Genomic DNA, 121,896 nt, shown 5'->3' on the forward strand with positions numbered 1-121,896 from the left:
ACACACGAGCAAATACACATGCAGAGTTTTGCGCAGGCACTCTGATCTCGATCGCTGTATTTCTCAATTTGAAAAAAAAAACACAGAGCGAATACAAACATTAAAGCTCTGCATGCAACCCAGCATTAAATGAAAACACTCCTTATATATTGAAAATGATTCAAACCAAATAAAGCATTGATTGAATGCATAGAGCAAATTTAATGTGTAAACCCTTGTTAAATGAAATTATGTATTTATGACTAGTGTTAAATATAATTATTAGTGCCTGTGTATTTAAGTTCTTGTAACTTTGATATTGTAGACAGCGTTTGTCTTTTACGCCTAAACGTCTTAACTCTTGCCCGTCTGCTGAGTGAGGCAATGAGTTTGACGTGTCAACTCGCGCTGAGTGAAGATCTGTGAATAGACTGCCACTCAGCGGTAAACAAGAGTCAACACACATTAAAGAAGTACCGCCGCGGAGACGGCGACGGCGGAAGGCTGTACCTACTGTATAAGCATCTATGATCTATGGGGTCAATATAACTCCAAACATTAAATCATTGCAAAAATGTACACTTAACAAGAGGTTTAATCAGAAATATTCAATTCAATACAATTTTACTATACCGCTTTTCACAATTTTCATTGTTGCAACGCAGCTTTCCATACATTATAATATAATAATAATAGTAATTAGATTAATAAATACAGTTAAAATATTTTTTATTAAAATAAAAAAACAGTATATGGTATTAAAATACGTGGAATTATTGCAGGTTTTTCTCTATGCAATGTACATTGATGTGTGGCTGAAATAAGTACTATATTGGATTGTTAAAAACTGTAAAAATGCTAAGTTATTGCTTATTTGTATACTGACAACACCCTCAGTCTGGTTGCAATAATGTTTGTTTGAACATCTTATCTTCTGTACAGAGATAACGCCAATGTCATAAATGTGCGTATTTGTTTGGAGAATCTTGAAAATGTGTTTTATTTCAAATCATAATTTCTTAGGTTTAAATTTGATATAAAGAGCTCAGACTGGTCTGGTCTCAGACTTTTGGATCTCACCGTATCAGCCCGGCTGAGAGATTCTTTATGAGAGATTCTGGCATGGATTCTAACAGCTTTATCCCCATAATCACAAACAACACACAGCTGCACCTCTAAGGGGAAATTTCTTATTTCTTCAGTACAGCTACAGATCTGTTTGAGTCTTGGGCTGAATGATATTCATCTTTAGTGACACTAACATTTCTACTCCGTCTCCTCAGGATGACTTCCTACTGATTCACTATGATAAAGGACCCTGCCGGAATAAACTGGGTCACTCCAGAGCCTCCGTCATCTGGCATCGGACACAGGTGTGTGCTTGTCTCTCTAGACTGCAGGTCTCAGATGAATCACGTCTGGCTTGTTTAGCACTTCTTAAGGTCTGGGTATTTGAGAAACAGATTTGTGTAATTCATCATTCTATAATACTGCCATATTGTGCTGATAATACTTAAAGGAGCAGTTCACTTCAAAATTTGGCCCCATTGGCTTTCCATAGTAGGAATAAAAATGACCATGGAAAGTGAATGGGGGCAAATTTTGAATTGAAGTACTCCTTTAAGAGTTGCTTGGTTTATTTCTCAAACTTGCTTATGATTTTCTGTATAAGGGAGATTGCAGCTGTTTTTAGTCAGTCTTATTGTATTGGGAATTTTTAGCACATTGCAGACATGTAAACAATAAAACAGCCACTAAACCATTACTGCCCCCTAGTGGATTGATCTTCATTTACCACATTTAACCGGTAGCAGCCTCACAAAGAGCTATATTTTTTACCTCTGCAATCATCAGGAATACAATTTCATTTGAAATACAACTTCCTATCTTTCCTTCTTTTCCACTCTTCCTCTCTTCACTCATCCCCTGTGCACAGGTTGTAGGGATCTTTGCTGGTTTCGGTCTCCTCTTGCTGGTGGCCTCCCCCTTCCTTCTTCTGGCGACTCCCTTTGTGCTTTGCTGCAAATGCAAGTGCAAACGTGGTGACGACGACCCTCTTCCTACCTAGAGGTCCTTTCCACCTTCAGGAGGTCACTTTCGGCTCAGTCCACGTCTCTGAGCTGTCTTTGTAGCCTCAGCTGGGGCACTGATGTGAGACTCAGGCCTTCCGTCTTATCTGAGCTGAAATTGAGAAGCAGATCAAGACACAAAGCAGGTCTGTCGTGTTTGGAGACCTTGTTTGATGCAGGACAAACTGGTTGTTTTATAGGGTTTGCACATTGTTATGGCTTTCTTCAATCTTTTACACGGGTTGTCTTGTATCTTTTCTACACCTCATTATTTACCTTTTTTTTACTTTGTGTGACATTAAAGGGACAGTTCACTTAGAAGCATTCTGTCATTTACACACCTTCATGTCAAACTTTTTTAATATTTTCCACATGATGAAAGTAGATAAGGACTGTGGATAGATTTATTGGACTGTAGAGGTATATTTTAGCCTCTGTTAACTAACTTTTGTGTAAAATACAAAGGGAGTTAAATCACACGGAGGGTGAGCAAACAAACAGAATTTTTGTCTTTTTACATTAACTGTCCCTTTAAGACCTATAATCTAAATGTATTTTTGATGTTGTTTATCCTGGGATACCACACACATCTTTTTGGTAGCATAGTAGCATGTATTTCTGCAAAGTTTTCTAGTCAAATTGCAAATGCATGCCGGAGGCTGAGAGTATTTTACTTATTAGACAGGCCAAAGCAAAACCAAGACTCCCAGACAGAAGAGCCTCTATAGATCCTACCACTTTCTTCTACTGTATAGACTTCTACTGTATAGACTTCCTTATGCTTGTTCTTCCATTTGAATCACTTTGCACCACAGACGTAGCAAACATGCCACCTGATGCCTTGTCAGAGCTTGTAGGGGTTGGGTGCTACAGAAAGATTTAATATCCTGGTATCAGTCAGTCGGACACATATCAATCACCGTTTCAAAAACAAGCAAATATTTTGTAACACTTTTCACATTTGAACAGTCCTGAGTGATGTCATGTACAGAAAATTATTAATATTAAACGTGTTGGTTTTTGTTTATCCAAACTGTTGATTGTGACTCCAACCTGCATTACCATGTGCCTGCCAATTTAGGTCAGAGTAATCAGGTCAGTGAAGATTAACTTTTGTACATTTCAGGTCGCGCTGAGAGTTGTTTTGCTATTATATATATATATATTACATATATTTAGTATATTATTTATTTTTCGGGAGTAATGTTTCGGATTGCCAAATGTGACATGTAAGCCTGTGTGCTACGCATGCATTAATATTTGTGTGTTTAGCACATTAATATTTGGTTGATGATGGGAACACCTAGTTTTTGGTTGTTGTATTTCGATAATTGCGCCTTTCATTTTTTTCATGTTTTGCACACTTTTGTAAGTGTATGAAACACTTTGTAAGCAACTGTAAAGTATATAAGTTACATGTTTTTCTTGTTAAATATATTATTATGCTTCAGTACACTTGGTTTTGCTTTCTTGTGCATTAAAACACATCTTTTATTAATACCTCCAACTTAACAGTTGCATCTCACATTTATAAAATACAATTTCTTTCATAAACAAAATACTTCAATTATATAATGTACATGAATGAACAGATGTACACTACTGGTCAAAAGTTTTTGGGCACTTACTCATTTGTGTGTTCATATTTTTCCACACTTTAAAATAATAATATACTCATCGAAATGAAATAAAACAAAAGGAACTATGGAAATTATGTTGCAATTAATTTTTTTTTAAATAAATTAAAACATGTTTTATTTTATTGTCTTCAGTGTAGTCACCTTTCGACTGGAATTTACAGAAATGTTTTCATGTAATTTTATCAAGCAGCTTCTTGAGGTCTCACCCTGAGATGCTTTTTAAACAATATTAAAGGAGTTATGATCTATTCTGTGCTCTTATTGGCTGTTCTTTCTTTATTATTCATTCAAAAGTTATCCATTTAAAAAAAACATTTTTATTGAATAAAATGTTAGTTTTGTCATGAAAAAAAACATGTATGTTAGGAAATTTATATTGTTGTTTACTAAACTAATTTCTCAGATCAAAGGTTTTTTTTAATGATGAGAAACATTTCACTCAAGTGTCCAAAAACGTTTGACCGGTAACTTGGTGTACTCAAGTTCATGGCTTAAAAATGTCCTTCTAGAACCCTGAACCTTTTTTATTTTTTTGCCATTAATCATTATTAGGCGATTAGTCACCCTTTCGGTTTGTCACTTTTGCAAATAAAATCAATAAAGAGTATTTAAAAAGTGCTTGTCAACTTTGACAACACGGTATTTTATCATTTAAAAAGTACAGTGTTTTTCCATTTCCTGAAAAACAGCGAATTTGGACATCTGAGGTTTCGGAAGGTCATCGACGAAATGCTTAACTCTCTTTTGGGGTTTTAGGGCATTTAACTGTGTTGCCTGTTGCCCAAATCTGAATAAGTTAAGTTTTAAACGTGCTTTTTGAAATGTTCCCGATCAACCGAAATACTTTATTTCGTGACCGGTTTAGCTGCCGCAGCATCTGGTTGAAAGCCGAGGGCCGTGGCTGACCGGGCAGAGGGGCTCTCGCGAGGCCAGTGGGCATCTGCTTCGACCTGCTACACTTCACCCTCCAGTATCATATATTCATGCGCTGCTCCCCCCGCACCATCTGTGTCCACACTCGCCAGCGGTTCACACACGAACTCCGGTGACACGCAGGATGGGCAGAGCAGAGAAGGGCCGCGGAAGAGCAGACTGCAGAGCGATATTCGGTGCCAACACGAATGAGTGACAGAGAGACAGAAGCACAGCTGTCTGGCTGTCACTGAAGTGGCTGAAATGTTGAAGTTTTCAGTATGTGTAAGAGGCAGAGATAACCGCTAGTTTAGAAATGTAACTTTTTCAGTTGCAATACATTTATATAGCCACAAGGGGGCAGCAACGCGTCGTTTTTTTTTACAAAGCACTTTGCGTAAAGTCAGCAATCCAAATCCTGCTATTATTCAAGCTTAGCTTCACGATTATGGCAAACAGTGTGATCTCTTTGTTTTTAAAACTACATGTGATTCGTTTGAAGTCACACTGCAAAATTAGTCTCTGACCAGAACTCGTGCCCCATCCTCGGGCCGCACGGTGCGTCTGAGGCCCAGCGGCTCACTGGCAGGTGTTGGTCCTCCTGTCGGCCTCAGCTTAGGGAACTTCACTGGGCCTTTGTGCCTGCTTCAGCCTGGCTCTTCTGTCCCGCTGGCAGATGGCATCAAGCTGCGGGCGCCTCTCCCAACTATAATTACCAGCTTCAGCTACAGATGGAGACAAGCAGGCGCGATGGTCCCTGTATCCTCTGTGGCCTTCACCAACCTCCGCAGTATGCCCTGAAAAGCCTAAACAGGCCTGCTGCTAGGACAAACCACCACACATCTCACCAACTGCTAAAGTGTCTGTGAGATTCATGCAAATTAAATACTGTTGAGATATTTCATGGCGCAGTGTAATATCAGAAAGACGGTCGACTTTACATTTAGGTTTTTGATCATTTATGTGAAGAAATATCCGTTAAACCATTAACATTCATAAAACTAGATGACTTTTGAAACTGAGGTCGATTTGTAGGTTAAACTATAATAATCACCCTCCTCCATCATTGCTCCGCTGCTTCTCACGTCCCCCTTTTGTCTTCAACTGATAGAGATGTTCCCCAGCCTCTCGGACATCCTAAAATGGATGGCAACTTATCACCTTAACCCCAAATTTGACAGGTCTGAGATTCTTTATCACCATGTTTTAGGTCCGCTTTTTATCTCTCCGATCTCTGTTGAAGGGCACACGGTGTTGCCTCCTAGTGCAGAAAAAGTCTGAAAGCTGTCCTTGATGACCACCTGACCTTCACTCATCTCACTGGGACAGCTGCCCAGTCCTGTTGCTTTCTGCTAAACGGAGTTTGTCCAGTCTTACCCCATCAAACGCATTGTTTAGACTTGTTATATCTTGACTAGCAGGTTGTGGGTTGTTCGCTTTGTATTGGTCTATCTTCTTACTATAGGTACTTCACACAGCAATTCTTTCCTTCCTGTAAAACGCTATTACTAACCATGCAAGTTTGCCAACATTCTATACAGTAGGTCCTCTATATTTGATTTCAAGCGGTGACTAAGCTCTTTTTTTGTATCTTGTGCTGCAAATTTACCACACAAAAACAAACGAATGAATATTATATTTCCTAAATGACTCTGTGAAGATTCTTTTAGTATCGCAATTGCATGTTCATCCTTATAAATATCACAGCTACTTTTGTGTAGAACAACAGTGGTTGTACCTGGTCCGCTTCATCAACTGGTAGTCGTGCCGGTAAAACCTCTCTGAGATGAATCTGTTCTGGAAGAGGGTTTAAAAGTGTGCCTAGACTAGTGGGAGCTGGGTTAGTTCTCATGCCCAGCTGGCTCTTCTCTGAATCAGACATGGTGCAGTAACAGATGGGGACTCTGGGGAGACTCGGAGAAAAACACGCCTCACATATCAGGCGCTCTCCGCTCTAGATCCATGCTATTCTAAAGACGCACCCTCTCAGATGCCCCTCGGTCCTTGTGGAGAACCGCTGTTCAACATTTCTCCATTAAATCATTTAATATAGTAAACATGACAGGACTAACTGGATAGATGTGTGTGTGCTATGGGGAAATCGCAGAGGGGAGTGAAATTTTTTTCTACTTTACAAATATAGCAGATGTATAAATCATGTTATTTTAGTTGTGAATCCACTAGGGGTGCACAAAACTACGTTTTCAATGAGGAATCCGTGAGAATGACTTGTCAACTAGCTTAAGGAAGCTCCATTTATTACGTTTGGTTTTCGGTGTGATCTTATCCAAATGCAATGCGCTTCGTGGTTGTTTTTTTGGGACTTAAACACAGTTTAAGCTCTTGTGTTCAAAACAGTTTTTTTGTGTGTGAAAAAGATCAACATAAGTTACTTAAGGGAAAGTTCACCCAAAAATCTCACCCTCCAGTTGTTCCCAACCTGTATAAATTACTTAGAGATATTTGGAAGAATGTTAACAATTTTTAGTTCAGGACATCGACTACCTAGTAGAAGAAATGTAAATGGTATTCAAAGGTTCCCCAGAACGGTTTGCTTTCCTAAATTCTTAAAAATATCTCATTTTGTGTTCAACAGAGCTAAAAATATTTCTTTACAATATATAAAAAATTCTACTATGGTAGTGAATGTTTCAGAACATTCTTCCGAACATATTTCTTTCTGTTCAACAGAACAAAGAAATGTATACAGGTTTGGAACAACTTTAGGGTGAGTAAATGGTGACAGACTTTTCATTTTTGGGTGAACTATCCCTTTAGTTTCAGTTTTAGTCTGGATTGAACAGATGTTTGTCTCTTTTTTGTTGTTGTTTGTCTGATTTCCAAACTGGTTTCACAGTGAAACTATTAAACTTTATTTACTTTTCAAAATATAAAATAAAACAAAATTACAGTCTAGATGATGACCTAAAAAAATCTAAATAGCAGACCTTACAAATACAACTTGAGAATCCTCAACTGCCACCCCACCTGAAACTTTTTCCTATCTGTTCTGTCTGTCATATTTGCTTTTCTCTTGGGTAACAGTAAAGCGCCATGGCTAATGGGGGCTGTAGCGGGTCAGGTCAGTTTAGAGAAGAGAACACGGGGAATGAGAGGTAGAGGTGACCTTCTTACTGTACGGTTTTAGCCCGGCCAGGCCGGTGCGGTAGAAGGGATGCATCCGTGGGGAAGTCAGACAGATGCTGTTTCTCTCGCTCTCTCTCTTTTCTGCCCTGTGGGTGAGACAGAGAGCAGTCTGGCCTGTGCAGCTGCCACCCACACCATCAGGAGTCTCTTCTCTCTGCTTCTCCTCTATGACCTACACTGTAAACTTCACTTAGAAGAACACGCTTGCAAGGACCACACCAGTTCGCTCGAACGCATCTCCACGTAGCACTTCCACAGCACCAGTCTTCAGTAAATGTGAATGTTCCCCATAGAACCTGCCTCATGTACATAAATGTAAACGTTTTTCAGTAGAACTTGTCTCAAGTAAATGTAAAAGTCATATATTATTAAATAAATAATGTGTTTTTATTCAATTTAAAATTAGACTAAACATCTTTTCCGATGGGTATTTTTAGTCAATACGAATTTCAATTATCCTCATATAAATACAATTGAAGTTTATTTTTCTCTGTGTCCTAAACGTGAGTGTTGAGGTTGAGTGAATGTTTGGGCAAAGAGAGGTTGGGAGAGAGAGCAACAAAGGAGGGGAGGCTTCATACCAGCTGCTAAACATGACATTTCCTGGCCGGGCTTGCGGTCCCCAGCAGGGGCGACATCTGTGTGCTTGCCTTTCATCCCTTTTTGCTCCTCAGGCAAGATGGCTGAACTACCTGCAACAGGGCACGGGCCCCAGAGAAAGCCAGCACTCTTTACTCCAGCCAACCAAAGTCTGTCCCAGCTGGGCTCCTGTTGCCTGGGGCCTGAAGCCCAGGCACCCAGCTGCAGTTTCTACCCTCTTCCCCTGGCCCTGTTTGATCCGATGCCCGCAGCGCCTCTATACACACACCAGTCACCTTCAGCCCTGCGAGGACAGATCAGGCTTGCTTCACTACTGGAGTTAGAGATCTGGTCTGGGGGGAGCTATATTTGAACACAGCAAGTAAATTTTACTGTATGCTTTGATACTGCATTTCTATCAACCAACAGTTTTTTGGTTTATACTGTACTTATTTATATTTTATAAATATTTTATTTTATTTACATTTTGTTCTATACAAATTTTTTACACACTGATTTAAACGTGTTCTTTTACATATTATAATAAATATAGACCACTTCGCAAAATGTAAACACTGGGCTAAGCACTTCCGGTTTCATATTTGTTTTTGTATTTTGAACTTACATAAATGTTCTGTCGATTGTATTCTGTCCAACCTTTTGTGCGGTGTTAAAAAACTGAAGTTCTTCGAAGCGTTGTTTACATCTTCTGAAGTGGTCTGCAGTACACTTCAGCAGTGTCTTATAATGTTTTTGTAACTAAGACAGGGTGCACATTATTAAACAAACTATAATAAACTAAGCAAAGTGGGTTACATGAGAGCTTTTCATTACATCTGATATCTGAAAGTTGATAGAAATACAATTTATTTAATATACAGGTTAATTAAATATACAGTTCGCATAATAGAATTTTTAGCTTTAAAAAACATTTACATATCACAAATATAGGACAACCATTGTGTTTTGTTTAAAACGTATTTTTGGTTAATTTCTGTACAAATAAACAATTTGGATGAACTTCATTTTATACTATAACTTACCCTATAATTTGATTAGAAAGGTTAACTGTTTTACAAAGTGAAAATGTGTATGAATTTGTACAATGTGAATCGTAGAAAACGTGGGGTTATTCGTACAAAGCCACGCCCCCCAAGCCTACGTAAAAGCAGATTGCGCTAAAATGTATGAAAGAGATCTTAAAATTTCATACAAAAAGGAAAGAGGCCCAAGAAAAATAACTCAATAGTCAGAAATCGTTACTTACAGGAACAGTTTCTGTAACGTCCTGCTTTTAGGAGGATGGAGCAGCCCAGAAACAAATCTGAAAAGATTTTCACCTCAGTTCTTTGACGCTCGATCATGGAAACTGCTGTGCAGCTCCATCGGCGCAAATGTTTCTCCTCGCCTCCCGTTTAGATCGCAAAACTCCAGGAGCCACAAACTTATCAAAGCCACATGTTGATTCTCTGGTTTGCCACTGTAAACGCTTGGACAGTGCGGTTTTGGACAATTTCAGTTTCCATAAATGTCATGTAAGTCGATGCAAGTTTCTACTTGAAAAAAATGAAGTAAAAGCAAACGTGTTCCGGGCATGATGATGGTATCAAGATTTTGCTTATGTTATTATATGATATACAGTATATATACAAAGAAATTGAATTGCATAACATTATCGCCTTTATAGTGATTGCGCCTAGCTGATGATTTAGAATGTCACAGTTATGGATATGACACTGAGTTTAGCTTATGCGCTATAAAGTGTGCATGAACAATATAACACATTATCACTATTATATTCCCAAAACTATTTCAGAATAAACTATGCAGCCAGGATAACAGATAGTCATTTGCATTTCTAGTCATTAGCCAATCCCACTCTGTCCCATTCTCAAAGAAATATTCAAGCACATCTGCTTTGAGTTCTTCAGCAAATCGCTCATTTTTCCACTTTGTAGATTGAGTGAGTTACCAGCACATTTTCTAATGGCGGTGTTACGGTGTCTTTGCTTTGGGTTAATTATTTCCTTCTCTGCAACGCAATGTATTAATTTTCTTAAGAGAATAAGGTCCCGCCCTTTGCTACGAGACAATTACTTCTGTGAAACCGATGGGGCAGTTTGGCAAGGGATTTGACTTCCTCGTGTCATTCCTCAAGTAAAAAGTGTGCTTGGCTCAGGATAACAAAATATAACGGTGTCATAACGTAAGACAAACCCACAGGCTGTGAAGAGCAGGCACCAAGCCAAGCCCTTTTATGAGAGAGGAGGACATCTTTATGCAGTACTTACACTAATGGAAGCACATTTAAGAGCTGAAGGCAGGGACTTTAAGAGTTTTTTTTACTCCGTAAAGTTTCCTCAAGTGAGAAGTGGAGTGTTATTTATGAAACAAAATTTAAATGACCTCATTAATTATTTTTTCCTGTAAAAAATATAAGAACTAAGATGTAATTAAAAACAATTTAAATAGATTAATTTTAACTAAATGAGGTGGTCCAAAATAGTTTCATCGAACGCACGCGACTGGCCCAAAGTTAACTTCCGATCTGTTTGTTGATCGGTCTGGCTAGTGGCTAATAATGTAACTATTTATATTAATATTAATTTTCATTCATATTTTATTGTATAATAATTGTTGTCAACAAATAAAAATTTGTTGAATTAGGTTCTTCTACTGGTAACCCAAAATATGGCTACACTTTTAATTTGCTAGCTAATGTAATTTACTTGTCTACTATTAATTTTATTAGTTTTTTAATAGTTATCTACTATTAATTTTATTACTATTAGTTTTCAGAAATACAGGGACTCTTTTCTTGGCGAATGTGTACCGGAAGTTAAGTTAAGGCCACAAAAGCGTGCATGCGCAACATTTGTCTAGAGAGTAGCACCAAGTTTACAATAAAATTCTGTAAAACTAATAGCCAATCATCTTCAATTCACTTACGGCATTATTTAAGCGTGCAATATCTGTTGTACAACCTCTTTTCATAGTTAAAGTGGATCATTTGATAGAATGCATGTTTATTTTTACTTTTTGTGCTCTTACGTTTTTGCGTTCTTTGTTAACTGTAATCGACACAGTTCTTAAAATAGAGCAGTTGTTTCCTTTACTAACAAATGCGTTCACCAAAAAGTTCACCAAATACTTGCTGTTTCCTCTTTCATGAGACACCACCTGAGTATGAGAATTCTACCGCAACATGCAGCTCTAGGCAAAGAAGCTCACACATTTACCTAGTAAGCGTGTTGCTCAACAATAGAACCTGGCTAATAATCCTGGGTGGTTTGCATGTTATCCTCTATCTGCCCTTTAAGCTACCCCGCCAGTCTCACTGTACATGCAAAACACTGTTTGGGGTCATTGCACAGCTGTACGGCTTTGGGCGTCCTCTTACGCACAGAAACACACATGCTGTGGAATATTCAAATGCTTGGATAGTGCATTACTGTTACGTGCTACAAACGGATTATTCTTATTGTACAGACGGGCATAGCCTTGCTCAGTAACAGGTTACTGTATCATTGTTTGCCTTGCAAATGACATGACTTACTGTATGACATTATACAAAATGGCCTTTAGTTCTCAACAGTTTCAAAATCCGTTCACACGGATAGACAAAAATGGCAATGTATTTTTCATGGATGTTAGACCTCACTTTCACACTGGCGGTAGAAAGATTGATTCCTGTGGTCCACCACAGCAAGCTGTAAACCAGCAGGGATGGAAGATAACCAGGAATGAGAAGGCTCTTTCTATGAGGGGATTCCAAAGCACCCCTAACAAAAAAAAGAAGCTCTTTCAATTGGGCATTTCGTTTTTAAACAAAAAACAAGAAAGTATACTTTCAGTCTACTTTTTAGAAATAAACCTAAAATGAAGTGTTTGACTTATACTGATAGAAAGTCTAAGTATATTAGCTCTATACCTGTACTCAATCTTTTGATCGAGGTATACTAATGAAGTATTCTTGGCTTGAAACTTTTTTCACTAGGTTTACATAGCATCATATAAACGTTCAAACTTATAATAACAATATAGTATATAAATAGTCAACTATATAACATACAGATAAGCTTGCAGTATAAAAACTACTAAACCAGTAGTGTTCTTAGAGTATACTTTAAAGTGTACTGTTATAAACTAAAAATGTTAAAAGTATTGAACTAGTAAGCTATCAGTATACCTACAGTATAAGTTTACTTGTAGTACAGTTGCAGTACAAACAAAAAGTATTAGGCTAACTAGTGGTACACTTAGTACACTGTCGAAGTATAATTTAAAAAGTATACTTTTATTAATTAAAAGTGGGTCAATTTTGTCCCAAGAAGTATTGAAATAGTACACTTACAAGTATTATACTAGTACATTTATAGTATACTTACTAATTACTACACTGTAAAAAACAGTAATATTCCGGCAGCTGGGGTGCCAGAAAAAAAAACATAAAATAACATTTTTGTAAAGTAAGATGATATGTTTTTCATATTATTTTACAGCAGACATTACCGCATTTCAAAAATATGTATTTCAAAAAATGCTGTAAAATAAAACTACAAATTACAAAATCACAGTTTTTGTACAGTGTACATAAAGTATACAATCAATTTATTTGAACTTTACTTAATTATACTTAAAATAAGCTATAAAAAATATACTTATTTTTTGTAAGGGACTTTATATTGCCATACCAGCAGAGAGTAACTCCAAACTCTATTATTGTGTTGTTAAAATTGCTAGTTCTGGTCCTCTATTATTGGCAAAGCAGAGTATAAGCACTGATATGTTTGTTTGTGTTACGTGTGCATTGTGATTTTGCTTGTAGGAAGGATTGGGTGTCTGTTTTACAGCTATGCTATTTGGTACAATCTCACTCGTTTGCGTGATATTGGTTTGGCACATTTTCTGCAGGCTTGTATTTAAGATAAAATAGACAAGTGAGTGCACACTCGCTGTGTTGACATTTTAGGGAATGAGACTACAGTCCAGAGGTGAATTTATTCTGCTTATGACCTTGTATTGCAACTCTTTGCAGAAATAAACAGAAAAGCAGGAAGACATGAAGTCTTACCATGGAACACCATATATCTAAACACATACTGACAGAAATATGTAGAGATTCAGTTGCGAGATTTGATGAATGAATAATGTTAAATAAAATGTATAAATTAACCAGTTTTTCTGGCAGTAGAAAAGTGCTTTTGATTTAATGCAATGGATCTGATAAATCATAAATGTGAACAGTTCATCCCTTGCTGTACTAAAACATAACAGATGAAACATTTCTTGTACATAAACAGGAGTTGCAGCTGCCTACAGAAAAGGCTGAAGAAGGATTTTATATCTTAGGAAATGTACAGGGTGAAGTTTCTCTGAGCCTGCTCTTAGTCTAATGGATCAGGGGCCCATTAGGTAACCTGACCGCACTGGTGTTGGAGGAAGTCCATTACTCTGAGCTGAATACTGAGTTGAAGCACCTCTTCAGCTTTGGATGAATCTGCTGATGGCAGCACTGGATGTGCCAGGTATACGATTAGAAAACTGAACCCACAAAATGCTTACCAGCAAAGTGCAATGCATTGAAAGCCCTATACTGTACAGTATATGACATTGCAGTATTCTGGTATGCTTTGGTCTTGCATTATTCTTTAAAGTGACACAAAAGACAAATCATGGGTTCTATTCGATTAAAACCCATACAGTATTTAAAATAAAATTAACCGAGCATAAAAAGGTGTAAGGAGTAATGTGTAAATCTCCGATGAGTATTGAGATGGATGTTAATATCAGGTGTAAACAGGGTCACGGGTGCCCTAAACGCAGTACCAAAATCATACCCTGAATGATTCGAGAGACAAATATGAACCCCCTCCCCTGTAAATAACAGGAAGACACATCTGATGGGTCATTTCCTCACTTTGTTAATTTCCCTCCAGCGGCAGAGTGGCGAGATGCTGCTGAAACGTGCAGTTCTTCGACTCTCAGGAATGTGAGAGGCAGTCTGTGAATGATAAGCAGACAGTGGATGGGAGATTAGCAGGTCTGAGGGAGGAAAGGAGAGGATTTACTTTGCATTTGAGTCTGTTTTGATGACCCTTGAGCAAACAGTCAGACGCTGTGATTGTTTCATGTTTCGCCTCAGTAATAAATGATAATGTCTGTCTGCAACAGTGTGTTTCCCAACCTTTTTTGTGTCTTTAAGATCCCACCTTAAGGTTAAGCAACCTGAAATAAGCCAAATGTTTTGCAACATGCATGCGTCTTTGCATTCTCTCAGTTTTTCACATTGATGTTGGGTGACTAAAACAGGGATTATTTTAAACCAGGACTAGGTCTTAGTTAAATTCTGATATTTAAGTTGTTTTTAAAAACATACTGTGTGCTTCTTCAGGCAATATATTTTAAGATATCAGATCAGTGTAAATTGTTTTCAGTCAAGACACTTCTAACATTTAAATTAGTCTGGGACTAGGTTTAAGCCCTGTCCAGGAAACTGCCCCATGTTTGGTTTAATTTGCAAAAGTTGCTAAACCTAATACAGTACAAATCCAGGACAAATGTGGAAAAATTCTTAAATTAAGATACATTTACTTGAGAAGCAAAATGACTCAAGATTGAAAATATTAAAATTAAATCAGTTTAAGACAAGCAAAAAATATCTGCCCATGGGGTAGGAAAAATAAACTTAATTCAATAAATGTAACTCACGTTTTGTAACATTTCCTCATACTCCCAGCAGATATTTTGCTTGCTTTAAGTATACTTTTTTTGATCTTTTTTTGTTTCTGAAAATCAAGGCTTAATAGCTATAGAACTTTAACAAACACTCTGTGATTCCACACTGTCTGTGATGGGGAGCTTCCGTCTTGCTCTCAGTGGCTGATTAGATTATTTGTCTCAATGCCTGCTGGACACACATTTGCGGATGTCCTTGCCCAGGGAAATGAACGCACCATTCCAGGGTGGAGTCCAAATCATCCTGGAAATAAAAACAGATTTCAGATAAGGCACCCTGTCCATCTTTAGAGCTGGCTGAAGCCTGTTTGAATCTATTATGTAGTTGTAGTCACACTTTAAAATCACCTCATCTCCCCAATGGCAGTTCATTAGTAGTGTTTTTATCAGGGCCCAAAAGGTCTTTGTACAGAGGCAGGAAGCTTCAAAATTGCCTCCCTTGAGTACTGAGAGAGATCATGGTGTCCTAACCTAAAAGTGTGGGTTACAGAGAAATTTGAGTTGTTGTTTGACGTAGTCATGTATCTAGTAAAAGCCCACAATTTGAAATGCAAAGATAAGAAAAATCTTATCTCTGACATATCACATTAGACTTTTCATTTAATATTCTTTTGAAGTGATTTATTATTTTCTTTGGTTCTGTCCAAGAGACAGTGTCCCAAGAGATGTTTCCCGTACTGATAGATGTAGCAGAACTTTTACAATAGTGCTGAAATTTTTTCTACACTTCTGGGATGACCTTGAAACTGAGATGCCTGATGCAGAACCTAAAGCCTTGAGCTTATGATTACTCACGCCATGTACTTTTAGTTCAGATAGCCCTGTTGACAAAACCAGCATTGATGGTCACCAGCATATGTTGTGTTTTAGATGCTGTATGGGATGCTGGTTTTCCTACTTTTTAACTGTCTTAAACAGTAAACATTACTTGGTCAGCCAGCTTCATTCAATCTTAAAATTTCTTCTGTCATCATTTACTCGCCCTCTTGTCGTTTCAAACCTGTATAACTTTCTTCTGCAGAAAAAAAAGATATTTTGAAGAATGTTGGTAACCGAACAGCAGTACCCATTCACTTGCATTGCTTTTGTGTCCGAACAATAGAAGTGAAGGAGTTCCGCTATTTTTTGTTTTTTTTTTGACAAGAGGGTGAATAAATGATGACAGAATTTTCATTTTTGGGTAACTATCACTTTAAGTAAAGATAAAGTACATTTTTAGTGTACTTTATGTAGTAAGTGTATTAATATTAATATGCTAGTACTTACAACTGTGATGAAATTATTAACTATTTCAAAACTACTTAGAACTAAATTGGTAAGAACAAAAACAATAAAATGCATGAAAACCTTGGTATCTATTCTCTAACGAGGCAGGTCTGACTGTTAACCATAAAATTCTCTGATCACTTTAACAACTTTTGTATTAATGTTTATTAACATGAATTGGCTTATGCCCCCTTCAGCCATGAGCAATAAAATGTTTTTGCGGCTTATATCTGACACTTTTATTCTGTGTAAGCACAGCCTTTGATATCATCTGGCTCTGTTAATGCAGTAGAAGTGGATTTCAAACAGTTCTATCATTTTTGGAGAGCTATGACAGACGCTCTATGGCATAAGGACAGAGGAACCTCACAGATGGCTTCTAATGGCACTTACTCAGGAAGCGAGAAGCTTCTGCTTTCACCGTCATGGCGAGACCATTAACTAATTATGACAATGGTGAATCACAGGTGCAGTATATGACCTCTTGTCAGTGTAAATCTCTGAAATGGCACTACACTAACCGAAATGGTGGAAAATATTCAGGAATATAATGGCAATATGAAGCTTTGTGCTAATGGGAAAAACAAACATTACAGATTATATTATGGGATGGGATTTTTGTTGTTTTTATGACAGATTAAAGTCTCTTCGTGTGCTTAAAGAAGTAGTTCACCGAATAAAGACAATTATGTCATCAATTACTTTCATTTGCCCAGATGTTGTTGTAAACCCATAGGACTCTCTTTCTTCCGTGGAACACAAAATTACTTTTAATGATACACCGGTCACTCTTTTCCATGTAATTACAACGAACAAATTTTCCAGCTTCACAAAGAACTAAAGCACCATAATAGTAATAAAAGTATTCCATATGATTCATAGAAATTAAAGCCATCGTTCTACTGAAAATCTTTTCTGCAGTGAACTCTAAACTTGAGAATTATAAAAAAATTTGATGACATGCGCAAGAATGAACGATGACATATATAAAAAATATTTTCACATCAATTACATTTGTTTCAAAGGATTCTGAAAACCGCAGAAAAATCATAGGTTTATTTTCTTTCTCATCAGATAAACAGTGAGTTACAAACTGGCAACTTTTCAAAAGCTTATTGCTTTCGCATAGACACGTTCAGAGAGCCAAGTTGGTGGCTGGACTGTGTGCAATATTAGTTTTTATTATTTCCAGCTGTCTGAATGATGACTGAATGTCAGAGAGATGCTGCATATCTGGGAGAGTTTGACATTAATTGCATGACTCAGAAATCATCTCCGCTTATAAACGTCAACAGCAGACTGCTGCCTGCATTGCCACTCCTGCGACTTTAATTAAATTTCATTCACACCCAGTTGAAGTTGAAGAACCCTGATACTGTAGACACACCCTTCTGCCTCATCCTTACACCATTGTGGATTTTAGCCCTCATTGTGAATTAACATTATCTTTAAAAGTGACTTCCTCATAATTTATGAGTAGTAGTGTGTGTGAATGGAGTCTTTCCTGCCCAGCTGGGTCCACCTGGAACAGTGTAACAGTGCCCTGTGAGGCGACGTGTTAGAGAACGCTCAGGAGGCGTGCACACTGCAGAGCACAGATTTCAAAACCGCAAGAGCAACAATTCAAGGTTGGTGCCCATCTGTCAGATGACCTCTATTGTAAACGCTGGAGGAAAACAAAGGTGTGTGATGGCAAAAGGAGAGGATTGTGTAAAGACCAATATAAAAACATGACCTAATTTTAGGGTTTAATGACCCTGCTATCTGGTTGTGTCAACTTCCAAGGGTGACCCTTATCTGCCATGTCAATCAAACCAGCATCATCTGCAGTTCAACGAAAATAAAAATTTGCCATTTAATATAATATAATAATATAAGCATATTTTAATACAATCAGATTTTTACTTTAATTAAAAGCCTCACCTCACAGCTACAAAGGGCTGAAGGACACAGGCCTACTTAAAACATGCAGAACTTAAGATTGATGAAAGATGTAGACCCACGGTGGACATACTGGTGAGTTGAAGACAGGGCAGATAAATTAGGTCAAGCCTTTGTGGTGAGCAGCCAGCACGAGTGACAGCTCCATTACCCAGAGGTGGGCAGATGCCCGCAGCATGCAGCTGGGGCAGGTGGGGGGAGGGCGAGAAAGAGTAGGGCAGGGTAAGCAGGTGTTCTCCCTGTGGGCAACGCCCTCCCCATCCTCAACCATCACCAGCCCCCCAGCTAGGCACACTCCACACCCATGACACCCACATATGGGCTCCCCACCTGGACACTCAACCTACCACCAGGGGAGGAAAACTTCACAGTGCACACTTAACAAAAAACATGTAGAGGATTCAAAGTGTACAGCGGTGGAGACTATTAAAAAGCATGAGGATTATAAAGCAAAAGTTTTGTTGAAATAATGTGTGTTCATAAGATGCTCCAGTTTGTTTGAGGGGAAGCCCAAAGAGCCTGAGGGGCAACCGGTGCCACATAAAAAAACACCTGCAGCGAACCTGTGTGCCTGCGTGTGCATTGGAGGTCAGAGCTGGTACAGAAAGACATTGTAGCCGCAGCACAGATCCATCACCTGCGGTGAATACCACAACTATACATTATATTCTTTACTAACAGTCAGGTGTGACCTCCTCCCGTAAGTGTGAAAGTGTATTTCCACATGAGGCTCATATGACATGCATTTTAAGCTACCTGAGACAGGTCTGAGGTCAGTTCAGATGTAGTTTCTAAACCTTTTCTTCAACCATCCCTCCGACTCCCACCTTTGATGTTTTGGTAGTGTTCTGGGGCAGATGTGCAAACAGCACCTGTCCTGTGAAGTCACGCCTGAGGCATCTCTCAGACTCAGACTAGTAGGAGTATGTAAGCGAGTGCACCCTTAGGGCATCACCATTGACTGGATTTGATGTGCTAGATGTATAAACATGTAACTGCTGCTTCTAGAGAAGTCTGTTGAAATACTTTATTGTGTAGCTAATGCATTCTAAGACAGCAATGTGAATAGTGGTAAGCATAGATCCCAGAAGGAATTATTTTTTTCATTTTATTATAACTGAGCTCAATATTTTGCTGCTCTAGTAAAAATTGTCCTATACATCACCAGTGATCGTTTATTGACACCGATACTTAATCGTCCAAACACACAAACACACTGCAGAGGCAAAATGTGAGGCCTTGAGTTGATATTGGAAATGGACGTTTCTCTTAATACACCGGCTAAAAACTGGCAAAACTGCAGAAGAACTCTGAATTGAGAAAACATGTTATTCTGCTCACATTTCCCCGAAACAACTGAGAAAAGAACATTATCCTGAAACTCTATTCCTCTTGGCTTGTATAAGATCTCAGTGTGACGCATCGAGGGATGCCATGCCGTAACGTGATGTTTTCAGGGAACGTTCCCGTAACTTTGGCTAACGTTCTCTAAAGGTTCTCTCAAAGTTGTCAAAAACATTATTGCAATAACATTAGTAGAACGTTTCCTTAACGTTATCTGCAATTGATAAACGTTCTAAAAACGTTAGCATTACAAACGTTATTATTGCATTGTAAGCGGAACGTTCTAAAAACATTAGCATTTAAAACATTACCATTGCGTGGTTAATGTAACGTTATTAAAACGTTAGCATCACAAACGTAATAATTGCATTGATGGCTGAACATTATAAAAACATTATCATTGAAAACGTTACCATTGCGTTGTAACGTTCTTAAAACGTTAGCATCACAAACGTTATAATTGCATTGTTAGCGGAACGTTCTAAAAACTCTTTTAATAACGTTCTTATAACCAAACAATTAGTTTAAAACAACGTCTAAAAAACTGGAACATTAAGAACATTAAAAACAAAGGCTATTGTTTTTATAACTTACTGTGAAAGTTAGGAAAACGTTCTTAAAACAATAATATAATGCCAAATGGAACTTTTAATAAGGTTTTAAAAAACGTTCTTAGAACATTAATATAACAACAGACTGAACCGTTCTAAAAACGTTTTGAATAACGTTCTTATAACCAAACAATGACGTTAATACAACGTCTAAAAACCTGGACGTTTTGAACGTTCTAAGAATGTTGAAACATAAACGTTAAAAAAACGAATTGAAACGTTACGGGAACGTTTTTATAACGTAAAATTGTTAACTGGGTAGACACATTCATTTGTTTGCACCAGTATTGGTCTCTGTAGGAAAAGGTCAAAAAATATTCCCTGCTGTGTATTTTTAAGATACTGGTACATTGTGATGGCTCACAGACTTTTCCCTTGCGTAATAAATCTGGTAAACATTTCCCACTCGACCCATACTCGAATATTTGACATTTCATTTTTTACGGTAGGCTTAAAGTTGTTTTAAAGACTGCACTGCTAAAACAATGGTTGCATGTTTAGTGTCAGGTAGGGGTGACCCAGGGACTAGACAAAGTCTGCTGATCCTGCTTTATCGGGATTGTAATTCCTAAGCAATGCACTTGACCCAGTGGCTTGAGCAGGGCTGGACCTGCGAAGTGTCAATTACTTTGGATGAACAGCATCTGCTTAAGCCAAGTAAACTGACTGATTTGTATGAGGTGACAATTAACAAAGACAGAACAGAGACTAGAAGGAAAAACAGGCTGCAGGTGCGCACAGGCAGGAACATCGATGGAAAAGTAACTATTTTAGTTTTTAACTGGAGCAGCGCACTTGAGTATTTACATGCACATATCGTTCAAAGTCGACGAAGGTAAGCGGCCGCGCAGCGCCTGAAGTACAAGCTCCGAGTTGCTATGATTCGATGACGTCACGACCTGGCGCCAGAGAGTCGCGATCTTCACTCAGGAGCGCGTGGTCACTTCATAATATCAAGTTCTATGTTTTTACTCTTGCTTGTGGTCACTTTCTGTTTTTACTCTTGGCTTGTTGTAAGCACACTGCATACTAACACGCAATTGGTATTGAAAAGCACCCAATATATTGACTTTATAAGGTCAGTTGTCATTTGAATCGACACAAACGCAACAAAATATACATCTGTAGTATGATTTTATGTTACTTGCTAAAGCAGAACGCTTAAACAAAAGAATATGATAACGAAAACGATGTTCTCTGTTATTTGTCTTTGCACGCAGTTGCTCAGATTTTCCCGTGAACGAGGAAAAACGCAGAGGATGTGGGAGGTTCCTCACGTGCTGAAAGTTTGGCCAATGCTGATGCCCTTCTTCACAGAGTGACGTCGCTTCGTTGACCAATCCGCTTAATTCTTTATCCCTTATAACAAACCCAGCTCGGTTGCTATATAACCGCGTTGACAACAAGCTTCTAGCACAGAGCTGTGGAGAAACTGCATGCAGCACAATTATATGTAACATTAGTATCCACTATGAAGGCAGTCAATCCGGTGCGGTCCTTAAGGAAACCTGCTTTTCATTTATCGGAACATAATGTTGGCATCTCACGGAGCAAGACCTCACTGGACGATCCACTCAGTCTACTGTACAACATGAATGACTGCTACAGCAGGTTGAAAGAGCTCGTGCCGAGTTTACCGCAGAACAGGAGCGTGAGTAAAATGGAGATCCTGCAGCATGTCATAGATTATATTTTGGATCTTCAGATCACACTGGACCAGAACCCGCAACAACAGCTCCGGATCGGACAGAGCACTCCAAAAAAGACGGTGAAGTCACTTGGCGCCGATATCAGCATCATCTCTTTACAGGTAACGCAAAGTTTGTGTAACATGTAACGTTAGCGTAGCTATACGCTGTAATGCGATGGTTACGTTCTTAAATTTTTATTAATATGGAATAATGAAAAACAGCATTTCAAATATAAGCAACGTGTAAAGAAATGATATAAGTAAACCGATGTATATCATATGTCACATAAATGAACAATAATTGTTTGCCTCTGTTAATTTACAGCCCAGTAACCCTCAAAGAGAGATCAACTCAGATGATATAGTCCTATCTCGTTGAAATGGTAAGTCCGATGCCGTATATTGAATGAACTCGATGGTTAAACGTAAAGTAAACAAAGTTAAACTTTTGCACGTGGGACATCTGGTTTGTTTGCCAGTCGCGCGCACCTGTACATAATGAATGCTGATGCTGTATACCATCAAAATAAAAATGGTTCAAACTGTGCATAATTTTGTTGTAGAATTCCTAATAGAATTATCAAATAGTTAGTTTTACTTTTAATAGAAAATCCTTCTTATTAACCATATAGAACATTTTATAATGTACAATGTTTGTTAACATATTAACAAACGTCACATTGCTATAATCAGATGCCCAGCGTACAGCAGTCCATCTGGAGATGTATGGGGTTGCCTGGTATTTCACAAGTGATGGAGTGTTTGGTTAAAAGTCCGAAAAAAGTGCTGCGGCTTCCTCCCTGGCGCCAGTCTGTCCGGATCTGTGTCCTTTTGCCTCCTTTAAACACCTCTCTCTCTCTCTCTCTCTCTCTCTCTCTCTCTCTCTCTCTCTCTCTCTCTCTTCCTCTCTCTCTCTCTCTCTCTCTCTCTCTCTCTCTCTCTCTCTCTCTCTCTCTCTCTCTCTCTCTCTCTCTCTCTCTCTCTCTCTCTCTCTCTCTCTCTCTCTCTCTCTCTCTCTCTCTCTCTCTCTCTCTCTCTCTCTCTCAGGTGTTTCGGTCATGGAGCAAAAACAGGACCTTTTTGTGTTTTGTTTCCCGTGTCATTCGCCTGGACTTCGTCTTGAGTGACAAGGATCTCCCACAAATGGACATGAAAAGATTCTGAGTCAACTACGGACTTTCCTATTCTTTCTTCCAAAGGAAGATTAAAAAGACTGGATAATGTAAATGAGAAGTGAGCAAGAAATCTCAAAAAGCAGGATTTTTTGCTTGTGTTGTCGTCAAAATGCGCAAAACGAATTCGCATTTTACTAATACGGTTCGGCAAAGACTGAGGACACTGTTTAAATGTATTATTGTTATTGTGATGTTTATAATATTACAGACGTTTTATAATTATGACGTAAATGGCACTTTTATAATTAAATGCAACAGCGATGTATAGTTGAAAATGCTTTTTTGCAAATATATAAAGCTTATTAACTCCCTACAATGGCTGTAGAGCTGCTTGTTATAAAGTTTGTATTTTAAGAGGTTCAGGGTGTTGGATCGCATATAATTGTAATGCACGAGCTACTGGTGCCACCCATCTGTAATTCACGGTACTAAAATAAGTTTGTTCAGTCTCTCGGGAACACTGCTTTCCGTCTGTACAAAACAGTAAAATGTTTATTTCAATCACGTTTTTTCTTTCAAACAAAGACTCAAGAAGTACTGTCAATATAGGTTTATTTCATGCTGCAAGCAAACATCACAAACACGTTTTACCTTTACAGTCAGTGGTCAACAATACAGTAAACTGCTAAAGACTGATGTCATCACATGGCATGCAGTAGCCTACCTACTAATTCAATACTCACTGCAGTTTGACCCATGCTTATCACTGCTTATATACTACTGTTACTACTGCACATTGAAAGTGTTCAAGCGTGCAATAAACAATTCAATACAGCACATTTCCAAGACACATTTATGATGGCTGAATGAAAAATGCTCATATTAATACTTTATAATGGGCTTACACAAAGTTTGGTACTGTTTGCTTTAATTATGCTGTTTTTTGTGACAAAGGTACTGTGATCTTATCCTTTGGGAGACCCTATTGAAACTTTTCTCACAGCTGCGATTGCAAAACACTTAATAGCAATTGTTAAGTTTGTTCAGACATCTATATTTAGAAAGGCTGGCATGCATATTTAATTGAACATTCTGTATGGAAACAGCTCTATAAGAAACTAGTGTATAAGCTGATGGATTGTAGAAGAAATGTGAATGAAAAATACATTAACTACACTTAACATTTATAAGTGTCACAATTAATCACCATTACACCAAACATGCGTGAACACCACAATAGATCATATTAACCGTCTAAGACCAAACACGAACAGATCAAGACGTTGCCTACAGGATGCTCTCTCGCTCCTCTCCAAAAGTGACAGTGTCAGAGGACACTTTGACGATCTCAGGTGGATCTCCAGGGTTGAGCCCCCTCTTCAGGTGCACCACACGGACATTCTCATTCTGGGTGGTGGTGCTGGAGCCAGGAGCTATGATGACATCACTGCCGGTGGTCGTGGAGGTGGTATTGGAGCTATCTGTGGGCTGCCGAAGGTTGTTTCCTTGTTGGGCATTTGTGTTGTTATTGAGGGTGGTGTTGCTGGGTGTCCGGTTGAGGTTGTAGCTCTTGGAGGAAGGCCAGCTCTCCTCAGGGCTGCTGGCCAGAAGACTGCACTGGTCCTCGGAGCAGATGGACATGCGGGCGATAGCTGGGTCTTGGAGGCCGCTCAGACTATTGGGCAGTCCTCTCTTTGGGGCCGAATTCTCCTCATCCAGCTCGATCAGGTTAGCCCTCTCAGACTGCGACAGGTCAGCCTCTTCGTCTTGCAGAGAATGGTTGGGTGAGCTTTCGTTGGAACGTACACCCGAGTCAGAGGAATCCTTCTTATCTGAAAGGTAATCCTTACCCTTGCCCAACGATCGATCTCCAGCATCAGATGCTTTAGATTCAGGTTTCTTTCCATCCTTGAGAAGTGGAGCATTGTCAGACTCCTCGGACTCTTCGTCATCACTGGTCAGTTTCTGGTAGCGTAAACCACCAGCAGCCTTCAGCTTCAGGTCAGCACCTTGGAAGAGACCCACCTTCTCACAAGACGTCTTGCGTCCCAGTAGGGACTTTGATATTCCATGATCAACCTTTTCATCCTCTTCTGTTATGGGATCTAAAGTGACCGTGTCTCCTGCAGTGTAGTCGGTGTTATCCGTTGCAGACTTGCCGCTTACTCGTTTCGAAGCGGTTTTGCGCGCATCCTGGTCGCCTCCATCCTTCCGCTTGTCTTCAGAATGAGCATTCTTGTCCATTCCACTGCCTAACTCAAGTTGCGCCATTGAGGCGATGTATTCCTGGTAGGCGTTGTGATACTCAGCCTGCTGCTTGTCAGTCAGCTTGCAAATGTCATTAGAGGACTCTTGAGAGTTGAGGCTGGACATGCTAGGTGTACGGTGGGTAGTGGCCTACAGAGGGCGGGAGATATCGGAATACATGTTGTTATAAACAAATAAGTGCTTAAAATAAAAAAGGACGCTTGAAAAAAGATCCTTACCATCCAGGGGGGGTTGGGGTACCTAGGAGGCTCATCCAAGCCCACGTTACTGAGATCCTCAAAGCTGATGTTAAAGTTGTACATGGGTGAGGTGTCCGTGTTAACGACTCCTCCGTTAGCTGGCGCTCCAGCGTGCCTGCTAGTCTCCACGTGCCCAACCATACTGCTGCCCTGCTCACTGGGAGCCTCCTCATGCTGGACTTGGCCCTCAATATGACGGAGCTCCATCACCTGCACATCATCATCTCCATTACACCAGTATCTGGCAGTTTGTGTTTAGCACTAGAATTATTGGGACGCTAATATAAGAAATAATTTGGCAGTGGCTATTTGCACACACTTCCAAAATATTATGACATCTGTTAGAACATTCAAGTTTCAGTGGAATTCAATTTTGAAAGCGAAAAACACAAACAGCATTTCTGAACTAAATCCAAAAGCTGTGGTCATGTAATTTCATTTTTTTTCAACTTACTAAGTTTCGTGAACAACTAAATAGCTTAGAAAAGTATGTGCTGACAAAACTCTGGAATAAATACTTACTGTTGTTCTGAAAAGCTGCCAATCTCCAAAATTCATGTTCATTTCTTTCTTCAGCTCATCAAGGACGCATTGAGACAGAACTCGGCCGTTTATGTTAGCCTGAGAAATCACAAAATATGAATATAGTGCAAACAATAGACTTGAATAAGTTCTTTATTAACAAACACATATGCAGGTACACATCTTACCTTCTTAATAGTGGCACTATACTGAGGCAGCATGCTTTGGTCAATGCCATCGATAAGTCTGACACGTTCACACACAACGTCTGTGCTCAGTGAGCTGAGAAGAATGGATGGGGTGCCTGACACCACCGAGGCAGAGCCCTGATACACACAACACAAAAACCTATTAAAGCCACTAAACTATCATAATATAACTTTAAGTATAAAATCAGCCTTCAGTGTGCTATCACAAGGGATTTCAAATACCATGCGGATTGTTAGAAGAGCAAAACTAACCAAGATGTTGGAAAAGGCTTTGAATTAAAATTTAAGGAGGAACTCAAAGAAAGCCAGGACTGCAGAAGAAAGTATGCAAAGTATTGCTATGATTTTGAAGAGGCCTATATTAGTGCAGTATCATGACATATGGCTACACACTGCTAAGAAAAAGGAATAAAGGAATAAAATAGTTTGTTAGTGCTGGGGTGTTGCATCCACAATCGTAACACGTAACATTAAGTGTTACGTTGCTTTCAGATAGCTATGTCTAATTATAACAAAACCAAAAATGATGACCTACACTACATGGACTATATATACAGTCCTCCATTAAGCAAAAGTGGCACCTGGGTTCTATACTTTTAAAAGTTTTCGATCAGGTCTGATAGAATCTTCACAAAGTTTAGCATCCAGGCCACACTGTGTGAGAGGCTCATTATTTCAATGGCTTTTGCTTAAACAGGCAACATTGAAACAACGTCATCACTACAACTTAAAGGGTATAGAAACAAAGAGAAGAATCTATAGTAGTTCATGAGAAGAGAGACTGAAAGATTCTTTTTGTGAGAGGGGACAGAGAGAATTCTGGGAAAGGAGCAGAAGTCAAGTTTGATATGTGAAATATGTATATTATTTAAAGATGATAATTAATATAATAATTATTATTATAATATACAACTAGGTACATTATTAATAATGATTAATAAATTATGCTTCATGTATGCAGTTATACTTGTCTGTACACAAATAAAAGATGAAGCACACATAAAAATGACTTTTTGATCCAAAATGATCTAAAGTGAACCCCATTCAGCTCTAAGTACAAATCCATACAGTTAACCACATAACATTTACTGTTGACTTCAAAACTCCTTCTCCACTGTGGGTGTGCGAAAATATTTTGTCCCACTGTGCATGCTTGAGTGTGAGTGTTGGGGCTTCAGATTATGTTATTGTGTTTGTGAAGGCGTGGAAGGGGCAGCATCAGCAGAGTTTAAGCCGAGTCTGAAGGATTTAGTACCTGCTTCTTTTTCAAAGACGGTACTTTACCCTGCTTGAGGAGAGAGAGGATAGGAGAGACAAAGGAGGTGGAAATCGTGAGGGAACCACAATTCAAGTCATGTTGATGAAAGATGGAGAAAGAGTTTACACAAGGAGCAGATGAGTCTTTCTCTGTGGCATTCGGGAACAGGTGGAAAAGCTTGTAAGGAAGCTGATGACTGACGTCACTAGAGCAGTGCAAGTTTGTTAAGTTGTCACTGTTCTCACACAAAAGGAGTTTACAGTAAATGTACCAAAAGCTGTCACATATTACACTCAGAGAAGCATTCTATCATTAGACTGTTGATCTCCTCCAAATCCTAGTGAGCTGCCTACAGAGGAAGCATTTGAAGGCATTGCAGGAGCACTCGTAAATGTTAAGACTGTTGTATCTATAGTTCTAAAGCAGCATTGGATAACTCAAGAGAAAGCAATCCCAGAATGCAATGAACCAATTTCAACGAAAAATCATGATGGTTGTATATGAAAAGAAATGAAAGAGAGAAATTCCATAGTGAAGAAAATTGATAAATAAAGGGATAGTCCACCCAAAAATGAAAAATCTGTCATCATTTCCTTACCCTTGTTCCAAAATGGTATAAATGTCTTTGTTTTGCTAAGCACAAAGGAAGACATTTGTAAGAATGGCTTTTGTTTTGCTAAACACAAAGGAAGATATTTGGAAGAATGTCAGTAATCAAACAGATCTCATCCCTCATTTACTGCCATACCAGGGGAAATAAACATTATGGCAGTCAATGGGGGATGAGATCTGTTAGGCTACTAACATACTTCCAAATATCTTCCTTTGTGTTTAGCAGAACCAAGGTTTGGAACAATCTGAGGGTGAAATGATGACAGAATTTTCGTTTATGGGTGAACTATTCCTTTAATAATAACTACTTTTTTTTGTAATATGTCAGTCTAATATGTAATATGTATTTGCTATGCATGTTGCTGCTATCTGTGTGGCAGATTTGTGATCTATGCAGAAGGTTCCTAGTCAGTCATTTGTCATAGTTAAGATGCTGACTTAGAAGACAGCCGCTTATATAGGCAGAGAGACAGCTCACTAGGTTGTATGTGGACCAACATTAAATAAGTAAAAACATTGGAAACATTTCCAGGGCAAAAACACGGATACATTAAGCGTGAAACAAAATTGGTTCATCAGCTGAAACCTTAACAAGAATATCTAACACTAATTCTAAGATTCTAAACCACAGTCTAAAAACTACTGTTCGTGGCTAGTACTTACGAGTCCACTGCTAGGATCCCTGGGATAGCCGGGTTTAATGAAGGGACGTGGAAGAACATGAGCAGGGATGGAGCTGCCAGGGTAGTGCCGTGGCAGCTGGTAAAGATGTTGGGGGAAATATGGCTGGCAGACCAAGTGTGAAGGAAACAAAAATGTAAGAAATGAAAAATATAACAGAAAAGCACAAACACTTAAATGCAAATCTGTGAAATAATGAGGTGTCATTCATTCACTTCTTCTCCTCTCTCTCTCTCTCTCTCTCTCTCTCACACACACACACACACACACACAGATGCATTCTCTCTTTAACATGCACAAAACCTCAGAATAAATGTTCATTAGGTGGGATACAGCATGCATTGTGTAGTATTCCCACACTAACACCTCCTTTTGTTACATCAGGGGGTTTAAAACGAGAAACCAAGGCTGAACACAAATCATTAAAAATGACAATAAAATGAAGAAAAACAATAACTGGAACACAAGCACAGGGAGATGAATAAAAAATAGCATGTGGAAAATGTTCGGCACCGGGGCTGGAATACTTGGGGGGGGGGGGGTGGGTGGTGGTGGTGTGTGATCAGGGGACTTGCCTCATAGATTAAACAAGTCGACTTGCCTGGTAAAGCTCCCTGAGGAAAGTTCAGTCTAAACCACAGCCGAGCCATCAATCTACACTTGACACTATTTATCAGTTTAAAATGGACCCAAGTGTACCATGAGCTGCTAAATAAAGCTCTGAATAATAATAGAATAATAGAACACTGGATTAAAACAAATACATCATTTCTGATTCTCCTTCAACCTGACAAAGAGAATGTAATCGAAACTTACAATCGCTATCTAGCTATCTTTTGTGCATTATCACTCACTCTGTTATAGAACGGGTGTTGCGGCCCAGCCATGCCGCTGAAATAGGCACTGTGGGGCTGAGGAGAGACGCCCGGCAGGTTATACGGGCCGTTGTAGGAGGCAGTGGGGGAGCAGGCTGAGGACTGCTGGCTGTAGACTGATACTGGCCGGCCCTCTTGCAAGGGCAGTGTGGGATAGGTGACACCACCCATGTTCACCTGCTCCCTCGCAGCACGCACATCTGAGAAAGAAAACAAAGAACAAAAATCGTGAAATAAATCTGTTTTATTTCAAATTACATGGCATTTTCGACACAAATCATTTAAAAATATATAAAAATACAGACCTGCAATAATCTCTCGGAGTTTGGGATCTATATTAACAGTGCAGGGGAGGAACATGCGGATGTCTCGAGCTGTTAGCACTGGTGTACGAGACGAGAGGAAGACCTCAAAGCTCCGAGCATCTCCATCTATCTCCAGCAATGGCTCCACATCTTTAGTAGTTGGAATATTCTTGGAGATTCTGTCAGGCAATACATGAAAGGTACAATATGAGCAACAAGAGACAATAAATACTACATCATATTTTAAGGTTGGTGAAGGTTACAAATCTTGCAAATGTGAAGCAGACATTTTTACTCAAACAATGCATGTTTTGTGAAAAAGGCTTATTTTTGACATAGCCTGGCATAAAATAAATGAATCTTTGCCAGATGAAACAAAGACATGATGGTTTTATTCAAACGGAAAATGATGCTGATATAACTCAGCATGAGCAGTACAATATCTTCATTTCGGTTCGTGTTACTGGGCTACGGACAGCGTTGAGAGTGGAAGGAACATGTGGACGGCCAGTGTCAACAAAATCCAGCAATATTACTGATGTTTTGGAGAACAAACCTCTTCATAAAACCACAAACTTCATGTGTTTCCACTTAATCAGACCTAAGGGTTTTCAAAAACGCTCTATAAACCCCTCAAAATGTAAGAATACGCCCATGCTGTGAACACATTTCATCTTAATGTTTGGGTACGACAAGGACCTCACAATGAAATTGTACACGAGATGGTTCTTTCTTTACATGTGTAAAGAAGTAAACAACATTGAAACAGTAGAATTTGAGCTCTGATGAAATGACTATATTTGTGCAATGAGAATGTCTTGCATGAATAGCATAATCGGACTAATCACCATTGGGAAGCCTATCTAATGATCTGAGCCTGCTTTCTTTGGCTTCATTTGAAATTCTGTGGCCTCCCATTATTTGTTTCCAGGAAGTTTCCCAAAGGACGCATTTTTCTGTCCGACCCTAATGGGCTATCTAAAAAACTACACACAAAGAAATGTAACAATCAAACGGTCCAAAAAAGTGTTTGCATAACCGTTTATATTGACAAAACATAAAAAAAAGAATCAGAAGTTTTATTTGAGATACACAATATTCTAGCTACTTAACCAAAACAACTGTGTAATGTCTTGCCATGGTCAAAACTATTTATTAAAATGTTTAATTGAATTATACTGCATCTCTACATTTCTAATCCACAGCATCGTGTGATGACAGATATCTTACCTTTCATAAATTGTTTTAAGAGTGGTCTGATCTGGAATGCCATCGGTCTCCTCTAAATACAGTATGAGCCAGGATGTACGATACGGCCACTGCTCAGTCAGGTTGATCCAGGATGCGAGACGGTCCCAGTTAAAACTTATCTGATTGGCCCTTAACAAGCGACCTAAACAAGAGGGTGTCATTGAATGGCGTTATTTCTGAAACACCATATTTCATTATAGTGATGACCTCATTTTGAGCACCCTTAAAGATTTAATGCTGACCTGTGACGGACACAATGTTAAGCAGTCGCCTCATTGTCTGGGGGCTGATGTCACTGAACCAGTCCTCAGTGACGAGAAGTTTAGTGAGGTCGAATGACATCTGACGCGTGACTGATCTCTGCATCTGTCTGCGCCGGTAAGTATCCTGAGAGGAGATGAGCTAGGTTACATTTAAATCCAGTTTATTACTGACTAAATCAATGCCATTACCTTAATAAAAGGAAGGAAAATGTCACTGGAGAAATGTTGTGATATTACCACATCATATGGTAGAACATGATATTACATTATTGTAATATTGGATTACAGTCAGACAAAATGAAAACCAAGATGTTTAAACTAAAGACTGAATCAAATGAGTGAATAGGACGGCCTGATAGCGGCTACATTAGAAAAAGTTGAATCTGCAGAGTCAGACAAAATCTTTTATTATGTTATTATTAACATGACACATGCAGCACACTGTGTGCAATCCAATGCTTCGATTTACTGCCCTTCAGCAGACATTTGGATTTAACAGGTTCATTCAAACAAAGCAGTATTTTTATAAGCTTACCCTGCGGTTTAGAGTAGTCTTACTGCCAAACTTAGTCTGTTCACCCAAGCTGTTCTGGGACAATTTTCTGTCCAACTCTTCATGCCAGCCTAGAGCAAAAAACGATAAGAAAAGACATTACTACTCTCAAGAAATGTACTTTACGTTTATCGGAAATTTTAAACATGGCACATGAAATTTGGTTGATGTTTTACTATTTACAATGTTATCCAAAAATGTGATTCCAAATGATACTCCGACCACATTTAACTGAGGTATCTGTAAAGCCCTAAATAAGAGTTATTCTCAGTGTAAGTGTCTACCAGATGGAACCTGAGCCAATCACAAAAAGCACACTTATCATCAACATTGTAATATTTCCTTTATGAGACTGCCAGACTGTGCGGTGTACTGTAGATTTCACAAACCCTCAGAGTTGCCCGTTTCTCCGTTAGCTGGACCTGGGGCACACATTTTCTTTGCGCTGCTGAGGCCACGGCTGTTGAGGAACACGGGCAGGTGGACGATGTTGCGCATGTAATCGTGGCCGTTGATGTTGGAGTCACGCAGCACACTGTTGAGGTTCTGGTTTATAGCTTTGATGATGATGTGAGGGTCACTTGCAAAGACAGAGATGAAGGGACCCTTGGAAAACAGCACTCTCACCTGATTGAAAGGGCAATTACAACAGAATTTAAATTCTAAACATCAATGTCTTAAAGGAGACAGACACTGTTTCATTTGTGATGTTGTAATATAAAATGTAACTGGACGAAAAGCAACTGATATTGATAGACATGGGCGTCGGTACAAAAAATATGGGTGGGTCCTCCCCCATAAAAACCTTGCATAAAAACAGCACTGGGTTGCCAGCAGCTTCAGTGGTGTAGTGAGAAAACGCATGAGTAGTAGTTTTGATGGTATTATTGACGCAGGTTCGAATCCACCTTTTGCCAAACTCACTCTTCTTTATATTTTCACATCATATCAGACCATAAAGGCATTTATTTTCATAAAAATGAAGAAAATGTTTGAAAATTGGCTAACAGGTGTTTAATAATAAAGTGTATGGTAAGGTTAGGGGTAGTATGGAGGTCTTTATTGTCACAATTAGTTGGCATCCATTTAATAATTTTAATTAATTTGATCATTTGCACTCTATTATTATGAAAGTGAAGTGAAAGTTATTGTATGTATAATGAGGACGCGGAAGCGTAGAAGTCAATGCTGTAGCTAAAACGTAAAAATAGAGTTTAATTTATTAAGCATTCCTCAAGTGGGATGGATTTGACTGAAGGTGCTCTGTCAGCGCTAGATGAGAGACGCTAAAAAAGTGAGTGGGTCCAATATCATTGGTCTTAAAAAGTGGGTGGGTCCTGTACAATGGTTCCGACGCCCATGATGATAGATACAGGAATGTGTGTCCACTAGTGCTCACCGTGTCTAACATCTGTAACACTTTGTCCTGTTCACAAGAGTCCAGACCATCGATGATGACGACTAGACGTGTCTGATTCTGGGTGAAGCCATCTATAGCCTTTGCCATCTTAGCCATGAGCTCCACTTCATTCTTCAAAACCTGAGCAAAATTATATGAATACTTGTATTTAAGACTACACTGTATGTAGCAGAGTAAGTGGACTCCGAAAGTCTAAAACCACTAGTGAAAATGTTTCTGGACCAGACTACCAAAGAACATCTTTCAACAAAGCAAAGAAACCTGACCTTTCGTACAAAAGTTAAAATGATCAATATCTCAAATTGTATTTGTGTATTTGATAAGTATCTAAGAAATTACATTACATTAATTTGATGCATTTGGCAGACCCTTTCAAAGTTACATTCAAAGAACATGTTGTGTTTTTCCACGCAATGCTTTCCCAATTACAGCAACAAAAATTAGATTTTAATTTTGAATCTCAGATTTTCAATCCAGACTTTTGGAACCCACTGGGGTCGCCAAAAAACAAACAAAAGTGTGAAACTAACCTTCATAAAGCCTTCGCTCTTCAATTTGTTCATCTTGTTGGCAGCACTGTGCAGCCTCTTCCTCTGAGAATTAAGCACCGAGTCTGTCACCTGCCACCAGGTGCGGCAGTTCAGCAACAGCGCCAACCCAACCACACTCGCCATGGAAATCAACACGGCGTTCACTGTCTGATTTTGCCCATCCACCTTGAAAACTGCCAGCAGGCCCATGCCCATGATCAAGCAGGTCAGGATGAAGAGGAAGATGACAAAGGATGGGATGCAACAAGTCTTCTTCCACTTCTTTTTACCTGGGGGAAGAGTGGACCACAACATTAATGTAAATACAGGCTTATTAGCAGCCTGACTCTTAAAAAAACACACGATCCACCTAGCAACTACACTTTCTAGCTTAAATGTCCAAGAATCGCCCACTTAGTCAAAAAGAGATGCATGATGGATGAAGGAAGAGTATTTTACCTTGAGTGTCCTCAGTTTTGAAGACTCTGAAAAGTCTGGTGGCCAAGAAGCCGAACTCTCTCTCACAAGCATCTGAGAGAGTAGCAATCATTTCTGCCATGGATGTCTCGCCACCCACGCTGGACAACCTGTTGTAGTCTGTGAACAGAAACCTGACGACAGAACATTTAAGATGAGAGTCAGAATGGGTTACATTCAAATCAGGTCTAATATTTTTGCTTTGTTTCAATAATAAAAAAAACTAGAATGTAAAAACAAAAAATAAACGGTGCATAAATACCTGACAGGCAGAGCTCTGGTGGTTTGTTCAGGCAGTTCTGGTGGGTTGACGAACATAAGTTTAAGTAGAAGCTCAAGGTATCCGATATGTCGTGCCAGACGGGTGCTAATGACCCACGCCCAGTTCCAGTTCTCACCCTCACGCCTGCTCCCGAAGTACACAACCACTGTGTGGAGATGTTTTTATTATACCTTGACATTTGTAATGTTGTATTATATAAAGATTTACCTTTACTATAACTATAGATGCTTATGCAACATTTATTTAACGTACATGATAGAGAACTGAATAACAGGTCAGTTTCTTACCAAAGAACACATAAAGCAGTGCTAGGATGCTAAGAGAAGTGGCGATAGCCAGCTTGGGATCCACAGTGAAGCCGAGCACCAGAGCTACAGAGCTGCACAGCATGAGTGATAACAACACTACCAACCAGGAAAACTGGAACAGAGGCTCCACCTGCTGCCCTGCAAATGTCTTCATCTCATCTGAGAAAGAAATATGAAGATTTGTCCACCAATGAATATACGCCAGATGCGGTGAATTGACCCGTATTAAACATCTCATGCTTCAAAATAGCTAGCTTGCTGTACATGAGGAAACTTGAACTGAAATAAAGCTTTAAAATATCCTTTTGAGGTCACTTTCCTAGTTTAAGCTGCGCGACTCGAAATGACGCTCACCCTCCAGTTTCTTGAGCAGGAAGGACTTGCCGCTGCCCCACTGGGCGTACAGACCCACGCAGATGGGCGGCTGCATGGTGGGCTCGCTTAGAATGTCTGCGAGAGCGCTGCTGTACAGGTCATAGCCAAGCATGTCCCCATCTGACTCTGTGGGGGACAGATGTCCTAAAGGGGACAACACAGAGATGAGTAAAATTACAAGGGTCATAAATTATATATGAACCTAGTTAGAAGGTGTGATGTGAGTGTGGTAAAAAAAAGTCCTTGTTGAGTCCAACAATTCTAAAACATATGCTTACTTATTTAGGTTCTGAATTGCAGAGATCAAACTTCTGATAACTTTAGAGCAATGATGCAGAATTAGTCAAAAAAACTTACGGGCGCCAAAAATCTGGGTAAGGATGCTCTTCTGGTGGCTACAGTCAATGTTGTAGGGGGTCTCACCAGCCTTATTGGGCCGGTAGAGAAGACGGCCGTCTTTAGGGTTACGTAGAAGAAGCTCAGCCAGTCTGCGGCTCCGCCCACGTATGGCGATATGAAGAGGTGTGTCCCCTTTCTGGAGTCAGACAGAGCTTTCAGGTTTAATATGCAGCAGATATGCTATTCATGTGATTCCTTACATCCATGACACTACCAACTGACTAAAGACTTACCTTGTCCACTGCAGACACTTTGGCACCTTTGTCCAATAGAAGCTCAACTATTTCTATATTCCTCATCTTGGTGGCTTTGATTAGTGGAGTCTCAGAATCCTACACACAAAAATATGCACAAAGTGCAATAAAAGGATTGTATGTCTCATAAAGAAGGCATTACAGTCCAATTTCAGTAGAAGACAAAAGATATGAATTACATTTTCATTATATCTAATAAAATTCAATAGTGACTGCGGCTATCATCACTGCCTAATATATCCTGCTGTGTTCCACAGAATAAAGGCGTTCAGGTATGCAGCAACATTAAAAGCAAGTTTTATGTGAACTATCCCTTTAAGTTTTGCTTTCTTTTACCTTAGTAGTGGTCTCTGTGTCGGGGTTACACTGCAGTATGTCTCGAACCATAGTTGCATTGCCTTTCTCTACAGCCCAGTATAGAGCAGTCTTATTTTCCTGTAACAAACAAACAGAACAGTGAAACTTTTACACACCTCCAACTACAGATGATCAAGCATCAGTTGCTTGTCTAAAACGTGTCATGTATTGATGTATCACGTATGTATTTTTGCAAGCATGTTACCTGTCCTCTGATGTCGATGTCTGCATACTTATGCAGCAAGGCTCTCACGATCTCAACATGCCCCCCTCTCACGGCTCCAATCAGCACTGTATCACCACTCTACAGGTTGAAAACACACACACAAACACAGTGAAAATACAACATTTACAGGCGATTCTGAAGGGCCACATTTCACAAATGACACATACAGCAACCCAAAGCAATTACCAATAGGAATGAAGACTGAGTGAGTGATGTTCATATACATGATTTCATAAAAATTGTGCCACAAATGTACAGTAAATGTGTGGACACCCATGTCAGAAATGTATCATTATTATGCATTAAGCATTATACACATCCTATGATTTATCAACAAATGACCAACAGTACAGTGACTGTTAAATTGACAGCATGTGTGACAGGGCTTTATACATTGGTTTTCAGACTCAATCATTTATCGTTTGTAATTCAACCCACCCTATCTGGGATGTTGACGTATGTGCCGGCATCCAGCAGGTCTTGTACGATCTCCGTGTAGCCCTCTTTAGCTGCGATCATCAGGGCTGTGTTGCCATCCTTATCGGTCATGTTCACATTGGGGTTTCGCTTCAGAAGCTCTTTAACCACCTCTGTATAACCTCCTCTCACAGCCACGATTAGTGCCGTCATGGAGTTCTGAGTGAGACAGATCAATAAGACAACCATTCCTGGAGCATCTGATTCATGCTGCTAAATGATGAGTACATACCGCCCCCTCCTGGTCAACATCAGCTCCATTCTCCAACAGGTGCATCACAGAGTCATAATGACCCTTTCTGGCGGCCCAGATCAGTGGGGTGGTGCCATACTAAAGGTACAGAATGACAAATTAGACATTTAAATCTTTATTTCTGCTATGATTTGTTATTAAACGGAAATGCTTCAGTTTGTAAAAACTGAATATAAAAACATGCTCACACAAATGCACTTGCTTCAGAAATCTATCTGTCAATACATCCTATATTTAACACACATTCAAGTAGGCACAGGGCTCACCTTATCAGAGCAGTTGACTTTGGCTCCATGTTCCAGTAAGAGTTTGACAATCTCTGCATGGCCTCTACCAGCTGCCCAAATAATGGGGTAGACGCTGTACTGCTATAACACAACAAAATTAAATTCCAATAGTTGAATATGTATTAAATTTGTATCATTTTAATTAAGTGAATTTAGTTTTACTAATAATTTTATTATGCACTTTTTATATTTGGAAAGGACAATTCTTTTTCCGCTCTTTACCTGTCCAGTGGTGTTTGGGTTTGCCCCATTCTCCAGCAGGATACTGGCCACTTCAACTCTGCCTTTATATGAAGCCCATGTGAGGGCAGTCCAACCCCCCTGCATAACACAAAGGATATAACTGTGTATATATAATGTATATAATATATATATATAACTATATACTGTACATATACAGCCACGAAAAGAATTAAAGAGACCATTTTGATTTTTTTTTTATTCAGCATTACTATGTGTATTGTGGCCATTCCAGTCCAGTGTCTGTTGAATTTCAACAAAATCAAACCTCAGGAATGACATAAAGTCATCCAACAGCAATGTGAAAGACTAACAGCATGACAAGTCACATGAAAACTGTGATAAAAACCAAGGTTATCACATAAAACTTTTTTTTTTACTTTTCCTAAATACATTTTGATATTTGAGGTCTGAAAAAATACAGAGCATCTTTTATGTTATTTTGATCTGTTTCTCCTATTTTAATTTTCAGCAAATTAATGCAAATAGAAAAAAATAATAATTTGGGAGAAATATTGGTAGTAGTTCACGTAATACAACAAAAAGAATAATTTTTACCAAAAACACATACCTAGCAATAGTAAATTCAGAAAACCTGAAAATGGTGCTTAAAATGGTCTCTTAATTTTTTCTGTGGCTGTATATACTGTATGGATAAGGTACAAAATAATAAACAAATGGGTTTTGACATAAAAAAAATGTGCTTTATTATTAATCATTGTAGACTGACTGGTGCAATGTTCGTCTCACCATGTCTCTGTGCTCAATATAAGCACTGTTTTCCAGCAGCTCTTTCACCACTTCCACATGCCCCTCCTTGGCTGCAGAGATCAGAGCAGACCAGCAGTCCTATCAGGGAAAAGCACAGAGAGACAGGTCGCTATGGAAACATGTTCGCTATGGTGAACCACTAGCTTATGTCGCCATGGGAACAGTGATGGGGTGTGCAGTAGCTGTACTGGATGAAAAACCTTAAGGACACTACAGGATATTAATATTTAACAAAAATATCTGATAGAAATACAGTGGAATTTAATTGTCGGATTCCACACTGACTCAAAGTGCTATTTATTCACATTTAAAAACAATATAGCGTGGAAACATACTTCTATCTGCACTTTTTCTGGGTCATTAATTGAATGAGATTACCCACAGCAAGCACCTCTGGAACATCTGCAGTGCTTGAATGGAAACCAGAGCTACTGTCTGACATTTTCTTCGTGAAGCTAAAAAAAAGGTTTTCTCACCACATCATCCAAGTTGACATCAGCTCCCCTACGGATGAGCTCTTGAACAATCTCAAGACTGCCCTGCTCAGAAGCCAACATCAGAGGAGTCTGTCCATTCTGTCAATAAAGCATAATAGAGATTTATTTGATAGGAGAAGAACATTTCGGCTGACCCTTTTAAATTTGGACATTTTATGGATGTACATTAAATAAAACTTACATCACTTCGACCATCCACCTCTTTGAACTTGTCGAGATGGGCTTTAACAGCAGCCAGGTTCTCTTCTTCCACATAGCCGAAGAGATTCTGGATGGCCAGAGTGGTCATCTTGATGGAGGTTGTAGTATCCATGATTGACACTCAACACTCGGACACCCTGAGTAGAGAGGCAACCGAGTTATTAAAACCCTGTTGAATGAAAGTTTGAATTGTTTCTTTGTTGTCTGATATAAACGTTGAGAAGCACTGCAGAAATAAATGATCATATTGTTGAGTGACAGGTGATATAAGAACATTTCTTCCCAGCACAAGGCGAGAAGGCACACAGCCAAGGGACTTTGAATGTCAGAGATAGCTTTTGATCCTCCATAACATATCCATTCTTTTCAAGCCTCTTCACAGACACACCTAACAGTCAACTCGTACCGTGTGTCCCATTCCTCCACATTCAATATAGCGAACACAGACAGGACACATTTTTAAATTCCAGAACAGTTTTATTTTATGTATGAAAACAATACACCTGCACCGCCCTGCATGGCCAAAGACCAAGCATAAATCAATGCAAATTCATTTTGAATAGGAATACATTAAAACGTTTGACCTTGCACCGGTACGTGCCATTTTATTTACCATTTAATGAAGGCTGTATAAACAAGGCTTGCAGAGAAACGCTGCAACAGACAAACAGACAACGACAAAGAAAATATGGCAGCTCAGTCAGTCGAAGCAGCTCTTTATTGCCCTGCCTATGAAACACAACACCAAATGTATTTTTCTAAAGCATCTGCTGTGTATTATGCTTTTCTCTGAATGCTTATAAATGCAGACTGTGATATGCTGCCTTCTCGAGACTGACATGGATTTGAAAATAAAACTGATAAATTGGTCTAATAAAAACCACACAAAATTTGAACATTAATATAAGGCAACCCAGGTATACAGGTGTGTGTATGTTGTTTTAACTGTGCATGTGATGCATGTATACGTTACATTATTCCTAACAACAGCAACCAGCAATAATTAATATTAATAGTCTGTGAAAATTGATAATTATAACGCCCACTGTTATATAAATATAAATAACATTTGCGATGTAAATATTATTTTAATTTGATACTGAAGAATGTATCTCTGTAAATAAACAGAAGACAGCTTGTGTCTCATTGCAAGGTCGACATGTCTGCGTGTCGATGCACGGACTTACTCCCATTGGAGACCAGCCAATTCATCGCTATTAAAACAACAACGGGCAGCGTATTATCAGCATTACCAGTCAAACATAATTCGCGGTAAATGTTCACATCAACTGTAACTTACAGCTTGATGCTCGTTACTGCAGTTTAAACGGGAGTGATAAATATCATATGAACTGTCAATCAGACGCGGCATCAGCCGACAAACGCAATTTAAACCCATAATACAAACCGTACCTCACGAAAGAGAAACGTCGAAATGTTCTGTGACCTGGGGGTCCGTTTAAAGAGTAGTATTTATTTTCAGACCTCGATTTATGGCGCTTCTTTCTTCCTATTCACCATCTTTAACAACAGCCATTTTGAAGTGAGCTCGAGCTGTTTGCTTCTTCCCGGTGTGTCCCTGACAACACACTGCGTGACGTCACGCACATTTCTCGGATCTCTATTTACTTTTATTTATTGGTACATTTTATGTTCCGAAATGTTAATTTACAAAAAGTAGACCCCACTTAAACATCTTTAAACGAGAATCGAATGCATATTTAAATGCAATTTCAATGTCTAAGAAATCAGTAAAAACAGTAAATTATCATTTTTTTCCAATTTAATTTATGTGCTGGTTTGAATAAACGATCATATATTCTTTAAATCAACAGATAGTTGGGTACCTGTCACAAGATACTTGCAGAAACAAAGAAGATACAATCACAGTGACAGACGTCTCAAGTTTAAATCTGGGTGTATCTATTCAAAGAAATCAAATAGCTTACAGTAGATAAAAAGTGTAAAAGTAACAAAAAAAGACAAATCACACATATATCTTTTGACGTCATATAGACTACATTTATGGCGTCTGGCCTCGGGACGCCATGTTTTTCATTTCATTCATTCTGCTGTATATAGCACATACCTTGTACTACAATAGTCTATTCTTATTTTTTACTTGTACATATTTACATACATAGCTTTACTCTCTATATCTTTATCTTATGTTTATTGTATTGTATTTCTTAATTTTTTATATCCATAGGCCCTTATTTAAATCATCTGTGTACTGTATTCTATTGTGTTATGGTCTCTGTGTACTGTTGTTGCTGTTTCTGTGTACTGGATGCTCCTGTCACCAAAACAAATTCCTTGTATGTGCAAATATACTTTGCAATAAAGCTCTTTCTGATTCTGATTTTTTTTTTTGTGGTACAATTGTAACCATGGTTTTTTGGTGTATTGATTTTTTTATCGTTTTACTCTGGTTCTTAAAAATCCATGGTTTTCATTACCATGGTTATTTTGTGGTAACTATGGTTTTACTAGTTTTCTGTAGTAAAACCATGTTTTTTCGGTCTTAACTGTAGTAAAACCATGGTTAATTTTCGTTAAGGTTGGGCTACGAATGGTAGGAAGCAGGTAGGAAATGAAGCAACAGGGCAAATGCAGATATTTTGTATGGACAATATAAGCACATGAGCACAGAATCCTTTGTAAATCATCAATATCTTTAAAATATTTCAAAACCTAATTTTCTTTAGTGATAATACAGTGCGCATGACCGGTATGAAATAGGCCACCACTAAACAAATACACAACAAAGTAGTAAAAGACCTCTTTTATTCACATAATTTGCAAAAAACCCCAACCTTTCAGGTCCACACAGACAGAGGACCTCCAACACAATTTCAACTGACTTTAAAACAGACATCAGCTTCACTTCTAACCCCATGAGGCCAAAGTGTGCAATACTTTACATAAAGAATCACTGTCTGATTGATTTTCAATGGTAACACAATTAACAGTACTATCAAGTATTTTTCCCAAAATGTTAACTCGACGTTCCAGTACAGGTCAAACATTATTTTCAACACTCCCAATGGAGACGACGTAATACTTTCATTTATGGGAAAATAATCTCTGGTCTTAAAGTGGAATGTATTACATACAACTTTCTCTATTTGAAGACTACATGGACAAGACGTTAATACAGACCATAACAAACATAACATGACAAAAACTCCAAGGGCCCTATTTTACTGGCACCACCAAGAGAACAAAACTCGGCTATATGTCTTTTTGTGGACAACTTTAAATGTATTTTGTTTACTCCTTTCGTATGAAAACTGTACTGTTTTCATTTTTGTTTTCAATTGGTACAGGTTTTGTCTCCTGCAAATCCTATTTACAGCCCAATACTAGACCACTAGGTCAGGACACTAATACGTGCTGTGGCAAGTTGGATCACAAAGGCAAGGTCAAGTAATTTTATATAACCGCATTCACTTGGCAACTCCTCCTTATGCCAGTCTGATTCGATTCCATTATCTCAAATCACGCAAAAATCTCGGTGCCACTATACTGAGCCAAGGGGCGACTCTTTTCATGTGTGGCTGGAGAATAGGTACATTTGCCCAGTCTGTGTGTATGTAGAAATATGGTAAGATGTTGCACGACTCATGTAGTTTTTTGTTTCTGGTTGCTGTCTGTGGTCTCCTTGCTTGGTTGGAGGGCAGACTGTTGCTCTTTTAGCCGCAGGTGACGTGGTTTTACAGGCAGAGCGATGGCCAACAATATACAGCCTATGTGGAGGCAGAAGTACCATGACCTACAGGGTGATATAAAGAAGTAAATGAATGAATTCTGAATCACTTCATCAGAATTGTCCTCATGAGAACACAGTGGCTAAAAAGCTAGAGCAAAACAGCAACAGTATATCAGCAAATGCATAATGCTAAAGGTATTATTACAGGTATTTTTAGTATTTCTTCCTGTGTGTTCCACCCACCTGTAGAATTTGAGCGACGGACCCACAGAAAGCAGCACAAACGGTACCACAGTGTAACAAATGGCAATCTGTGTAGCCGCCCACGTGATGATGTCATAAATGAACTTGTGCGTTGGCGAGCCCAAGAAGTGTGGTCTTACATTGTGCCTTACCTGAGGAAACAAGAGATTAGATTAAATAAACACCCGGCAGCATTTCTTATGAAACCAATTTTTACTTAACCTGTAAGAACACAGATACACATATTAAACACACCAAATCCACATTCCTACTACAGCATTGGCATTAGAACTTTAAGTCACACAAGGCGTATCATGTATTTCATGTTAGGTACAGTGTGATGTTACTCACAGCTCTGGCTGCAAGTGTGATGACGATGCCTGTGAGGAAAGTGAGGTAGTAGCCTGGATAAGCCCCGTGCCACATGGCTGACAGCAGGAAGGTGGCAGCAGTGGGGTTATAAGGACAGCGTTCATAACACACCCTACAAGAGACAATACACAGTTAGTGTCACACCTAATTCAACACGCTTGTGTCATTTGCACTACGTAGCACATTTACAAAACATATCAATGTAATAGGATGGGGGAAATGAATGTGTAAATGAATCTGATATTTGAAAAAAAGTCATTATACTTATCATGACATTTGCTGTTAGCATTCATTTTTGATAGATATGAATGGCCTCTAGGACCATTAGATGGTGCCATCTCACACAGAGCTATGCTATGAATTCGTAAAATCTAGGTCATGCATTATTTTATTAAAGCACAGCATTTGTGTATTTGTGAAGGTGGGCAGATGACAGGTATTTACAAGTTGTAACGCAATGATGACACAATCCACATGCTCTTGCTGTTCATACCTTTTAAGCCAATGTGCTGTTTGGATATTCCAGTTATCCAGGAAAACCTTAAAGCTGGTCGCGCACTGCAAAAGACATGGGTTGATTAAAAAATCTGATTCGTTCTGACAAAGCTCTAAAAAATGAACAGTAGCTTGACTGACCTCAATATTCATGATCCTGAGGTTGGAAATGAGATCCCATCGCGGCAGACCATCACTGTCATAACCATTAAAGCCAAATCCTGCTGCGTTGTTAATGGCATCAGCTATTCAGAACGACAGCATGATCAGATATATTAAAAGAGATCAATGTTATGGATTCTAAATTAAAACAATCAAGTTCAGCTGAGCTTCAATTAGAAGAAATACATTTACTATTACTATTTTTATGATTATTATTATTTTATGACTATTGGAACCCTGCTTCAAGCGTTACTTTGAAGCAGGTACACTTATGCCAAGTTAAACAGGGCCGGTGAGTTTCATTTTAAAAAAGGCATTGCTGAACATGCTTGATGTAGTTTTTTTACATTTCAAATATGTGTGTTTTAAGTATTACAGATTTAGACAGCATATTTTTCTTCTACGTCATAATTCGTCACATGAATCAATTTCTTGCAGTTCCATCTTTGGCCTGATGGGAGCACTGCAACACAAGTCATTAGGACCAAATCTGTGTTGCGTAACATGTTGATCCCAATTCAGATGGGTCACAACACAACCAGTCCTCAGAACATGATGATGGATGCGTCCTAATGTGTAATTATTCATACCCCTGATAAAGTATAGATGATAATGACAGAACGTGAGAGAAAAACTATTGCTTGCGCTTTAATAAATCATTCGTATCAGTATGGTTCGTCAGACACACACAACACATTACGGGAATTAAAAAGGACATTCTGGTAATAGATAAATGATCATAGGACATGTGGGGAAAATGTTATTCAATGCAAGAACAGAGATGAAGAAGCGAGAGGAGTCCATACAAAATATATATTTTTATAAAGATAAAAATAAAGGACAGAGAAGGTGAGATGGAAGGAGAAGGAGAGGCAGGAAGTCCACGCACCCAGAGTCCAAACAAAGTAGTATTTAGGCCGGGTGGTCAGCATGGACAAATACAGGTAGACCACCTGAGCATAGAAGGGCGTGGTGGCGATAAAATCATCATCAACATTACGCTCCACAGGAAAGACTTTGCAGACAGAAAGGAAGACCAACAAAGAGATGAAGCAGGTGGCCAGCTTTTGAATGACCGCTGTCTGTGAAAAAAAACAGATAGAAAGTCACAAACTGATGTGAAGAAATCACCGACAGCAAAATCAGTTTACAGTCCTATAGAACATGATCTTCGAATCTGATTGGTTCCTTGCATCACTGCTTGAGAAAATGCTGCGGGGCAGAACAATGATCAGATACTGGCTGTTTTATTCATTAAGATTGGACAAAGTATTTTTACAAATTTCTGATTCATCGTTTGTTGTTATTTTTAATAGAGTCTGTTGTTGATTTACACCATTACAAAATTGGTTCAACCAAATGTAATGACATGTTTAGCACTATATGTGCTAGCAAAGCACTGATAATTTACTGCAAGTTTTACAGACTGGGTTGTATGTTCTATTTTTTCCATTTGTAAAATACTGTAGTGCTTGCAATGTCTAAGTATTGTATTCAATTTTAAATTTAGGTTTTGCAATGTAAAACAGACAACTATACTTTAATGAATACTTCACTATAAATAATGCAACCTATAGTTTGAAGACCATATGGAAAAGAGAATTATATTCAGACTAGAGTATAAGAGAATATGACTTAGAATAAAATACAAATTATGTGTGACAGCCTTTGTTCAGCCCTTTTAGTGATTTGTGACATGACACCGTTACTGATGTACTGTATAGATTAAAAATCCAAAAGCGGTAAAAAATACACACGTTTGGTGAAGGGTCGTTCAGCCTGCTCTTTCCGTTCACTTTTCCTTTGGTCTCTTGGTCTCTATGGCGACAGGGGGAGCCCTCAATGAAGGCAATGTAATCATTATAGGAGCAGGTGGGTCCAGCCAAAATACCCATGAAATTACAATTATAACTGAAGTACTCCAATAAACTGGGCATCCGCCTGGGTAAAACACAAGCAGAAAGGAAAAGATGAAACGATTTTACAGTTACATTAGAAAAATAGTACATACAGTCCTCATATAAAAAACTATAACTGACTTAAAGGTCCAGTGTATGGCATTTAGCGGGATCTAGCAGTGAGGTTTCAAATTGCAAATAACGGCTCACTCCACCCTCCCTTTCTAAGCATTACGGTGGCTCACACAGAACTAAGATGTTGTCATGTTTTCACTTTTTGCCGAAGGAGATAACATATTTAGGAAACTCGCTCTGTAGAGCAGTTTATCCATTTAGGGCTACTGTAGAAACATTTACATTTATGCATTTGGCGGACGCTTTTATCCAAAGTGACTTACATTGCATTGTATTATACACTTTTTTTCTGACTATTAGTTTCTGACTACTATATTTCTGACATTTCTGACTATGTGCAATTCCCTGGGATCGTACCCATGACCTTGGCATTGCTAGTGCCATGGTCTAACCACTGAGGAAAGCTACAGGAACAACAGGGTGAATTCCATGCAAGGGGATCTGCGGTGTATGTAGATAGAAATAGCTCATTCTAAGGTAATAAAAACATAACGCTGCATTATGTAAGGTCTTTATGCACCTATGAAGACATAGTTATGTATATAATATTGCATCAATAGATCCTCAAAAAAATTACACATTGGACCTTTAAGATTTGTATTTGATTTTTTTTGTGACCATTTTATAATTGCCTTACAACCATAGCGTGTATAAAGAGATTATATGAAGAGTTTTAATATCCAGTAATCAATGGCACTATCTTCAATACCTTGGTATTGTTTACTATGTTAACGTAAAACAAGTTAGCATATAACAAGTTAACATATAACCTTATCGCCAGCAGTTTTTGACCTCGATTAAGCTGATCTTCCTTCCTTGCCATTCCTGCCAACAATGAAGAAAAAACTAATCAATCCCACTTTTCCAACATTCAATCCAAAACATTGATCTCTCAGTCATACAGTATCTTTCCACCCCAGGTGTAACGGTGGTAGATGATTTCTGGATGGTAAATCTATCATTTGTTTTCTCAAAAAGATATAGAAGGTCATCAAACATTTTCATCTATAGCAGTCATATAGACCACTTTTTCATCCTTTTTGTACCTCAAAGCACAAAAAAGTAACAAGCTAAGATTTTTTTGCAACCAAGTCTTACAGTTTTGAAATGAGAATGAGTAAATGACGACAGAATTGTAATTTTCTGGTGAACTTTTACTTTAATTTAAAGGTCCAGTGTAAGAAAATAAGCGGCAAAATTTTAGTCCCTCCCTCGAAGCGCTACAGTGGCTAACACAGAACTAAGATGTCATCACCTTTTCACTTTTTTGCCGAAGGAGATAACGAATTTATGAAACGCACTCTGTAGAGCGGTTTGTCCATTTAGGGCTGCTGTAGAAACAAAATGGCGAATTCCATGCAAGGGGACCCGCGATGTATGTGTATAGAAATAGCTCATTTTAAGATGAGTTATTTCTTAACGCTAAAAACTTAACGCTTCATTCAAGACATTGTTATGTATATTATATTGCATTTCTGTCAATAGATCTTCCAAAAAATTACACATTGGACCTTTAATGTGTGCACGTGGAAAGACTGTACACACTAGACTGTGCGGCCTGTGAGAAGTGCTTTGTCTAACTCTCTCAGTCCTCCGTCTGATTTACAGAGGTAATTATAGTGAGATAGAAGGTGCTGTAAATTGACTTGGTGTGGTCGACTTATGAGTCTCGTCCGCTTCTGCTGTTTGTCTTCCTGCACGATAAAGCGACCCAGGGTAAGTGGCTTGAATAATTTCTTGTTGTTTCATTGCCACCCTTATGTACACAACAATACAAGGCACTTAATGTGTTTTCATTAAAGTTTATGACTGACCCAGTCAGAAGTGAAGAGAATGAGCTAGTCACATACAGAAACACAAACAAGTCCCAGACCTAGTGATGGAGGTCAGCAAGGACTTCTTGTACTTTAGTGTCCACAGGACCACAGGGAATATCAATGGGAATTTATTCAGGGCAATGAGTGAAACCACATCTTGATTTTGATCCCCTATGAGGTGACGTGGTGCATGTAAAATTCCTCATATCACATGTAAACAGCCTTTCCACTGAGAGCTGCACGAATAAATCCAAAGATGGCAAATATGACAAAAGCATACTGAAATCTACCCTGTTCAAAAGCATCTACAATGGGGTTTGCAGAACAGCAGCTGAACTCAGCAGACGAGAAAGAAATGAAATGGAGATAATGGTAATATTATGAATGCAGTATAGGGTCACACACATCACCAGGGTCATTTGTCACCCGGTGGAACAATAGCGAGGAAGAGAGGAGGCGGGGCTTGTTTTCATTTGCTTTCATTGCATCTCTCTGCCTCCATTTCTTTAATTAGTTTCTCAAGGCCTTTGGCAGCACAATTGACAATTGTTTGAACGCCATCCCCCTGCATCATTTCTGCGTATTCTAACCCAACAAACGCACACGCTTGCATCTCACCGTCATGGATCTCAAAAGCAACACTGGTTATCTTTTGTGTGATGACCATCATGGGCCTGTTGGGGAGAAATAAAGAGAGATGTGGGTAAAGAGCAACGATAATGCAGCTCAGATATAATGTTGAGGAAAACTATATTTGTATATTCTTACCCTGTAAAATCGGCAGAGTACATTCCGTAGTCGAAGACGTAAACCCGGGTGATTTGGCAGAAGCTAAGATATCCCAGTGCTACCACTAAACAGTATCTGCAATATGGACCAAAGAACACATTTACATTTGTAATCACTTTAAAGACATAGTTCACCCCAAAATAATAATAGTCATAATATATTCACCCTCATGTAAGTCAAAATTTCTTTCTTCTGTGTAACAACAATGGAAGTCAATAGACAGAAGATAATATCTATGTTCATCTCTAATATTTGAACAAAACAGAAGTCCTTCCCATTCACTTTTTGCACACGCGCACACGCACACGCACACGCACACGCACACGCACACGCACACACACACACACACACACACACACACACACACACACACACACACACAACACTACCACCACACACAACACACACCACCACAGGCTTTCTGTGATTGAATACCCGTGGGGACAGTCCATAGGCGTAATGTTTTTATACTGTACAAACTGTATATTCTATCCCCTATCCCTAACCCTATCCCTAAACCTAAAGATCATAGAACACTTTTTGCATTTTTAGATTTGTAAAAAATATTGTTCTGTACAATTTATTAGCTTTTTTGTCCCTGGGGACCTCAATTTTGGTCCCCACGGTGACACGAGTCCCCATGTGTTGGTGTGTATTCAGGTTTAGGTCCCCACCGGGATATACAAACATGAACACACACACACACACACACACAGTAGTGATGACACATTCAGCCCAGGTCCCCAATGACTGCAGGTGTGAGAACAAAGATAGATCAGGTGTGTGTGTGTGTGCACTGCGAGTGTTTTCCATTCAGCGCAACTGCGCAACTGTCTTTTGCCGAGCTGCACAACTGTTTGTCCCATCTCCTTAAATTATCCTAAAATAGCCCCAAAATATTCTCAAGCACCGCATGTTCTCAAAAACGACACAACCATTCACGTCAGTCCTGTCTACAGAACCCACCAATAGAAAACAGCTGAAAGGCAGGAAGAACTCCAGCCTTAACAACTGCCCCTGAATCTTCTGAAGACAGTAATATCACCTTATTTGAAACAAAATGTCTCAAAGGGCCGTTTGGCAAGAGTCTGACATGGAGGCAGTTTTATATTTACAACCTAGTAAAAAGTTTTTGGCAGCTGGCAGGAGATAGCAGCAGGAAAATAATGGCAGATTTTATTACACCCGTGAGGAGAAGAGTGCCTGGTGGTCAGCGGGTGAAGGGAATGATCTCTTTCTCATTATAATTATCTCTGGGTCAGTTTTCCGCTCTTTCAACAAAAGAGTCTGCCTCTGTGAGAAGGGACCACTTCTGACAAAATACTTAGAGGGGATAAAATGAGCAATTCAAGTGAAAACAGTACAATTGTAATCATGAAAAGGCTAAAGTAACCCGGCCTTAGGGTTGATAAAACGGATTAAAAGGATAGTTCACCCAACAAATTTACTAACCCTCGGTTGTTCCAAACCCGTATGAATTTCTTTGTTCTAATGAACAAGAAAGAATACAGTATATGTCAGTAACGAAACAAATCTCATCTCCCCTTTACTGCCATAGTAGGGAAAATAAATACTATGGGAGTTAGTGGGGGATGAGATCTGTTTGGTTACCGACATTCTTCCAAATATCTTCCTTTGTGTTTAGCAGAGCAAAGAAATTTAAACAGGTTTGGAGCAATCCGTAAATGATAGATGTAAAAGCAAATGATGACAGAATTTTCATTTTTGGATGAACTATCCCATTCCGTTTTAAAAGACAGATGTCCACTTACTTCCATAATGTAATGTATTTCCTTTATAAAATGCTATTTTAACTGAAAATTATTAATGACTCATCTTGTACTCAGGGGTAAGTAGTAAATGGTGTTTTATGTCTGTGATGTAAACAAAAGCTACTTGTTCAAACCCTCTGTGGCTTTCTTTGATCTTTGAAACCAAAGCACTGATTTTTTCAGAAGTACATTACGATTTTATTGTTCTACACCAAACCAATTTGTATGCCTTATATATACGGCATATATGAAGTTTTCGTGTCCTGTTGAAGCTTGAAACAAGAATCCCCATTCGCCCCCATTGTATTCTCAAAACCCATAACACCACCTTTTCAAAAATCTGCGCTTTGGAAGTCATGGAAACCCATCAAGGGTTTGAACAACACAGGGTTGAGTAAATAATGACAAATGTTTCATTTTTTGTTGAATGTAGGTATGTAGGGTATGTTTTTGACTCGAGGTTGACTATAATGCTACACAATACAACACAACTAAAAGCTCTTCAATAAAGCTCACAATACTTTAGAAAAATACTCGACTTACTTGTGCATGTGCTCGACTCCAGTCACAATCATGATGCCATATGTAATGCCACTCTGGAGCAGAAAATGAAGAGCATACCTACAGAAGAGAGTAAAAAATATGCATACACTTTATATACGAAAACTATATCACACACATGTGTATCCTGTACATTCTCTTGCACTATACAGATAGTCATTTCACGTGCTACAAATGTTGTTTCATAATAAACATTTCTGTTTCAGGATGACTACACAAGAACAACAGGATAGTGCCGTCACAGTATTTTACAGCTCTGCAATTACAGTTCCTCTATAAAAATATCCATCACTAGACTAAATTAGTGACATCAGTGCTAATGACATAAAGCTAAACCTGACGTATACACAGACACTTCGAATTTTTAGATGTTTATTAAGATATTATTAAGTATGTTTATGTTGTCCCCATCTGGACCGTTGTCTGTTTCAGTATCTGTTTTAGTGTACATTTGTCCCCACAATGTAAACAAAACCAGCTCCCCGACACAAACAGTAACAGAGTCACTTTAACAAGGCTTTGAAAATAGCCTCTAATTCACCACGACAGCAACGCAGCCAAAAATCTATCCATCCTTTATCATCATGAGTGTGGCCTATTGATCTGTTTGTCTTATTAAATGAGATGTTAATGACTTTGAGATTTTAGCCACCGCTTAGACGTCGATACAAGTGTAGAGCTAAAAACACACACACTAATGTATCTGAAACTATGTTAATATCGGAAGAGCTTTCTCTAATGCGTTTCTATTAATAACGTCCGAATAGAAATAACATTAGAATAATGGTTCTTTCTTTCTGGCAGGTTTTTACCAAGTATACTGGAATTGAGGATCTGTTTCCCAATGACGCAAAAGCAAAATTGATTTAAGGAAAGTGGAATAATAAATGGACGTTTTGCAACATAATTGTGACCGAAACTGCGGGATCAGTTTCAATCTTTCCTGCATGGTTTTAGAGGCGTCTTTTATCCTCCTAACACTTTACTGGGAAAAGTACAGCGTTTACTACTCTGTCCCTTGATGTTTTGGAGGGAGTCCTACAGGTATTTGTGTATTTACAAATGAAAAATACCACATAACTTGATACCTGACAGTGTACAGCAGAAATCAGCTTCACCTCCCTATATTGGTCCACTAGATGTTTGTTTATTCTGTATCAAATGTCAATCCTCACAGATGGCTACATTTTCTACCGATCGCTGTCTTTCTTCTTTCTAGAATGTCCCGCCAGCACATATCCTGCAGTCCAGAACTGGTTTTGAGAATAGAGCGAGTTACACGTCAGTGTGAAGACATAGACTCACCAGCCAAAGCAGAAAAGAGCAAAGTAGATGCCCAGCAGTGTGGCCACCACATGCCGCACAAAAGGACTGGTCTTGCTGGGGTGCAGATAGAGTCTGAACCAAACTGCCGTGAGCAGAGCACAGAGCTGACATGCCACAAAGTTCACCTAAAAGAGAAAGATGGACACAAAGAAAGAATCAAACGATTATCTAGTGCACTTTGTGGCCAATAGGCAGATATGGTATTATAATTAAACCTATAGTGACAACATTTTGTGATCATGATCATGCTGTCAATACAATGTTTTTTTTTGTAATGCTGCTAGTATAATTTTGCAATATATTCTATATCTAATATATATAATATGTTGCATATTAAACTTAAATACAATCGTTCCAAAGGCAGATAGAAAAGTTGATATTTTGCCTCAGGGTATGATTCAGTGTAAAGCAAATTGTGCATTCAAAAAAATAAACAGCAGGATAAATACAAAACAGAGCCGTTTTCCAGCAATAAATGAACACAAGTTTGAATATCGTCGCCTTGGAATTATAAGGTTCTATCTGCGGTCTGAGTAGTTTTGAGATATTGAGCTTTAAAGTTTGATATGATATGAGGAACAAATCTCTTTTATACATGAAAAAGACAAGAGACCCTTAATGTATTCCAAATGTACAATATCAACATTTTCTGAAATTTGTAAATGTTTTTTTTTGGAACAGGTCAATCGCAGATAGAACCTTCTGATTCTGAAAAATCACTCTCGGTTTAGAATTATTAGGTTCTGTCTGCAAAACATTCATTTAAAGCAATACATTTTCAAGCAACACAAACCATTTACTTATAACTTTTGTTAAAACATGAAATTAGTGTATAATAATGTGTAAAAAAAGGAACATTTACATGGTTTTTATGACACTTATTTCTTATTTTAGGATGTGTTTTATCCACAGAAGGTTGGACAGATCAAATTACTTCTTAGAGATGAGTATGGCTGAAAAAACATAATAATGTTTATTTTTGTAATCAAGACTCGTGACGTTGTTGACTATTTGGCATTAACTGCATTATGAGAGTCTATGTAAACACAGGTATTAGGAAGCTAGCGCTGCTGGCTAGTGTTGTGGCTATAAATATAAAAAAATTAATCTCCTCAACAAAACCTAAAACAAAACAAAAAATACTGTGGTTTGAGCTGCTCTTGATGACAAGAGTATCGATAAAACAGTCAACCTTGAGGTTTCTTTAAAACATTGTTTCCTAAAATATTCCTGTCACTGAGGAGTCCGGTCACATGACAAAGATCCTGATTGGTCCTCTTGTGTGCATTTCAAAGTGCTGATTGGCTCTTGCAGACAGAACCTTATAGCACCAAATTATAATTCGATTTTGTAAATAGAACCTTTTTATTTTCTTTAAAAAAGTCCCAAAACGCACACATTTAAAAAAACAAACATGGCATAATGTAAATAAATTGTCACAGAATAATGTCAATAACTCAATTTTGACCAAAATGTCAGATAGAACCTTATAATTCTAAGGCGACGATGTGGTTCCTGCGGTATCTCAGAACTCTGCATGCCTTGTGACCTACTTAGAAGACAATGCCTTGAGCTCTATTCTGACATGCTTCTCATGAACACCAAAGACAGCAACAGCATGACTCCTGAAGTTGTTTCCAGACTGGACACAGCTGCGGAATTTCAGATTATTTATCTTCAACTTCATTTAAAGGCCCAACGCCTGTAAATAGCTTTTTAAGCTTTATACAAACAGCATCCATAAGCAACCTTTTTGTATTAAAATACAAAGGTAGAACAAAGCAGGCCACCCCAGCAGTAATAAAAGCATTCATATCCACATCATGAGCATATGCAGTAAACAATTCTAACAGGGTCATAGTCCGCATAGACATTGAGAAAGATCTGCCAACTCCCTCTGGTCAGATGCAATCCAGAAAATGTGGTTACAGTCTTACCGGCTTGCAAGTAATTGATGCGAGACAGAATTCACACACTGTGTAAGGATTCTACAGTCACCGCTTGTATTGTCCACATCTGCTTTCAATGCCTGCAGAGCAGCACTTACTAATACCACCACAACAAGGCAGCTACTTGTTTTTGTGTCACCCAATACATTCGTCATGTAACCCAGTACGGTCTGCAGACTAAACCAGGGGGATTATGGAAGATAACTGGCAGCAAGCTACTGTATATTACCCATAAATTCACAGCCCCTTCATCCCAGGCTGGAAAAAACAGAAAACAAAACAAACATGCCAAATAAAATAGGACAAAAGTTGGTTTTGAATAAGAGAAAATTCTGATTCATCATGTTTACAAACAATGACAGTGCATTATTCTTACATGACATTTGGGGTGGGTACATCTGAAATCACTGATAAAAAAAGTGTGCAGAAAAGATGTCCAATCATTTAGTGGTGCAGATGTCTTTTTAACTGAGTAGAAAATAAAAAAATTCAACCAGACATGCCATTTGAGGCCAAGACGCTGAGAAGCATAGAATTTTGAAGGCTAAGATCATTTTTCTCTAACTTACATCACTTTTGACACATGACGGGTATTCTGTTTGCGAGCCTCTAATAACTTCTCTGCAGACTTCCTGTTGCTAGTCTACTAAGCATCTGCATTTAGCATCAGTCCTGCACACTGGCAGCAAGCAGGAAATGCCACAAAATGTTACAAAAAAAATTGTAACTGTATCGTGCACATCAACATGTCATATATCCGTTGTGGTCTATGAATGTGCTGAAAATATCTTGATGTTACATTGATGAACTGTGAAATTAGAAAACATCAATAATTTATCCTCTGAAGAAGAAACACAAAAGCAATAAATCAATAGTTCATAATCAAATGTTCGTAACTGGCTCTCATTCACTTGCATTTGTTTTGTGTCCATACAATAGAAGGGAATGGGTACTGTTGCTGTTCGGTTACCAACTTTCTTCAAAATATCTGCGGAAGAAGGGCATACACTCATAATCAACTGACCCTATGTAATAAATAGCTAACGTTGTTTTCACCAAACAACAGTAATAGGCTGCAGAAGATTACAGCATATAGACCGTTTCATCGGACGCGCGCCTGACCCCCAGTTAACTTCAGGTTTGTGTTTTGGCTAGTGACTGTCTATTAATATAACTATTTATATTTTATTTAATTTAGGTTAATATTGATTTGCATTATTAAATTACATAAACGATTTGTTGAATTTTGTTGTATGTTCCTTTTATTAAATAAACAATTTGTTGAATGGGTCCTGTACTTCGGTCTCATTTAAACAAACCGTATGGTACATTGACATCTAGCGGTTGACCTTGATATCGCAGTCTAAATTCAAAATATTGGAGAGACAAGCATAGCCAAGTAACGGTTCTTCCCGGTTTCTTTTGATTGTTATCAGAAATAATCTACAGGCACTCTGTTGTTTGTGAATGTGTACCGAAAGTTTAGTTGGGGTCACAAAAGTGCGCTTGCGCAGTAACGTTTGTTTATGTTGTTAAGATGAAACAGTCTATATCCAATATCCGAGTGCCATGAGGAACTCAAATAACAGCCTTGAACCTTGGATGTGCTGCTGCTTCTATGATGCAAGCTGGCCAAAAAAGTTGGACCTCTTTTGCCTTCTCCCTCCTTCTTTAATTAATGATCCTTGATGTGTCTCATTACATTCACAGTCTCCTTGATGTCCAGGTTACCCGGTGTCTCATCTCCTGTGTCACTTGAGTAGAAGTCTTACAGTAGCCACAACAGTGCTCAGGTTGTGCAGGTAGCACCCAGCTGGAGATAAAACATGTGAGAATTTGCCAAGCCTACAGATTCTGAGAAGCAGCAGATAAATCTGATGTTTTCTAAATGGGTGACTGGAGGCAGAGCACCGTTTCTGGGGATAGGGAGTGATTAGGCCTGGCTGGAATTTCCCTGAAGATACATCAAGGTCGGCTGAGTCAGGGAAAGTAAAAGGCTGCTTCACTACATCAGGTGGTGAATGTCACCATTGAATTGTTTAATGGGGCAATTGTCAAGACAGCTAAAATACAGGAAGGGTAACACAACTTTTCACTGGGGTTCAATTCACCTTGCACTAAAGTTAAATCATTAGGTACCATGGACACAAATTTTACAGCATTTGTTAACCTGGGGTAAGAGCAAATTCACTTGTAAAACTGTATCGTCAATTTTAACTTGCAATGTTAAAAAATATTAATATTTGTAGAAATGGACATGAACCATGATTAATAAATGCTGCAAAAGTTTTGATCAGTAATAAACTCAGAATAATGTTTACCAATAAACCACACATAATAAAACCAGAAGTCTTGAAGAAAAGCAAAAGGGTCCATTTCGAGTCCATTTTGACTTGCTAAAATGCATTTTTATAAAGATTATTTAATAGGGGTGTAACGGTACACAAAATTCACGGTTCGGTACGTACATCAGTTTTTAAATCACGGTTAAGTTAAATTTCGGTACAGTTAGTGGGAAGAAGGGATAAAATTGCTTGTTGTTTATAATTAACAACATTTATTATTATTATTAACGTTTGTAAACATTAACAGTTTACATTTTTTAACAAGTTTAAATAAAATGCCTGCTTGGTTTAAATAAAATAGAAAAATAAAATAGAATAAAACATAAAGGTTCTCCAAATAAAAGAAATGTAACAAAATATAAAATGTAGTAAAAAAATTAAATGTATAAATAACTACAAATATAAGTGCAGAATTAACATTTTTAGCTTACAGGCCTGCACAGATTTCTTTCATTCATTCATCAGTTCTGAGTGCGAAGGCAGATGCATTGGACAAGTCATGGATAACAGCAGCTTTTACCTTTTCATAAAGGGCTTGTATGACTTTCTGACTGAAATACAGACGAGAAGGAACTTCATACCGGGGCTCAATCACCATCATATGTTTAAAGCCTCTGCTTTCAACAATTGAATATGGTCGTAGATCCGCTGCTATAAAAACTGCAATGGCATTTGTTATTGCTTTGGCCCGATCTGAACTACGAGTGAGGGGCTGTTTAAATCAGGAAGGGAGCAGCATTTGCAATACACTCGTTTTTTTCCTTGTAGCAGTGATATTCACATTTGCATGATGCCGTTTCAAATTAGTTACCAGGTTTGACGTGTTGTCAGAAACATAACCGATCATTGCTGGACAGTGTCTGCATGGTGCTTTTATTTTATACACATGGCTCTGTCTGTTGTCATAATTCACAGGGAACCCGAAGTGTTCCCAAACAGGAGACCTTAACGATAAAGGCGGGTCTTCAAGCTCTAGCCTTTCATTCGCATTGGCTATGATGACGTTCACTAACCAGAGGCTAAGCGCGCTGTGTGTGCACTCAAACTGCGAGGCGGAAACTAAACAGTCCGCCACTTATAACTGCGATTTGAAATAAGTTCCACATGTGAAACCTAAAATGCATTCGGTCCTGTACCGAAACGGTTCGAATATGTGTACTGTAACACCCCCATTATTTAATATAATCAGGATTCGTAAAAAGACGTTGTGCACTGCGCTGTGCAGAACAATCTGGATATGATGTCAAACTAACGCAAGAGTGTGCCTTTGCAGTACGCCGATATTTATGAATTATCAAAAAGATTAAAGGGATAGTTCAGCCAAAAATGAAAATTCTGTCATGAATTACTCACCCTCAAGTTGTTCCAAACCTGTATACATTTCTTTGCTTGGGTTGAACACAAAGATAGATACTTAGATGAATGATAGCAACTGAGATTTCTGGGGCACCATTGACTACCATAGTAGAAATAATTATTGTATACATTTTCTGTCCTGTTGAACACAAAAGAAAATATTTTGAAGAATTTAGGAAAACAAACAGTTATGGGGCACCTTTGATAACCATTTAACCATTTAGAACAACTTGAGGTTGAGAAATTCATGACAGAATTGTCATTTTTGGGTGACCTATCCCTTAATTATCCCGTATTATTTTTCGTATTGCCTTATATTGCGCTTTTTCCAAGTACCTCTTAGTAAATTTGGCTTCGTCAAAGGGTTTGTTAGGACCTAGAAAGTTGATTTTTCAAGGGCCCTGAAAAATAGCCATTTTCTAGAGTTTTCCAGGACCTGGAAAGTTGCTTTCAAGGGTTTTCCAGAACTGGAAAACAGTCGTTTTCAAGAGTTTTCCAGACCTGGAAATTTGCTTTTCAAGAGTTTTCCAGACATGGACATTTGCTTTTCATGGTCCTGTAAAACGCTGAAAATTAGCTTTTCAAGGGTTTTCCAGGACCTTGAAATTAGCTTTTCAAGGCCCTGGAAAACGCTGGAAAGTAGCTTTTCAAGGATTTTCCAGGACCTGGAAATTTGCTTTTCAAGGCCCTGGAAAACGCTGAAATTTAGATTTTCAAGGGTTTTCCAGGACCTTGAAATTAGCTTTTCAAGGTCCTGGAAAACGCTGGAAATTAGCTTTTCAAGGACCTGGAAATTTGCTTTTCAAGGCCCTGGAAAACGCTGGAAATGTGCTTTTCAATGGTTTTCCAGACCTGGAAAACGATCATTTTGAAATGACCTGGAAATCCTGGAAAGTTTTTTTATTTGTCAGCAACAAGAAGCAAAAGTGTGGAAAATATTGTGTAAACAAGTTATGCAAGGCAAAGTTTTCCACCTAAGCACACCCAAAAAAGTTGTACTTTATTCGACAATGTTAAGTTGGTGAAAATAAAAAACTCCTTAATGAGGTGTTAAAGGCCCATTTGTGGGCACCCATAGGAAATAAATGGGAAATGACTAAATTTCACAGCAATTTCTTTTATTTGTCCAATAAACACAACAAATCCAACATGATGCATATCATTCATACACATATATAAAGGAGTGAGCCTATAAAACAACCTCAGTGTGGCCGGCATGCACACACATACACAAACACAAACACACACAAACAGAGTTTAACAGAGTGTTTTTTTCCGAATGATGTCAAATGAATGATTGCCTAACTGTGAGCAGAGAGTGTTAGTCAATGCATTGAAGAAAACGGCGGCCATGGATGTCAGTGTTTCCCACAGGATTTTGAGAGACTTGTGGCACTGATGATGTCACAAACTAATTTGCATATTTATGACGTCATCACGCTGTGTTTGCGATTGGATTTGACATCTGTTTCTCTTTTACTCTCTAATCTGTCACATACTACATTTTAATACAACTGAATGCCATTGTCACATATTTTCTGTTCCATTCTCAGACATGAAATGATTAAATAAATAGTGACTGAACGCAACCCAATAATGTCTAATACAGCCAGCATTCACTTTAACTGCTGCTAAAATCTTGATTTATAAACTCGACATCGTTTGACAAAATCACCATACATCTCCATTAAAGAGCGGATATTTGCAGTTATTTTGGCTATGTCAATTATTTGTCTCATGGAGCGCACGGCCTTTACTGCAGTTGATCTTTCTCCTCATTGTGCTGCTTCATTATGAGCGCTTCTTAGATTTTAAATGCAAGTGATAGTTTTATTATGCATTGTGTATAGTGCAGACAATTCGTCACAAATCCAGAAATCTGTGAGAATACACTGTTAGCACGGAGCTAACTACGCGCACGCGCACACGCACACCGCACCAGGCTGCAGCCAGGTGTACTTGAACTCATTGGTTGAGGGCGAGAGCTCACGCAGACACACCAAGCTCATCCAGAAAGAGAGAGCACGCAAACATGGGAGAGAGGACGCGCACTCGTCCCTCACATCAAACAAGTCAGGAAAGAGCAGGGTTGGGAATCGTTTCAATTTTATCGATTCCGATTCTAATTCTGATTCTGCTTATCGATTTCGATTCTTATCGATTCCCAGTTTCGATTCCACAGTTGAAGTAAAACATTTAAATATCAACCTGTATGGTCATTTAGCCTGCTTATTGACTTGTTTGCAATATATATATATATTTTTATGAGCACCGTTTTGTGTATATTTAAACATAGAAACACACCTTTTCTGATTTATTACAATTTGTATTATCATAGTTGAACTACATCATGGTTAAACTGCAGTTACTATAATGCAACTATGGTTAATTTGTGATTCCTGTGCTTTAATGCAAATTCTATAGCTAAACTATGCTTACTATAGTAAAAAATATTGATAATTTTCATAAGGGCTTTTATTGAGATTGCAGCAGATCATGCAACGCATGTACTTTTCTGAAAATATGCACACAGGAATTGATAAGAGGAATTCAAATTTTAATCTCAAGTATTCGATTCCTATTCCTTTCGATTCCGATCCGATTCCTAGCCTTTCGATTCCGATTCCAAATTGGAATTGATTTTCGATTCCCAACCCTAGGAAAGAGCAGTTTAGAAGCGCTGTTTATCAGCTAAATTGATCGTAGATACAGTCATTATTACGGATGGATAAAAAAATGACTTGATGATACTTGGGAGGCCATTAATATACCTGCCCAAGTAAAGTCAATGTGTGGGGAATACTGCTAATCTTCCGTTAACTCCTGATAAACTCGGTCAGCCATCTTATATTGACAGTAACTCTGTGACTGTTGATGTTTATGTGGAAATGCAAGTTCACGGAGTAACGCATACTGAAAACACTGCCACCTTTTAATTCTAGGGCTGCCCCCAAATATTCGACTAAACATTAGTCGATGTGAAGGAAGCTTGGTCGAATACGTTTTCATTGGTCGCGAAAATGAAGTAAAAAAACGAAATAAAAAAACTCACGTGACGTCACGCAGTCCCAAAAGGAAGGGGTGGACTTAACCAATAAGCCATGTCAGCAGCCACGTAGAGCCCCAAGTAATCATCAAAATTGTCGGCATATCCCTGTTAACGTTTTACGTTATTACATCTGTACGAAGGCACTCCCCCCATTATAGATTAGAGTGGACCATTCCATTAGCACCGTATATGCGCGAGACGAGTTCAACACCAGCTAGAGAAAGTTAACGCAGTGGCGGAATTAGTAGAACTGCCCACAGCGAGAGTGTCACTGTGTGGTACATTAGCTGCAAAACGAAGTAAAAGTCGCAGGGAAATAAAACAACAAAGAAACGCAGCTACACCAGCGGAGAGGGAAAAAGACGATTTACAAAAGATTGTTGCCAAAGTCTCTGCTTTTTCCCCACACAAACTCCACCGCTGCTCCTACAGCAGCAGCGCCTCTCTCTCCCGCCAGACACAGCACTCTCCCGGCCACGAGCAATGATAATGTGCCGGTGAGGATTTCTCCATGAACACCGACAACACAGTTATAATGACTGACGACCAAAACATTGTCAAACAAAGAGCGCTGTGCGCTTGGTATGGATGTAACGATTCACCGTGAGCTGGTTGAAAATCGGTTATAATGAGTGACGATTCAAATCGGTTGAGGTGTGAACTGAATCGCAATACATTTTTTGAACAGCAGGGGCCGCTATTTTCACTGCAAATCTAAACGTGGACATGCTGATATTTCTTAAATGCAAAAAAATCCAAGAAAAGCTCAGACAGTATTAGTTTGTTTATATTAAAGAGACTTTTTCTATTATTAATTTGTTATAAAATTGCAGTTTAGTTTTGTTATTTGAAATAAAACATTATTTTATTATACAAAGAAATGTGAAGCATTTAAGAAATAATGCAAGGAAAGTTGTTCATTTCTAATTTGTTTCAACTCATTTTGTAAAAATAAATCGTGAGTAAATCGTGAATAAATCGCATCGTGAGATCAGAATCGTGACTCGCATCGCATCGTGAGCTGAGTGAATCGTTACATCCCTAGCGCTTGGTAGGAGAGGGCCAGTTCAAGGGTAGAAAGGTTGTTTGACTCCGCTGCGCAGACCGATGGGCACATAAAGAAATAATATAATAACGTCAGTACAGTGCTAACGATTCGCACTGTACGCACTAGTACAGAAATTTGGTCACATTTAAATGCATGAAAGGTCGTAAACCACAAAAAACACGGACAGAGGGCACACCTTGTATATAATAATCCCAGATAATTGGAGGCGGCCGCCTCAAACAAATTTCGTGCCGCCTCAGACTCAAATCAAAAATATGTCGAGTGTCTTCACAAAAAACACTGTGTGCATTATTAACCAGATTGTCATTTGTAACTGCAGTTACGCCACAATGGAGGTGCTGTTTCGTTACCAGCAGTGAGACGCTGAAGAGTTCAGTAAAAGAGCTATATTAGGAGCTGTATTAGCTGTGTTTCATGGCTGTTCAGGTATTTTACGTTCAATTTTCTTGAATTTCTTGAAAAGGTTTCCTAAACTAACTTGCTGTACATCATTATAATGTTTTTAGCTGTGAAGTTGGCTTGTTGAATCAGCGTTATTCTGTACACAGCGAGTTCGCCAGTATGAACGCACATTGCGATCAGAACGACTCGCAAACAAATGACTCCTTTGAACCAATTCGTTTACACAGAATGTAAGAGATCAGTGAATCGTTCAAAGCTCAGTGAACTACAAGAGAAAATAGGGTGGTGAATGAGCATTGCTCATTTAGTTAGACTGGTTACTTATGGGCTAAAAAGTCTTATAAAAAAGGCTTATATTAAAATTTTCTACTTTTCTGTTTGATTGAATAACTTTAATGCTTTATATAACTTATTAGTTTTCATTAGGGATGTAACGATTCACCGTGAGCCGGTTGAAAATCGGTTATAATGTGTGACGATTCAATTCGGTTGAGGCTTGAACTGAATCACAATACATTTTTTGAACAGCAGGGGCCGCTATTTTCACTGCAAACCTAAACGTGGATGCTGATATTTCTTAAATGCAAAAAAATCCAAGATAAGCACAGACAGTATTAGTTTGTTTATATTAAAGAGACTTTTTCTATTATTAATTTGTTATAAAATCGCAGTTTACTTTTGTTATTTGAAATAAAACATTATTTTATTATGCAAAGAAACGTGAAGCATTTAAGAAATAATGCAAGGGAAGTTGTTCATTTCTAATTTGTTTCAACTCATTTTTTTAAAATAAATCGTGAGTAAATCGTGAATAAATCGCATCGTGAGATCAGAATCGTGAATCGCATCGCATCGTGAGCTGAGTGAATCGTTACATCCCTAGTTTTCATTTCATCAAATTTGTTTAGAACTTTAATATAACTGTTTTGTTAAGACACTTAAAGGGATGGTAGGCCTACACGAGCTTCGCACCACCTCCGCCTCATTTTGAGCCAGGAAAAACCCTGCAGATGTATTTTTTTCCCCATGTTTTTCATTTGGGAAATCATTATTATTATTTTTTTAATTAGTGAGTATCTGCGTTTATTAAGCTTAGTTTTCCCCTGTCACTTTGACTGGGGGTGAAAAGTTGTGTGCATTGATGAGGAAGAAAAATAAGGGTTGCAGTTAAGTAAAATGGCGCATAGTTGGGACCCCCATACATGGATTTGCCTAGGGCCCCCAAATCACTAAATCCGCCCCTACCAATGTTAATTTATCCGCTAACGTGAGCTGCTGCATAACGTGATATGCAACAAAGTAAGCCAAAAGAAACCAGAGCTGTTGAAGCGATGAAGTGAGTCGTATTGTATATTAAAAGATCGAATGACATGCTAAAAAACAAGTATGTGATTTGCATGATTGCGAGCGTTTCATTGGTTGAATGTACTGAATGAACATGCCTTTCAGTGAACGAACGAGTCAATTGAGTCAAAATGAGACTGAATGAACTGCTACATGTCGTTCATGGTCTAATATTCTCTGTGTTACAACAATGCATATCCAGTAGTTACTCAACTTTTCTGAAAAGTAAAGGTAATGACCTGGTTTAATTTAATTCCAAGGTAAAGTAAATTATGTCGAAACAGTTAAATCTTTGTATGGAACATTTAATTATACCAATTAAATGAGTTAATCCAGGTAGATTTTAGTAGACTAATATAATGTAGATTTCGTCAACTAAAAATAGACTAAAACTATGATAAATTGGAATGATTAAAACTAAATAGCATTTTAGTCAAAAGACTATGACTAAAACTAAATCAAAATTTGCTGTCAAAATTGACACTGATCTTAATTCTAATTTCAGTTAAGCCTTAAAATGTTAAAATTCTTTATTAAGTTATCTGTGCAACAAAATAAGTTATTTGAATTTCAGATTCACTTTTGAATGTTGTTCAAAATATCGAGATGTGTATCGTATCGTGAGCTGAGTGTATCGTTACACCCCTAATGGCTACTATGTTTCTAATCGATAAGACGACAGTTCATCTGCTTTTTGTGGCAATCCTTGACAAGCCTGTTGCTAGGACACAGAGCTCCTAAAAATAAAGGAGGACATGGAGGTGCAGAATGAAAGCTGCCTGCTGAAGCCATCAGTCTATTCAGCTGTCACAGGCCACATGCTCGGCCTGATTGATTTTCCTTCTAGTGTGAGCACTTCTAAGCAAAACAACCTTTATCATATACCAAGCAGTGACTGACGCTGAAACATAATTACCTTTTAAAACTCTATAAGCTATAATGTTACCTAAAGCAGTGGTTCGCAAACTGGGGGCCGAGATGGATCCAGGGGGCCACCTATTTTGTGTTATTTTATAAAATATAGAAATTTATCATAAATTTTATGCAATCTAACATTAGAAAAATAAGGCCACAAACCAAAAGAATTAATGTTCCAGCACTGTATACCTGAATATGTTTTTGGTTTAAGTCTTTATTTGGGGGGCCGCAAAGTGATGCACCCTACACAAAGAGGGCCTTACAACGAAAATGTTTGAGAACCACTGACCAAGAGAAGCATATTTTACCTTTTAAGATAGATGCTCACATTTTTGTTCATTAGTACACAAAACTTTCCTCAAGGAATAGTTCGCCTTATCATTTATTCACATTCATGTCCTTCAAAAACTGCACATGCCTCCTTCTTCTGTGGAACACAAAAGAAGATATTTTGAGAAATGTCGCAGTGGTTTTGTGTGCATACAATGGTCGATGGGGGCCAGTGCTTGGTTACCAACGTTCTTCAAAATATTTTGTTTTGTGTTCTGCAGAAGTAAGAAAGTCATACAGGTTTGCAATGACATGCGGGTAAGTTACTATTAAAATAATTTTCACTTCTGAGCTATCCCTTTAAAACGAATGTTGAAATCTACTAATTGGTTTATTATTGGTGTTTGATTCCCAGAGAATGCGTAAACTGATAAAATGTATACTGTTAATGCGAATATTTTGGATAAAAGTATCTGCTAAAAGTTTCTTGCTCTCAGCTGCCAATAACTCACCGCACTGAACACATTATGGTCACCACAAACCATATTATTCCTCATTGAAAGTGAACATACATTTAATGCACTCTGGAGTCATATTTATTGGATCCTTTACCTTCAGTAGATTTGTTTATAGTTAATGAGGAGCATGTAATGCAACCATGTGCTAAATTTAATCTATCATAACAAATTAAACATGAGTTAGTCCAAAATCACCTCAGAATTCAAATGGATTTTGACATAAACAAGAAATGGCATCGCCGGTTTCATTTGCAAGTTGGTGTCATGTGACCCTATAAGAACGAGCCTAAGTTTTTTTTGGTCACAACACACCACTGACATGCATGAGATTTTAAACAGAAGGTAAGCTGATGCATTAGTGAATCTGAGCCAAAGTTCTACCAACATAGCTAAAGTAAAAATAAATAAATAAATAAATAAAATAACTCGTGTTTGTCTATGATAGTTCAGCAGGAGTCATCTGTGGCAGGGTCAGCTCTACTGTTAACCCATTAATCTCCCTAACCAAACGGCTGACCTTGAATATAGCATTAGAATAATAACATGACGAGCAGTTAGCAGATGATTAAATCGCTCTTGAGCACTAAGTGCTCCCTGCAAAAAGTGCATTAGATACTTAATTATTTATCTGTGGCGCTAATGCATCTGTCAACTGAACAGGTAAAGATAACCATTACATAAGACTAAAGCACTTGACGCTACAGCCAAATATGAAGTAGATGGACCACACAAATAAGAGAATAAAAACTGGAGTATGAGGGTGGAACTGGATGAGCAGAAACTGGTTAGTTCTCTGACTGGCAAGCAGTTCTCTCTGCTTGTACGTTAGGATCATGTAGATTGTATTATATTCTTATTAAATTTAGACAGATTATGCAGGGCTCGATGCCGACATCAGCCATAAAATCTTTCATCAGAAAGAAATTCCAATTAATTCAATTTAGACAAATTCCCATAATCGATTTTCATTTACATTAACGATCAATTAATTGATTACTCGTTAACATTAATACTGAAATATGCCTCTGCAGTGGCATATAGGCATGACAGCGCGCAAAAGCCACGCAAAACGCAATCTTCCTCACCTGAATAAAAAGGTTTCTAAGTTTTAAAAAAATGCCTAGTAGCATTGCTAAAATGATTGTGTGTAAAATTATCTGTGTGATTGATAATATAATAAAATTATGTATTTAATAATTAACATATGGACCAATATACAACGTGTCGCCGCCTCAGATGTGCACTCTGGTAATTGCATATAAGCAGACTCATATTGCACGCATCTGCGTGAGAGAATAGGTTGATTTGTTATTATAAGCGTGTTATTTTCTTTCTAAATGTGCAAAGGACACAACGCATGGACACTATCGACAGTATTACAAGGAATCTGTAGACTTGTGTCTCACACTGAGACATAATTTGCAGGTGGGACGAGTGGGACATGTCGCCACCACTTTTTGCCAGGTCAATTGTGTCCCTAGCACTTATTTGAATAAAACTAAGCTTGTGGAACAAACTTGCGCATCCATTGTCCAAGCACAAAAAATTTGTAAACCAATAAAGTGTAAGAAGTGTAATTTTTAATTATTTTAGATATTATATAAATATTTTCGTTATTAAAGTATTGTTTTCCATTTATTTGACCGATCCCAGCGGGTGGGGGCGGACTTTATCCCCACCACTTTTGAAAACAAAGTCATGCCACTGGTCTCACATAAATGACATCATTCTTTGTATTACATGAGCAGAAGCTAAAATAATAGTTAAATGATGTGCTAAACCATTTCGAATAAAATAACTGATACGCTGTCCACATGTGATCAATGCAAACCTAAAAACCCTGATGGTACTGTACACTTTAGGAATGCCGGTGAGGATTTAATAAACTTGTGACAACATACGATACCACATATTATAAAAGAAAATATATTTGCATTTTACATCTATAGTTTTTGATCTGCAGCTTTAGATCTTTTTTCTTTGACTAAAACAAATGCTTAAAATGTTTCTTCATTATTATTCTTAACGAAAAACTCAACAATCATAAAATAGCCTAGTATCATTACAAACGAACCTATGGTAAACTTTTACTAACAAAGGCGGATGGTATCCAAAGGAAAAACAACATTTTCTTTTGATACCAATAGTTATTCATTCATTATTTTTATACTTTATACTTTTACTTAAACAACAAAAAAATTGTACACTGACAAACTTGCTTATATGAAACGGAATGTTTATTAACAAAACGAATAAGACTGATAACATTGTACCTGTTTTGTAACGTAAATAAATTCAAAGATCTTCGGAATTTCCCCTTACTTCAACACAGTTTGTGGTTTATTATTATTTTAAATGAAAATGCAACAATAAAACAAGGACAACACTACTTACATTAAACAAAGAAATAAAACTTTTATTAATAAAAGCTCTCCTCCGCCTTGACCTGTCAATCATCGCGCCTCACGACTGCAACTCCCGCTGACAGACATGCGCCTCGCAAACTCTTTGCGAGGCGTCCATTGTTCAAATTAACTTTTTATTTCTATAAAAGAAAAATACAAAACTAAGGTGTGTGACGGTAGCCAAGTAATGTAATAAGTGGCCACTGCGTTTTTTCCATGAGTCTGCTGTATGTGTTATGCGCATAAGCCGCACACACGTGCATGACTTTGAACTCGATCATCATTAAGTTATTTCGAGTAAACCGTTATCGACAATTAATCGATCATCGATTAATCATTAGATTGAGATTGAAAATGACCAAGATGAAACAGAGCCTTTGGAATAAACTCTATAGCGCAAAATCCAACACAATCTCACAGCAATTCGTAACTATTTTAAATTGTGATGTGACTAAATCGATTTCATTAGTACATTTTAGTACGGTTTGCATTCGCGCCTGTAACTTTAGGCTTAGGGGTGGAGTAAGGGGAGAGGCTTTAGTATCACATTTTTCTAATAATCATACTTTTTTGTATGATTCGCATCGTACAAAATAATACAAATCCAATCAGCCACCTCGGAAAATACTTACGAATTCCTGTGAGATCATGCTGGACAGTGGGTTTAGTGGCCCTTACTAAATATATGTTCACATGACCAACATTATGTAGTTTGCTAGATTAAAGAATTAGTTTACTTAAATATAAAAATGCTTTCATAATTTACTCACCCTCATCCCATCTGGGCTGTACAGTGCGACATATATGACGCACATGCTACGAAAAAATCGGTCTGTGCTAAGAATAAATTTAATAGTGTAGCACGCGTGCGATACAGTTTGGCAGGTGCATTAGACACAGCCGCTTGTTTGTGTGAAGTGTGTTTGTCGTTGTGCTTTTTCGTATGTGAGGTTAACTAATGGCGCACCACTATTTATTTTTGTTTTTATTTAGTTTTTGCAATTAAAACTAGTTTTCCGGCTGCATCGAGTCCATTGGTCTAGAGCCCTATGATCGGCGCAATGTGGGAAAACATGGAAGGATTCACGAAAGTGGAATTCTACTATTTAAATGTGTCCTCTGCTTGTCCTGCGTGTCTTTGAGTGCATGAGTTGCACACTTTACCATGTTACAAGCGTGACACTGGATTTGTCTGTATCTTACTATTTGAGGACATGAACACCTGAACTTCATCCACAAAGTTGTTCTAAGTTTATGTTACGAGCATTTCACTGTTTGAGTGAAGCTACCGTCAAACACACTGAAACTCAAGCGTCTTCAAGACGACCCACCAAAATAAATGTCCGCTTAATTTGAACCAGATGATAAAATAATGAACTTGTATTAAACTTATAAACTGTAGTAAACACTATAGTATACTTTAATATTTGCTATAGTAAGGTTCAACTATACTATGGTACACAAGAATTTTACTGCAGTATACTACAGTAGTATACTACAGTATCTTTATGGACAAAATGTATTTACTACTGTATAGTAGAGCATTAAAATTATATAACTCCGAAAAATTAAGAAGGAAAAAACAAATTTGGGGAAACTACAAATTACAGTATATGGCCCTAAAGTTAATGTCCTTTTTCAGTTACCTGTCTATTTATGTGATGACCTGCACTTGTGGTTTTTTTTAATGATGACAACAGACGTATACTTGTGTAACAACTGTTTGGCCTGTACTACAGAACTTTAAACCTCTCTAGCACCGGTGCTATGTGCAAAAAAAGTTAATGTACAGCCCTGTCCCATCCCACAATATGACTTCCTTTTTTCAGGTGAAAACAAAACAACAGAATAATTTTCAATTAAAATGCCATCATATTCTGTTCTATTAATGTCTTCTAAATTGAAATGATCGTTTTGTGGGAGAAATCCATTATTGTTTTGAGCTTATTGAGCAAAAAAACTGACATCATGTAAAGATCAGAGCTACGTTCATTCATGTTTCAACGACATCAGATCTCTTGACTGGTTGTCACATGAGGGCAGTGTTGGGTGTAACTAGTTACTAAGTAATTAGTTACTGTAATTTAATTACTTTTCCCTTGAAAAAGTAAAGTAAGGGATTACTCTTATTTTTTCTGTAATTTAATTACAGTTACTTCTGATGTAATTAAACTAAATACTTTGTGTAATATGTGTGTGTGCAGAAGAGGAATTTACATCAAAATTCAAAGTCTAACTTTAAAATCCGTGCTTTAATGTATAATTCTCACATTTGTAATTAATAATAATACTTTATGTAGTTTTATATTATTTATTTGAATGAATTAAAAGAGCCGTTTCATGTCTATCCTTGAATCACTTAGCTAATCAAGGTTGATGTAGGATATAGAAAGTAATTAGTAATAAGTAATTAAATACTTTTTGAAGAGAGTAACTTGTACAGTAATCTAATTACATTATCGAATGTGTAATTAGTAACTAGTAATTAATTACTTTTTCAGAGTAACTTACCCAACACTGCATGAGGGTAAGTAAAGTATGAAAGAAATTTTCATTTTCCAGGGAACTATTCCATTGACTCAAGACAACTAACTCAACTTTCCCATGTTAGCATTTTTTTTTTTTTTTTTAATGAAGTAATAAGACTACAGGCCATCATTAGGTTGCACATATAATTCTTAGATGGCCCTCATTTGTTATGTAATCTACAAAATGGGACTCAACGTGCACATTTGTTTTCCTTTAGCACATGAGAAAAACTGCTGAGTAGTCGGGTAAACCACAGCCTCTAAATACAGAACGTCACAAGGATTCCTATTGCCTGTTCCCTGTAGACGTGTATTAAATTAATCTGCATCTTCTTGTGAGAGACTTGGCCCACAGAGAGCCCACTGTTCCACATTACTCGATAACGAAAAATGATCGCGCAGTTTCCAAATCTAGGGAGTCATTTTAACATTAAGAGAAACATCTGACTCACTGAACATCCCTCATGCAGAATATCTGTGAATTAGTGTTTTAACTTGCAAAACCAATCGAATCTGACTCTAAATTATTCCATTCATTGGTTTAAATCAATTTGAGACCCAGGGGAGTAATATTTTTTCTTGGGAAATTAGCATAGAGCCCTGAGACTGCCTTCTCCTGTGAGAATCCAAAAGGTGGCCTCTCCTCCCATAAAAGCTGTATTGTTCATAAAGAACCCTGTAAGGGCTTTGAGATTGGTCCCCATAAAGCCATCTGTTTGAAGTAGTGCCACGGAGCATGCGAAATGAGACACAATCTAAATTGACTACCTGTTTTACTTTAGCTTTTCAGTAAACAGACCTACATGTAGCCAGCAATGGTCTGTGATCAGCACTTCATATGATTTATGAGTTTCACAAAGAGGCTAAATACCACACATGAAGTAGTACAAAATAGCTTACTAATGCATTTGTAGATCCACACAACAATACATATCGGTGAAATGCGCAGTAAGAAGGGTCTTGTTTAGGGGTCTTGTATTGTACCATATTGTGAAGTAGCAATACATCCCTCCACTTCTCTCTTACATTCAGCAAAAAAAAACACCACCACTCACAGCCAAATGGTTAAACAGTGCATCAAATATTAAAGGGTAGGGGTGTGACGAGACACTTATCCAACGAGACGAGACTGGGTTCACGAGAATGAGACGAGATTTTTTGACTTTTTAAAGAAATCCTCAATGATGAAATATATAGTGGTCTTTTATTCACCTTAACACAAAATGCAAAAAATGTAGGCATTATAAAATCAACTTGTACTTTATGAAACACATTAAACTTCTATGTAAATGAATTATATTATGCAGTTAAAAACAATATTGTAAACACTGCAAAGTGTTTTGTCACAAACTCAAATTACAGGCAGTAATTGCACAAAATTGATGCTTTGTTTTCATAACAGGCGTAGCTTTTAGTAAAGAGCTGTGGTTGTTTTCTCTATATGCTTTTGCATAGTGCTCATGTTAGCGGAGTTGACGATCTTTTCATACTGTCAATCCTCCTTCCTCCACTGACTGAATCCTCATAGCCTTAAACAGTTAATTAACTCATCGTGTTTTATGCTTACATTGCACATATTTAAGAGACAGATGATCTGTTTTTAAAGAGGTTTGCCTGTGAATGTATTTAAAATAACGTAATGTGAACTTGCAATTGCTATTCACCTTTTTCACAATGCACGAAATTACCCATTATACCTTGCGTATGCACGTAGGGCTGATGCTTAAGACTTCCAGTTCGCTGCTTGATCCCATTAGTTAGGCATTACCAAGTTAGCTTGAAAGCTTTTAAACGGACGTTATAATACTTTTATGTCACTTAAAACAGCATAATGTCAAAGAGCAGTCTCTAAATTATTTCACAGGGGTCGCACGGGCATGAGTTTTTAACCTAGAACGTAAAAAACAACTTTGTCTCTCACCATAAGAAGTTGGACAGCGGCATCTACTGGGATGATGACATTAAACTCCAGCCACTACTACTGACTGGTATGTCATGTAGCGATACAGCTGCTGTGTTGTTAAATGTGCCTTTAGCTTATTTATAGAGCTACAATAATGACTTGGCCAGACATACACTACATGGTTACATTTCATGCAGTGTGTAATGTTGCTGTGTGTGAATGTAAGCAGTCTGCCAAGTTGTAAAGCCGAAAGTGAACGAATAACAAAGTTATTGGCTTGAGAAAAACGGAATCGACTCTGAATCACGCAAACATTCTAATCGTTAGTCTGTCGTTCTAATTTCAGTCCCGGTCGGATTTGCGTCACTCAGTGTAATGCCCGCCTACGTTCCATTTGTGACGCTGCACGTGGTAGACCAATCACAGCAGACTAGACCATCTGACCAATCAGATCAGAAAAGGCTCACAGAAAGGAGGGGATTAGACAGATGAATCGCCGAACGAATCATTTGAGAGTCAGTCAAGAAGTAAGGTAATAATAACGGCTTATTATTAGAAAATGACAGTGTTTTTACACCTTGTATGTATGTAAACTTGTTGTTGGATACGCCATAAACAAAAGTAGGACCTTAAAAATCACAAAATATTTACTCTTTAAATTTGTCTTTTCTGTGCTATTAGCATCACCGAGCTGAGTTCAAAAATAACAACGGGTGTCGCAAAGACTTCCTTTATCTGCCATTGGTTAAACAAATAAATGGTCCCACCCCCAAACTCAAATCATTGGTTGCCAATGTTGCTGCGTCGGGCTAGTCATGAAGCCACACAAAAAAAGCAAGGTTTCAATAGTGCCACAGTGTTTACATTTCGTAAAGAAAATCATTTTCGTTATCTTACATTTATCGCTGCATAATGTGTATATTAAATTAAGATATGAGACATTATATTGAGCAATAATCTCATGATTATTTCCCAAGAAAAGCAACTTCATAGTGTGCACATATAATGCAATAAATAGCATTTAAAAAGTAAATTCTTCTGAAAAAAATCCTGTTTGACTCATTGTCATGACTATAAACAGCTGTGGAATGTTCGTAAAATATTAAAAACACGGCACCAAATGAACTAATGTGACCCCACACACAAATTAAATATAGCCTACTGTCGTCTTAAGAGTGTGACTGCACTGTGTGTACAAAATAGGACAGAATGAGCAGAATCTTTTTCGCAGAAGAAGGAAGCTGCCTTATCCACACCAACCACGAAAAGTACAACAGACAATAAGCATAAGAGACTTTCTCTCTTAGGTACAAGTGTAACAGGAGTCCAGAGTCTGCCATAGGGAGAGCAAGATAGTCGAGTACTGCTCACATTACAGTCTGTTCTCACCTTAGACTTATTCTCCATCAACACAGGACACTTTAGAGGAGTTGAAATGTTCTACTAACCTACATAAGAAGTGTTTTAGGGTGATCGTGTTGATAACCAATTCACCTGTTGACAGTTTCTTTGGTTAGTAATACTGACTGAATAATACGAATAATTAAAAGCAACTGTTTTGTCCTCTGTCCGAACAATTTTATGCTACATCATGCCCAGTTAACGCCTTCCAAAAATATGCAAATTTGAGGCTATAGTAATATTACAGGCTAAGCAATAAATTATATGATAATAGGTCAAAATACAAAAACCTTAAATATAACACATTAGATATTATTAAGATATAAATAATCAAAGTCATTGTAGTGTGTGTGTGTGTGTGTGTGTGTTAGTCAACAATACATTTTATTATTAATTAGTCGATATATATATATACTGTATATATACATAAATTCATCACTCACTATTCTTGTTCATTTTGAGCTGGCTTTTATGGATTCATGTCATTAATACCCGTTTATTTAACAATATAATGTTAAAATTTGAACAGAAAGCTCTGTGGAATGATGTTACCCTCAAATTGCCCAGTACTATATTATATTATATAATATTATATAATATTCTGGATATCTGACAGCCTTCTAGTAGAGACGGCCTAGTTCAGGCCTGGTGATAGATGCTTCTGTTATTCTACAATAACAGAAATATTTATTTACTGCCATATTAATAATTCATTAATTAATCTGAAATTTGACTCAGTACTTGTTAATACATAAAAACACGACAATCAGAATCACTCAAGATAGCATCCTCTGTTGCAGCACCATTCAAGCCAGATGAACAGTCAATCCAGACAGCATTTTAAAATGCCAAAAATACTGTCTAGGTGTGGAGCTCGCTAGATTTGGAGGGGCGACATTCTACATACATACACTCCGTCCGAGATTGTGTTAACTTTACATTGAACAGTAACAACCACAACGTCTTTTAAAGGCAAACAACACACCACACAGTCAACACTACCAGTCGTCTCCTCAAGTGCATGGTGCTATTTTTTTCTTCCTCCTTAAACATTGCTGTAAATTCATGTCAATCTAGGCCGTGTATGAATTTAAAATTACGTGCATAACCCTCGAACAATCCCTCACCGATTTCATTATACGAATAATACAATCTGAGCAAACCATTAAATCGAAAATATGGCAATGCACATCACGACAGCATCAATTTCGAGGCAAAATGGGAATTCAGCGTCTTTTGTAATCTTACCAAATATTTTAGGCATAGCCTGCAAAGGATTTGCAGAAGGACCTGGATGCCAATGAGAGACGTGGCGAGGGTTTTGTGCCTCCTCCAGTACTCATTTTACAAAATGAAAATAACAAAAAATACAGTACGTTCACATGCATGTACCTGATCTAACGGGAGGTTGGTTATCTCGCTTATGGGTTGTAGTAAACTGGATCCGGTGCACGCTGATAGCGCCTCAGTAGCCATGTTTCGCTATTGTATTAGTTCTGTGCTTTTCCCTGTGGCAGCCCAATTCGCCTTGATTCAATCCCACACACATACATCCACATCCACCTCTGGAGAGACTGTTGCTGCTTGCTGCTGTCCACTGCTGGTAAAAAACGGAACAACACACCCACACCGTGCGGTCCATCAATAGGATTTACAAATCCTACTATGGGTTAACTTGGCTCATGAATATTAATCACGTAACGTGACGTTAGGCCAATATGTTGAGCCGATTGTCTGAAATGTATAGGGCTAGATAACGTTCCTTTGGACATTTTTAACATTATATACTTGCATACACATGTACAAATCACATATACATGCATCATATTGCTCAAATATGAATATAAAATGCTATTACACGGCAATGTAAGACATTGCAGCAAAACACAAGTACACGGATTAGACATTCATACATGTATATGAGTATGAAATGTTATTACACAAAAATGTAGCGAAACCCATATAAATGAAATTAATATTCACCGGATTATATCATACAATCTTGTGTCGTGCAACAAAATTACGATCACGTTATTTCTCCGATCCACCAGGTGGCAATAAAGAGGGCCTGAGCAGAAAAAACAACATTTGATTTAGTATGTTTGGTCACATGACACGGCTCCTTGCTTCCTGTCGTGATGTGCGTAAACAATGCACATGGTATAATTGAATGTAGCGATATAATCTGACAGCGTGTTGTAACGATGGTGAAGTGTATGGTCCAGAGCTGTAGAAACTACAGTGATGTGATACCAGGAGAGCTGCCGAACCGTCCGCTCAAGAGGTTTTTCAGCTTCCCCAATGATGAGGCCCGAGTAAAAGTGTGGCTGGCCGCTTTACGCGAGTCTCAGCGCGAAATCCCAGAGCACTTTAGGATATGTGAGGATCATTTCTTGACCCATCACGTTACACCCAACGGCATCAGCCCGGACGCGATTCCCATCACGCCCCCTTTAGATGGACTGTTGCTCGACTGGAGCTCTTCTGATGTGCACGACAAGCAGTCGGCGACAACTGACAAGGTTGAAAAGATTTACAATGTTTTTGATCAAAAGTAATGTGGAATCATTGGTGTATACAAAATCATGGTTAGTTTAACTTAATTTGGTCTTTCAAGAGTGGAGCTGTCCCAGATGATGACGTTGATGAGGAAGACGATGACGAAGAGGAAGACGATGATGAGGAAGAACACACCTTTGCATATGGTGGTGCAAATATTATAAGTAATGATGTCCAGAGAGCACATCATTCGATGTAAGTTAGTCACTACACAACTTTTTTTATCGAAAGCTTTAATATTGATTCGTTTTTGTCCCAAAAATTGCTTTCATTGTATGTAATGCTTCCTTTTAGCCTACCTCACAACTACGATATAAACGACTTCAAGCAACCAACGGGTACATTCAGCAAGCAAGGTACATGATGACTGACTTTTATTTGTAAATTTTGCATGGTTAATAAACAGACAACATAAATGATTCATTAAAAACCTTTCAATTGTTGCTTTTTTCGTTCCAGTCAAGAATCGTTCTAACGTCGCTCTTGGACCTCTGACCAAACGCTTCATGCAGTTACTTCTTACAGCGCCTGGTGGGATTCTGGATCTCAATGAGGCTACCAGAAAACTGGGTGCAAGAAAGAGGCGGGTGTATGACATCACCAGTGTACTTAATGGCATCCATCTGATCAAAAAGATGTCCAAAAACAAGGTCCAGCTGGTGTAAGGACATTAAGATTTGATACAATTTTAACTTGGTGTGTAACTTGTTTTAACATCTAAATAATATTAATAAAATAGTATTGTTTTAAAGGCATAAAAGTGGCATTGCTGATTTTAGATGTTATTGTAATTAGGTCATATTTTAATCATTCTTTTATTTATGTTTACTTGACCTTAGTGGTTTCGATGTCTGAATACATCAATTGACGTATCTTTCATTTTCAAGATGTTCAGCACCAGTCAGCTCCTGCGGTAGCAACCGGTCGTCCGATCCGAATAGTGACCTGCTTAAACTGAAGTCAACTGAGGAATCCCTCGACTGGCTCATCAAAGACTGCGCCCAACAACTCTTTTCCCTGACCGACCTCAAGGATAATGCTGAATATCCTTTTTCTAACCTTTTCTTTTAACAGGTGGAATTGAATGGAAGGACATAAAATTTAGTTTGACGCATAGAACAGCTGATGAAATGATTTATAAAATCAGAAATTAAACATAAGTATAATCAAATTTTGAGAATGTCACAATACTTCATTTAAATAATGGAATCAAATGGTATGCTGGTATTAAACAGTTTATGTCAGTTGTGTTTCGTTTTGGCCTTAACTGACATTGTACCTCAGCTTATGTGACATATGAGGACATCTGTCAGATTGGTGTATTCCAAGATCAGACTATTATATCCATCAGAGCCCCTGATGAGACCAAGCTAGAGGTGCCCACTCCCACTGAGGTAAAACACAAAGTGGGAAGCTATAAAATTTTGGATTACTGTGATAGAATCTGATTTCTTTATCCTGGCAATATGTGAGCTAATGTTTGTGTACCTATGTTATGGTCTAGAACGCTATCCAGATTCACTTGAAGGGTTGCCGGGGCCCCATTCATATACGAACCTGTGAGACTGAGGGACCAAGTGATGCAGTGGATCCAGCAAACAAAGAATCAAAACCTGTGAAACCAGGATGCTTTATAACACTAGAGGAGAGCCGGATACACACAAAACCACTTATATCAGGTAAGCCGTATGACTTTGCTTTGCTCACTTAAATGGTAATTATCAGTAATTAAACATGATGGTTTTAATGTTATTATTTAAACCCAATTTTGAAGAAAGTGATGTAGATTCTTTTTTCAGATGTTTCAAGCAGTGTAGCAGCTGTACAGAGTGCATAAGGATCACAAACACTACAAAAATGGAGACTTTGCTTTACCTCGACTTTGTTGCTCGTATTGCTGGGCACACATATTGATTCCAGATTCTATTGTTTTGTAAATACATGAGTATTTTTTTATATTTTGAAAGTTTCCTGCAAGCATTATGCTGACTCAGTGAAGGTCGTTTTCCAAATTGGTAAATTCATTGGCCATCTGATAATGCTGTAATGGAATAAAATCATGGCTGTGATGGTCAGAAAAATATAGAAATTCTCGCACTTTTTGGACCTTATGTCCAAATATGTCTTTGTTTATAGAAGAATGGTTTATTCATGTAACTGTTCGATGTGTAACGTTACTGTGAACTGTTTCAGAACCACAGCTTTGACATGTTTGTCTTAATTATTTTTGTAAAAACATATCTTTAGTGCGAAAAATAAAACCACAACATTTAAAATGTATAGACTAAATGGTTTATTGGCTTGTTAAGTAACAGCGCTTAAAGAAAATACTTGGATGCATGCTTTTATGGTGAAGCATGTCACCTAACTTTGCGCTGCAAACTGAGTGTGTGATCATAAAAAAAAACTGGAGTAAGGATCCAACAATATCCATATTTATAAAATAACAATCCCCATATAATGCATAGCAGACATCACAGCTCACACACAATTTCTGTATTAAGAGGTAATTGCTCTTAAAAATCAGACCGTTTGGTTTAAAAAAGTGTCTGTTTACAAATCAGAATGTTGATCTTGGTAATAGCGTACAGTACAATAGCAGTCCTGAGATTGTTTATCTTGTACCATCCATGACCACCTGTAGAATCCATATGGCCAGATGTAGAATATAGTTCAGTAGTCCGTGGCAATATCGGAAGGCTCTGTCACACAGGACATCAGAGCCTGTGGCTGTAGCAGGACAGCGGTGTATGACATCAATCAGTGATGAAGTGTACAAATGAGACGGGGAAAACCCCCTTCCTGTTTGGATCCCCATCAATGTGGCCCACCTGGAAGAGTCATTAAGGGATTACTTCTAGATCACACGTGATTTAATCGGCGTGTGTTTGAGAATGACTGAACTCACCCACCAGTCCTTGTCCTCCTCTCCATGCACTATTATTACCTCTCCCTCAGTGAAGGACAGTTCATCCGGATTATCTGCCAGACAGTTGTAAAGGGCCTTTACCCTCTTTGGTTTCTGCTTCTAAATTGATACAATACAATGACACCAGAAGTATAAGGACACTTAAGTCAAATGTATATGAAGTAGAGATCCACTGATACCGATAGCTGATTATTCACAGTGATATCTGCCGATACGATTCTGAAGATTAAATTAATATTTCTTCACTTTCTGAATGTTATTAATTCATATAATGACTGTTAATATTGACCATCAAACTGGTGATGTTTCTTAACATTTTCTAAATACAGAGCACAACTTCATTGCATTTCCTGTCCTTTTTTGATTGACTGGATATATCAGACCTCATCATCAGCTGTTTTCAATCGGACGATAGTGTCAAAAATTGCTTTTATCGACTGATACCAATTGTTGGCCGATATATCGGTGCATCTCTAATTTTAAGTGTATTAATGTCAATGGATCAGAGAATGTTGACTTTAGTTTTAGAAACATAGGCTTAGGACTTACAGGAAGGGCTGTTCTGGGTTTGGGAGCTGGAGCCGGGACCGGAGCGGAAGCAGCAGATGGGCCTGAATCTGGAGAAAACATTATTAATAGAAACCTTTAGACTAATATCTTATTAATATTTTGAAGTTAGTGGATATATTATCTATAATATATTGCTGCTGTCTTTCTGGAATCTCAGATGTCCAAATTCAGTGTTTTTCAGGAAACTGAAAAAACACTGCACGTTTTTAATGATTAAATTTACGTTTTATTGGTTAGATATTTGCAAACCCTGCAGTGACAAACAAAAAAAGATTACTAATAATAATGATGAAAGGAAAAAATCAATATCAGAAAATATGGCGATACAAGGTTTCTGAAGGACAGCAGCGATATTTGCAAGATTGACCTGGTTTATCAATGGGCAGTGCTCTGGTGGGTGCTGCCTTGTTTGCATTTGTATCTTTACTAAATGGACCAACAGGATCTCTGTGAACACACAAGGTACACATGAACACAAAAGTCTCTATAAACTAATTTACATGTTAATGAATGAAGCTGAATGTTACCTAGATGGGCATTTCGTTGGCTTGGATGCAGGGGTTTTTGGCTGAGGGGGCAAAGGCGGAGGTGGGGGTTTATATGCAAATGAAGGGGGCAACACTGGAGCAGGTGGCACTACGGGCACCTGTCTACCTGGGGCGGGTGGAATAAACGAGGGTGGAGCTGGGACCGGAGGCAACTGGGGAAGGGTGGCTTTAGGATCGGGGGGCGGTGGTCTCTTGGGTGCAGGAGGAGGTGGAGGAACAGGAGGGAGCACTAGAGGAGATACGAGATGTGTTATGCCAGTGACAAACAACTTGTGCAGTAAAATTCCGTTTGAGGTGACGCTCACCGTACACAGAGCTGTTCCTCTCTGGACTCTGAGGGTTTGAAGGGTCCGAAGATGATCTCTGCCTCCCAACCACTTCCATTGGAGGACTCCACCCTGAGATAGCAAACGCACACAAGAGTATATGTTTAGTGAATGCCTTTTGTGTAAATGAATGCTTTCAGGATCCACACCCAGACGATTTTTAATTCTTCTGTACAAGCATCCTCCTCATACAGTTATCAGTACGCTACTCACCCCTTCCCAGAGTACGAGGGAGCAAAGAGAACCCAGGTGCTCCGGGTAACCCAAGCGGCGGAGGACTAACGTCAAGCATGGTGCCGTAAGTCTCATTGCAAATCATGCTGGGCACAAAAGCCCTCTGCTTGTCTTTGACAGCGTTCACCACATCACGTGCCAGCGCGCTCATGTTGGGCATCATAGGGCTGCTGCCTGGAACAAAACAGCTAACTGGACGCTCCTCTCGTCTGAAGGGAATGGGCTGGAATGCAAAATCAAAGATATGAGCCAGGCTATGTATGATATTAACAAGCTTTAAAGGGCATACAGTTCTAGACTGTTCATGAATAAATGAATATAGTGTTATATAGTGAATATAGTGTAGTGCATAAGTGCTCCCATGCTTTTGAGTTGAGCAACACAGCGAGACATTACACTGACAGCTATTTTCAGTCGATATAGACGGCTTCATCAGACGGTTTCTGTGTTTGGTTATAATATAACAATTTATTCTATATTCAATTTATATAAATATTAATTCAAGTAACAAGTTAATATGTTATTGTCATACGGTCATATGAGAAAATCTCTTGCCATTGTTACCATAGCAACCTATATAAATACACTAAATTTGACTATGCTGCCTGAACAAATGGGTCACATTTCATTTTTTATAAATTGACAGTGGACAGTCAGTCTCAAAGACCGGATTTGCCAAACAAATTGAATGTGCGTGCAATGCAAACAAAGCCTGGGAACCGCAATGCCTGTCTATATGAGGGTTGGTGGCTGGCTGGCTGCACAGAGGGAGTGAGTTGGTTATGTATAGTCACTTGGCTGTTGCAGTGAATGACACAAAAACAGTTATAGTCCAATGAATGACTAGCAATGACAATGGTTTTGATATCTTGGTACTGGTATTACAATTAAACTTATAATTCATTTATACAATGAAAAGATCAATAAAAACTATTGTCCACTAAAAAAGACAAACGTGTATACGTGGGTCTTGAAATATATTTACATTTAGTCATTTAGCAGACGCTTTTATCTAAAGCGACTAACAAATGAGGTGAACAATAGAAGCAATATTATACCTGTCTGGTGGGTCTTGGACTGAAAAAGTTTGAAACCCCCTGCTTTATTATTCCACCAATGCAGAAATACTGTAACTGATTTAAAACAGTACATAATGGGTTATCTTGTGTATATGAGTAAAAAAGCAGGACTACCTTGTCCTCCATCTCATCCTCACTCTCATCCAGATCTTCGTTGTGTAGACGCCAGTCGGACTCCACATGCACATGGACATTAAACTTTCCTGTCTGTGCTTGGGTCAGCTGTCAATCACACAACACACATGATAAGGTTAAGGGAAATTCTAGTACAAAATTTTGAAAAACATCCGCAAGCAGCAACACTTTACGACAAGGGTAAGTTCATCCCAAAATCAAATTTGTGCGATTTTTTATTCACCCACATGACGTTAAACATGTTTAGAGAACTTCTGGCGTCTTCGGAGCACAAATAAAGATATTTAGGTGACATCTGAGAGATTTCCAGGCCTCCTCATAGACATAATGGTTATAGTTGTTGTCAAGGCCCAGAAAAGTACTAAAGACATCGTTAAATTGGTCCATCCGCTCATAGTGGCTCAAATTAATTTTTTTGAAGCAACGAGAATGCTTTATGTGCGAAAAACAAACCAAAATAAAGACTTTAATCGAGATATTCTCCTCTGTCATGTCAGTCTATGGTGCGGGTTCACGAGAGCACTTCGGTGGGGGGCAGACGCCGGCGTTCTGACTGACAACCCGGATGCACAACTCTTTGTTTACAAGAAGACGCTCGCTGCATATAAGCTGATCTTTGCAAAATGTCTGATGATTTCGATATTGATGAAGACTTGCACTTTTTTGCCCAACCACACTGTCGAACTGCTCTCGTGAACGTGCACCATAGACCGAGGAGAATATATTGATTAAAGTCGTTATTTTGGTTTGCTTTTCGCACATAAATCTCTTGGATGTCACCTAAATATCTTTATTTGTGCTCCGAAGACGGCGGGAGGTCTCAAAACATGTTTAAAGTCTTGTGGGTGAGTAAAAAAATCACACAAATTTGAATTTGGGATGAACTTACCCTTTAAACACTGAGATGAAAACTACACTGACCAACTCTTCACACTTCACACGTCGGAGACGTCGGGCCAGATCCAGGGGAGTTTCTCCAGCATCATTGGCTGGAAGGCAAGATGACGAAACAAATACGCAATGTTCATTATACACCAACAACTCAAAGCAACTCATTATTATGTGTCTCATCAAGTTTATATATTAATAAAATATATATTGCAAACTTAATTTAATCGCTTTAACTACAGTAAAACAGCATATTTTATGTAGGTTTTATCAGTTGCCACTAACTGTGGTTCAGTTATTGCCCAATGACTCTGCAGTAAAACTTGTGTATATATACTGTGTATATATATATATATGTCTTACTAATGGTGGAAGATGCCTTTCCCCGCAGAAGCAGCTTCATACATTCACTGTTGTCAGTCAAGCAGCAGTAGTGCAGGGCTGTGCTTCCTTTAGAAGTCTGCTTGTCTAAATTCCCACTGCTCGCACAAACACATTCAGAAACAAATGCCAGAGAACATGCATTTAAAGATGTATCAATATCAATTACAGTCATCATGTTCGTTTACGAAGTTCTAATCACTTAACAAAACATTCTCACACCTGTTCTGTACTATAAAATCTACAATATGGAGGGAGTTTCGGTCCACCATTCGTACTGCGAGGTGAAGTGCCGTCTCTCCCGGTTCCTGTGAGCAAAGGGCAGGATTATAGAAGTGTTATAGAAAATTTCCCTAAATGTCATTTGAAGCATAACTAATTCACACTACAGCTCACATGTTCATTAGGCAGGTGGATGGTCTCTATCAGGTCCACTCCCTCTGCGTACACCTGGATCAAAGAGAAGATGTCCCGGGTCTTCACCGCATCACAGAGCGCATGTAGACGGGCTGCGTTGTCTGCAAACTTCCGCTGAGCGAACCACTTCTCTGTGTATTTGGCCGTGATGAAGTCTTTTCGTACCTGCCTAAGGCACAATTGAGGGACAAAAACTAAATGCAAAATTCAGGTTGATTCTTTTCAAAACGTTTTATATTCTTTTCAACAGTCACTCACATGTCACTAGATGGGTTGGGTTTGGGGATCTCTGCTGACAGATTTGCCTCCATGATCTCATTGAAGCCTGCATTGCCCACACTGTTAGCAAGCTGCGAGAAATGAAACAATCTTAATCTGTATGTTTGCATCTTCTCTTAAACAAGAGAAACAGAGCTTCCACAAGAGTTTACCAAGAGCTCAGACGTGCCCAAAACATCCAGTGTCAGTGACTGTATTCTGGAGAAGTGAACACCCATTTCCCGATGGATTCCAGAGCATTCGATACAAATCAACACACCCAGGTTTGTGGAGAGCCATGTTGGATCTGGAGTGGCAACACATGAAAATCCATTGACATGCAATCTGAATTCCACATCCTTGATCTCAGCCGTTATTCATGGATAACAATGAAACAAGTTCAGCTGGAATGACTAGGTCTCATAGAATGTGCAAAGAGAAGTTGAAAGGCCAGATTAGAAACAGGAAGTGTGGGGTGTAAACATGTGAAAATGAACAACACTTGTAATTTTGTTCTTATGCTACAGGCTCATTTTGTGAGGAAAATGTACAATTTCTGCAAATTCTGGTTGCGAAGTGTAGTATATAATTTGCCAAACATATTTGATAAACAAACACATAAAAGGGCGGATCATTTGTGGAATTTAATGAATGACAGGCATTCCAGTTCTGTGGGCACAGATTCTGTGTGTGCTAAAATAGAATAGAAACTGTCATTCTATTTACCACACAACCAGTGCAAGCAGGTTGAAAACTGAGTATTTTTTTACTCAATGTGACACAATGCCTTATTGGATTTGAACATGCAACCTTTCAACCACCACAGCACTGTCATATCGCTTACTAGAAGCTCCGCAGTCACAGCACACGTCATTGCCGCTCATTTTCTTTACTTCTCCCACGATAGCCTTGGTCAACTCCCGTACGGTGTTGTTCTCGTCCTCATTCTGGTCATCTTTAAAGGCGTTGTTCAATGCCTCCTCTTTACTGTTCTGGAGAACAGACACCCAGCTGAGAAACAGAAAAATACAGGAAATAATGACAGAGTGAGTACATAACTTCAGTTATTTATGTAATATTACCTCATTATATGAGCACATACTCACATCTGACATTCTGCTTCATCCTCTGCCTGGAAGTGATATGTTCGGTCATCTAGAATATGTAAAAGAAAAGTAAGCAAATCAACATAATCGAACAATGAGCCAGATTTTGAGAAAATCTTTGTAGTCAAAGTATATTACGAGATACGAGATCAAAGCATTTCTTCTCGTCGGGGCTTCGCTTCACTTGGCAGGTTAAGAGGTTGAGGTTCACTGGAGGTGCATTAGCCTACAAAGATAAGAGATGGAGCAGTCACAGAGTAAATAAGAGAAATGTTCTTAATATATTCTTGATGTTTATTGCCTAGTTATGGCAGATTCCTCTATAATGAGCTATGATAAATTTGCTTAAATACAATTTTTTTAATTATATAATTGTATTAATATATATAAAAAAATGAAAGTAAACAATAATTATTATTACATAATATTATTTTCAATCAAGCACAGAGCTTACAATTTAAGCACATTTTGCAATTGGCAGACGCGTCTACACAAAGCAACTTACAGTGCATTCCACACAAACATTTCAGGAGTATGTGTGAGTTTTTCACTTACCGTTCCATGCGAAATGGTCAATAATCCATTTTTTACAGAGCATTTCCTTTTCTGCCAAACCTTCCTTAACCTGTAAACACAATGTGACCAAGAACCTTAAAGGAATAGTTCACCTTCAAAATGAAAATTCTGTTGTTATTTACATGCCCTCTTGTCATGTCAAACCTGTTTGACTTTCTTTCTTGTGCAGAACACAAAAGATGATATTTTGAGAAATGTTGGTAACAGAAAACCTTTAGTACTCATAGACTTGCATTGGTTTAATGTCCATACTGTAGAAGTCAATGGGAACCAACGGTTTTTGGTTACCAACATTTTTAAAAATATCTTCTTTTGTGTTTTGCAGAAGACATAAAATCACACAGGTTTAAATGATGAAAATATTTAAATGATTTAAATGATGACAGAATTTTCATTTTTAAGGTGAACTATTCCTTTAATCTCACAAACTAAACATTCATTGCCCTTCATCTAACTTTGCACACATTTAACACTTGTATGGTGTATGTTTTTGTTACTCAGCCAATGTTCGCGGGTTACTGGATCCACACACAGTGCTATTCGGTTTAATACAGCCATAAAAATCCCAATTACAAGCAACATAGATAGCATATATGGGTATTACTTGTAATTTATTGTTAAATAACCTTTATTTTGTTTTTTTCTGAGAAATGTACTGAACAGAAAAATCTAATATGGGTGAGCATGTTAATCTTGACTAAATATACTGTAAATGTCTGAAGATGGACAAAAACTAAGAGCATAAGGTTTTTAATTGATAGTTATGAAATATGTGCTACATTTTATATTAACGCCCATGCAAACTCACCCCTCACTGCGTTTGAGGAGAAATCCCGAGCGTTCGGTACCATGAGCTTTATTACCCTGCAGCTGGTGGAGACTGTAGCCTGCATTTTGCTTCGACTGACCGTCCTGTCACCACACAAAAAAACCACATAATACATTTAGTTAGAAATTCTGCTGCCAGAACTGAAATGGTTTCTGTAAATAAATTAACACAGACCCAGATTATAAAATGTTGTATTGTTTATCATTAACTAGGGCCGTAACTACTCAAGTGCAACCTTATGGTAAACTGTTACCAGATTTGTAACTTATAAACAACTGTATTGTCATACCAACATGAGCAAACAGTTGATTTCATCTGCACTTAGCCAAGTTTGAAATCTGGTTTTAATAAAGCTAGCATTTAATAAAGCAATTGAAATGCTTGAAGAACATTGTCATTTTTGGCATTGGAGCATCAGAGCAGGATGACTCACGTCCTTAGACTCTGACTGCAGGGCAGATTTCAGAACATCCTTCAACTGCATCAGCTGTTTCCTCTCTGCATCTTGTGTTTGCTTGTTCTACCATTCACACACGCATACATAAGATATGAGATGTAAAAACTAATACACTAATACTATGTGAGAATACGTAGATGAATGTTTAAAAAAGTGGCCAGTGAAACTCACTGCTGTCAATTCTGTGGCGAGTTTTTCCATGAATGGTTTCAGGTTGTCCACAACTTTTATCCCATCTTGAAAGAAACTGTAAAAAATGTTCTCTTTTAATGTGAAAAAAAGTATTTTTTTAAAGTATTGTTACTGGGAGAATTTCGTAAAAAAAAAAAAAACATACTTGCACTGAGCGTGAAAGTATTTGATGAGGTTTTGGAGCAGGTCAACCCCTTTCTTGACTTTAATTTCGTTCACTTTAATTTGATACTGGGAAACAATAGATACAGTATAAAATACAATCATTTTTATCACTTCATTTAAAACTATAAGACTATACCACTGACACACTGGCTGCAGAGACAAAGCACGTTGCTCACCTCACACATCTGAAGCTGAAAGAGGCGTCTCTCCTTCTCCATCTCTTCTGCAATCTCTCCTCCGCTGATCTCTGTCCTGATCAGACCGTGTTGTTTGGCATGTTCGCGCTTTTCTTTCTCAATCTTATTTCTGTCAAAGAATAGAAGTTCCAACATTACTTTGACCAGAAACAAACGTTAAGCTTTTATTAAGGCCTTAGAATGCTCCGAATGCACAAATAAACTGTAAATGCCAATGTTTGCTTAAGGTAAAGCCCCACAATTTCAACTATATCAAAGACCCAGGAATTATCTTAAAACATCTGAAATTACATAAAAAGAGCCTCCACTTATATAGTACAACTTCTACTTCCCTTGTATACTAAATCCAAATGAACAAGTTTATAGTCATTGTGACCACAACTGAATCTTTTCATCTTAGAAGCTGTTTTATTCATACCTCTAAAACTCAGTTTACAATTTGTTTCTCAGAGAAATGCAGAAGAATGATTCATAATTTTATAAGATTTGGGTTTGAGTCACTGAGCTGTAACTGTATGTGACAACATATTTGTATTTCCGTAATCGACAAACTTGACTTTTTTCAGATAGACAGATATGAAAGGTGACAATAAAACAGGTTGCCTTTTGTGAGGTAAATAAGGAATAAAAAGAAAGTAAAGGGTGCTTACAGTTTGGTCTCATAATCCTTCCATGCTTTATCAAAAGGCTTTTTCAAATCCTGCAAACAAACGATAGCATTTACCATCAGAGGGACATAAAGGTCAAATGTTTCAATAAACACTCACGCAAACCAACATGCAATCATTGTGTTTATAAGAAAGCACAGCTTAAATGATAAGAAACGTAACTAAAGGCAAACATTTTGAAATGAATCTCCTTGTACAAGGCCATACGGTGTCATAAAAACAGTGGGGACTGATTTGCTTTTAAAATAAAAATATCCGTAGCATTCATACAGTACCTCAATAAATATGTGTTGCAGTGGTCCATGACCCTTTAAAGGTCCAGTGTATGAAATTTAGCGGCATCTAGCGGCTGCGAATTGCAACCAACGGCTCACTCCACCCCTCCCTTTCGAAGCACACAGTGGCTAATGTCGTCACGTTTTCGCTTCTTTGCTGAAGGAGATAACGTATTTACAAAACGCACTCTGTAGAGTAGTTTGTCCATTTAGGGCTACTGTAGAAACAACATGGCGAATTCCATGCAAGGGGACCCGCAGAGATAGAAATAGCTCATTCTAAGGTAATAAAAACCTAACGCTTCATTATATTAGGTCTTTATACACCTCTGAAGATATAGTTATGTATTATATTGCATTTCTGTCAATAGATCCTCCAAAAAATGACACACTGGACCTTTAAGACTTCCTTTAACAGTAATAAGAATAATATATTTCATTTCGTACCCCTTTCACTCCTTTGAGGTCTCCCTTCAACAGACTGTCTAGCGGAAAAGTGATGATATTATTCATGTTCTGAAGCTGTGAACACAAAGGAAGACACGTGTAAAAAACACTCAACGTAACAGAGATAAACACAGGCCTCTGATATTCAGATATATGATAGATTGATAGCAGAGAGGTTTTACCAGGTTCTTAAACAGACCAGTGAGCTCCTTGGTCAAACCAGCAAATTTGAGGAAGTAACTGGACATCTCAGGGTCGTCTTTGTAAACAGTGTTATCTGTAAACCTCTCCAGTGCCTGAATGTACTGCTCCTCATTCTCAACGTGAGCTGAAAGCACACAGAAACCATCTGTTCAATTACCCGCTGCGATATTATTCAGCAAAAGCTTAGTATGGGGTTGATTCATACAGATTGTGACAAAAGCTTGTTTGATGATCAATGATATTTTGTGCATTTTCCAATTGTAGCTTTAGAAAGATCATTTGTGCTTTGTACTCCATTGAACTGTAAACACACTTGACCTTTTTTCAAGTCTACAAAGGCATAAGTCAATGGCTATCACGTGTCGCCCTGCCCTTGCAAAAGAACATACTTCCTAATTTATGACCAAAGTCTGTGCTGTAGAATCGAGCTCACTCCTCCCAAGCACCGTGCGGAACAAAAAGCAAACAGAATGTGTAAGAGCTGGTCTACTGTAATGAAGTAACTCCGAACTGGTTTTTGCATCAGGACCCACATTTCACACTGGGTCTTAATTTAGCAGAAAGTACCAAAATTGCTTAGCAACAGTAAATGTCCATACGGCGACAGATAATACAATAATAATATAATTGCCTTGCAAGAATATTTGTCTTGATGATTTGAATCATGCTGAGTCAGATTTAAAGAAAAAACATACAGTATGTTGATCTGCCTCCAAACACACACACATGGGGTAAAGGCATAAGAACTAAAGAAAGAGGGAGAGGAAAATACACAAGTCCTGCTGCAACATGTATATGTGTTGTTGGTAGGAATGAGAGGAATGTATAAGGTTGTAAAATAAATATTGCTTGCTACCTGAGTATCAGTGACCTAAATCCACTGGTATGTAATTATTATATGCATAAACGGTGTTAATAGAAGAAATGTAGGTTTTTCTTTGTTTCAAGTATGTTTTGGATCTAGAGTTTGGATCCTATTTAAAGAGAACAAGCTTTATTCTAAACTGAGCTGTGAGCTCAATTGCAATTCGTAATACTTACACAAACCAGAGCTGTTTATGGCTTTGACTGACTTCTTTATTTTGTGCAATACACTGCGGTCCAGATCCAACGCCTGCAAAAACAACATTTTTTTTTCAGTTGAGCATGATAAAGAATTTAGTTCTAAAGTCACACAAATGAGTACAAGTATATACATATATAAACATTTTCTTCGGTGTGAATTTTTGCTTTCCTTTCACACAATCACACAGTTCTTTAACTCGCAGACATACTCAGACAGTGTGTAATTCAGATGACATCGCTCATGCTGAATCACGCTCTGGGATTATTATACAAAAAGAACCAGGAGATACAGACAGTCTTGTGTTTATGCAGAAGTAATGTCAAGACATCATGGTACTTGAAACTAAATTGACATTAGTGTGTACTAAACATGTTTATATAACGTATTTGAAACGTAAATTTAATATATGTGCTTTTTTAGTATTTCTAACTAATGTGTTCCAAAACATTGACAAAATTCTCATTTTGAAGATAAGCGCTCTCTCTCTTCCACAAATAGGGATCAGTGATTTTTATATCTTTCTGCACTTCAGCTTCTCATCAGATTTTTATGACAAATCAAATGTGAGGTAAACTTAACGCTCTTGGATATTTCCTTGGATGTAGTTGAAAACACCTCAACAGATTGAACAAAGCTACCTACTTCAATGCACTTTAGTGGTCTTAAGAAGTGAATTTGAGTTCTCAAATGTTTTCACTACTGTTTTATGTACCAGAAACAATAATATTTTTCTAAAGGCTGTCACCCCAAAACCTTGCAGTGTATCTGTGTCCTATGCAGTAACATCTCAAAACTCTGTTGGTTGTTCAAGCTCTGTGCCACACTTTTCTGAAATTGGCCTTGAAGAAGACAGACCAAACAGGTGTGTAGACACACAAAAAGATGTGGAAAAACAGTAAGCAGACGTGTGCGCAGAGCCAGCCCTCCCCATAACGAACTAAGTGGCTGCTTAGGGCCCCGCCGCCACTAGGGGGCCCCCAAGAGCTTATGAAATTACGATTTTTTTGTGTTATATTCACGACCCACATTTTCTCACGTAGGGCTGTACCCTATTTTTTGTGGTGTTTGTCAAAATTTGTGAAATTACTGACCAGACGCAACATTGCAATATCAAAGGAATGAAAGGAGGCGGGAGTTACTGGTACAGAGCCGAGCAGTAACCAATCAAATCAAAGAAGACGGAGCTACTGTCACGTCTTCAGCTGTTCGGCAAGACGCTTCAGTTTAAAAGTTGAAAGAGTGCTGTGCAACAAAATGCTGATTTAGATGATAAATATGTAATTTACGTGATTCATGTTATTTATAATTATCTGTCAATTCAGCGTTTTATTTGGGATAAGGTTAAGAATAATTGTGTGCATATTGTAGACAGACAGGGAGAGGGGAAAGAGAAAGATTAGGAGAGACAAGAACAAGTTAAGACAAGAACGATGGCAGTCATTCCGCCTTAGCCTTGAGGAACGAGAAAAGATGAAGGAAGGAGAGAGAGAGAAGGAGAGGGAAAGAGACATTTTAACAGCACTGGGGTTTCATCAAAGACAAGCCTCGGCTGGACTCCCAGCATGGAATAAACCGGAAAGAGGTGTACTACGTGTCAAACCCAATTACAGTATACTTACAACATCTTTATAGTTTCTGTGGGTGTCTGAGTCCTATATTTTGATAAGGAGCATATCTATGTTACAGTGATCCTTTCCTGTTATGATCAAATAGTTGATGGGTTGGACAATAATAACCCAATCATGTGACATAATTGAATCACTCTATATGTTTTCTTTTAGCAGACACATGCATAAAGTCACATGAGATCCAGGTCCAGTTTTCACATAAACCATGAACATCTGTTTACCTCAGTTGCTTCCTTCAATAAGGCTAAATGCAAATGGGTTAGTGCCAAAGGGCAACTCATAAAGAGAGTTTCCCTCTGCGTGTCCCTGCCTAGGGCAATGGATTTGACTCACGCCTGGTTTAGAAATCACCTTGAAACACTAATTTAAACGGTGTTCCAGCAAACAACAAACATAACATCTTCCCTTTTGATCAACATATTTAATGCAGGCAGAGCGAAGTTCAAGATGGCTTGCAGAAGTGGAAGTGCAAAGAAGTAATAGGATATTTTTTTTCTTTTTCAGAGATCAGTCAAGTTCAATCTTATTGTAATAGTGAAACAAGGTCACACTTAAACTAAAATCTTTCCATTTCAGTTTAAGAAATCCTGTAACAAGTGTCATGGAGGTTTTAATCCCTTAAAAAAATATTATGGCAGTACCACGGTAAACTAAAGAAATGGTAACACTGGGGTAATATCATGGTACTGACTATGATATCTATATATTATGGTATTTACGAACACCAGGTCATGTTGATCGTACCACCATCTTTTCTTATGTTTATGTTAGCTTTGTTTTTCAGTGTCACGAACTCAATACACAAACAGTATTACCCTTAAAAAAATTAACCATGTTTTTTTGTGGTACAAGTGTAGTAACCATGGTTTTTTGGTGGATTGGTTACTTAGGGCAAAACCATGGTTTTACTACAGTAACCATCGTTTACTATGGTTTTTACAAAATGGTTTTTCCATTTTAACTGTAGTAAAACCATGGTAAATTTTCGTAAGGGTACGCTTATAATACACAGGGACAGACCTATATGTATCAGTGCATAAGATCTGCCATATGCATTCATTGTTACTGTTACATGTCACTATTATTATGGTGTTTGTACTACAATTTGTATTGTTTTTTTTCAGCAGAGAAGTTACATAATATGCGCGAGAAAGTGTCTAATCCTGAACATGGGCGTGGTTCACTTCTAACACACTGTAGTATACACGGAGCCTTTAGTGTAACAAGAAGGAAGTAATTTTCCAGGCCCCGTTCGTAAAACAGTCAAATAATAGCACGTACTAAAAGAAACCAATATTCTGAGGTTAGACCGCAGACTTTCTGTAAAAAAGTCACGTGTGTCTTTTGTAGAAGGTGTTTAATAATTCGTCTAATGTTGAATAGACATCTCTCACCTCTTCCAAAGCGGCCACTGTATTGCGACAGTGAGTCATCCGCGTGCAGAACACTGATGTCGTTGGTGCTTTATAGTCCTCATTGGTAATGTCCATAAACTCCGATACAGTTAACTGATCGGGCATGGTTATTCCCTTTAAACGCAGACAAGTTCCAAGGCAAAAAAGTTTTTGACGTTTTCAGACTGAACTGCACAAACACCAGACCAGACTCACTCCATGTCAGTCATTACTTTAACTCTTTATCTTAAATAATCGCGTACGAAGTCCAAACAGATTAAACAGAAAAAGAGGAAATGAGGAGTAAAATCTTTGATCAGAAGATGAGTTGGGTTAAATAACTCCATTACATGCGCCTCTGACCGGTGTAATGTACAGAACAGCCGATCCGTGCATTCGCTCTGAACTTCTGGATTCCGCCCATCGTACCTGTCCAGTGGAGCTTCACTTCCATGCGATCTGTATGAGGAATGGTTTCACCCGTCAATCATTTCCAGTCCACCAATGAGAGTGAGGATTCAAACTTGCTGGCCAATGGAAAGCGAGGCAGGGTAAGGTACGCTGTAATCTTTTAAATTTGGTGAGTTAATGTTTTTAAATGCCGAATGACCTCACATCTATATGTATATTTCACCAGTTTCATATGTTTTATAGTTTCATTTAGATATTTTTTGAGAATATATTGACTTCATTTAGCTATCCTCAAAGCCAGTGTAATTTCTCAAAAGCATGTCCCATGTTCAGTACATAATAGCTTGTAATACATAATAACTAATTACGCAAAATGTACAGTTTTTATGTATTTACTTAGTCATTATCATAAGCCATTATAATATTTCTAATTTATTTTTTACACCACACCGACTTTTATTTTGATGCGTGGTCACACCGGAAGTAGTTTCTTCATGCTCGTAGTGTGTGGGTTCAGTACTCATGCACGTTATTTTTTATTATTAGAAAGATCGACGGGTAGGATATACGTTTTTATGTATTTACTTAGTCATTATCATAAGCCATTATAATATTTCTAATTTAATTTTTACACCACACCGACTTTTATTTTGATGCGTGGTCACACCGGAAGTAGTCTCTTCATGCTCGTAGTGTGGGGGTTCAGTACTCATGCACGTTATTTTTTATTATTAGAAAGATCGACGGGTATGATATACGTTTTTCTGGATTACGTGTAAAAGGCACAACAAACATGGCTGCAAAACGTAAAGCGGATGTACCAGTGCCTGCAGAAGAGAGTGATCAACTTCTCATAAGACCCCTGTGAGTTCATTCATTAGCCCGGCGATGTTTTGTTTATCTTTATTACTTAGGCCTTTCTTTTTTTTCAATTATGTGTGCAAACACAGTAACTTAACGTTACTCAGTAGGACTTAAATGACTAAAGGAAAATATTTTACACGTGTTCAGTTTTTCTGTTGAATTATGAAATATAACATAGTTTTTTATTCAATTACTTTTAATAATAACTCTGTCATTGCTTTCTGTAATTGTCTAACAGAGGAGCTGGTCAGGAGGTTGGCAGGTCATGCATTATCCTGGAGTTCAAGGGACGTAAAATTATGGTGAGCATAGATTGGTCGGTCTTTTCTCATTGTGTTGAACATGTTGGTGTTTTCTAACATGCTATATATATTTGTAGCTGGACTGTGGCATCCACCCCGGATTGGAGGGCATGGATGCATTGCCCTACATTGATTTGATAGACCCAGCCGAGATCGACCTGCTCCTCATCAGCCAGTGAGTTCCCATTCTCTCAATGACTGATAGATTCTTGAAGCCTGTTAAAGTCTGCTTACATTTTTCTCCCCTTGTCAGTTTTCACTTGGATCATTGTGGAGCGTTACCTTGGTTTTTACAAAAGACAAGTTTCAAAGGGAGGACTTTTATGACCCATGCCACCAAAGCCATCTACCGCTGGTTACTTTCAGACTATGTGAAAGTTAGGTACGTCTAATGTGTGCTTCCAACTCCTTTTATATAACATCTTGCATATGTCAGAAAGAGCCAGCAAAGTAACTCTGTATCTTTTCCCGTTGTTTTCATTTTCTAAAGCAACATCTCAGCAGATGATATGCTGTATACAGAGACAGATCTAGAGGAAAGCATGGATAAGATTGAGACGATCAACTTCCATGAAGTGAAAGAGGTGGCTGGCATTAAGTTTTGGTGCTACCATGCAGGTCATGTTTTGGGTGCCGCAATGTTTATGATCGAGATTGCTGGAGTGAAGGTGGGTGTAGTTCAGAGGTCTTCAATGAAGAATATTTTAATGGCTTTGCCACGTAAGCATCACAATAATATTGTAATATACGCACATCCTTCAGCTTCTGTATACAGGAGATTTCTCACGTCAGGAAGACAGACATCTAATGGCAGCTGAGATTCCCAGCGTCAAACCAGACATTCTCATCACAGTGAGTCCGCATGATTTCATTTATACTCCATTTTAGTAAAAATATAAAAATCCAGCGTTTACAGATGATGACTGTCATATTTCTCCCTCTCTGTAGGAGTCAACGTATGGCACACACATCCATGAGAAAAGAGAAGAGAGAGAAGCGCGTTTCTGTAACACGGTCCATGACATAGTGAACCGAGAGGGACGCTGTCTGATCCCTGTGTTCGCTTTGGGTCGAGCCCAAGAGCTGCTGCTCATTCTTGGTAAAGTCCACGATTCAGACTTTCAACCATGAGCAGATTGTCTGTTGGCATCATTAAACTTGAACTAATCTGAAGACCTTCTTCTGTATTTGTTTTAGATGAGTATTGGCAGAATCACCCTGAACTCCATGACATTCCCATTTATTATGCCTCCTCCCTGGCGAAGAAGTGCATGGCTGTATATCAGACTTACGTGAACGCCATGAACGACAAGATCCGCAAGGCCATCAACATTAACAACCCTTTTGTCTTCAAGCATATCAGCAATCTTAAGGTGGGCATCTTTAAAATTCGTAAGAACTAGTGATGTAGAAAATACATAATTACGAAGAAAATCTAACGTTGTGTCCTCTTCCAGAGCATGGACCATTTTGATGACATCGGCCCGAGTGTGGTGATGGCATCTCCAGGTATGATGCAGAGCGGGCTCTCCAGAGAGCTTTTTGAGAGCTGGTGCACCGACAAGAGGAACGGCGTCATCATAGCAGGTTACTGTGTGGAAGGAACACTCGCCAAGGTAGGCCTAAAGTTCCCCATCATATGTTTTTAATGGCCAATAAATGGAACGTATGTGCACAGTTGACCTGTCTTCTCCGAATGTGTAGCATATCATGTCTGAACCAGAGGAAATTGCCACCATGTCCGGCCAGAAACTTCCATTGAAGATGTCTGTGGACTACATCTCGTTCTCCGCTCACACTGACTACCAGCAGACCAGCGAGTTCATCCGAGCTCTGAAACCCCCTCATGTGGTGTGTAGTCTTACGAAATGCATTTTGTGCTCGCGTTTTATTTCAGCCATTTCTAACTTTAACATTATGGGTTGGCTCAAGATTAGGCGTTCTGGTTAAGGGGCTGATATGACTGGTGTTACTGGTGTTTAGATTTTAGTTCATGGAGAGCAGAATGAGATGGCTCGTCTGAAAGCTGCGCTGATCAGAGAGTACGAGGACAACGATGAGGTTCACATCGAGGTCCACAACCCTCGTAACACAGAGGCCGTCACGCTAAACTTCAGAGGAGAGAAACTGGCAAAGGTGAGAAATAAAGCGTACTTTATTTTAATGCATGTGAAGAGTGTCTCTCGGTAGGGATGGAACGATTCACCGTGAGCCGGTTGAAAATCAATTGTAATATGTGAAGATTCAGGTCGGTTGATGTTAAATGAATTGCAATACATGTTTTGAACAGCAGTGGCCGCTATGTTTAGTGCAAACTTGGTAAACGTGGATATGCTGATATTTCTTAAATGTAAAAAAAAGCACATTTAGGAAAAGCACAGACAAAGATTTAGTTTGTTTGTATTAAAAAATACTTTTGTATTATTCATTTTTTGTTTGATTTGGAATTTGTTTTAAAATTGCAATTTAGTTTTGTTATTTGGCATAAAATATATTTTGTTTACAAAAAAATGTGCAGCATTTGAGAAATAATAAAAGAGCCGTTGATCATTTCTAATTTGTCTCAATTTATTTTGTAAAAAAAAGTATAAATTATAATAACCTTGGAATAAATAAATGAATCTTGTGTGGTCTTTTAAGGTGATGGGTTCTCTTGCGGATAAGAAGTGTGCGCAGGGTCAGAGGGTCTCCGGCATTCTGGTCAAAAAGAACTTCAGTTATCACATCCTCTCCCCATCTGACCTTTCCAGTAAGTTAGTGTTTGTTGAAAACGGCTCTGATCTTTATGTGTATTTTATACTTCTGTGTTTATAGCTTCCTCTAACTCACTTGAGAATGGCATTAAAGGTCATGCACTGAGAAATTGTATATCTTGAATTTACTGCAAGTCGCTTTGGATAAAAGCGTCTGTCAAATGTATAAATGCAAGTGTAACGTGAGAACTGTTTCTTGACTCTGATCATCCAGATTACACAGATCTTGCTATGAGCACCATTAAACAGACTCAAGCCATCCCCTTCACCGGCCCTTTTCCACTGCTGTTGAGTCAGCTACGTCACTTGACAGGTGGGTGTACTTGTGCATACGTGTGCTTTATATTTATTTGTGTAAAAATATATACTGTATGTGTGCGTAATAGGTGATGTGGATGAGATTGAGACTCCAGAGAAAAACACACTGAGGGTGTTTAACAACATCACACTGGTTTATGATTCAAACATGGTCATGCTGGAGGTAAGGCCTTTTTAGCTTTCATGTACCAGTGTAACTATATGGCAAATTCAGTGTCTTCATTTGGTTGTGTGTCTCTGTGCTTTCACCAGTGGCTTGCCAACCCCTTAAATGACATGTATGCTGATGCAGTCACCACAGTGGTCTTGGAGGTCCAATCAAATCCTAAAGCACAGAAAGGTAACGCCCATTCCATACTGATGACATACTTATGGCCGGAGGTCACCTGGTTGCTGTACTTTTGGTTGATAAATTAGTCTTCTAGTTTAAGCAAATATTTCAACTCTTTTATTTATATTAGATGTTCATCCTCAAGAAAAGAAGGTGGATGTGAATGTTTTCCAGAACAGAATACTGAAAATGTTCCAGTAAGTCGAGCCTCGCTGCACTTATCTGAACATAGCAGAACTGCATTGATTTTTACATAAAAATTTCTCCTGTGTTCTGCAGAGACATGTTTGGTGAGGAATGTGTCGACATGAGCGATAATAACAGTCTGTCTATAACCGTGGATGGGAAGACTGCCTGCGTCAACCTGGAAACCAGAGTAAGTATCACACTTTGAGATGTTCCAGCACACGTATGTTTTAAGAGTAAAAAGTGATTCTGGTGCGTTTACTGTTTAGACTGTGGAGTATGACGAGACCAACGGTGAAGATGATTCTCTCAGGGAAATGGTGGAGCTCGCTGTGCAGAGACTGTATGAAGCGATGAACCCTGCGATGTGAGATGAGCTGAAGTCTACAGAAACATTTTCTGTTTAGAAGCTCCAGAAATCTCATCTAAACCACGCTTACCCACGCTGAAGACACCAGAAGTTGGAATGGCTGAAGCACTTCAATGTATTTAGTCGATCTCTAAATTAAATCGAAAGGCAAACGGTGCAGATTTATTTGTAGATATAACACAGATGCAGATCTGAAACCATCGTTTCAAAAGTCACACAATACGTAGTAATGATTGAAAGATTGTCTTTTTATTTGACATTTTCTGTGTTAAGGATAATGACCTATAATTTGTTTATGATCTGTGTTGATTTAATAAAATGTTTTTGAGCCTGTTGAACTTGATTTTAAATACACAATCTTATATTAAGGACAATGCTTTTATTTAAAAATGAAGCTTGCACAAAACTATTAGGTTATACAAACATGTAACACATTGATACAAAATACTTTTGTATTCAACAAATATGCTTAAATTGTTACAAGGCTAACAGGCAAGTAGTGTGGGCACTGAAAAAGGATTTCACAGGATTTGACACAAGTTTTCAGAGTTAGATCTGTTTTTAACAGAAACTATTGTGCTTGGTATATCAAAAGGTCAACACAATTTTAATACAATAAACACAGCTTTACTGAACTGATCTACACACACTCCCAATGGTTACACAGATGGATACAAGCCAAAGGTGAGCATTTAGCCACCTACAAAAGACACCGTCACTCCCTTTACTGTAGATTTTTACATACATGTTACAAAACACATTCAGTAAATTAACATTTTTACAAAACAACTGCAAGGCACTTAGGTTACTTTTCAGCGCAATGTTCAATATCAGTACACATTCTTTTAGGTGCAGCTGTAAAATACTTATTCTTACGCACAGTCATAAACATTAGGCCCACACGTGGCACAGCAATTTGTGTATGGCATCAATGTATCACAGAGTTTTAAAAGCATTCAGAGGTTTCGCGATATTTTTCGCAGTGCCCCATGAGTGCACACAAATACAATAAAAACGATTGTCCCTTAGTTAACTAGCAACTTGTTCCAACAATGAATTTATAAACTTCCTCATGTACCAACTAATTTTTCCAATACCTGCTGGTACAACAGGTAAGTAACAGTACATGTTACACTCAAACACAGTAATAAAAGTGCTCATATGCTGAACTAAACTACTTCAGAGCCTAAATTTGTAAATATCAAATGCCCCTCAAAGTAAACGTGATTGTCATTTGCAGAGAATAAAAAGAGCGCCAGATTATGGTCTATAGAGCAGTGGTTCCTTAAACTTTTTCGTTGTAAGGCCCCTTGGTGTAGAGTCCATTGCTTTGCAGCCCCCCAAATAAAGACTTATAATCTTATATTTAGAACTTTAATTAAAACAAAAACATATTCGGTTATACAATGCTGGAACATCAATTCTTTTTTTTGGTGATCTTATTTTTCTGATGTTTGATTGCATAAAATCTATGATCAATTTCTATATTTCATAAAATGCCACAAAATCTGTGGCCCCCCTGGATCCATTTTAGGGGCCCCCAGTTTAAGAACCACTGCTATAGAGGATACAAAACATTTGAATGTATGATGAATGTCAGAACATACCGTATAGTATCACATAACATTATGGGTTTCTGAATTTGTGAGGTTTTTTTTGCTCAATCCCTCAACTAAAAACAGATCTGTAAACATCTCAGTACTGGGTTGTTCAAATCATCATAAAATAGTCAGATTGTATTCAACAACGAATTTTAGAGTAAAACTGCATGATTTAAAAAATAAGGGCAGGACTTTTTACTTGTTTATTAGATTGTGAAAAGTGGGTGTGGCATACCGTTAAATTAAATTGGCTTAATAAAACACACAGAGAAATTTGTGAATATTTTCTAGATGCATGTTTTAGTGAATTTTCGTAGCCAATCAGCAATAGAGGTGTATATGGGTAGTGGGTGGAGCGGAGTTCATTTGCTTATCAATTTCAAATTTCAACAGCATTTCTCAGAAATCGCTCACTACACCTTTAACTGCACCAAGGTCAAACAAATTTGATAATAAATAATAGGACCAGTAACATACATTAATACATTAATAACCCTGTGTGTGTAAGATTAACAAAATCAAATTCCCATATAATACCTCACTGAATAATTTGTGCTTTTTGTTGCTTCCAGTGCTCTAAAAACATTGCATTCGGAGTATTTTCAATACAGGAACTGTAAGCATTAAACTCCCTGCTTGTTCTGCTCAGCTTTGAGCATTCCCAATAAAATAACTCTTGAGTCCATTTTTCCTTTCCATTAATTTCCTTCTATACAATCAAATGCTCAACATTCAGTCTCCTTACTTTTAGTCTGTGGATATCTCCTCCCCCTGAAGGACATGGCATTCTCTCGGTTGTCTGTCAGGTCATCAAATGAGCGTGAGGCAGAGCCGGAGGTAGGGAAGTCCTCTCCCAGGGTTTGTTCATTCAGGTGGGAATCGTAGCTGGGATCTTCTTGGATGGTGGTCATGCGCTGGGTCTCTGTAGTGGTAAGAAGACACGGGACAGGTACTGGAGCCACCTGGGAGAGTGAAACGGGTGGAGTGCTGGTCTGCAAAGGACCGGATGCCTGGAATCGTGGCACGGTGGAGATGGCTGAAGCAGAAGGTGGTTTGAAGATCCTCACCGAGGCTGATTCAAGACTGCTAAGTAGCTCAGCGTTCTGTGCCAACATATACACAATATATCCGTTTTTCAACATAAAATGTATTTTCTTTACATTTAGTCTTCATTGATTGGTACTTACACTGGGGAAGAAGAGTGACTTGGTGTTTAATTCATACTGCTGGTCAAGTTTCTTATCCTAAAAACAAATCATTTTGGGGTCAGGATTGTGAATAGACCATTTGGTTTCTATCACTTTTTCATTTTGTTCCTGTAGTACAACTCAAGGTCAATATATAAATATAACAGACATTTCTTTGTAGTTGTAAGTGCAAGATTACTGTAAGTTACTGGCGATGACTCACCACACAGTGGACCAGAATGCTGAGAGGAATCCAGAAAAGAAGTGAGAAGACCACAACTGAGCCAACAATGTTATCTGCCAAAAACTTCCCTAAGAACAGACACACACACACACATTTAATATTCATAATTCTCAGACTGGATTTCAATTGGGCTGAAATGATCGTGTTCATCAATAACTCACCAAAGGTATTAATGTCCAGCTTGTCAATGAAATCCCACAATCTTTCAATAACATCCTGAACCTGTTTCATGCATTTGCCCTGCATGTAAAAATAAATGTTTGAATAATTCACAACAGTTGTGATGTACACAAGCAGAAAATCATGTTTATGAACACAGTATAGAACTCACAGCTCCGTCACAAAAGCCCACAGTACAGGGTTTGCCTTTCCGCAGAAACAACAGGTTGCCTCTGTTATCAACGTACGGAGAACACACAGAGTTCCTATCCCTGCAGCACACCTTACAAGAGTTGATCGTCTCTGAAGAATGAGATGAAGACCCAAATAAAGCACATGTCAGCTCAAGACAGTGTTTATAAGCTGTAATAACAACAGGATTTGCATGGTCTGAAATGACACCAGGAGGTCGGTTTACCATTGCAAGCACATGACTGCAGGTTCTTAACAGCCTCACAGAATGGGATACATTCCCCGTGCAGACATCGCCCGTTGTCAACACAGATGGTCTTATCAGTGCGGTTCTCTGGAGGAGGGCACTCGCTACTGATTCCTGCGAAGCTCACCAAAACAGCCCCAAACTTAAAATAAAATAAAACGTATAGCTAGTAGTATCTGGAGTATGTCAGCTTATGTCCCACCTGTGCAGTGAGATCTGCCCTTGCATGTGGCATCCATCGGCTCCTGGCACACCTTGCCAGGCTTCTCGAACTGGCAGCCTTTGCAGCAGGCGCTGTTTCTGTCACTAATACCAAGAACAAAACGGGGAAAGCAGTTACCGATAGAAAGTGACATCCGCTGGAAATCTTAAAGGTACTATGTCACACAGAAATGAATTGCTTTTTCCCAATTTGAAGCTAAACGCTACTTCAACAATCAAAACACATCATGGAGGTTTTTTATGTGTAGCTGTAGGCAAAAGAGTATGGATTAAAAATGTTGAATTTAATTAAATAAATAAAAAATATTTAAAGCGATAGTTCACCCCAAAAAAAATGTATTCTGTCCTCATTTAATCACCTTCGAGTTGTTCCAAATCTGTATAAATGTCTTTGTTTTGGTGAACACAGAGAAAGATATTTGGAAGAATGCTTATAATCAAAAAGTTCTTGGACCCCATTGACTACCATAGTAGGAAAAATTACTTTATCATTTTTGTTTTGTTGAACACAAAAGAAGACATTTTGAAGAATGTAGGACAGCAAACAGTTCTGGGGCACTTTTGACTACCATTGTCATTTTTCCCATTATGGTAGTCAACGGGGTCCAAGAACTGTTTGGTTACAAGCACTCCAAATATCTTTCAACCAAACAAAGAAATTTATACAGATTTGGAACAACTAGAGATTGAGCAATTCATGAGACAAGTTTCATTTTTGGGTGAACTATCCCTTTAATTCAGCATGTTTGATTGTGCAATTTTTCATTAAGGCCACAAGGAGGCGCTCTACCTGCACAAAGCACCGGGCTTAAGCTTGCAGGTTGCTGTGCAGCAGTTGTCATCGCTGAGGTGCAGTAGTCCAGGATCGCATTCCTCTCCTTCCTCCACCCTTGAGTTTCCGCACACATTGCTGTTCCTCTCTTTGAAGCAGGTGGAGGCCTTGGACTTCAGTCGCTTTGCTATAGAGATCTTACTGCAGTTTGAAAACAACTACAGGGAAGCACAAAAAACAACGATCGTGACAAATGATACTGAGGTGAACTCAAAGCACGGACACATCACAGAAGGACGTACTTTATTGTTGGAGTGGTCGCCGCTCACTGCGATGGGGTACATTACGTATTTTCCTCCCTGATCCTCTCTGGGCGCACAGTAGGGCACGTCATCAGGGTCATGCACGGCACCAAAGTTGTGACCGAGCTCGTGAGTGGTAACCAGATCTGCTTCCTGTGTCAGCAAATCAGATTATCACATTAAAGTGATCACGAGCACACAGATAGACATGAGATTATAGTGGCACCTTTGTTAAATGATGTGACATACATTTCTAATTTCAAACCCAGGCACAACAACAAAACGGCACTTTCTGGAATTAAAAACAGAATAAATACATGACACTTTACCTTGGTTAGAATGGTTTTCCCATAATTTTTGGTGCTGGTTAGTCCAGTGTTCAGGTATATAGCCCGGTTGTCATTTCCTGAAGGGCACTCTTAAGAAAAAATACAACCAAAAGTATGATCTCTTTGAATTTTAAGGACCAAGTTATCCATCTGGGTGTGATACTCATAAAATATGACATATAATATGAAAGAAAGCGTTTCACTCACTCTCGGAGCAAAGACCTCCAGGAAATCCAGACTTGAATGGAGCCACGTACGCCAGGCCTAATGTGCCTTCATCAAAATCCTGGTACGTGAACAGATGAGCCAAGCAAACCTTTGATGCGTTGTCTGCGATGTCGATACTAAATTGCTGCAGGGAAAAGACAATCACGACATTTTACTACATTTACATGCGAAAGCAATTTCTAAACAATACATCTCTGGAGGCTCTCTGACAAGTAGGTCATGGGCTGAAATGGATAATGAAACAGAATACACAAGTATTCAATATTGTTTGCTCTGTAAGTGCAAGTAAGCACTTCCATTTTTTTATTTTCACAGCAGGCAGGACACGGGCAGCACAAGCTCTCACGTACCTCCAGCAATTTCTTGACATCCCAAACATCTTTGTTCTTCACAGGAGAACCTTTCATGTTGAAGTGGGCTTCTCCGGGCTCTCCTTTTGTGGGTGACTTATTAATTATTATCTAAAAAAAATGAATGTTGTTTGGTATCAAACTGCATTCTCTTGGAATTCATTAGTGTTCTTAAAGTGATAGTTCACCCAAAATATTCTGTAATATTCTGTCATCCTTTACTCACCCTCTTGTCATTTCAAACCTGTACGACTTTCTTTCTCTCGGAGAACACAAAAGAAGATATTTCAGAGAATGTTGGTAACCGAACAGTGCCGGCACCCATTCACTTCTATATTCACACAAATACAATGCAAGTCAATGGGTGCCTGTTAAAAACATTCCTCAAAATATCTTCTTTTGTGTTCTGAGGAAGAAAGAAAGTCTATCAACTATCACTATCACTTTCAGGCACCAAAGAACTTAAATTACCTGCTGAATCTGAACTCCATAACCTTTATATTCCTCATCCCATGATGTGTTGCGGTAAATGTCGTCCACACGATCAATCAGCTCAATCTAAAACCCAAACATGAATTTACAAAATGGAAAACTGTTCTCTCTAAACCATTAAGTCATTAAAACTATTTTTCCTTTCCTATTTGTCTAGGCGTGGCCAATTACAATTACTCCTGAACTGAAAAAGTGTTCTCTTAAACTTATCATTTTATCCACCCTGTAAATGGATCCATTAATCATAATAGATTAAATTAGGTCTCATAAAGAAAAAATACTTTTCTCACACAAAAAAATAGTAATACATTCTTTTTTAGATAAATTGCCTTGTTAAACCGATTATGACAATTTCTGAATAATGCCTAGTGTGAGTACCAGATAGTTAAGGGTGGTGCTCTCCTCCTTACGGCCCATGTGTCTGAAAAAGCGATAATCTGCCACAAGCAACAGAGGACAAGTGTTTTTGCTGTGGTCCTGGGTTTGCCTTCTCTCTCTCATGTGCTCTGTAAAGGAGATATAACAGCAAGAACAGACTAAGTGTGAGAATGCGAGAGACAGACATTACACATGGGTGACTAAATAAAGCAGCGTCTCACAGTGCACCATCTTCAAGTTTAGAAAGTGTTGACTGTAGACCAAATATATCCTTACAGGGGCTCAAAATGGGGTATCACTCTCATAAGTCTACAGTATGCATCATAAAATCATTTCCTAATAAGACCTACCATCCTCATCATCGTCTTCATCTAATGCTGTGGCTCCCCGCACACTCTCTGGCATCATCTCGTTGGCTTCTGTGCTGATGTAACCACACACTTTAGGAGCTGCCAGCCGGGTCACGTTCCTGATGTCCTCGGAACGATAAGCAAGCAGCCGCCCATCCCGAGGGTCTTCAGTGAACCTCCACAGTGGCTGTGAATAGGTTATCAATGATTGTAGTGTTATTATTGCGTGGTATGATGTATATTAGCAGATGTAAGTAGATTGTGGTGATTTATATTACCTCAATGTTGTATTCAGCTTCTTCAGTGAGAATATGAGCAGAGAAATCATTGGCACTGATATGTGCCTGTACACGAGAATTCAGCTCTCCTAGAAATGGAGGACAAACCATGTGAATTAGAGTCATTTTATCAATGGTTTGTTATTAATGCTCAGCGTAAAATACGCGGATATATATATATATATATAAACGTGTTGTTCACTTTTATTAACCCGCTTAGTCATTCAGATTACTTTAATTATGAATGTATGTGCTTTTGGACCTTATAAGAAGAAAAAATGACGGCATTTTTTAATATAAAATTATTCATCTGTGTTCAACTGAGGAAGGAAGCCATATACATCTGGGATGGCATGAGGGTGAGTACATTATGAGAAATGTTTCATTTTTTGGTGAACTGTTTAAATTGTTAATGGCCTATTGGTTAATTTTTTTTTAAACATTATTTTATATTGGCATTCTGAACTAAAAAACAATTATACCAAAAATGATTTCCATAATAACAGTGAATTTTTTCAACTTTAAAAGAAGGACAGGTGTAGTTACCGACGACGTGACCAGTGAAGAAGTTTTCTCTTTGGACCTCATACATCTCCTGTGCGCCATCCTCTCCTATCACCACGGCATTAAAGTCACGGGTGAAAAGCTCTGTGTTGGTTGTCAGGTACAATTTGAAATGCCTGCAAAATAAATAGCCAGGTTTTTAAAATGACTGAGCAGTAATCTTGGTGATGACCGGGCGCTTTGACAACTACAGAATGTATTGGACTCCTTTGAAGGACATCACAATGACACCGACACATTAAATCAGGTTATGAGTATTCACCTGTGTAATGCAGTAAAACTAAGAAGCCTCTCTGTATGTGTGTGGGACTGTACATCTCTCTTGCGAACTGAATGCTGTTGAAGACTGGACAGCTGAAGCACATCGAAGTCTGACAGCATTGAGCTGAGCTGGTCTGAAAAAATAAAGCCAGCAACTGAAAATTCTGTCATCATTTACTCATGATGCTTCAAATGATGTTATCCAAAGTGACTGACATGTTTATGCATTTTACACATTTATTATTATTAACTCCTTAAAGTAACAGTTCACCCAAAAATGAAAAATCTGTCATCATTTACTCACCCTATTGTCATTTCAAACCTGTATGTCTTTCTTTCGTCTGTAGATCACAAAAGAAGATATTTTGAAGAATGTTGGTAGGCAAACAACAGCGGTACCCATTCACTTCTATTGTATGGACACAAAACCAGTGGGTACAGTCGTTGTTCGGTTATCAACATTCTTCACAATATCTTCCATTGTGTTTTCCAGAAGAAAGTCATACTGGTTTGAAATGACAAGAAGGCGAGTAAATGATGACAGAACTTTTATTTTTGGTTGAACTTTCCCTTTAAGGTGATAATTACAAGACGCCAGTGTGAGAAACAAGCTTGTGACCAAAAGTTAAACATTACCACAGTAAATATAGTTGTCACGCAAAAAAAACCATATAATTCAACTGTGGTGACTTGGTTGTGGCCACCACAAAAAAACTAGATGAAGATCTTAAAACTTATTAAAGAAGTATCTTTTTAACTTCAAAACAAACAACTATGACTAACAGCAAATAGTACTGTAACTGTCAGCAATAGTACTGTAACTGAGGGAAATGCTCCCTTGAGGTTGAACTTGGCTTCTCCACAAACTATTTGTTTGGGTTTATTCTACTGTACATCAACAAGGGAAACTTTCGAGAGCTGAAATACAGTAACGTGTTTAAAAAGCAGACATTGGTTTTGGTAACTTCATTGAAACAATATAATGTTTTTTTAAACGTCCCTCTAATGTTTTCAAAGTATTCCCATTACAGTGACTGCAGAATAACTCACCGTACTCGTCGTCCAGAACATCCCTAATGTTTCTCCTTGAACACTCCGTCAAAAGTAAAGACGCCAAAAAGAAAACAATGCGTTTCATGGCGAACACTATACAGTACTTCATACGACACACAGTGTAATCCCATGGATTACCAATCTGATTGAGATCAACATCTGGACATGACCGACCAAATCAACACGCGCACAGCTGGCTGGATAAAACAAAGCGATAAAGTTTCAATGAAGTGAATAAATAAGAATAAAATACGATTACTTTATATGAGCTTCACGGCGCTCTCGTCCATGCCGTTTGATGTTCAAAGAAAAAAATCACTCAAAAACAAACCATGCCATAATCTTATTGTAGTCAAACACCCGGAAGTGTTTAATGTGTGTTCAGATTCACTGCGCGCGAGTCGACGATACCGGGAAATTCCATTTAACGTTAACTACCTACGGATCTGTACTGAAGGGAAAGTGTTGTGGAATTCTCGCTTTAGGTTTTTGGCTTGTCCGCGGTATCTGTTACGTAATAGGATGAACTTTCGAGGTAACTTATGTCTCAAAAGATACTGAGCTGACTGTGGAAATAGCATTTTGAGCTTCAAAAGGGGCGCGTGCGTATGACTGTAGGCAGCTCACTAGGTTTTGAAACACAGCCTCGGTCTTATCCGGACTCTATTTATAAACTCTTACCTCAAACTTCAGCCCGGCGTTTTGAGGTTTATTTACATAGATGAACAAGCAAGTGAGTCTTTATTTATGGAGTTGTAACTAACCAAAGTTGATATATTAATGTTGAATCGTATATTTATTTTTTTCCAAATATGGTTAATGGGTGCAGCAAACGCCCTAATCGCTGAAATATTTGTATGCCTCTCGTTTTTACGTAGTGTTACTTATTTGCTTTTACAGAACAAAAACGCATCAATCACTTCACAAAAAAAATCATTGTAACATTCAGAGGAAACAATTAAATTACAAAGATGTATGACTTATAAAATGATCATTTTAATTCAGGTTACATAGCTGGTATGTAAGGTTTACACATTTTCACAAGGCTTTGGGGGGGGGGTTAGTGTGAGGTGACTACAGTCAATGATTTGCAAAAACATAACAGTGGTCCAGATAACTACTGACATCACTTGACAAATCAAATATCCTCTCAACATGTGCACAAACCTGCAATGAAAAGTACTTTACCAAACGTATACAATATTAGTTCATATTCCAGTGTATATTAAAATATGGGCATGCATGGTATTTAAATGTTTTGTCTTTGAGCCTTTGCAAGGTAACTCTTCAAAGTGAAAACCACAACCAGGCAGGATGGTATTGTGACCTAAAGACATGATTCTAGTCTATGAAAAGTGCACACTTGGCTGAGCAATGCATGTTGACTTGGTGCATCAGATAACAGCTTTCCTGCCATTCAAGCCAAAACTATGACAATTACACAAGACATTTATCTCTGTCAGGTGTATGTTGATCCCCCTAGAGAGATGGCAGGTGATATAGCAAGCAAAGAACTAGCCATGCTCGAGGCGAAATGCTTTGCATTTTGTGACCGACACTTCCAATGCTTATACTTATCGGAATAACACGCTAGTCGCTTTGTCACAATCAAAGGACAATTGATTTTAAGTAAGGCTAATACTTTTCTACAGCAGACACTGCACATAAAGGCCAAAGGACAAACCACACATAACCAAGGAACTTAATATTCACTTTCATTGCGACCACAATCCAGGTGGTGGAAAAATAACCGACTGATTGGAATTTCCACATTCACAGCTCATTGGTATGATCATGGGCTTACATGGCTAGAATAATCATGAGTGACACAATAAGGAATGAAGAAGTGTAAAAAGTTGTCGTTTTCCAGGATTGTTTTTCTTTAATATGTGAAGAGAACATGTAGGATTAGTTTTCGCCTCCATCTCCACCTTCACCCTCATCTGCAGTGTTTTCAGAGGTCCATAACTAATGGGGAAAATGAGAAAAGGAGGCATGCTTGAACATTGGTTAGTTTAAACATAAATGTTCAATCTTAAAGGTTGTTAGTAATCTTTTGTAGGAGAGTATGGTTCTGTTTGAAACTCACTGTGAGGTTATCTCGAAGCAGCTGCATGATAAGTGTGCTGTCTTTGTATGAGTCTTCATTCAGTGTATCCAGCTCTGCAATGGCTTCATCAAAGGCCTACAAGAAAATGCGCACAATGAATTAAAGGCATGTGAAGATGTGCGAGGAAACCACAACAGTGAGCTTCTGGCATGCAAACTATGTCCCTGACGAAATTTACAGCTTGAGGTACACATTTTCAAAGACATTTGAGCCTAAAATTGATCAAGGTAACAACATGATTTAAAGGGATTTCTTGGTTCTGATGAACACAGAGAAATTGGAAGAATGCTTATAACCAAACAGTTCTTGGACCCCATTGATTACCATAGTAGGAAAAGTTACTTAAAATTATTTTTTCTGTTGAACACAAAGATATTTGGAAGATTGTAGGTCAGCAAACAGTGCTGGAGCACTTTTGACTACCATTGTCATTTTTCCTACTATGGGGTCCAAGAAATGTTGGTTACAAGCATTCTTCCAAATATCTTTCTCTGTGTTCAACCAAACAAAGAAATTTATACAGGTTTGGAACAACCGGAGCGTGACTAATTCATGACAGACAGAATTTTTGGGTGAACTATCCCTTTAACTAGATTTAAAAGTGAAATATGCCACTACCAGCGGCAATTTCACCCCAAAAATGATTATATCCCTTTACCATATCTTCCATTTTTCAGACGGCAAGTGAATTCTCTAATAAGGCGCATATTACACGTAGTCCCAAGCAAAACTCATGTTGAATGAGAAATGGCATAAGATGGTTTAATATCAAAAATAGAAATGTTTACAGTAATTAAAATAATGAACTCAGTGAGCACCAATGAACAGCAACACAGTGGAAGTGTCGTATAGAAAACTCACATTTTTGGCCAGAGAACAAGCCTGCTCAGGAGTGTTAAGGATCTCGTAGTAGAAGACGGAAAAGTTGAGAGCCAGTCCCAGACGGATGGGGTGTGTGGGCTGCATCTCCTTCTTACTGATGTCTAACGCATCTTGATAGGCACTTTGAGAGTTGGCTATCGTTTCTGTGTGGGGACACAAAAACATTTATCAAACAAAAGTTATATCATGATATAATATTTGTAAAGCAACATGCAGAAATGATAACTAGTAGGGCTGCACGGTAATTTATTGCGATACCACTAAATCCTATTGAAATCAAGCTGGCTGCGATATGCAATGTGTCGATATTTTTTTTAATGCGTAGCTTGTCCGTGAAGCACGGCTCTGGGATCAGTAGGAAATGCTGCTCGATCTAAAAGCAGTGCGAGTCGCTTATAATGTGCATTTGAAAAAGCAACACCCGTCAAACATGATCATTATAAATATACTTTATTATCATAAAAATACCTGATGAGGCTTGAGTAACAGTGATAAAAAGATATCCATAGGCATTTCCTAGATTCTAGAACGTTATGATCTTCTTCTGCAGTGCGTATTTTGAGTTTCCGCACGAGAGCGCCCTCTGGCTTTCGGATGCAGCAGCATTTTCCCGTACTTCACTCAAAAGCTGTGCATAAATCACGTGATATCTGTCGTCGGTTTATCGCGACAGCCCTAAATAACTAGCGACAATAAGTTGTGATGGTTCCTCACAGGATTTGGATATTAGACCTGTTAGTAGACTGATGCAATAACCTAAGTGGCACTAAAATTTGGATAATAAGGCAAGTAAATTATAACTTAGACGTTACATTCTTTTTTCTGTGTGCAATTTGAATAAGCATGATCAATAACAGAAAGAAAGGGTGAAATGCCATTTATAACAACAGACATTTAGAATAAGACATATGAAATACAAAATTAAGAATTTTGACTAAATGTCACAATGTCAAAAACATCCGTCCCTTGACCTAGATTTTTTGTGAACACTGCACTAAGCCATAAAATACACTGGGCCTTCACGACTTATTCTAAGCAAGCAGCCAGAGGGGGAATAAGGCCCCGTAAGATCCTTTCCCAGAAAGACAGGCTGCAAACTCAATAAATGGTGTAAAAGATGCCTGGGTGGCCATCCTAATACTCTCTGCAACCAAAATTAGACTCCAAATTCATTCATGCTGAATCTGTATTAACTCCACAGACCTAATTTTGCCTGAAGCAAAGAACAAAATGTGACACTGACATGGTCTCACAAACAGAAACAAGATTTACATAATTCACATCTCATGTCTAGGATGGCAAATTTCTGCTTACTGTGAAGTAACCAAGACCGCATTACTGAGAAAAGAAACAAGCATGTGCACACGCACACGTAACCCCTTCCCCAAAACAGATATGCAGTAAGACACTTACCCTTCCAGACATCTCCTGAGGCAACCTCTGCAAGATATCTGTAGTAGTCACCCTTCATCTTTAAATAGAAGACTTTGCTCTCTGCGTTTGTAGAGTTCTCAATCAAATATTTGTCCAGCAGTCCCTAAGGGTGGAGAAGAGTGCAAAAAAAGGGATAGAGAATGAGCTTGTTGTAATAATGTTTTAAACAATCCTTGTATAACACAAGCAATTAATAAAGGTTGTAAAGGCAGCAGCATAGGATTGTAAACTTTATTCATTTGACAAGTGTAAAACTGTATACTGACATTCTGCAGCATCACCAGTTTACCACATTCTGGGCAGTGGTGGATAAATGGGGCTCTATTAGACAAACCATGCAAATGCACATAAACACAAGTGAAAACCAGAGAAGAGTGCAGACTTCCTGTGTGACAACCCACACCTTTAGATGTTTCTCTACTGTGTAAAAAGACAGAGAAAATGAGAAAGAGAAGAGCAGGACTGACATTACTTTGATTAATCCAAAGAGGGCAGCCAGGGCACTCCTGGCCCCAGATAACCCTATAAGTGCACATCGCATGTGCTTCTCCTGACGCCTGAATTTAACAGAACCACCAGGATAGTGGAACAGACAACAAACCTTGTTTACCGCACGACACATACAAGGATGTGTGGCCAAATATTAAAAGAACAAGCTATTCAGCATAAGCTATAAAAATATGTTACAACATAAATGGAGAAGAAACCATACATTTCTGAACTACAAATCACTTTGAAACTGTGACATGAGAAGTAAATGGAAGTTGATCAGCTGAATGGTTGGGCGGCTGTGGAACAAATGACAGGTATTAAAAAAAGAAAAAAAACACATGCATGCAATCTTGTGTAAAGCAAACAGACCTCAGCAACACAACAGGGCAAGCCACTGAAACCTGTATGAGATACAGCCTCATTTACTATTCTCCAAATCAGTTTAGATAAACGAAGGTTCCTCTTTACTTAATGCACTGTTTTATGCAGACAACCATATTATCAGATGTTATGCCATCTCAGCATTTATGGGAATGTTCTACAGGGCCTCCAAAGAAACTAATGCACTGTCACTATCTCCTAATGCATATTCTCTTAATATCAGTGTTTACTGCCCACTGCTTTAACTATAGTTAAAGGCCAAATGTCAGAAAAGCACAATGACATATTCCTCTCGCTGATAATAAGCACAGATGTAACATCTTAAATGAAAATATCTCAAAAAAACATCTTAAAGCCAGGAATTACTTTCCTGTTTTAGCATCCAGTGTTCAACTAAAAATCTTGCAGAAACAGGATTTGAAAGAAGAGAATTTATGCAGCCTGGTGTTGTGAAGTACACTTGAGTCCAATAGGAAAGAGTTTATGCATTAAAGGTCCTGTGAATGGAATTTAGTGGCATCTAGTGGTGAGGTTGCACATTGTAAGCAACGGCTCACTCCACCCCCCTCCCTTTCGAAGCACTACAGTGGCTGACACAGCACTAAGATGTTGTCACGTTTTCGCTTCTTTGCCGGAGGAGATAACGCATTTACAAAATGCGCTCTAACAGTTTGTCCATTTTGGGCTGTAGAAACAACATGGCGAATTCCATGCAAGGGCACCTGAGGTGTATGTAGATATAAGTAGCTCATTCTAAGGTAAAAAAACATAACGCTTCATAAAGAAAGGTCTTTATACACCTCTGAAGACAGTTACGTATATTGACTTTCTGTCAATAGAGCCTCCAAAGATTACACATTTGACCTCTAACCCTGCATCCCTGTAAAGAGTTCAGCAAAATTGTAATCGTGCAACTCAGCCATGGAGTGATACTGACCTCACCTGCTCTTCTGCATATAAAACCAGATCCCTACCATAGATGCGCCCTACAAACCTCTGCATAGCAGTTACATTTCAGACAATGACAGGCTTCAGAGACATGCCCTTAATATCTGACCTGAAGGGATAATCTCCCCATGTGTCAGTGGCCCCTGACCTTCTATTCTTCACAAACTGGCCTATTCTTGCTTGACAGGAAACAGGCTCTTTCAATGCCCTTCCTCTCTTTTTCTTCAGCATTAAGAGATGCTGAGAAAATGGTGACTGAGATGATGTGCACGTCCATTTCCTGTCACCTCGTGCAACACTACACAGTGGTTGGCCCCCTTCCTGATTTCGTATTTTTTTGCATGTTTGTCACACTTTAATGTTTCAGATCATCATACAATTTTAAATATTAGTCAAAGATAACAAGTAAATACATGAAGGCTTTATTATTAAGGGAAAACAAAATCCAAAACTACATGGACCTGTGTGAAAAAGTGTTTGCCCCCTGTTAAAACATAACTTAACTGTGGTTTATTACACCCGAGTTCAATTTCTCTAGCCACACCCAGGCCTGATTACTGTACACCTGTTCGCAATCAAGAAATCACTTAAATAGGACCTGCCTGACAAAGTGAAGCAGACCAAAAGATCCTCAAAAGCTAGACATCATGCCGAGATCCAAAGAAATTCAGAAACAAATGAGAAAGTAATTGAGATCTATCAGTCTGGAAAAGGTTATAAAGCCATGTCTAAAGCTTTGGGACTCCAGCGAACCACAGTGAGAGCCATTATCCACAAATGGCGAAAACATGGAACAGTCGAGAATCTTCCCAGGAGTGGCCGGCCGACCAAAATTACCCCAAGAGCGCAGCGACGACTCATCAAAGAGGTCACAAAATACCCCACAACAACATCCAAAGAACGGCAGGCCTCACTTGCCTCAGTTAAGGTCAGTGTTCATGACTCCACCATAAGAAAGAGGCAAAAATGGTCTGCATGGCAGAGTTCCAAGATGCTGCTGAGCAAAAAGAACAAAGACTTGTCTCAGTTTTGCCAGAAAACATCTTGATGATCCCCAAGACTTTTGGGGAATTACTCTGTGGACTGACGAGACAAAAGTTGAACTGTTTGGAAGGTGTGTGTCCCATTACGTCTGGTGTAAAAGTAACACCGCATTTCAGAAAAAGAACATCATACCAACAGTAAAATATGGTGGTGGTAGTGTGATGGTCTGTGGCTGTTTTGCTGCTTCAGGACCTGGAAGGAACCATTAATTCTGCTGTCTACCAAAAAATCCTGAAGGAGAATGTCGGCCATCTGTTTGTGACCTCAAGCTGAAGCAAACTTGGGTTCTGCAGCAGGACAATGATCCAAAACACACCAGCAAGTCCACCTCTGAATGGCTGAAGAAAAACAAAATGAAGACTTTGGAGTGGTCTAGTCAAAGTCCTGACCTGAATCCTATTGAGATGCTGTGGCACGACCTTAAAAAGGCGGTTCATGCTCGAAAACCCTCCAACGTGGCTGAATTACAATAAATCTGCAAAGATGAGTGGACCAAAATTCCTCCAGCGCTGTAACAGTCTCATTGCAAGTTTTCGCAAATGCTTGATTGCAGTTGTTGCTGCTAAGGGTGGCCCAACCAGTTATTAGGTTTGGGGCAAACACTTTTTCACACAGATCCATGTAGTTTTGGATTTTGTTTTCCCTTAATAATAAAAACCTTCATTTAAAAACTGCATGTTGTGTTTACTTGTTATCTTTGACTAATATTTAAATTTGTTTGATGATCTGAAACATTAAAGTGTGACAAACATGCAAAAAACACGAAATCAGGAAGGGGGCCAACACTTTTTCACACCACTGTATGTACTCTCCCCGCTCAGGATGGGCCCCACATGTCTCCACACAGGATAAGCTAGTCACAATCCTCAAACTGTTCCTATTTAAGAACGGCACACTACAACAATCAGCTATGAGAGAACGCAACCAGCAAGACAATGCACTGTTAACTGCTATTTTTAGTAGCTGAGGTCACTTGTTTCTAACCAATTTATTATAGTATAAATCATTTTCTTTCTGTGGCACAAGACAAGCTGCCTTTTACTAGACATGAGGGAAAAATCAGAAGAAAAATTAAAGGTATAGTTCACCCAAACATCATAAATGACATCATTAATTTACTCATTATTGTTGTTAATGTCACATCCATAGCGCTGGAATTGCCCTTAGAAAACTTGAATATAGCACTTTTTATAGCATTGCATTATAAATCCCTTTATCATTCAGGAAAGAACAGCTCGGGAACTCTTCCTACCATCTTATTTTGTAAATAAAACGAATCCCTTTGTGATGGTTACGACAGAGCTACAGAACTAGTTTCTTTAAAGCTGGGTTAACTGACAATTTGCGATATTAAGCCCAGCTTGACTTCCAGATGCGCTCATTAATTGCATATTTTTTAAACACTAGGCATGAATGGTCTTGTCTTTGCTGCGGCACCATTTCAACAAGTTTGATAAGTGTGACAAAAAGATGACTGGGCTATTAGGGGAGTGACAGTGGGAATCCAATACTGATGACACAGAATGCAACCGTCCCTGCCTGTGGGAGGAGAGAGGCTGTACTTCTGCCTGCAATACATATCGAATGTGGGAAGCTGAAGGCTTGGTTGTCGCTCTCTGCACCGCTGCTCGGGGAATCAATTGTCTAATGGTCCCACAAGAGCCTCTTACAACAAGAGGACTGGGATGAGGTGCCAAACTTTACACTGGAACACTGTATGTGGTGGTTTTCCCCTCCAAGTACTGCAGCTATATGCCACCAAGTCACTTCGAGAAGAATACAATTCTTTCTAATACAATGAGGCTGAGGGGACATAATCACTAGGATCAAAGCTTGTCTGTCATGTTATAATGTGATGACACTTGTGAGCACTCATGGCTAAACCCAAAAGACTTAATATAAAGATCCACATATAACTGTTAGTATAGAAGTACATACTGTACAGCCTTTATATACATGGCATTTTACATAGTGTAGTCAGAAAATGTGCAATATTAAGAATGGTCAGTATAGTAAAAAACACATAGGTTGACCACTATATAGCAGTATAGATTATAGAACTATAAAGCCAGTATTGAGTATAGTGAGCATACTGAGTGTGTTCAGAGCCAGTTCGGAGTATACTTAATATATTGCTCAGTAAAGAAAGTAGGCAGAAGCCAGTATTTGAAAAACCCATAGATCGGCAACTATATACACTCACCTAAAGGATTATTAGGAACACCATACTAATACGGTGTTTGACCCCCTTTCGCCTTCAGAACTGCCTTAATTCTACGTGGCATTGATTCAACAAGGTGCTGAAAGCATTCTTTAGAAATGTTGGCCCATATTGATAGGATAGCATCTTGCAGTTGATGGAGATTTGTGGGATGCACATCTAGGGCACGAAGCTCCCGTTCCACCACATCCCAAAGATGTTCTATCGGGTTGAGATCTGGTGACTGTGGGGGCCATTCTAGTACAGTGAACTCATTGTCATGTTCAAGAAACCAATTTGAAATGATTCGAGCTTTGTGACATGGTGCATTATCCTGCTGGAAGTAGCCATTAGAGGATGGGTACATGGTGGTCATAAAGGGATGGACATGGTCAGAAACAATGCTCAGGTAGGCCGTGGCATTTAAACGATGCCCAATTGGCACTAAGGGGCCTAAAGTGTGCCAAGAAAACATCCCCCACACCATTACACCACCACCACCAGCCTGCACAGTGGTAACAAGGCATGATGGATCCATGTTCTCATTCTGTTTACGCCAAATTCTGACTCTACCATTTGAATGTCTCAACAGAAATCGAGACTCATCAGACCAGGCAACATTTTTCCAGTCTTCAACTGTCCAATTTTGGTGAGCTCGTGCAAATTGTAGCCTCTTTTTCCTATTTGTAGTGGAGATGAGTGGTACCCGGTGGGGTCTTCTGCTGTTGTAGCCCATCTGCCTCAAGGTTGTGCGTGTTGTGGCTTCACAAATGCTTTGCTGCATACCTCGGTTGTAACGAGTGGTTATTTCAGTCAAAGTTGCTCTTCTATCAGCTTGAATCAGTCGGCCCATTCTCCTCTGACCTCTAGCATCAACAAGGCATTTTCGCCCACAGGACTGCCGCATACTGGATGTTTTTCCCTTTTCACACCATTCTTTGTAAACCCTAGAAATGGTTGTGCGTGAAAATCCCAGTAACTGAGCAGATTGTGAAATACTCAGACCGGCCCGTCTGGCACCAACAACCATGCCACGCTCAAAATTGCTTAAATCACCTTTCTTTCCCATTCTGACATTCAGTTCGGAGTTCAGGAGATTGTCTTGACCAGGACCACACCCCTAAATGCATTGAAGCAACTGCCATGTGATTGGTTGATTAGATAATTGCATTAATGAGAAATTGAACAGGTGTTCCTAATAATCCTTTAGGTGAGTGTAGGCTAGCAGTCTAGATTATAGAAGTATAAAGCCAGTATTGAGTATAGTGAGCATAATGAGTATGTTCAGAGCCGGTATTCCCTATAATATATTGCCAGGTAAAATATACCCAGTATATACCCAGAATAGAATGTAGTCAGTACAAACAGTAATATTGAGCATGGTAGTATGAATTCTAGACAGTGTACAGAGCTGGTAGTGAGTGTAGTTACTATATTGTCAGAATAGTATATACTACTATAGAATGTATCAGTACATACAATAATATTGTGCATAGTCAGAATACAGTGGTATAAATTCTACCAAGTATAGCACAGTCTGTTCTCAAGAGTACGGAGTATAGTTAGTATGTTGTCAGTAGGGGGTATACTCAGTATAGAAGTACATACTCTCTTTCACCGTCAACTTACCAGCACCTCGTTGCAAATGTCGCGTAATTCACCCTCCACTTTCCCTCTGTATTCCTTCACCATCTGAAGCTTTTTGTCGTTGCCGTCTGTCTTCTGTTCAATACTCGAGATGACCCTCCATGCCGACCTCCGTGCCCCGACCACGTTCTTGTAGGCGACAGAGAGCAGGTTTCTCTCCTCGTTGGTGAGCTCTGCTCCCTGCTCCGTCACCTGCTTCATAGACGCGGCCATGTCATCATAGCGCTCCGCCTGCTCTCCCAGCTTGGCTTGCTGAATAAGCTCCGTCTTATCCATGATTTAATGACACGGTAAAAGCCTTTCAATGCTGCACAACGGCGAGTCCGACAAAGAGGGGAGGGAGAACAGAAAGTGTGTACAGGGGAAGAGGAGAGGCTTGCTGGACGAACACCTGAGGTTGTAAAACCAAGAATATAGTATTCACAACAAAGTATGCAATGACAGATTTTGCGAATCAGGCAGTGGGAATTGTTCAATGTCAGTAAAAAACACACATTACAGTTTACGAAAAATATGACTTATGACATTTTACACAAAAACAACGCATTGGCTGCAACTGTCCCATAAATCTCGTTACGTATCACACAAAGTAAAGAGAATACTATATGTTTGGCATCAAATATAAGATTCACTTCCTCCTGATCTAACAGTTAACGTTACTCACGCTTGTCTACTCCAATACTGTCCATAAAGCAGCCAATGGCTAACCTGCTACTTCTGGACTCACAATTCTCTAACGCGTTCTGCAAATATCACCAGATGTTCGCAAATCATGTTTCTATCTTGAATTATGCTTTACATTCTTAATAAATACCCGATTGTTGCATCCCAATCGGAAATATGATCAAATAACGTTAGTCCACCTGGTGGCGCGTGCAATTGATTCGGTTAGCATTTTTACAGATAAAGACTCCCTCCTGTCTGACAGGGCTTTTACATTAAACAGACAGCGAAAGTTAAACCAAACATTATTATGTTCTTTACATAACTGGAGTGAGAAATAATATAGGACATCAAAATAAGAGAAGGTTTTTCCCACCTTGAAGAGCGGTACCAATCAGATACTCGGCAAAAGCTATATCCGCTTTGAGTTGGAGGGAGAAAAGATTCGCCTTCACGTCCTCAACCGAACTCAAGAAGGGGCGGGGTTTCCTAAACGCATGTCTAATCAGAATTCAGTTGTGGCGTTCCTCCTACGCAGAGCTACGGTCGGTTGACCAATAGTTGATCAAAATAGGCGGGATTGAAGGAGGTCCACTCTGAGGCCATGGGATTTACGCGAATTAGAACAAGTGAGAGGAATGTCTCATCGCAATGGACACACCCCCTCGAATTCTTGTGCACGCAGCGGGCGTGCATTTTTAACATATTTATTTTATCTAAGCAGAACCCTTTGTGCAAAATGCAAATGGTTGTTAATATGAGTATTATCGTTCATTTGAGGAAAGTACCGAGCACCTGCTTTTTGTTCCTTTCTTGGACAGTAACTTAAGTGTTTCTAATGAAAAGAAACATGTTTGACTGGTTTTTAGATAGTCCTTAGTCCTGGGTTACAGAATTAACAACAACGATCCAACACAATTACACACAGAAAACTCGTTCAACTGTATTATTAGACTGTGCTATCACATGGGGTTTTGTTAAATACATTACTGTTAATCAAAAAACATGGTGCTATGACATAAATGGGGCTAGAGTGAAAATAGTGAAAAGTCACATTCACATCTGCTTCACTCTAGTCTGGGCCACATGACATTCTCTGAAGCAGGAAAGAACACATATCAGTTACTGGTTTAGAATGATCTCTTCCCCTGTAATCCCATCCTTTTGTTAAACATAGTGCCTCAAGGACCTGAAGGCACAAAAACATTAAGTGTTTATTAAAGGATGCTTTTCTGTTTCATGACATGACATTCCGCAACGCTATAGTGTAAACATATTAACACTTACCATTGTGCAGTAGATACTTTTCATTGAATTTTTTTAAGCAGATTATATTTCACTGAATCACGGGAACAAAAAAGAGATGCTTAATTATGTGCCTGCATTACATTCATTACCCTCTGTTTAATGAATAAAGGCTTATTCGTCCAAAATGAGAGTACTGCCATTATTTACTCTTGCAATTGCAATGGGGAGAATTCTAAGTGTAGAATTCTGTTTTTATGAGCTGAATCTTTTCAATGAAGCTAAAGTGCTCTAATAGGAAAAGAGTCACAAGAAATTCAATTATTTCATAATCCAGTTTGCTGCTTTCTAAAACGTCCTTCACTTTACATCAGGTTATAATGGAAATATTCTTTTGCTAGAGACCAGTAATACATT

General features: G+C 38.5%; 9 protein-coding genes across 17 annotated transcripts in view; 4 read left to right on the top strand and 5 right to left on the bottom strand.

Annotated features, from left to right (window-relative positions):
• Positions 1-3,764, top strand: part of rnf144ab (ring finger protein 144ab) — a 14,078-nt gene extending 10,314 nt beyond the window's left edge. The window contains exons 7-8 of the mRNA XM_057353873.1: positions 1,263-1,352; positions 1,916-3,764. Coding sequence (XP_057209856.1) covers positions 1,263-1,352; positions 1,916-2,047 — 222 coding nt within the window. The 3' untranslated portion in view covers positions 2,048-3,764. The remainder of the gene's footprint in view (positions 1-1,262; positions 1,353-1,915) is intronic.
• A 17,750-nt stretch (positions 3,765-21,514) lies between these two features.
• On the top strand, positions 21,515-23,034 carry id2b (inhibitor of DNA binding 2b). Its single transcript, XM_057352523.1, has 3 exons — positions 21,515-22,036; positions 22,242-22,299; positions 22,964-23,034. The coding sequence occupies exons 1-2, from the start codon at positions 21,698-21,700 to the stop codon at positions 22,293-22,295; spliced, it is 393 nt and encodes a 130-aa protein (XP_057208506.1). The 5' UTR covers positions 21,515-21,697; the 3' UTR covers positions 22,296-22,299; positions 22,964-23,034.
• A 592-nt stretch (positions 23,035-23,626) lies between these two features.
• Positions 23,627-41,008, bottom strand: kidins220b (kinase D-interacting substrate 220b). Of its 7 annotated transcripts, none has more exons than XM_057352517.1 (30): positions 40,836-41,008; positions 39,403-39,559; positions 39,201-39,299; positions 38,704-38,802; positions 37,936-38,034; positions 37,693-37,791; positions 37,406-37,504; positions 37,135-37,332; positions 36,676-36,774; positions 36,450-36,548; positions 36,093-36,191; positions 35,818-35,995; positions 35,440-35,604; positions 35,065-35,244; positions 34,757-34,922; positions 34,477-34,628; positions 34,018-34,307; positions 33,467-33,607; positions 32,457-32,694; positions 32,050-32,138; positions 31,494-31,638; positions 31,231-31,393; positions 30,001-30,179; positions 29,675-29,895; positions 28,803-28,925; positions 27,525-27,557; positions 26,249-26,386; positions 26,061-26,159; positions 25,518-25,748; positions 23,627-25,428 (listed from the first exon to the last, which is right to left on the bottom strand). In XM_057352517.1, the coding sequence occupies exons 2-30, from the start codon at positions 39,532-39,534 to the stop codon at positions 24,319-24,321; spliced, it is 5,163 nt and encodes a 1,720-aa protein (XP_057208500.1). In that variant the 5' UTR covers positions 39,535-39,559; positions 40,836-41,008; the 3' UTR covers positions 23,627-24,318. The 7 variants fall into 7 exon arrangements, with proteins under 7 accessions (XP_057208500.1, XP_057208501.1, XP_057208498.1 ...); XM_057352518.1 differs by having other exon boundaries at positions 27,525-27,554; positions 37,693-37,794; XM_057352515.1 differs by having other exon boundaries at positions 37,693-37,794.
• Positions 41,009-42,198: 1,190 nt separating this feature from the next.
• mboat2b (membrane bound O-acyltransferase domain containing 2b) lies at positions 42,199-75,788 on the bottom strand. 2 transcript variants are annotated; one of them, XM_057353680.1, is made up of 13 exons: positions 75,554-75,788; positions 52,684-52,829; positions 51,361-51,438; positions 49,025-49,120; positions 48,875-48,930; positions 47,210-47,264; positions 46,164-46,347; positions 45,296-45,488; positions 44,386-44,489; positions 44,243-44,307; positions 43,729-43,861; positions 43,378-43,529; positions 42,199-43,197 (listed from the first exon to the last, which is right to left on the bottom strand). In XM_057353680.1, the coding sequence occupies exons 1-13, from the start codon at positions 75,635-75,637 to the stop codon at positions 43,047-43,049; spliced, it is 1,497 nt and encodes a 498-aa protein (XP_057209663.1). In that variant the 5' UTR covers positions 75,638-75,788; the 3' UTR covers positions 42,199-43,046. The 2 variants fall into 2 exon arrangements, with proteins under 2 accessions (XP_057209663.1, XP_057209664.1); XM_057353681.1 differs by lacking the exon at positions 75,554-75,788 and adding an exon at positions 75,410-75,541.
• A 484-nt stretch (positions 75,789-76,272) lies between these two features.
• Positions 76,273-78,632, top strand: e2f6 (E2F transcription factor 6). Its single transcript, XM_057353105.1, has 8 exons — positions 76,273-76,683; positions 76,779-76,915; positions 77,015-77,076; positions 77,180-77,381; positions 77,608-77,763; positions 78,000-78,114; positions 78,225-78,399; positions 78,520-78,632. Exons 1-8 carry the CDS (start codon positions 76,366-76,368, stop codon positions 78,555-78,557), a joined length of 1,203 nt encoding a protein of 400 aa, XP_057209088.1. The 5' UTR covers positions 76,273-76,365; the 3' UTR covers positions 78,558-78,632.
• A 702-nt stretch (positions 78,633-79,334) lies between these two features.
• On the bottom strand, positions 79,335-94,134 carry asap2b (ArfGAP with SH3 domain, ankyrin repeat and PH domain 2b). 2 transcript variants are annotated; one of them, XM_057353103.1, is made up of 28 exons: positions 93,690-94,134; positions 90,643-90,715; positions 89,580-89,725; positions 89,398-89,472; positions 88,658-88,707; positions 87,987-88,116; positions 87,791-87,876; positions 87,625-87,700; positions 87,430-87,516; positions 86,976-87,079; positions 86,147-86,216; positions 85,730-85,817; positions 85,592-85,640; positions 85,330-85,496; positions 84,659-84,792; positions 84,486-84,577; positions 84,207-84,396; positions 84,033-84,118; positions 83,793-83,908; positions 83,463-83,530; positions 82,521-82,628; positions 81,307-81,550; positions 81,073-81,165; positions 80,747-80,996; positions 80,587-80,666; positions 80,199-80,266; positions 79,633-79,748; positions 79,335-79,551 (listed from the first exon to the last, which is right to left on the bottom strand). In XM_057353103.1, exons 1-28 carry the CDS (start codon positions 93,813-93,815, stop codon positions 79,335-79,337), a joined length of 3,189 nt encoding a protein of 1,062 aa, XP_057209086.1. In that variant the 5' UTR covers positions 93,816-94,134. The 2 variants fall into 2 exon arrangements, with proteins under 2 accessions (XP_057209086.1, XP_057209087.1); XM_057353104.1 differs by having other exon boundaries at positions 79,361-79,551; positions 79,629-79,748.
• Positions 94,135-94,754: 620 nt separating this feature from the next.
• Positions 94,755-99,568, top strand: cpsf3 (cleavage and polyadenylation specific factor 3). The gene is made up of 18 exons (XM_057352470.1): positions 94,755-94,964; positions 95,203-95,266; positions 95,344-95,441; positions 95,520-95,648; positions 95,757-95,934; positions 96,029-96,118; positions 96,215-96,365; positions 96,464-96,639; positions 96,724-96,882; positions 96,971-97,117; positions 97,250-97,402; positions 97,907-98,015; positions 98,234-98,332; positions 98,406-98,500; positions 98,590-98,677; positions 98,799-98,865; positions 98,948-99,044; positions 99,124-99,568. Exons 1-18 carry the CDS (start codon positions 94,894-94,896, stop codon positions 99,223-99,225), a joined length of 2,073 nt encoding a protein of 690 aa, XP_057208453.1. The 5' UTR covers positions 94,755-94,893; the 3' UTR covers positions 99,226-99,568.
• A 175-nt stretch (positions 99,569-99,743) lies between these two features.
• adam17b (ADAM metallopeptidase domain 17b) lies at positions 99,744-109,282 on the bottom strand. Its single transcript, XM_057352469.1, has 19 exons — positions 108,431-109,282; positions 107,382-107,514; positions 107,102-107,235; positions 106,556-106,644; positions 106,278-106,464; positions 105,928-106,055; positions 105,529-105,615; positions 105,058-105,168; positions 104,687-104,831; positions 104,480-104,568; positions 104,151-104,303; positions 103,867-104,066; positions 103,057-103,160; positions 102,834-102,968; positions 102,588-102,718; positions 102,418-102,496; positions 102,236-102,324; positions 102,013-102,069; positions 99,744-101,928 (listed from the first exon to the last, which is right to left on the bottom strand). The coding sequence occupies exons 1-19, from the start codon at positions 108,540-108,542 to the stop codon at positions 101,551-101,553; spliced, it is 2,541 nt and encodes an 846-aa protein (XP_057208452.1). The 5' UTR covers positions 108,543-109,282; the 3' UTR covers positions 99,744-101,550.
• Positions 109,283-109,422: 140 nt separating this feature from the next.
• On the bottom strand, positions 109,423-120,719 carry ywhaqa (tyrosine 3-monooxygenase/tryptophan 5-monooxygenase activation protein, theta polypeptide a). The gene is made up of 6 exons (XM_057352471.1): positions 120,611-120,719; positions 119,554-119,962; positions 112,839-112,962; positions 111,405-111,568; positions 110,523-110,618; positions 109,423-110,401 (listed from the first exon to the last, which is right to left on the bottom strand). Exons 2-6 carry the CDS (start codon positions 119,845-119,847, stop codon positions 110,342-110,344), a joined length of 738 nt encoding a protein of 245 aa, XP_057208454.1. The 5' UTR covers positions 119,848-119,962; positions 120,611-120,719; the 3' UTR covers positions 109,423-110,341.
• Positions 120,720-121,896: the final 1,177 nt, after the last annotated feature.

The sequence above is a fragment of the Triplophysa rosa genome, linkage group LG15, assembly GCF_024868665.1.
Source record: "Triplophysa rosa linkage group LG15, Trosa_1v2, whole genome shotgun sequence".
Lineage (NCBI taxonomy): Eukaryota > Metazoa > Chordata > Actinopteri > Cypriniformes > Nemacheilidae > Triplophysa > Triplophysa rosa.

Excerpts from the sequence above, each read along its gene's own strand:
- adam17b (XM_057352469.1), bottom strand. The coding sequence starts at position 108,542 with ATGAAGTACTGTATAGTGTTCGCCATGAAACGCATTGTTTTCTTTTTG. Across the intron at positions 104,304-104,479 it reads GGAAAACCATTCTAACCAAG|GAAGCAGATCTGGTTACCAC; the intron begins GTAAAGTGTCAT and ends TTGCTGACACAG. Across the intron at positions 102,325-102,417 it reads GCTGGACATTAATACCTTTG|GGAAGTTTTTGGCAGATAAC; the intron begins GTGAGTTATTGA and ends GTCTGTTCTTAG.
- mboat2b (XM_057353680.1), bottom strand. The coding sequence starts at position 75,637 with ATGGCTACTGAGGCGCTATCAGCGTGCACCGGATCCAGTTTACTACAA. Across the intron at positions 52,830-75,553 it reads CCAACCTCCCGTTAGATCAG|GTGAACTTTGTGGCATGTCA; the intron begins GTACATGCATGT and ends TTTCTCTTTTAG. Across the intron at positions 49,121-51,360 it reads GGAGTCGAGCACATGCACAA|ATACTGTTTAGTGGTAGCAC; the intron begins GTAAGTCGAGTA and ends TCCATATTGCAG.
- asap2b (XM_057353103.1), bottom strand. The coding sequence starts at position 93,815 with ATGCCCGATCAGTTAACTGTATCGGAGTTTATGGACATTACCAATGAG. Across the intron at positions 82,629-83,462 it reads GTGTGAAGTGTGAAGAGTTG|CTGACCCAAGCACAGACAGG; the intron begins GTCAGTGTAGTT and ends TGTGATTGACAG. Across the intron at positions 79,552-79,632 it reads GGAGAGGAGGACAAGGACTG|GTGGGCCACATTGATGGGGA; the intron begins GTGGGTGAGTTC and ends TGACTCTTCCAG.
- kidins220b (XM_057352515.1), bottom strand. The coding sequence starts at position 39,534 with ATGGATACTACAACCTCCATCAAGATGACCACTCTGGCCATCCAGAAT. Across the intron at positions 36,775-37,134 it reads ACGTCAACATCCCAGATAGG|AGTGGTGATACAGTGCTGAT; the intron begins GTGGGTTGAATT and ends TTCAACCTGTAG. Across the intron at positions 35,605-35,817 it reads TACCCAGATTTTTGGCGCCC|GACATCTGTCCCCCACAGAG; the intron begins GTAAGTTTTTTT and ends TGTCCCCTTTAG.
- e2f6 (XM_057353105.1), top strand. The coding sequence starts at position 76,366 with ATGGTGAAGTGTATGGTCCAGAGCTGTAGAAACTACAGTGATGTGATA. Across the intron at positions 77,077-77,179 it reads GGGTACATTCAGCAAGCAAG|TCAAGAATCGTTCTAACGTC; the intron begins GTACATGATGAC and ends TTTTCGTTCCAG. Across the intron at positions 78,400-78,519 it reads CACAAAACCACTTATATCAG|ATGTTTCAAGCAGTGTAGCA; the intron begins GTAAGCCGTATG and ends TTCTTTTTTCAG.
- ywhaqa (XM_057352471.1), bottom strand. The coding sequence starts at position 119,847 with ATGGATAAGACGGAGCTTATTCAGCAAGCCAAGCTGGGAGAGCAGGCG. Across the intron at positions 112,963-119,553 it reads ACATTTGCAACGAGGTGCTG|GGACTGCTGGACAAATATTT; the intron begins GTAAGTTGACGG and ends CTCCACCCTTAG. Across the intron at positions 110,619-111,404 it reads CTTGTTCTCTGGCCAAAAAT|GCCTTTGATGAAGCCATTGC; the intron begins GTGAGTTTTCTA and ends ATTTTCTTGTAG.
- cpsf3 (XM_057352470.1), top strand. The coding sequence starts at position 94,894 with ATGGCTGCAAAACGTAAAGCGGATGTACCAGTGCCTGCAGAAGAGAGT. Across the intron at positions 97,403-97,906 it reads GAGGAGAGAAACTGGCAAAG|GTGATGGGTTCTCTTGCGGA; the intron begins GTGAGAAATAAA and ends TGGTCTTTTAAG. Across the intron at positions 98,501-98,589 it reads CAAACATGGTCATGCTGGAG|TGGCTTGCCAACCCCTTAAA; the intron begins GTAAGGCCTTTT and ends TGCTTTCACCAG.
- id2b (XM_057352523.1), top strand. The coding sequence starts at position 21,698 with ATGAAGGCAGTCAATCCGGTGCGGTCCTTAAGGAAACCTGCTTTTCAT. Across the intron at positions 22,037-22,241 it reads TCAGCATCATCTCTTTACAG|CCCAGTAACCCTCAAAGAGA; the intron begins GTAACGCAAAGT and ends GTTAATTTACAG.